The sequence below is a fragment of the Cololabis saira genome, chromosome 22 (genome assembly GCF_033807715.1).
Source record: "Cololabis saira isolate AMF1-May2022 chromosome 22, fColSai1.1, whole genome shotgun sequence".
NCBI lineage: Eukaryota > Metazoa > Chordata > Actinopteri > Beloniformes > Belonidae > Cololabis > Cololabis saira.
Genome location: NC_084608.1, coordinates 6,309,703 through 6,453,881, shown reverse-complemented (window position 1 = coordinate 6,453,881; position 144,179 = coordinate 6,309,703). Strand labels below are relative to the sequence as shown.

The 144,179-nt window shown below is 42.1% G+C and overlaps 2 protein-coding genes across 2 annotated transcripts; one reads left to right on the top strand and one right to left on the bottom strand.

Annotated features, from left to right (window-relative positions):
* Window positions 1-57,352: 57,352 nt before the first annotated feature.
* On the bottom strand, window positions 57,353-73,171 carry map3k8 (mitogen-activated protein kinase kinase kinase 8). Its single transcript, XM_061713164.1, has 8 exons — window positions 73,092-73,171; window positions 69,729-70,100; window positions 69,452-69,622; window positions 68,003-68,264; window positions 66,254-66,360; window positions 64,130-64,282; window positions 60,623-60,869; window positions 57,353-59,278 (listed from the first exon to the last, which is right to left on the bottom strand). The coding sequence occupies exons 2-8, from the start codon at window positions 70,074-70,076 to the stop codon at window positions 59,154-59,156; spliced, it is 1,413 nt and encodes a 470-aa protein (XP_061569148.1). The 5' UTR covers window positions 70,077-70,100; window positions 73,092-73,171; the 3' UTR covers window positions 57,353-59,153.
* A 1,085-nt stretch (window positions 73,172-74,256) lies between these two features.
* On the top strand, window positions 74,257-94,920 carry mtpap (mitochondrial poly(A) polymerase). The gene is made up of 9 exons (XM_061713141.1): window positions 74,257-74,412; window positions 76,642-76,808; window positions 76,923-77,156; window positions 77,258-77,482; window positions 78,687-78,898; window positions 80,847-81,073; window positions 90,323-90,415; window positions 90,506-90,579; window positions 94,027-94,920. The coding sequence occupies exons 1-9, from the start codon at window positions 74,262-74,264 to the stop codon at window positions 94,363-94,365; spliced, it is 1,722 nt and encodes a 573-aa protein (XP_061569125.1). The 5' UTR covers window positions 74,257-74,261; the 3' UTR covers window positions 94,366-94,920.
* Window positions 94,921-144,179: the final 49,259 nt, after the last annotated feature.

The window sequence follows — 144,179 nt, the reverse complement described above, 5'->3', positions numbered from 1 at the left end:
TTTATAAGTAAGCTTATCGAAACTCGTCTTGTTATATGTAAGAAATTATGTCAGATTCAGAGGTAGGACTGGATAAGTGTTTACTTCAATCCTACTCCGTTTGTATTCTGTTTTATTACTTTTTTGTACTCTTTTTTAACATGCATGTTCGAAATAAAATCTTCAAATCAAAAATCATACATCAGTGCACACACATGAACGTGTGCGCACTCCTGACCTGCGGCAGGAGCGTACAAGTCAGTGGGATCCCCCACCCCCCCACCCCGAGTCTGGGAGGGATGATGTTTGCAGATCCAAATCCAGCAGCCCCCAAAGCAGCCTTCACTCAGAAGCTCGTCCCTGTCCACGCCCCCCCCCCCCCCCCCCCCCCCCCCCCCCCCCGTCCGCTCGTTCTCTCGGGGGGTTATTATTGTTAATCATCTTATTACTGAAGCCCGAGTGAATCCCGGGTTCTGGGCCAGATGAAAGGTCAGCCGCCGAGCTCTGCAGACACTGAGCCGTCAACAGATCAAAGCCCACGCCGTCCCATCCTCCTACAGCACGTCGCTTTGATACTGTAGCGCACAAAGAAGCGGAGGCCTTGGCGGGTTGACAAAGTTTGATCGTATTTTTCAGCCGATACCTTTACCCCTTCCCTTTCAAAGTCGGGCAGCGGGCTGCCTTGATGATGCGCGCCTTCATGAGTGGATGTTTTGTGGTACGTGGGCAGGTTGATGCGCCTCACTCACCTTGTAGTCGAGACAAAGATCCTGAAACGCAGAGTTCTGAAAGAGCCGGATTGTGGAGCTCTCTGTGTTTGCATCTTTGAAGTCAGGACTGTAATCACACATGGATTACGGTCATTTTTATTGAAAAATTGACGTGGTTTTGTTTGATTCTGTATGTGTATATGGAGTATACCTGTATCCATTCATCCTGTCTTGTTCTCGGCTTGGATTGTGGTGAATTCTCAAAGAGCGAACCCATCAAAGCCATGTTGGTCTCCCAGTTATACACATGCACACATGCCCTCACACACGGTAAAAGTGAAATAGCATCTATTTCTATTTCATTCATTAAAATAAAAACCAAACAGTTCAATATAATTACAACAAATCTCTTTCCTTGAATGAAAGGGAACAGAAAGAAGACTAAGCTTATTTTATCTGTCCCTTTTTCCTAAGAAATCTAATTTCAATTAATATAACAATAAAAAAAACAAAAAAAAACTAAAAAAAACTAAACCAAAACTACAACAAAGTTATAAAATAACACAAAATAGCTGTCGTCAAACACAGATAGTCGTATTCTTCAGGCAGTTTTAGACACATTTAACTTTGGTTTAAGTTCTCAGCTCCTGAACATAATGATACTTCAGTTTTACAAGTGGATATAGTGCTAAATATGAACACATTTTCATTTAAATAACATCTTAAGTGATTGCTTTGCACACTTCCTGACAAACAATAAAACATCAACACTTTGATTTAACAAGTAAAACAGGTACACGTGATTGGAGAAGTACAGCAATGATTAATCACAGTAGAATTTACAGAACTGTCCTTTAATCTGACGAGCCCAGACTCAACCTTTCCCAGAATGATGGAGGGATCTTGATAACGAGACCAGCAGACAAAGGGATGTATGGACATGTTAATATACTGAAGGACAAGTGGATCTTTTTCTTCTTTCAGGTGGGCTCTAGCATATTCCTAGATATGAGAGATTCAGGGAGGGTGAGGTGTCACGGCCACAGAAACCAGACCTTCACACCAGGGACCACTCTTACTCTTTTACCTGCAGCGGAGTTTGAGGGCCACCTTTCAACAAGATGTTGAATGTATGAAGAGTTCAGTCATATCTGCGGACATCTGTTGGTGGAGCAGCATCAGAGCTTACAGAGGGACTTACAGAAACTGAGCTGATAAAGAACGCCGGCTCTGTTCTGGACCCCCTTGAGCTGATTGTGCGAAGGAGGACACTTAATGAAATGAAGAAGACCATGGACATCCCTGAATATCCTCTTCACAACCAGTGATCCAGCAACAGTGTCTTCAGTCAGAGGTTTCTTCAGGCCGCTGCAAGAGATCCTTCCTGCCCGCAGCTAAACCTCTTCAATGAATCTTTGCAGAGACTTAAAATCATGACTACTGCAAAAGTTAATTTCCCCTCGGGGATAAAGGTCATATTTTTGAATTTTCATGCAAAAGTTAAACTTAATTTAAGAATATAAAGCTGAAATTTTCGGAGGATACCCGTTTACAAGTTATACTGAAGTATAACTGCACAAGTTTCTCCACATCCTCGATTTTCATAAACTTTTACAATTTTATTGTTATATTATGACTTTTTCTAACAGGTTTATGGCTTTTTTTGCTTTTTTTATTTACATTATCCTATAATTATAATGGCATTTCCTGATAGAGCAATGACATTGTTCTGTAGAAACTCAAACCTTTGACTTTTCACTTGACTTTTCTTTTCTTTCCAAACTACAAATTCATTCTCAAAATGTCTTTTTTTTTAATTATCTAATCCAATTCAAAAACACTTTATTAATCCTTACAGGGAAATTCATTTTTACAGATTTATTCTTGTAATATTCTGACATAATTCTTTATATTTTAGTATGTAAAAGTCTTTATTTATATCTATTTAGATTCATCCTCCAAATTGATGAATGCTCAGCAGCATCAGCTTTTATTTTGTCAGGTTAGCAAAGCAATACTTATGCCGATGTCTTAGTCTTGGACGTGTCAACAAAGTTGAACATCGAATTAAACCTGTTTTTTTCAAACTACTGGAAGTTTTTGTGACCTTACAATTCATTTTTTTTCCTGTTCCTTTGTTTCGCAAGTATTACAAGATAACGCATCAAGTTAGATGGAGCACTCCCGTGCACATACTTGAGCGTCTAGACTGCAGACAAACTTGATATCTGCAGTGATATTGCTGCTGCCAGGACTGGGCTGTCTGCTCTGTCAAACAGCTGTCAAACAGCGGCTGTTTAGCTACCGGAGGCTGAGAGCGGGGCGCGGAGGTGTGAATGAGTTTTTGTTGCGACCCCCTGACCTCTTCCTGTCTCAGGACCTGCAGTCAGCGGAGGGTCAGAGGGCATCTCTTCCCTGATAAATCCCCAGAGCGCTGGCTGTTTCACACTGGCCCGGGCGGGACACGGAGCGGGGATTAGCCCGGCCTTTGATCGATCAGCCTCCCCAGCTCAGCCAGGAACGTACACTCTGATGCTGATTGGATTAAATGTGCTTTAACTTGTTTTTCATTTCTGTTTACATTCCCAGAACCTACAATGATAAAGCAGCCATTATAAGTTTCGGTTTGTGCATGATTTCGTGAACACAAGAAAATAAAGCAAAAGAGTAAGAATAGATATTGATAAAAGCTCGGGGTCTCAATTAAAACAAATAAATACATATTTCTGATGTGAGCAGCATCAGCCAAAGTAACCTCACACTGTAAGGCTGCAGGCGCTGGTTTGTATAACTTCTCCAGAACTGATAAGGAGCCTGAGAAAAGACTCCTTTTCATGGGTGACTGGGAATCTACTCGTGACTGCCCCCACCAGGAAACTGAGGTGAACTGCAGGTGTGATTGAGGAACAAGGTCATTTTCAGTGCTTTTAATTTTGTGGTTTATTTTAGGCAAGGCAAGTTTATTTGTATAGCACAATTCAACACAAGGTAATTCAAAGTGCTTTACATCAACATTAAAAGCAGCAATACACAATTAAAACATAAATAACAAATAAAGTTAAATAAAATCATAAGAAAAGAGGTAAAATAATAGAAAGCACAAGTTGTTAAAAAGTAAGGGCAGTAGAGTACAGCAGGTACATCTTATTCTTAAAATGGCAAGAATTACGTTTCTATACGGTCAAAACGTACAAAGACCGGGTCAAATACAGTATTACAAAAGTAATCTGTAACAATTTGTGCGTTGAATTAAACCAATTTGACAATTCTACATCACAATGCCTGTATTCAGGGCTTATCCATAACTTTGCACGGTTTTCAAAAAGTATTTAATTCAAGAGTACGCTTAAATAACAAATAAAATGAAATAAAATGATAAGAAAAGAGGTAAAATAATAAAAAGCACAAGTTGTTAAAAAATAAGGGCAGTAGAGTACAGTATTTAATTGTAGTTCCTTTACCCTTAAATGATGACATCTATGCCGAACGATCTTTTAGCAAAAGACACCAGGTCATAACTCAAAAAAAAAACTTTTACCACAACATTTAGATGTGAAATTTGTTAAACAACTGTCAACATACAAAACGATTAGGATTGTTTGATCCAGTCAGATGTAAATACTCTGTATTGTGGTGTTTGTGCGACGGTGGGGGGATGGGGGTGGGGGTGGGGGTGGGGGTGCCAGCGAGCCCTGAGGTAACAACATGAACAGGGCCTCACTATCAGCCCAGTTAAAGTGAGCTCTCTGACCTCTTGCTGCCGGAGCCCTGCCACCCTCAGCCCCCTCCGGCTCTGTGCTCCCGGACCCAGACAAGAGATGCTCTCAGGAGACAGACATCCAGAGTTTATCTGCATCCTCGTGGCTGACATGGAGCCCTCGGCCTCATCAAAGAGCGCTAACATGCTCCGCGGGGAACATGTGATATCATACCCTACTGTTGTGCTTGAGGACACAGAGACCTTCTGTCCCCCTCTATACATTAACACATTAGCCTTTTACTGTAATATCTTTTTAAAGTCCCTCTCCAGCTTTTTAAAAGTGTGGCTTTTTTAAGTTATAGCGTTAAAGAAACCTCACAAAATGGCTTAAAATGACTTTGGACTCCTCAAGTTATAGAGGGAATGTGCATGACGTCACAGATGCAACTTCACAGCGGGTTACGCCCACTGAGTGTTAGAAAGACTGAGTGTCAGAAAGACTGAGTGGCAGCGTAAACTTTCAGTTTGAGCAACTGGAAAACATCTAAAATGGGAAAGAGCTGTTGTGCGATCGACTGTACTCATACAGTAGATTTAGCAGTTATTGTTTTACAGACTGCCAAAAAATAAGCTTAAGAGAGACAAATGGATCGCTGCAATTCTGAGAAACAACTGGATTCCAGACACCGAAACGTGGATTTGCGGTTCCCATTTTGTATCATAAAGCTCGGTATCCTCATCACTTTAATTTCTACAACAAATCCTGCCTAGAAGTCGGACCAAGCATCAAGACTTTTGTAAACCTTGAAGCTTTGCTTCGTGTATTTCCCCGGCGTAGAAATTAAGTACATATAAATATCAGGAAACTGGATTCGTGGCCAAATATTAATGTCCATGGACCACTGGTTCTTGGTAACTGTACCAAATATTAATGTCCATGGACCACTGGTTCTTGGTAACTGTACCAAATATTAATGTCCATGGACCACTGGTTCTTGGTAACTGTACCAAATATTAATGTCCATGGACCACTGGTTCTTGGTAACTGTACGGGTCACTGTCAAGTCCAACTGACTTTAATTTAAGCTGATAATCAGCTGTTATCCCGTCTTCTCCACTAGTTGCAGACATTTCTGCTGATGTTTTGCCACTCAGTGTGAGTAAGGGGGCGGGTCCAGTGGGAAAGTGACGTAAATGCAGACCCTCTATTCCTGATTAGTGCTATTACTATTACTTCAGTTTTTTATCAACAGAAAATTACAGTCGGTAGCTTATCGTCCTTGTTGCTCTGATGTTTCCCAGCTTGCTTCTGCCAGCTTCGTGCAGCTTGGGATAGTTTGTAATGTCAGTGGTTTCTCACAGCACACTCAAATGAGCTGTAAAGCCAGCAAATAGTCATGGCCGCTTCTTGCAACCTTCAATGAAGCACATACAGGCTTTTCACCATTCCTTCCTGAGAGTGTAGGTCCCTGCAAATTCACGGCCATATCATTGATGGTTTTTTGTTTATATCAATATATAACATGTTTTCTTACACTAAATGTTGATTTATGGCAACTTTAAACATTTCTGTGGGCCCCAGACTGCAGGAGTGTTTTGAAGACGGTCTTAACTGCTGTTCTTTTGTCTCCGCTGCATCCTCAATCTTGTTCATTTCAACTCCCCTTTTTTTTTATCTGTGGCTCTTTTGTTTTCTTGCCCCTCTTTCTTTTCATCTTTCTTCATCCTTCTTACCACACAGCAGCTGCAGACATGACGGTATCCCGCGCCATATCACCATGACGCCTGACCTCCTGCCTCTGCTCTCTTTCCACCACCTCTAAAACATGACGTTACTATAGTAGCAGCAGCACTCAGACTCATGTCTTGTCTCCTAATGGTCAAGGACAAGACATTCCACACTTTCTCAGCCTATGCCACATTTATTTTCTCATTAGGGCAGCGTCAGACAACTTGTTATGAGAGAGCTTCCTTGCTTAGCATGAGGTGGTTTGATTTAGTTTTAAGATGTTATGTTGCGGGGGCACGGTGGCGCAGCTGGTAGTGCATCGATTCCCGCTGGGGGACGCTGTGGGTGCTGAAGTGCGTGTTAGTTCCCCCATGACTTCAGTGCCCACACCATGGGTGGGGTTGGCGAAAGGATCTTTCTGTGTGGAGTTTGCATGTTCTCCCCGTATTCCCCTGGGTAGCTAGTGTGAGCTACCCTCACAAAAACATGCAACAGTCCTGGGCTATACATGCCCCCTCTGGCCAACCGGGGCGCCAGATGGGGTGGGGAGGATCCGGCCGGAATAACGTGATCCTTCCACGCGCTACGTTCGGCCGGAGAAGCCCCACCCTGTCTGGTGAAAAGATGCGGCCTGCTCACTCCTCAGGTTAAGGAGGAGACCTGAGCTCAGTGCAGGGCCCTCCCGGGGTTGGTAGAGGATGGCAATGCCCAGGACTGTCAGTAGGTAGGAGCACGGGGTGGTAAAAAATGGGAAAAAAACCGGGATAAAAATATTTAAAAAAAAAAAAAGATGTTATGTTGCTCTGACAGCATCACTTACATCAGTATGTTGCACACATCTATCTTCCCCATGCACTGCAAAAACTCAAAATCTTACCAGGAATATTTTTAAGTTTTTTAAGTTCTAGTTAAAATGTCAAATGTCAAAATTACACTTAAAGGAGCTTGAGGCTGGATTGAGGCAGGATTTATGAAAAAAATTCGTATACGTTTTAAGTTTTCTAGTAATAATGTCAGATGAAGCGTTCCAAACCCAAAAGAATGAGCCCTCTAGTGTATCTCTCCTTTGCCTTGAACAGGCTGTGTGCTGCAAAATGTGCTGCAATTCGGGCCCAAATTTCCCGCGCTGGGCGGCGGATGTCACGTCACATGACGCTGCATGTGCGTTCTCCCCGTTCTCCCGTGCCGGCTTCACTGTTGGCTGCAGTACCCCCAACGGCCGTCGTGGTGAAGGGTGGCGCTAGAGAGTCTCATTTCTTAAAAGGAGCCTCAAGCTCCTTTAAAACAAGAGTCATTACCAGAAAAATAACTTGTTATTTGACTATTTTCACCTGTTTGAAGTACATTTTCACTTGAAATAAGTAGAAAAATCTGCCAGTGGAACAAGATTTATCTTCTTATTACAAGCAAAAAAAATCTTGTTCCACTGGCAGATTTTTCTACTTATTTTAAGTGAAAATCTACTTGAAACAGGTGAAAATTGTTGTTTTTTCTTTTTTTAAGTGTAATGAGATTTTTTTGACTAAAAATTAGACATTTTAACTAGAAATTAAAGCTGCAAGCAGCAATGAACGGGCCATCGCGCGTGCAATTTGCATCAATTAAGGTCAAGGACTCAAAACTAAGTCCGATGACACCACCCATGACTCTTTATGTCAAACCATTCAAAAGTTATAGCACAAAATAGGAACTATCAAATATTGACCAATCAGAAGAGGGGGCGGGGCTAATTCACACCATTTATGGTCAAGGGATTCAAAACCATGTCCGATGACACCACCCACGACTCTTTATGTCAAACCATTCAAACATTATGGCAGAGAAAAGTTTTCTAGGGGGCGCTGTTGAGCCGTTAAGCCACGCCCATTAATGCAAACCAAGAAATATCAAATTTATCACCAGGCCTGGCTTGCATGCAAAATTTGGTGACTTTTGGGGAACTATCAAATATGGACCAATCAGATGAAGGGGGGCGCGCTTTACGGTAACGCTTTTGAAAGAGAAAAGTAATGCGCGTCGTCGCAGGATGGAGACGCATATTTTGATGTATAACACACTTGGGTGCACATAACGGTTCGGGCCGTATTAACTGCCGAAGGAATTCAAAATGTTAAAAATGGCCGACTTCCTGTTGGGTTTCGGCCATGGCGCCAAGAGACTTTTTCTTTAAGTTGTGACATGATACAGGTGTGTACCGATTTTGGTGCATGTACGTCAAACCGTATTGTGGGGCTTGAGGTACAAAGTTTTTTTAGGAGGCGCTGTTGAGCCATTTTGTCACGCCCATTAATGCAAACCATTAAATATCTAATTTTTCGCCAGGCCTGGCTTGCGTGCAAAATTTGGTGACTTTTGGGGCACGTTTAGGAAAAGAAAGAAAGAAAGAAAGAAAGAAAGAAAGAAAGAAAGAAAGAAAGAAAGAAAGAAAGAAAGAAAGAAAAATTCCTACAGATACAATAGGGCCTTCGCACTGTAAGTGCTCGGGCCCTAATAAGACAAATATTCTTGTTAAGATTTTGAGTTTTTGCAGTGTGAACCTCAAAAGCAGGTGCAGATCTCCTCGTCCCACCTGACGCGTTCATACTGACATGTTAGTACTGAGTTGTGGTGTGATTTATCCCTTCTGTTCCAGTGTTAGAGGACAATGAGACGGAGCTACTGCACATCACTCAGCACAGAGTGTGCAGAGTTTCTTGTGAATGGGACGCAGTCGTAAAAGGCGTTTGTGTGTGATGCAGCTGTAAAGTAAGCCGGGATAGAGGAAAACTCGTGGGGCCATGTGGCACTTTATATTCACAGACAGGCAAATGCACATTCATACACATACAAGCATTACACGCACGAGGGAGTCGACGGTGTTGGTTGCATAGGTTGAGGTGCCCCAGCTGCCGAGGCCCCCGCTGGGGTGAGGAGGTCAGGAACATTACCCACCATTTGTAAAGGAGAGAGTAGGCATGTCCAACAAGTCCCACCTGTCACTATATTTACAAAGTTACTCACTGCAGCGTTTGGCTTCCATCAGGCTTGACAGTGGGAACCCAAAGTGCCTATTTCTTTGGGTCCATATCCACAATGCAGTGTTGTTGGCCGTTTAGACACTGCAGAAGTCCAGCCCCTCCACCCAGCAACGCTACACCCGACCAGGCACGCCATCGTATCAACAAAATACCTCTCCCACAGAGGGGGGGGGGGGTAACCAAAACTTTCTTTTTCCAGTTAGAGGCTACCATTTACTGTGACCCCTGAGAATACTTAGAGAAATTCTTTACAATTTTGCAGGAAATGATGAAAATGAACTTGTTTTATTGAAGTCCTGAGTATTTCAAAAAAACGATAGTTGATTTTTTCTAAAAGCCATTCCAAGGAAATAAATTATTACAACCTTTTTATTCTCACTGGAAATACTGATCAATAAGTAAAACAATCAGAAAGTGCAAATAATGAGTTTTTTTTTCAAAAGTCATCATTCAATTATTTCTCATTTGTTGTATAAATGGACTTTGACCACATTGAAGCTGGTTTGTTACGTCCAGAAAATTATGATTATGACTATTATAAAGTATGTTTTGGGCTTTTTTTCTCCTTCAGAACCAAATAAGAACAAAAATATTGGAAAAAGTCTAAAGGGCTATCTGATTTTTCCAGAAGTGCTTTCCAGGAGTCTGAGCTGAGCTATGCTTGCTGAGGATGCTGAAACCCGTGGAGTCATCACCCCCCATTAATACAAGCATGACTACTTAGATAAAACTCAGATGTAATTTTAAACTGAGAAAAACAGTTGCAGTACAACAGCGGACAAGTAAACTGCAGAAAAGCAACTTGAGTAGATACTGCTTATTAATGGACGAACATGCACATGGGAATTCCTACTTCCATGAATTCTAACCTCATGGCACACTGTTACTTTTGGCCAAATATCATAGACTTATTTTTCCACATGGAACTTCTCAACTTAATAACTCCATGATCAGGGCAAATGTTCAGTTTGGTATTGATGATGAGAATCTTGTAGCCCAGTTATACAAAGGAGAACATGTGTTCTCCAGATATTGGGAAAGGAAAAGAAATGCAAACAAGACAATCCTGAGCTACTTGAAGATGTGTTTTTTAGCTAAATATCCTAAACCTGTCTGGGAACACACAGATGAGGCTGATTATAATCTTCTCATCTCTCTCTCTGTAAGATAACAAAGCAAAAACAAAGTCTTGGGAGTTGAGTCTTCAACGATTTGTATAGTATTTTTAATTTTCTGAAGTTGGCACTGACGGGGCAGAGTCTGAATCACTGGTGAATTCCCACTAATGCAACAGGAGCCAGCGTGAGCCGAGTCCTCAAACATGCTGATCCTTTTCAGCTAAGGTTAATTTAACAGAATCACTAAATGCCTCTCACACTTGTTCAAGCACATACGCTGTGATAAACACTCGTGCAGCCGTGGCTCTGCTCACACCGTATATTTAGATATGTAATCCTGTGGGAAGCTCACAGTGAATGGTTCGGCTCAAAGACCCCTGGCTGTTTGTACAATAAGGGAGACTTATCGAAACAAGGCTGGCACTGGGAGCCCAGCAGTTGGGGGGATTTATTTTGAGAGCAGCAGGGCTCTGGCTAAACTTTGATCAGCACTCGTGCTCCACTTCCCACTCTCTGTCTCCGAACCACAGACGGGCCGGTGAACACTGTCGCCTCCAGGGGGTGACCCTGGTATCTTGGCAACAGGGGCGAGCCTGACTCCAACTCACAGTTGTGTATGCTGGCAAGAAGGGGCCCTCTCACTTGTGACTCTTTCATTATTTCATTTACCGTGAAATATCTGCACATGAACAGTTCTTATGTCTAGCTCCGCAAATGGATCGCAGTGTTTGGGAGAAAGAGGCCAGCAGTTGAACATTGGCTACTTGTCGTTTTATTTATTGACTTCATCTCAGACAATGCTGAGCTAAAACCAGATGCTAATGTTCTAGACCAGGGGTCGGCAACCCAAAATGTTGAAAGAGCCGTATTGGACCAAAATCACAAAAAACCAATATGTCTGGAGCCGCAAGAAATGAAAAGTCTTGTATAAGCCTTAGAATGAAGGCAAATGGCGAAAGGCGAAATGTTGAGAAAAAAGTCGAAATGTCGAGAAAAAAGTTGAAATGTCAAGATTGATGTTGAAGTACAATTTCAAGAAAAAAGTTGAAATGTTGAGAAAAAAGTCGAAATGTCGAGAAAAAAGTCAAAATTTCGAGAAAAAAGTTTAAATGTCGAGATTGATGTGGAAGTACAATTTCGAGAAAAAAGTCGAGATATCGAGGAAAAAAGTTGAAATGTCGAGATTAAAAAGGAAAGAAAAAAAGAAGAAAAAAAGGAAAAAAGAAAAAAAAGAAGAAAAAAAGGAAAAAAGAAAGAAAAAAGGAAAAAAAAAAACGGTAAAAAATTTTTGAAAAAGCTCCAGGGAGCGTTAGAGCGCTAAAGAGTCGCATGCGGCTCTAGAGCCGCGTGTTGCCGACCCCCGTTCTAGAGTCTCCCTTAGTTTGGCCCTTTGAGAGAAATGTAGTTCCTGATCTTACCACACCATGTCAATATGGAAATAAACATTAGACTGGTTGAAGTCATATTTATCTGAGTGATTGTAATTCGTACGTGTAAATGAAGAACCTTCTTCACATACTAGAATTAGTCATGGAGTTCCGCAGGATTCAGTACTTTGACTGATTCTTTTCACGCTATATTTGCTTTCATTGGGTAATATTATTAGACGGCATGTCATACATTTTCTTAGCTATGCAGATGATCCCAGTTATACGTGTCAATGAAACCAGGAGTGCAAGCATCATTTAAAAACATAAAAGACTCAAAACCTTCTACAGCTAAATTCAGATAAAACTGAAATTGTTTTATTTGGATCTGTCTGCTTCAGGTACATATTGCCTATTGATACAGTTATTCTAGATGGCAATACCTTGTTCTACAATGATGAGCAATATCAAACTATTTTGGTTTTAGCTTGGCAATTAACATTATTGTATCAACTGGACTAATTTGGAATAAGTAGAATTGCATTCTTGAAGTGCCTTTAGACATTTGTCGTGATTTGGTGCTATGTAACTAAAGAGGAATTAAGTTGAGTTGAGCCGAGTTGAGTTGAATATCTAATACACTCGCTGAAAAGCAGAAGTACAAGTAAATTCCTTTATAGGAACATAATTGGTTGACTGAGAACATGGAGTCGCATGCCAATCTGCAAAGTTAACTAAGATCATTAGGTGGCTTTGCCTCCTCGTGTATATTTTATTCAATACTGTATAACTATTCATCCCAGGATATGTCATAATGAACAAGAGGTTCCACTGTGTGAGTTAATTAGATGCTTGAAGTTCATTCTATGATTATAAATACGTCTAGTGGTCAAATGAGTCCCAACTTGATTACATCCATTAGCCAACGAGTTCATGCAATATTATGAGTCTTTTACGACTTTTACTTCTCTCTCAGCCCATGTGTAGAAATTATTTCAGAGCAGGACATTTTAGCTGTGCAAGTTTCCTGAACTCTGGAGTGTTTGGGAGAAAGAGGCCAGCAGTTGAACATTGGCTACTTGTCGTTTTATTTATTGACTTCATCTCAGACAATGCTGAGCTAAAACCAGATGCCAATGTTCTAGATCAGGGGTCGGCAACCCAAAATGTTGAAAGAGCCGTATTGGACCAAAATCACAAAAAAACAAATATGTCTGGAGCCGCAAAAAATGAAAAGTCTTGTATAAGCCTTAGAATGAAGGCAAATGGCGAAAGTCGAAATGTTGAGAAAAAAGTCGAAATGTCAAGAAAAAAGTCAAAACGTTGAGAAAAAAGTTGAAATGTTGAGAAAAAAGTCGAAATGTCGAGAAAAAAGTCAAAATTTCGAGAAAAAAGTTGAAATGTCGAGATTGATGTTGAAGTACAATTTCGAGAAAAAAGTTGAAATGTCGAGAAAAAAGTCGAAATGTTGAGAAAAAAGTCAAAATGTCGAGATTAAAAAGGAAAGAAAAAAGGAAGAAAAAAAGGAAAAAAGAAAAAAAGAAGAAAAAAAGGAAAAAGGAAAAAAAAGAAGAAAAAAAAACGAAAAATTAAAAAGCTCCAGGAGCCATTAGGGTGGCGCTAAAGAGCGCTAGAGCCGCGGGTTGCCGACCCCCGTTCTAGTCTCCCTTAGTTTGGTCAAAATTTCGACAAAAAAGTTGAAATGTCGAGAAAAAAGTCAAAATTTCGAGAAAAAAAGTTGAAATGTCGAGATTGATGTTGAAGTACAATTTCAAGAAAAAAGTCGAAATGTCGAGAAAAAAGTCGAAATGTCGAGATTAAAAAGGAAAGGAAAAGGGAAGAAAAAAGGAAAAAAAGAAAAAAAAGAAGGAAAAAAAAGAAAAAAAAACGGTAAACATTTTTTGAAAAAGCTCCAGGAGCCACTAGGGCTGCGCTAAAGAGGCGCATGCGGCTCTAGAGCCGCGGGTTGCGGGTTGAGTTAATTAGATGCTTGAAGTTCATTCTATGATTAGAAATACATCTAGTGGTCAAATGAGTCCCAACTTGATTACATCCATTAGCCAACGAGTTCATGCAATATTATGAGTCTTTTACGACTTTTACTTCTCTCTCAGCCCATGTGTAGAAATTATTTTAGAGCAGGACATTTTAGCCGTGCAAGTTTCCTGAACTCTGGAGTATTAATGAAGAACTGTTGACCTGGGAGTATTGTTATCCTGAGCCATAATGTTCCTTCGACACTTATTGGGGAGAAACTCCTCTTAACCTCACTGAATTAGGCCATTGTGCAAACTTGACCTTGTAGGTTCTTACTCCAGTAATAACACCTTGTCTTTCAGCCGCGGGGCAAACCTAGAGGTGAGCTTAGTCAAAATGATACTTATGAGATGGTGGTTAGGAAAAACACTCCATATGCTGGAAAATTCCTCCCAAAGAAAGAGAGCAACAGAGGCAGAGGTCGAGGGGTCAGAACACTCTGCAAGCTCCTATAGCCCCGGCAACGGAGATGAAAGTTAGCCCGAATAATCCTGTAAAGTGCTCAGACAGAGCAGAAATTCCCCTGAGGGGGGTCGTGAGCCTGACCTCCACCCCTCTACTCTCTTTATCCCTCCTAGACCAAATTGCAACATACACTTGAGTTCACATCCATTAGGCAAATTAGCAATTAGTGGACGAGTGTTTGTGGAGTTTGGAGTCAGCGTGCGGGGTAGGAGTGGGTGGGTGTGTCACAGCCAGAGGGCTTTTCTTTGACATTTTCAAACTGGATGTCACTGATGAGAGTGCTGAGTGACTAGTTTTGGCATGCAGCTTTTCATCGGCCCCCTTTTGCCTGCTCTTCCCACCATCGCAGCCAACATAGTTAGATAAACACTCTAGGACATTTAAGGGGCAACTTAAGAGACTAATGGAACTAAAAGCCCCAATGAAAAGAAACACCAGGCTAATAAATGTCATGTTTTCAACAAGTTGAACAAACAGAGACTCAAGAGGAGCGTGGTTATGTTTACTCACTGGTACTTAGAGGACATGGAGCTCCATAGCACTCCTTGGAATCCCTTAAAAAACTCATTAAAAATGTCCTTAGAGGTGGAGCTGAAGGCTTTTTTTTCTATTAAACGTCCAGAAAAGTCACAGACATAAGAGCTGTTTAGCTAATTGCATCCTATAAAATCCCTTACTGACATCACTGTTTTCTTTGGGCTTTTAAATGAGTCATCACCTCCTATGTTTGAAAAGAAGCATTCAACTTACAAAGAAATGTATAAGAAATTGATGGGACTTATACGAAAACTGGAAATATTCTGTAATGTTTTTATGGATGGTTGTAAATTTAGTTCAAACTTTCTAAACCATCGTCTTCCTTAAAACCTCTATCACACGGGGAGCCTTGTGCCCTCTTCATCAGGACAAGTTATTTCCCACAAGAGAAGGTTCAAAGCCGACGTGACCTTTCACCCTCGTAGCACATCTGTAGCCCAAACAACTCACCTCTGTTGCAGTCTGCCTGGATTTGATTACAACCTCAGAGACAGTTCAGGCTTGATCTGAGAGGGTGGTTGAGAGGTTCAGAGAGTGAGAGGGGGGCGGAGGCCGATGTAAAAAGTTTGAAACATTGCTGGTCTATTTGATGTCTGCCAGGCGGGCAGCTTCTGTCACTCATACTGAGCTGGGCCTTTACTGGGAGGCACTCGGCTTCAAAGGGAGGAACTCATCTCTCTCCTGCAGTGGTCCTCCCAACGTGGACCGCCGGGTAGGAAATACAGAATGAGGAATGAAGCAAAGATGGCATCCCAGATTGGACAATGAGTGCGTTTACATGGGAAATTTAATTTCTTTTTAAGGCAAGGCAAGGCAAGTTTATTTATATAGCACAATTCAACACAATGTGATTCAAAGTGCTTTACATCAACATTAAAAGCAGTAACTGTACAGTAAATAGCAAATAAAATGAAATATCATTTTTAAATCAGAATAAAAATTTAATCCGATTTTCTGTTACAAGCCCATACATCCCGTTTTGATTCATCATTGTTCCCTTTTTTTTTGTGTGTATGTTTGTCTTTGGTTAGTTCTGTTTGTTCGTTTTACCTTAAAAAATATAAATATACTCAGGTTTTGTTTCTTTCAACATTACACAACTATAGGGCAACAGCTATGTTTTGACATGCTGATGTTTTTCTTTCTCCCTGACAATAATTGTAAACCAATTGTACATCAGCTGTGTAATGTAAGATGTGAGAATAATAATAATAAAGAAAATTAAAAAAAAAAAAAATTAAATCCGATTTAAAATGAGTAAAAATGACCATGTAAACACCTAATTCCGAATGAAAATGGCCATTCCGAATTAAACTTAATTCCAAAGTAAGTGGCTGGTTTATTCCAATTTTAAAGAAGAGAATAATTCTGCGATCATGTATACACTCATTTCGCTTTAAATTAATTCCGGTCTTTCTTTCTGCTTGTTCCCTCGCCCGTCTGTCTCCATGACGCTTATATTCCACGCTGGGCTGGTTTTCCAAACAAAGTTTCAAGATGCAGCACGCAGTAAACGCTGGTCAAGAGCAGAGACCATTTATTCAATAAATAGCTTGGAGGATCTGGAAATAATTAAAAGAACAGAAGCAGGAAACATCAAAATTGTGAGCTTTTCAAAGTTGTAGCGGGTAAGTTTGTTTTTCTTCCCGTAGACGTAACTTCCGGTCCCCCCCCTATCCAATCAGAACATGTAAACCTCAATTCGGATTTACTATTTCCATGTAAACTCGAAGGAAAATAGTTTAATTCGGAATTATTTAATTCGGAATAATTAATTCCGAATTTAAAAAAATCATGTAACCGTGGTCAATGTGGAACAAGGATTGGACTATACTAGAGGTTAGAAAAATAAAATAGGAGCGCTACTTGAAATGGGTCTGGTATCATGAAAGCCTACTAAACTGACAGATCAACAGGTAAAAAGCAGAGCTGTCAGACTCCATTGGTAAGCAATGCATCGTGTTATGGGCCAGAATGATCCAGACAGTGTTGTTTTAAGCTAAACTCCTTCCCATCTGGTTTTACACACAATGTAAATATCATGCCAGCTCTTAATCCATCCATTATCTACACCCACTTATTCCATTTCAAGGCTCTTGTCGAGCAAAAGGCAGGGTGAGAACGCCACTTATTGATAAAGAACCATGCACCCCAATGGACAATTGAGACTCCAATTAGCCTGACATACATGCTTCTGGACTGAGGGGAGGAAACTGGAGTATTCAGAGAAAATCCACACAAGTTAGGTGAAAACATTTAAACTGCAAACAGAAAGACCCCTGCCGTGATTCAAACCAGGAACATCATCCTTGTGAGGCAACGGTGCTAAAGTCCAAGTCATCACACTGCTCACCAGTTCATCACTGACATGGATCCAGGGTGAAGGCAAGATTTTTGAAAAAGGGTTTGTACGGCACACTTCAGAGTGTAAGTATAAACGTAATTTTCTTTTTTTACATCACGAGTCCACAGTCTCTCACTTGTTTTGTGCCTAAAGTCCATGTTGGCGTATTAGCATAGGAAATATAATAATTATAACACACTATCAAAGAATTTACTTTGTGCAAGTTTCCCCCAACATTGACGGTGTTGGATAAGTGTCAGGATAAAAGTACGTATTTTTATATAATCACTTGTCTACTGACCAGTTTGTATTTTTGATGTCATGATTAAATCCATATTGATGCATCCAGAATCCTGGTATGAATCATGTTTTAAACTCACAAAGGTTGTTTAAATAGGGCGGTTGCATAGATTTGGTTGGTTGCAACCATCACTGCCCCCGCAGTGACTTATCAGTTCTTGCATCTGGCCCAAGCACCAACCATCTTACTTCCACGTTGAGGCTCATGATTAACTAAGATTGGTTGCAGTTCCTCGACTGGCTGCTAGGGGCTGGCTCAAGGATCGAGACAGTTTCCAGGGTCATTGACTTCCAAGTTCAATTGTCCAATATTAGAGAAGAAATAAAGTTTTTACAGCCTGGTTTAAAGAAAGATTTTTTGGTCTCAATCATTTCATATCCATGACAACTCCGAAGGGGGTGAATTTTTTTTGTTCCCCGCCAGGAGTTTACATAAAGCATTCAATTTATTTCTAATATGATTGATTGACAGGTGGCTCAGCCAATGGCTAGCCACTAACACTTCCTCATCTGCAATCCTCATGCTACCATGCTGAGTGAAGCAACCATCTGTTTATATTAACCCAGCCCGTCTGACGGCAACAGTTTTCTTGACACGGAGTCCATGCTTTCCTCACAGCCAGAGGCCAAAAAGCATAAAACTGGTGCTAAGTCTGGCACTACTAATGAACAGTGTTGGGCAAGTTACATCCAAAATATAATACATTATATATTACTAGTTACTGTCATTTGAAAGTAATTAGTTACATTACAATATTACTATATCTGAATTGTAATGCGTTACACTACTTGTGTATTACTTTTGAGTTACTTTCAACAAAATAGCAAAAAAAGATAAATCTTGTCCCACTGGCAGATTTTTCTACTTATTTCAAGTGAAAATTTACTTGAAACAGGTGAAAATTGTCAAATAAGTTATTTTTCTGGTGTTATTTTTCTGGTGATGACTCTAAATGTTGAAATAGCAGTAAAACCACATTCATTGATGAAATGACATAAGGGATGGAAAGGAGGGATGGCAGTTTTACAGGGGGGATGATTTGGACCGTTTTTATTTCAGGGGGGGGATGATTTGGACCGTTTTTATTTCAGGGGGGGATGATTTGGACCGTTTTTATTTCAGGGGGGATTATTTGGACCGTTTTTATTTCAGGGGGGATGATTTGGACTGTTTTTATTTCAGGGGGGGGGGGTGATTTGGACCGTTTTAATTTCAGGGGGGGTGCCATCACATCACCCCTCATCCCCCCTCAACTCGAATACTGCTCACACGGAACTCAGAACTTCTTCATAAATAACTCCCAGAGACAAAAAAAACACCAGCAAGCTAACAAACAAACAAACCAATAAAGCTCTCAGAGTTAACAAAACGAACCAGCAATCAACAACTCGCAGCTGTTTTAACCTCTCCTCCTGATGGGCTGCAGGTGTGGTTTAAGGCTGATTTATGGCTCCGCGTTACACCAACGCAGGCCATACGCCGTGGGTTACGCAAACTACTGCGTACCCTACGGCGAAAGCTCTGCGTCGATTTAACGCGGAACCATAAATCCGCTCTCACAGCGCGACTGACTGTGAGCCCGGCTCTTGCTGCTCGCCGCGCGCAGCTCCTCGCCGACTCCGCGCTCATATATATTTAATAAATGTATAAAGCCCATATATTAATAAAGCCTCACTTGGCCGAGCTCTAACGCTGAGACCATGGTAGATTTAAGTTACACGCGGACACGCCGCACTGTTGACTTTTCCCTGCCGGCTCTGCTCATTGAACAGTCCCCACACAAACAGTGTCCAGCGGCGCTACGTTCCGCCGCGCCGCGTTCCCAACGCTTTTTTCTGTTGTCGGGATGTCTCGCGGACGCGGTGTTGGTGAATTCTTTAAAAAACAACAGCTAAACGGGTTAAAATGCGTTGTAACGCGCGTTACTTAGATTGTAACGAGTAAAATATTACCGAAAATTTATTAGTAATGCGTTATATTACTGCGTTACAGCAAATAGTAATACATTACTGTAATTGCGTTACTTTTGTAACGCGTTACCCCCAACACTGCTAATGAACTAGCACTGGAACCGCTTTGGTCGAAAAGCCCTATTATGGGGCTTTTCCACTAGTACCTACTTGGCTCGACTCATCTCAACTCGGCCTGGTTTCTTTTCCATAACAATCCAGCACCTGGAGCAGAAGTAGGAGGTTGGAGTGAAACTGCTGTGATGTATTTGATTGTGTATCTAAAGGAAGAAGACAACAACACTAAAGATGTAGAACCTGGAGGAGATGATAGATGTGCTGCTGGGTCTGTGGGTTGTGTTTGATATCAAGTTAAAAAAAATGAGAGTGAGAGAAGCTTCAAGCAGCAACGCTTTTTTTTTTTTTAGTTAGTCTCGGTGCTGCTGAAAAGTCAGCTGGAGCCGTGAGCAGCTATGAAGAGACAGAGCTCCTGGTAGATCTGGTCGTTCCTTATCTCCGTCTAGATCCCTTTTTAATTCTCTCCTCAGCACCAGGTTTATGAACATCTGCACCTCAGAGTTGGATCATGAAACAGACTTTTGCTGCCGTTGCTGGTAAAAGCAACGGCAGCAATCCGTTGCTTTTACCCCCCCGACCAATCGGTGGCCTGTATTGTGATGTCAGATACAGCCGACTCAGCCGCTTAAAACCTCTGCAGAATAGTTACAGAAAAGTATCTACTCGGCACGTTAGACCCCTAGTGGAAAAGAACCAAACCGAGTCGATTCGGGCTGAGTAGGTACTAGTGGAAGAGCGCCATTGGTGAGGTTTTGCTCACAAGGCGGTCCCTGAGTTTATGATAGCAGTGTTAACAGCGCTGTATCTTGCAGGAAGTCCTCTTCCCCTCAGATCCTGCATGTACGGAACTGAGAAAAGATTTGTTCCTTCAGAAATAATTCGGAGGCCAGCCATCGAGTACTGAACCAAAGCAGCTGAAATCACAGGAGATTCCTCCAGATTCCTCCTCTTTCTGAGATGGAAACAGCTCCTAGTAACTGGGCACAGCTACACCCCTCCTCTACAACAAACTGCCCACACAATGAAGACTTTCTTTGGATGAAAGGCAAGGCGGGGTCTGGTGGAGGTGTTGGGGGGAGAGAGGGTTGTTGGGGTGAGAACAGGACGGGGGATGACAGCAGCGCTCTGAGTACATGTCACTGTTTCAAGAGGGGGGGGGGGACGCACCATAGAGGGAATAAATAGGGGCCTGTACGTCCCATACTTTGAATCCAGATAATGTTACAGTATACATGGCTCCCCCAGACTTCAGAGAGCTGCTCGTTTATGTTGGGGGGTACTAGGAACGTTGAGTTTTTGTTTACAATCATGCTGAAAACGGATGTTTTCACTTATTTCTCCACACAGGGGCCAGGGGGGGGGTGGGGTATTCTGCTCAGATGGAAACCCTGGGATCTATAATTTAGCAGTAGGAGTTTACACTAACAGAAAGCACTTATGAGAAATGTTGCTGAGTTTGGAAAAACAAACACCGCAAGTAATGACCTTTACTTAAACAAAGGATGCACTTGTGTGTGTGTACGCAACTAAAGCTTCATTTACACAATCTGGAAATTATAGGAACGTTAAAAGCTTTATGTCTGATGGCCAGTACTGGAGTTGAGGGGGGATGAGGGGGGATGAGGGGGGATGAGGGGGGATGGCATCGCCCCTGAAATAAAAACGGTCAAAATCACCCCCCCTGTAAAACTGCCATCCCCCCTTTCCATCCCTTATGTCATTTCATCAATGAATGTGGTTTTACTGCTATTTCAACATTTAGAGTCATCACCAGAAAAATAACACCAGAAACTTATTTGACAATTTTCACCTGTTTCAAGTCAATTTTCACTTGAAATAAGTAGGAAAATCTGCCAGTGGGACAAGATTTATCTTCTCATTACAAGCAAAAAAAACTTGTTCCACTGGCAGATTTTTCTACTTATTTCAAGTGAAAATCTACTTGAAACAGGTGAAAATTGTTGTTTTTTCCAGTGATGAGTCTTGTTTTAAGTGCAATGAGATTTTTTTTACTAAAATGAGACATTTTAACTAGAAATAAGACAAATATTCTTGTTAAGATTTTGAGTTTTTGCAGTGATCCATTTTACTTATCCTGTGAAGGACAGAGTCATATTGATAAGTTCAGAAAAGTGTTTTTTATTGTTGTGTTTTGATGTATTTGATGTAAGCCCAGTGGATATTTAAAGCTTACAGAAGGCTGCATTTAACTGCTGCTATGTCATTCCTGCAGTATTTCTGCAGGTGTTTTGGTCACTGCTATTATTTGTAATATTTTATATTATTTGTAATCAGCACAAATTATCCCTCCCTATATGATAAAATCCACCATCCCCCCTGATCTTTTTTGTACAACTCGAGTATTGCTGACGGCTAATGAACCTAAAGGCCAGCAGCAACAATCCAAAGCAGATTTCCCCCTGATGGGGCAAGAAGATAAAGCCTCACATGGTAAAAGTGAGGCCGGGGCCAACACAACGCCATCACTGGCCCTTGTCTTCCTCTCTCCCTCTTCCACTGAACAATGTCTGTATTCAGAGTATTGACATTTCTCGAAGCAATATCAGTGACATACGAGTGAGGTAAACACCGGGGGGAACATTCCACGGAGGAGGCATTTTTCCATGAGAGGCGTCACAGAAAAATCAAAAGCAGGACTTATCGCGTAGATATGGTTGCACATTCCACGGCGTCTGTGTGTGTTATTCCAGAGCGCGGCCAGCCAGCGAGACTGAGGAACGGCTTGTTGGTTTTTGTGCTGACGGTGCATATTGAATATTTTTAGAGCGAATACTTAGATCTAGAGGGCGAACGGAGTGGTTTGATCACTTTAGAGCGGAGGCTATTTTAATGAACTGAGTAAACACGGCCGGGACAAACCCGCCTTTGTGTGGAAACACGGTGGCTGTGAAAAATGTTTAATAATAACTTCCACGACAGACTAAGAAAAGTGTGTGAACGTTTTGAGTGTGGGCTTGACTTCGTGGGGTGAAAAAGAAAAAAGCACACTTTGTGTTTTGCCGTAATCCTTCACATTTGCCCACGCCGCCATTTTTTTCAGCCATCTTTAGCCATCTAATCCTGTTTTCCACCTCAGTGTGACATCCTCCTTCAACAGTATTCTTCATTAAATGGGTCCAGAGTTTAGGGAATTAGTACATGTCACTTTTAATGTGCTACCTCCCGAGTGCCAGCGAATCTGAGGGCTGCCATTAACCACATCGTGACAACACCTCCTCCACGTTGGAGGCTCGCACTCGCAGGTCGCCACCTAAATTCTTTTTACATGTCAACAACATGACTGTAACTCTGAGGCTGCAGGGCGTACGGCAGCCTTAACAGATGTTTCTGGTGTTTAATCACAGGTAGGAGCAGAGCCGGCACAAGCCTCCATGGGGCCCTAAGCAAAATGTGATTTTGGGGCCCTCTATAACTGCCAATAATACTGATTATTGATCATTCTATTACTGCCAATAATATTGATTATTGATCATTCACACACCCACTATAAACGTATTTCATGTTCTTCCCTGTCATTACAAATACACTTGTAAAACTAGATGTAAGAGCCTTTTGTTGTAGTTAGATTGTAATCTACAGGGATTAAGACCATGGAAGCTACAACAGATTAACAAACTTGCAGAAAAATCTTTCTATTAATATTGATCAAAGTCAGCAACTGCCCCTACTGGCCACACAGAGAAGCAACAGGTCAAAGGTCAGAGAGCTGCACAGTTGCAGCAGTGTTGTTTCCATCATCCTACTGTCAGCCTGGCAGGTTTTTACCCATCTATGGTTTTTAATCTGAAATGGAGCAAATTCATCTACAAGAGCGGCCTGGGGTTGATTTACACTTAATATTTAAAGTGATATAGTACTAAGTGATACTGAGTGTCATCTACAGTGCATGCTTCTAAAAGAAACAAAATAATCAAATAGATCATTTATAAACCATTTACTGTAAACACGTTATCTACTTTATTTTTGGTTTTAAATAAACTGCAACAGCAATGAGCAACAGCAATTTGAAGCGGAACAACAACAATTAAGTGCAACAAGTACTACAAAAACTAGAACTATAATTAAAATCACTCAACTTAGAAAAGCAGTATCTCATCAATATGTTCTCCAATTCAATTTCAATTCAATTCAAATGTATTTGTATAGCGTCTAATACAACAAAAGTTGTCTCTAGACGCTTTCCAGAGACCCAGAACATGAACATAAACCCCAGAGCAATTATTACATAAACAATGGCAGGTAAAAACTCCCCTAGTGCCTTAAGCCAAACAATGGCAAGGAAAAATAATCTCCATATAAGAACAACTTCAAATGTACAAAAACAGACATTTTTAAAGGAGCATGAGGCAGGATTTATGAAAAAAAATGTGTATATGTTTTAAGTTTTCTAGTAATAATGTCAGATGAAGCGTTCCAAACCAAAAAGAATGAGCCCTCTAGTGTATCTCTCCTTTGCCTTGAACAGGCTGTGTGCTGCAAAATGTGCTGCAATTCGGACTCGAATTTCCCGCGCTGTCCTGTGGATGTGACGTCACATGACGCTGCATGCACGTTCTCCCCGTTCTCCCGTGCCGGCTTCACTGTTGCCTGCAGTACCCCCGATGGCCGTCGTGGTGAAGGGTGGCGCTAGAGAGTTTAATTTCTTAAAAGGAGCCTCATGCTCCTTTAAAAAGAATAAACAAATAAAATACAAACAAATAGAGCCGAGAAGCTGTGGTCAATATGCCAGCAGTAGTCTACTCTAGTCTGTTAACATAATATTATTGTTTACGTATTAATATTAATTATTGTGTTTTTGTACAATAACATACCTTTGATAATGTATGAATCATCACTCACATGTAAAAAAAATAATTTTATTTTAATTTAATTTTTTTTTACCTCTTGGGTGCCCCCTAGTGGTCAAGGGGCCCTAAGCAGCCGCTTAGTTCGCTTATGCCTTGGGCCGGCTCTGGGTAGGAGTTTTGGAAAGGTCATTGCACCTCCACATGTTATGAGAGTCTCACACCTGATGAAACCATGCACGTTCAGCAGCCCCAGGGAGAGGACAGGACTAGAGTACCAGCATGTACGCTGACACTAAAGCCTGGGATATACTTGCAGTTCAGAACGCATACGCATCCTGGCCGCCATGCGTATCCTGCATTCATTTGACACGTCGATGTGCACGTTCTCAAAAAGATACTGAACGCGTACGTGACCTGCAGTTCTCGCTGTGGCCTGCGGGTGGCGCTGGTCCCGGTCAGATACCAGCGGAGGTCGCTGCCGCCGTTTCCTATACCGAGATCGCAACCAAAGCAATATTATAATCTCCTACATCATCCAATGGTGTCATGTTAACTTCTTCATTGTTCTAATCTGCTACTGCTACTACCGCTGCTACTACCTCTACTACTAAATATTTAATCACTTTTCCAACTGTTTCTCTGCTTACTGCCCCCAATCGGTCACCGCCGGTACGACGCGCTCTCTTCGCCTACTATGTGAGCGACGTTGCAGTTGGTGGTGCACGTGAACGGACGCGAACGCAAGCGCCAACAGCAAGTATATCCTTATATAGGCTTAACACTTATTGTATTTTTTGTCATTCTAACATGTAGCACTTCAAGTTTCAGGTCACTTTCGTTAATTACCCATGTGTCTCGTTCAGACTTGCGCCTTTGACTTTTATTTGTTTGTGACCCTGACCTCCCCTCGCTGCCACCTCTGCCGTCTCATTCTGACACCTAGGATGACCTTATTAAAGGAATAGGAGAGTTGGGAGGAAAATTAAGGAGCCCCCCCCCCCCAAGAAAAAAGCTTGGGAAGGTACATTTTCTCAGCTGACCCCATCACTCAGGAGCAGGACTTTCAGAGGGAGTTACCCTGTGTGTGTGCGTGTGTGTGTGTGTGAGCCTATAAGTCCACACTGGAGATGTGAAAGCCCCTCATGAGATAGTGAGCAGACACACTCAATAGGTTATCGAACCCCCACTGATCCAGAGCTGACCTGAGGTGGAGGATGGGGGGGGTTAGAGATCATCAGAAGCTCCAAGTTTAAGAGGTTTAAAGGGCACCAACGATACAACAACAAACACGCTTTAAACACAGGCACATTGTATTAGTGTTTCGTCATCGTGGACCGTTTTTTTTTTTTTAACTGTTCTCCCCCATCTGCTATCAACCATGTAACATTATTTTCTTAAGAATCAATGGATGTTTGTGGACCAGAGTACATAAACCTGCACAGAGATCTCTAATGTTGCTCCTAAAATCAGCTGAAACCACTTTCCCAGTTTTGAGGGCCTCCAATAACCATGGCACCTTTACTTTCTATATCTTTTTGCATTTGTTCTTGCAACCCTTGGTATGATTCAAGCTTCTCACCTTCTTTCTTTCTGATGTTACATGTCATTGCTACGCCGCTGCAGATGTTCCAGCCTTGCATCCTGCTGTTTCAGGGGTATCTTTGTGAAGACGAGGGGTCTTGCCTGGTGTGCTAGACCACAACCTCTATTATTTTTCTTCAGCTCAGAGCCTGTTCTTGTATTGCACTGCCATGATGGTGCCACAGTGCCACATTTCAGAGCAGCCTTTTCCATCCACAGGCAGGACTTCTTAATGTGAGCCGCTCTTTCAGCCTGTCAGAGACACAAGCAACTCTCTTTCTTCCTGCTCAGTCGGTTTCCACGTTTCAACTTCTGTGTACTGTATCCCTATATATAAGTTGCTTCATCCTTAGAAAAGTAAGAATTAAGATAATTTAAAATGATGTTAAGTGGTTCCAGACAACTGTATTAAACAGTTGTTAAAATAGTTTCTTTAGTATTTCACTTCACTGAGTCTATAGTAAGGGAAAGAAAACTAGTAATTACTGAATGGAACTGCCTGGTTACACTTTAAATGACATTTTTGATTACGTTTTACATTTATGACTACTGTTTTGGATGCTCCCTCGTCAACAGGCCCCTCCTATGGAGGGAGATTATATTCAATCAAAAAAAAGATTGCTTCAATCAAAAATATATTTTCAATTAAAAAAAATGTCATTTCAATCAAAAAAATGTTTTTCAATCAAAGAAAAAAAGTGTTTGAGTGCAAAAAAATATTTGAGACTCAAAAAAATGCACTTGAACACTGTTTTTCTTTGATTGGAAATGTTTTCTCTGATAGAAGTTAAGTGTTTTTGTTTGAAGCTACTTTTTTATTGAAGTAGTGTTTTGTGTTTGGGCCATATTATGGGTAGGACATTTGTGTCTGTATCATTTAATCAAAAAAGAAGTTGCTTCAAAAAAAATATATATTTTCAATAAAAAAAAAACTTCAATAAAAAAAACTTTTTCAATCAAAGAAAAAAAGTGTTTGAGTGCAAAAAATATTTGAGAACCAAAAAATTGCATTTGAACACTTTTGGTTCGAAGTGAAGTGAAAAAAATTTTGAAGTCTTTTTTTTTTTTATTGAATCATTTGGACACAAACATCCTGCAGTGGGAGGATGCTTCCCCATTGTTCAGATCATAGACAGACATGTTTGAGTGACAACGACATCTTTCTGACAAACAAGTTATGGTCGCCAGCAAGGTCTTGCCCCACGCAGGTCTTATATTTCTGTCTGAATCTTAAAGAAACACAACGTGTGCATTGTAGGTGTAAATGACTCGTCAGCCACAATCTGCACTCAGAGGTTTCTAAACACTGGGATGCAGGATGAGAAGTCTCGGCGTTTTAACCTGCATAAATCTTGTCCCTTCAACTGTTTTCTGTGTGAAAAGGTCAAACCATTACGGGGATATGAATTTTCTCAGCTGTCAGTGGACAACAACTGGACGTGTCAAACCGAGGAACCGCTGCTGTGTTTTATTCCTCGTCAACTACCTGAAAGAGAGCAGTAGATCTGGGGATCCTGGTCAGGAGACGAGCCGCTGGTTCACCGCTGACACTCTTATCTTTGTAACACAAATCTGACTGGCACATATAATATATATTATTTGGTGCGAACAAAAGAGCTTTCTTTTCAGCACAATCAGCACCATTTTCCTCGGTCCATTTGCACTTAGCAGGTGTGTTTAAAAAGAGTGGCTTTGTCCTCATAGTGCTCCTCCCAAGCCCGGATAAATGGAAGGGTCGTGTTAGGAAGGAGATCTGGCTTAAACCTGTGCCAAATCAATATGTCGGTAAACAGTGATACTCTACCCCTGCAGAAAGGAAAAAGCCAAATAAACCTGACGAACAGTCTTTCTTGTCAACTCCTGCTTCGTGGAATCCCACAGGGATGCTATGACTTTAAAGTCAGGGTCGTACATCTGCCAGGTTATATTGTGAAAACGTGTTCTTCATGTTGCGGAAGTTGGTATAACATAGCAATGTTTTTTGAAGAAGGTAAAGTTTGGAGCTTCTGTTCGAGGCGGCTCTCATAACTGCAGCTTTAGTTAAAGGGTTTAATGCTCCATACATTTAAGACAAATACTATGTGACTTCAGGTCCGACTAGCCAGCAGCAGTGCTCGCTGACGGGTCAGTGACTGATCAGCAGGAAATCAGCATTCAATTGTGAACTAGTCAAATTCTCGTCAAACACACTTTAGCCAGTGGCTGACGGAAAATAAATGAGGGGGAGCCCTGTTTGAGTTCCCCCCTGCAATAAGAGGTATCAGGTGAGGACCCCAAAGATGTACCTGGAGTAGGTTTTTAATAGATCCTACCAGGGGTCACCAATCCTGGTCCTCGAGGGCCGGTGTCCTGCATATTTTACATGTTTCCCTGCTTCATTGCACCGTGATAAAAGTGACTGTGTCGTTAACAGAATCGTGCAGACCTGGATGACAGGTTGATGACGATGATTAATTAGAATCAGGTGTGTTAAAGCAGAGAAAACTCTAAAACATGCAGGACACTGGCCCTCGAGGACCAGGATTGGTGACCCCTGAGTCGTACACCGTATGCACGCGCATTTTGGCAACAGAAGTATGATGGAGATAAACAGCTTGTCAGGCTATTAACTAAAGATGGCTAACGTTATCTTACTAGTATTACTACTAGTGTCATTTAGCAGACGCTTTTATCCAAAGCGACTTACATCTGAGACACTCACCATGGAGCAATTAGGGTTAAGGCCTTGCTCAAGGGCCCAAGGTGGTTCATCTTGGTTGCCATTCCGGGGCTTGAACCTGGGTCCTCCCATCCACAAGCCCACCTCTTCAGCCACTAGACTACCACCCTAACAAGCTGTCTTTGGACGTTTGACAAATGGTGTCCGACTTCTGTGTTCTGTTAATGTGTGGGTTGAAGACGTTAGCAAGTGGCACCATATCTATAGACCTATAGACCTATTTAACAGAGAAACCAAGCGTGTACACCAGAGAGAAATTACGAGCCTGGATGTCCTTGGATGCTTATGAACACGTTTTCTATGGTCAACGTCAAATAACAAGACATAGACTCACAGTTTTGTGTTTGGAGATCAGAAAGATTGTAACCAAAATTATGATTTACCTTTTACGTCATATAGAAGCAGTTTGATTCTAATATATTGTTGTTAAAGTTTAGTGGCACTTTAATGGCACCTGAATTAAATTAAACTGTTATTTGTTTAGCCGAGCAAGCACCAGCCAAATCTAATGCCAGCTTATCAAACCCTAGCTGCATTTGATTATTATTCAGCATCCTACAGACAATCACTAATGTAAACAAGGCTTTCCCGTAAAATCAGACAGTAGATAGATAACCTTACCTGATATAAAGCGAGCATTTTTTATTATGTCCTCATCCCAGTCCACACGTTGATTCGCATGCAGTCACAGACGCCGCCGGTTGCTCTGAAATGGTCGTGATCCTGTCGGAATCCTTTAAAACTTTGGTCCGCCGGTGGAATAGCGATTCGTACAACAGTATACGCAACAACCAGACATGTTGATGCTGGGAACAGTTTGTTAAATGGCTGCTAACAAGTTGCTACCTCGTCTTTCAGTCGCGACTGCTGGAGAACATCACTACTTCTGTTGCCAAAATGCAACATTACATGATGTAGGCTGAAAAAGCGTCTATAAGTCTGTGGCTTATGTTTACATCTATTCACAGAGAGAGAGATTATGGCCTCAATACGATTATGGTTTCGATTACTATGGTCTTCAAATAAAGCCGTTACATCCTCAAATGAGCAACATGTGACATATTACACTGTGTCAGTCTTTATTTTGCAAAACTAAACCAGAATGCAGGGTCGTCCTCTCGTCTGACCGAGGCAACCCTTTCCATGAGCAGTTATCTCTTTCCAGATCAGCCCCACACCAGAACAATAAAATCAAGCATTTGGAACGATTGTTTTCAAGTATAAGCCTAAGATTGGCCTGTGGATTCTGAGTATTCGTGCAGTCAGACCTTCTGTGGCTCGAACTCTGAAAGACCTTCTTTGTCGGTCCGAGGTCACGCGGTTCAGCCGGTCAGTCTTCATGCGTGTATTTTTGTCTTTTTTGCTTCTGTAACAAACCTACCACTATGCTAACAATGTTTAGCTCCATCATATATTTATCAGCAGGTCAGTCCACTTTGCAGCGAGCCCAACCTCAGTACTTTAAATACCCTTCGCTGGTGAATCAGCACTTCACGAGATCCTGCAAACAAAGAGACTTTATTTTCTAATGCATCAACCCACTCTTTGGGTTAAGGACATGTTTCCCAAGAGCCCTAAACTTGTTTCCTCCTTAGTGTTGATAAAGTCCACCGCTGTGCCAAACATCCTCCACAAATCACACACACGCCCAAATCGCACACAGTCCTGAGCTTGAGTGCCCCTCGGTCGAAAACAGGAAGCAAGGGGACACAGGAATGCTATGGGATGGCTCCCTTGTCTCTGCACTCTGTTTTAGTTGGACTCCTCATCAATCCTGGCCCCTCCTAAAATAAATTACATTCACTTTCCACAACAGACAAATCGAAGGACCGATTCAGCAGATGATCCCTGGACTAGAGAAATGCAAAAATACAGCCCTGAAGATGTAGGTTTAGTTCCAGAGTTGGGTAGTAACCAGTTACATTTACTCTGTTACATTTACTTGAGTAGGTTTTGGGAAATTTTGTACTTTTAGGAGTAGTTTTGAATCACTATACTTTTTACTTTTACTTGAGTAGATTTGTGAAGAAGAAACTGTTCCTCTTACTCCGCTACATTAGGCTACGTTGAGCTGTTACTTTTCTTTTATTTCTTTTATCCACGTACGCGTCAGTCTCATGACATCACTGGGTGATTCTTTGGGAAAAATGTTAGTTTTTGCATGTTTTGTCACATTTACACAGACTCAAACACACACAGAGTTTCTATGAGTTCATGGGCTTGTTCTAGTTCTGCCTGGTTAAAAAAGAAAAGTACAATGGCTTGAAGTTTTGTGCTACTTGTGTTTAATTTATTTTTTTATTCTGTTATTATTTTATTTATTTTATTATTTATTAAAGTACTTGAATTGACTTTAAGATTATTTTAATTTAAGCTATTTTTTATTAATTTTAATCAATTTTATTATTTTATTGATTTAATTTGCCTGAAGATGATTAGTTTGTACTTTTGTCTGTTTGAATGGTTGTGTTAAAAAAATAAATCAGACGTTACTCAACAGTTACTCAGTACTTGAGTAGTTTTTTCACCAAGTACTTTTTTACTTTTACTCAAGTCATTATTTGGATGACTACTTTATACTTCTACTTGAGTCATATTATTCAGAAGTAACAGTACTTTTACTTGAGTACAATTTTTGGCTCCTCTACCCACCTCTGTTTAGTTCTCGACTTCCATGTTTGTGGTATGGCTTCTTCCTGCCTGATTCACACGAGGGACGGCTTGACTTGTGTCCGTGTAACCCCGAGACTCATGAAGCTGCTTCCTCCAAGAGACGTGTACACCGGCCTCCGCTGTGCTACAAACGAGCTCACTGCAGTTGAATCATGGAGCTCACAGGACAGGGGTTCCTGCCTCCGGGCCCGCAGATCAAACGCAACATTAATTCTCTGTTTTTCAGATTTCTCTCCTTTTATCACCTCAGTGGGGATCGCAGACTCTCTGGCCTCCTGCTCACACCCTGCTCTGACTGTCAGGGTTGTTTATGCACATGTTGGTGTACGCCGTGTTGGACGCTTTGGTTGTGTTGAACAGATAATACAGATGACGGACAAAAACCTGTAATAATATAAGAAGAATTGTCAAAAACTGCATTTGTGAGGTGGACAAGAGAATTCACATGTAGATGTATATTTTCTGCGAGCACCAGCATTTTTTTTTTTTTTTTTATGTGAAAGGGAAGGGTGGGGTGAGGGGTGACATCCACTTAAACGCGAAAAACACAGGGAAACACACAACGAGCACACGAGCCTTGGAGATCTGTAAGAGATAAAAACAAACAAACAGACACGAGAACAGGCAGAGACACAAGCAGCAACCATTTCAGGTCCCTGAGACTGAATCAAAGCTAGGCTACTGTGATTATCTGTCCCCCAAAACTGTGGAGTGAGCATATAGGTGAGTGAGCAGGTGTGTATGTCTGTGTAACACCGTGTCCTAACTGCATGCGAGCGTCCGACTATCGCGTCGCACTGCGTGACATCGGACGCTCTCTGTCCACACTAAAAGCGTTATGGGCCCCCACGTTATTTTGATTGACAGCTGAAACTCGCCTTTTACTCACCGCACTACCCCCCCCCCCGTGTGCTCCTAAAGTAGCAGCACCTCGCAACGCGCTGATTGGCTGGAATCCGCGCAGCTCAGCGAGGTCAACGGACGAGCCGCGTCGTGCTGTGCAGCGCTGCGTCGCTCGCGGCCAGTTAGGACAGTCCAATAGATAATCCAATAAAGCAATGGAATATATTTTGTCGCTGACGCTCGCTCGCATCGCATGCAGTTAGGACACGGTGTAACTGTGTGTGTGTAAAGTCACACTATGCTCTACCTGAACTGTAACTATAGTGGAGTGGGGTGGGGGCAACCCCGCCACCCGAGAGACCAGAAGCCGACAAGGAAGAACCCGGAACCCAGACAACCAGCAACCCCACAGAGGGCCAAAAGAGGGCGGGAGGAAACCCACCACCAGCAAAGCCCGCCCCCTCCCAGCGACGATAGAGGGAAGCCCCGGGAAGCGCCCCCATGACCACGGAAGGAGGCAGCCAGGGAACCCACGGTGATGGACTGGGACCCAGGCGAACCCCGACCACCCGGCATGGGCCGATCATGCGAGCACCAGCATTCAGACGTCCGGATTGTATCCATCCAGGGAGTATAAACAACTCCAGTTAATTAACTAGAGGCAGCTTGTGCTGGTTGAGTGACGAGTAGCGGAGAAAGAGATGCTCTAATGGCGCTTATCCACTACTACCTACTCAGCGCGCCCCGACTCGGGATGCTTCGTCCTGCCTCGTACCGCCTCCACCCGCCTCTTCCCCGTTTGTTTTCAACACCCAGATGAGAAGTAGGAAGTTGGAGCGAAGCTGCTGTGACGTATTTGACTAAAGATGTAGAACCTGGAGGAGATGATAGATGTGCTGCTGGCTTGGCTTGTGTTTGATATCAAGTTAAAAAATGAGAGTGAAAGAAGCTTCAAGCGGCAACGCTTTTTAAAAAAATGTTGTTCGTGTCGTGCTGATGAGAAATCAGCTGGAGCCGTGAGCAGCTATGAAGTGACAGAGCTCCTGGTAGATCTGGTCGTTCCTTATCTCCGTCTAGATCCCTTTTTAATCCTCTCCTCAGCACCAGGTTTATGAACATCTGCACCTCAGAGTTGGATCACCAAACAGAAGTTTGCGCTGCCATTGCCTGTCGGATAAAATGAAGAGCCGCGAGCCGCTCTCGCGCTGACTCCCAGCTTCCTGATTCAGTCGTCTGACTCCAGCCCCCCGACCAATCAGTGGCGTGTAGAGTGATGATGTCAGATACAGGGCCGACTCAGCACGCTTAGAACCTCGGCAGAGTAGATACAGAAAAAGTACCTACTCGGCACGCCTCTACCCGTCTCGGCCCGTAGTGGAGAAGCGCAAGACGGGGCGTGGCGAGTAGAAACGCGCAGAGTAGGTACTAGTGGAACAGTACCATATGTGTCCATAAGAAAAGACTGCAATGGCCCATAGAGATGAGGTAGAAATAGTTCCAGGATTTAGAGTTTAGAGGTTTGTGTCCTGCTCCTACTATTAGTTATGTAGACTTTGCTTTTGTACTGTATTCCGTCCTTGCGGTCGTGTACCCGGACACTGTTTTAGGATACTGTTTTAGTCTGTCATTGTTTGTTTAGGTTTAGTCGACAAAGCTACTTGGCTATGTTTGGGAGAAGGTTATTGTTTGGATTCAAATGGACCTTTTACATCCAAACATTGATGCAAGGAGGCTGAACAGACTACCTAATCTCTGCTTTGCTTTGCTTTTTAAACTCAATTTTAAATTCCTGCTACCCATCTAAATCACCAATCCACCAATAAACACCACTTCCACCATGCATGCTCCGTCTGATGTTAACTATCAGCTCAAAGTACCAGCATGCACAGCTCTGCTTAAGTAGCTGCAGCTCCTTTTCATTTATTTATATTTTGATAAGAAAGAAATTACATACTTTGCTAGGGGAACAAGTTTTCATTTAAATCAAATTTGTGAAGTCCCTCAAAACAAGATTAAGCTCTCAAAACCAGACTAAACTAATAATATTGAAGTATTTTTGAATATGGTGGAGAAAATAAATGATGTTTCTGTCTTTTCCTGGGAGAGCACGCACTATAAATCTGTCTTGTCTGGGACGCCAGCGGCTCGACGGCCTCACATAAACCCCGGTTGTTTGCATGTATAAACGAAACAATCAACGCTGTGTGTTTTCACTCGTGTGTGCGGATGTGTGTCTCTGTAGAGCGAGAGAAGAAGACAGCCTTCCCTGTTAAAGAGTCGCGACCCTCCTCACGCCTAAAGAAAAGGCAGAGCGCAGCATTGTTGGGAGAGGTCAGCGCCCTGGCGCGGAAAAGACACGGCGGTGAGTGTTAGGTCTGACTACGCGCTTGTGAGAGCCGGAGCAGGACGGACATGCTGATGAGGAGAGAGGAAGGCAGAGATGGAAGACTGGGAAATATCTGTGGTCTCAGTAAGCAGCATGCCAAACCTTACTCCGGATACCGACCCGCCCGGGATGCCATGTTTCCCCTCTCGCGCCATTTTTTTTTTTTTTCTTCCTTCAGAGTAAACAGACCCATGGAAAACTAAATGTATTAATTAAAAACATCCACATGCAGGTGGCCGAGGGGTCAGCCAAAGTTCTTTCACATTTGCAGAGCGTGGATCAGAGGCCGGCTCCCCTGATGAACTCAGCCCTTCTTGTCCTGTGGCCGCGTACACAGCCGGAGAAAAAAAAGATTAAGATGAATTACAAAGACGCAGAAAGAAAACCAAGAAAACAAATCCAGAAGAATAACGCCAGTGTAGCCGAGACCGGCTCCGATCTGTTTCTGGTGCTCACTCTCAAACTCTGCCCCAAACTAGTCCAAAGTCATAAACTCTCATTTTCTTCAGTGCAATTACTTCATGTGTTTATCATTTCCTTTTGGGAAATTATTAATCAGCAGGACCACCAAAGGCTGGAGACGCAGTCGACTTTCTTTCCTCTGTGGCTGAGGCTCGGCGTGATGGACGAACGTCTGAGGACACGCGGGCCAGAGCGGCGCCGCAGCAGGACGTGGAGGCGCAGAAGCACATGAGACGCCATTAGTCTTATACGTTTCAGTCTCTGTATTTCTTTCTGTCGTTCATATTTGATCTTTCGCCTGGGATTTTAATTGGAATATTCTTTCAAGAGTTTGATTGTGAATGCAAAAGTGATCATTTGTATCTCTTAATTGATTACTTTTGCTGTGATAAACGATGCTCAATATCTCTGAATGCTTTGATAAGTATAAAATATATTAAATGATGGATGAAGAATGCTAAGGAAGCGTATTGCATTCACAACACAAGGCCAACGTTCCAGGGTCCGACCTCGGGACTGGGCCGACCGGCGAGAAAGCTCTGGGGGTCACCCACGAGGCCCAGGCCTGGGTCTTGGCATGGGACCTGGACGACTTGGCGTGGGGCTTGGCATTGGGACGTGACGGGGACTCCTGACGTGACGGGGACCAGATTTTTTTTTCCATTAAAACTTTTCTCAGAATTCTGAGATAGTTATCTCGTTAATTCAGAAAAACTGACCAGATTTTTTTTTCTCAAGTGAATACAATACGCTTCCATACCAAAGTGATAATTTTTATCTCTTAATTGATTAATTTTGCTGTGATAAACGATGCCCAATATCTCTGAATGCTTTGATAAGTATAAAGTATATCTTTTTTTTTTTTACCTTGTCTGCACACATATTAATGAGTAATTAATGATATATATGTGCATTATTACTATATTTAATATATATACATATATATACGCATACATATGCGTACACATCAGGGGCGGAGCAGGGGTCCCAGCCTAGGGGGGGCGAAGCATTCTAGATGGGCCCTTGAGGCCTAAACATCCCCGTTAAAACATAATCGCTAAAAAAATGCCACAGATCAGGCCCAACCAACCACAATTCCAACAGCAGCAGCGACACGGTCAGAACCATTCAAATGAGGTTCTAGCACCATGGATTTACCAGTCATTATGTCAAACCTAATTATAAGCCTAATGCAGACTTTAAGATATAAGTATCAAACTGGAGATAAAAATCAAATGACATCCAGTGATGTCTATGGAAGCTCATTTCCGCCAGTAAAACAAAAAAATAAGATGAAATCTTAGACTTAAAAATAAAAATATCCCCAGGGTAAGTCATAATTATGAGAAAAAGTCATCATTTCGACTTTCTATCTCATAATTTCGACTTTTTTATCTCATCAGCCGGTTCTTCACCTTATTTGCTCTTATCAACGGCGAAGTCCCTCTGGATTGAGAGCAAGGTGAGGTTGCCAGGTTGGGCAGGTTTCAGCCCAATTGGGCTAAAAAAATATATATTTGGGCTGCTTTTCCTGGGTTTTACTAAATATTTAGGAGAAATTATTAACAAAAAAAAGTTTCCATTATGGCAGAGAAAAGTAGAAATTTACACAATAAACTCACTGATAATATATATTCTGCTCCATTTTATTGTAGTTTTTGTTTGAAGCCTGAACTTTTTTTTAGGTTATTCAGTAATGTGAAGATGAAATGTATTACGCATTTAATAATTAATGGTTTTAACAAGAGAATGTAAGATTCGGGCTGGTTTTTCATTATTTCGGTGGGTTTTACATTGCATTTGGGCTGGAACCTGTCAGATCTGGCAACCGCAGCACTGGATTTCTTAATGACTCGTCTTTTTGGTCACAATAAACTTGCTCTCATCAACGGCGATGTCCCTCTGGATTGAGAGGAAGGTGAGGTTTGGTAGTCTGTCCCCATCCATGCAGCCCGGAGAGAGTTTTTAATCAACTTCAGCTGCTGAAACTCAGCATGAGTTAAAAGGAACCCTGCATATTAAGACATGTAGGTCTTAAAAGATAAATGTTGGTATCAATTATAACAATGTGATATAAAAAACCTTTTTGATGTCTTCGTTTTTATAAAATTTGAAAATATAATTTAACATGTAGGTCGCCATTGTTGTAGTGATTCTGGGTAGTGACGTCACACGGTGGCACCTGCTAGCCCCCGTCCACTGTTCTGACACCCAGAAACAGATGAAAACACAGCTAAACAGGTGACGGCGCACCAGAAACACAGATCAAAACACAGCCAAACATTAAGGTGACGGCGCACCTACAAAAAAGTTAAAAAAAAAAAAAAAAAAAGTGCCGCACCATAAAGCATGAACTATAAAAACACCATAAAACTCAGATAGACTAACCGACCACACGTTTAAACTAGCAGATAGCCGATGCTACAATAAAAACCCCAGCCAGATCTGGCGTCATTAAATTAAATAAAGATGTTCTTGCCTATTTGAAGCGAAGTCTGCGCCTCCCGTTTCGTCAAAGTCCCGGGCCAGTCCCCTCAGCGTCGGGTCTGTCATCACCCAGCACCGAGGCCAGTTTTAGGGGGGAGAGGGGGGGGCTATGCCCACTCAAACGTGCATATTGCCCACCGGCGTCTCCATCCCGGCGGCGGCAGCGAGAGCGCAGAGCGGAGAGCGGGCGGCGGAGCGCTGCGGGCTGTAGAGCCCCGGCTACGCCGTCTACGCCGTAGGCTACGCAGGCTACGGCGTAGGCTACGCAGGCTACGGCGTCTACGCAGGAGCCTAATGCACTGGTAAGATGCGCATGACTTTGATCATTTTTGCAGATCTCCCGTGCATCACAGAACCTTGATCCAGTTTGCCTGAACCGAGGCGTCTTATGGGCTCCCTCGTCAGCCTCCACGGCCGGGAGATGCTGCTCATCTATGTTTTAGATACCTGTCCCAGTTAAACTAACGGGGCTTATCTTCCCAGAGCCACCGTCGTACGTCATCGCCCCCAGAATGCATTACGCAGGTAAAACATGGCGCCTCCCACAGGTCAAAATATGTGATAAACATTGTAGATTTTTAAAGCAATTAGATTATTTTATGTGTTTCTAACAACATATTTTAGTATAAGAGAACAATTGTGGCTAATTAGGGACTACATGTCTTAATATGCAGGGTTCCTTTTAAGGCTCTGATGCGACAACTGGCTCGACGCATTGCTACGGCGTAGGTTACGCGGCGACGCGCACCTTACGCCATAGGTTCTGTGTTGGTGTAACGCGGAACCATAAATCAGCCTTAAACAGATGCGCGTGCGAACCTGTGCATGACAGGCAGACACACACGGGGAGAAGGGACTATTTGTTTCATTTTTATTTTTTAAACAACTTTATCCTTATGAACGCAAGTGTTATACTGTCCAACTTTCCTTATTTTATTCAGAACACTTTTTTTTTTTTTTTCCTCTTCGGAGTGGGCCCCCCCGGAGCAGTGGGCCCGGGGCGGCCGCCGCTACAGGTACACATACATAAATGTACACATACAAACCCAGTGATTTTCTTTTTTTGTTTTTTTTGGGGGGTGGGCGGGAGTATAAAGTATATCAAATGATGGATGAAGAATGCAGTTATACATTTTCAAATATATATATTTTATATGTTTTCTGTCCCTTTTTTAAAAAATATGCCAGTAAATCGTTTGTGTGTCCGTTTCCTTCTGTCTGTCTTGTATCCTGCACAGATGCCGGCCTGATATCAAACATGTTGAAGTATATATTAAAGCTCTTTTTTAAATGGCTTCGTAGACTCGCATTACTTCAAAAAGGTGAAAAGTCTTCGTGTAAAACAGTATATTCTTATAATGTGAACATTTTCTCTTGGACCACACAAGGGAGTGGGTCAGGTCTGCTAAGTGAAAGAACTTGAATGAATGAATGAATGAATGAATGAATGAATGAATGAATGAATGAATGAATGAATGAATGAATGAATGAATGAATGGTTGTTCAGCGGGGGGCGGGTCAGAGCTGGTCCCGCGTACCCGCACAGGAACTGGAGCATATTGTTTGTCCACAGACCTGATCTAATCTCACATGTTTGGTTTTCTTAAAAATAAGCCTGGCTGCCTCAGAACGTTGCATTAATTTACGACAGCAGCACAGCAGAAAAGTGTCAGCCATGTTTATACGTTTCAGCCCAAGGAATAATGTAAATCCTCAAGTAAACCTAATCTGTCAGCAATTGTAAACAGTATGTCACGGTAATGGCCCCGGGAACAAATGAGGACCTCATGGCGAGGCTTCAGCCAGAAATCCCCCCACGTCGTAAAAACCCCTCACCCTCCCATCCTTCCCACGTCTGTATCTCCCCCATTAACCTCTCAAACGTCTGAGTGTGGTCTCACACAGAAAGGAGCAGGTATTGAGGTTTCCTGCTTTTGCTCAAAATGATCAGGAAGATAAATATGAAAAGAAAAATAATTAAAGTGTGTGTGCACTGCAAAAACTCAAAATCTTACCAGGAATATTTGTCTTATTTCAAGTTAAAATGTCTCATTTTTAGTCAAAAAATCTCATTACACTTAAAACAAGAGTCATTACCAGAAAAATAACTTGTTATTTGACAATTTTCACCTGTTTCAAGTAAATTTACACTTGAAATAAGTAGAAAAATCTATCTCCTCAACAAGCAAAAAAATCTTGTTCCACTGGCACTGATTTTCCTACTTATTTTAAGTGAAAATCTACTTGAAACAGGTGAAAATTGTTGTTTTTTCCAGTGATGAGTCTTGTTTTAAGTGTAATGAGATTTTTTTTTTTACTAAAAATGAGACATTTTAACTAGAAATAAGACAAATATTCTTGTTAAGATTTAGAGTTTTTGCAATGTGTGTGTCGGGGGGGTTGTAGAGAGCAACCCCCTCTTTAACTGCCTCCACAATGGAGGGGCGCGAGCAGAGGCCCAGCACCAAAGCAGGTCAGGCCGGGATCTGTGCACGAGATAAGACAGGCAGCAGGAAGGAGACAACCCAGAACCCCTCACTCCCCGGCGTGACAGAGACACTATTCATTTTTCAGGAAGAAAGAGAAAGAAAAACAACATCAACAATATCAGATGTAGCATAGAAGAGATGAAGGGGGGATAGAAGGAGAGAAAAAGTCAACTAGTGGGCAACTTGACCTCATTAGGAAACCGCGCTTGTCTCTTCTCAACGACTAGACGGCCTGCGGTGTACTTATGAAGGAAATTATCTCACTTCCTCACATGGTTACCCTGTCCTTTTGAATCTGAGTATGTCAGTAAATAATCCCAGAATACGTTGCTGCTGCAAAAACAAAGAAAAAAGGCCTATTGATTCCCAGTGAGGCGTTCTGCTGAAGCTCCCTAATAAACCCGGCCGCAGCGTTAGCGCCTCTGGGCTTCAGACGATTCTGCGGGATAAAGAAGAGCGTTGGCGCCACTGCAGCCCAAACACTTGTTGTTGTCATTGCACACATAAATCACTCCTTTCTCTGCAACGGCACACAGAAGCTGCAGAACAATAGCAGGTAAACAGAGATGGCGCTGGAGGACGGGTCTGCCGGGCCGGCGCTGTCCTCCACCGCATTCCCAGCGGCCTGTGTGTCTAGTGCAGGTGCAGACAAACGGCCGCGGCCCCAAACGTCGGGGCAAAGCAAACACGCCGGACGGACGAGAGCAGGAGACGGCGATTAAGATCACACACATGCAAATGCAGCAGCACGCGGGTAAAAACAACCATACACAGCGCCATCCAATCAGACGCTCACACATCCCACACCACTTTCTGCTTGCTCTTTTTCTCTTTTTCATTTAATCCTCTTGTGTTTACTCTTCTCAACCAATAACGTCTTTCTCTTTTAAAAACATTGTTTGGGTTGATGCACAGTCACTGTCCTGTTTGTCTTGTGTCTTTAGGGCATCTGCTGCGGTGCTTCGTGGAGCTGCGGGTGTATGACCAGTACAGCCGTAAGGGTTGTCACGAGAGAGAAAAGAAGCTTGGTGGTGTTTTTTTTAATCTTTTATATTTTTATCCTGATTTTTCCCCCATTTTATCACCCAGTGCTCCTACCTAAGTAACAGTCCTGGGCATTGCCATCCTCTACCAACCCCGGGAGTGCCCTGCACTGAGCTCAGGTCTCCTCCTTATCCTGAGGAGTGAGCAGGCCGCATCTTTTCACCTGACAGGGTGGGGATTCTCCGGCCGGATGTAGCGCGTGGAAGGATCACGTTATTCCGGCCAGATCCTCCCCACCCCATCTGGTGCCCCGGCTGGCCAGAGGGGGCAGTATAGCCCAGGACTGCTGCATGTTTTTGTGAGGGTAGCTCCCATTAGCTACTCCACACAGAAAGGCCCTTTCCAACCCCACCCAGGCTGTGGGCGCTTGGTGGTGGTTTTTGCTGAGTATTTTATGTGACTTATAGGTGTCCTTTAGAGCCCAGATATACTTGCAGTTCAGAACGCGTACGCATCATGGCCGCCACGCGTATCCTGTGTTCATTTGACGCGTCGACATGCGCGTTCTCAAAAAGACACTGAACGCGTAGGCGACCCCGGTCTGATACCAGCTGGTCCCGGTCTGATACCAGCTAACAACAAGTGACGACGCAGAGGTCGCTGGCGCCGTTTCCTTTGCTGAGATCACAACCAAAGCAATGTTATAATCTCTTACATCATCCAATGGTGTCATGTAAACTTGTTGTTCTAATCTGCTACTGCTACTACCGCTGCTGCTACCTCTACTACTAAATATTTAATCACTTTTCCAACTGTTTCTCTGCTTACTGCCCCCTATCGGTCACCGCCGGTACGACGCGCTCTCCTCTCGTACTACGCGAGTGACGTTGCAGTTGGTGGTGCAGGTGAACGGACGCGAACGCAAGCTCAAACTGCAAGTATATCTGGGCTCTTAGACAGCAAACGTATGCAGCAGTCTTGTCTAGGCATGGGAATCGAGAACCTGTTGTGAAGAACTGGTTCCCAGTGGTTCAATTCCTTGGAATTGAAACACAAAACGATGTTACGTAGCAGTCAATAAGGCGCCTAAGCGATACACTCGAGACTCTGGTTACATTTCAGTAAAATAGACAAAAACAGGGTAATTTACAATACTTGCCAAGTGGATATATCGTCAGAGGGAGGAAATACTACCAACAGGTAAAAACATTTGCGCGCACCGCATGCAACCTTAACCCTTCTTCCAAATGAGAATCAATAAGGGAATCAATAAATAACCAAACCAGCAGAATCAAAAGAATTGGAATCGTACAAATCTTATAAATTCCCATCTCTAGTCTTGTCACTGAGACCACAGGGAGGATCATTCATCCAGAAACATGAGTGGCGGTAGGGTGAATGGGTGGTGTAGTCATTCTTGTTTTCCTATGATTATGTTCACTAATTCCCATGTAGCACTTCTATTCAATTCAATTCAATTCAATTTTATTTATATAGCCTCTAATACAGCAAAAGTTGTCTCCAGACGCTTTCCAGAGATCCAGAACATGATCCTGGAGCTATCTCACTCTTTCAAACCTGCAGTATGGTGAGTTCTGCTGGTCTGATGATGGCGTGATGGCACCATCATGGCACTGTCATGTATTTGACTATGCCACTTAAACACATGTGTATCAACCTCTCACACAACTACTTTTGTATTTTAAACATTTATTTATCTTGTATTATTATGCTGGTGCATTCATTCATGCTGGTTTGAAACTATGCAGCTAATACGTTAAGGAGTGCACACAACACACATTCTCCATTCCTTCATGTTACAGGAGTAAAGTCAGCATCTAGGCTTCAGATGCCCAGCAACTCACCACCCACAAGCCATGATCTTTGAAGCAGAGCCGGCCCAAGGCATAAGCGAACTAAGCGGCTGCTTAGGGCCTCGTGACCACTAGGGGGCACCCAAGAGTTAAAAAAAAAATATATATTTTTTTTTAATGTGTGAGTGATTCATACATTATCACAGGTATGTTATTGTACAAAACCACAATAATGATTATTATTACATAAACAATATTATGTTAACAGTAGACTACTGCTGGCATATTGACTCCTGCCTCTCGGCAGCTCCACTGGTAATGTTTCATTCAACCGTGCATTGTTGCGCACGGCACTTCACATCTGAGGCCCACCATGTCACAAAAACGGACTTATCCGTGGTTTATAAATGATCTATTTGATTATTTTGTTTCTTTTAGTAGGCCTACACTGTAGATGACACTCAGTATCACACTTAGTACTATATAATAAATAAATAATAAAATAAATAACTTTATTTATCCGTTAGGAACTTCGTTTGTGTAAAAGCATCAGCATCAGTGCGTGTACAGTTAACATATGTAACAGGACAATACAAAAACAAACCACACAATCATATCACTTTAAATATTAAGTGTAAATCAACCCCAGGCCGCCCTTGTAGCTGAATTTGCTCGATTTCAGATTAAAAACCATAGATGGTAAAAACCTGCCAGGCTGACAGTAGGATGATGGAAACAACTCTGCTGCAACTGTGCAGCTCTCTGACCTTTGACCTGTTGCTTCTCTGTGTGGCCAGTAGGGGCAGTTGCTGACTTTGATAAATATTAATTGAAAGATTTTTCTGCAAGTTTGTTAATCTGTTGTAGCTTCCATTGTCTTAATCCCTGTGGATTACAATCTAACTACAACAAAAAGTTCTTACATCTAGTTTTACAAGTGTATTTGTAATGACAGGGAAGAACATGAAATAAGTTTATAGTGGGTGTGTGAATGATCAATAATCAGTATTATTGGCTTGGGCCGGCCCTGCTTTGAAGTCACGCTTGGCCTGCGTGGACTGAGGGCTTGTCCTCACACAGGGAGCAGGAGACGGCAGAAGGGCGAGCAGAGACACACAGGGCCGCAGGACGGGGGCGGGGGGGGGAAAGGTTGCCCGGAGAACAATGTGGGCTCCATAAGTGTTCGGTTCCCTGGTTCATGTGAAACATTTGGTGCCTGAAAAGAATGAAAAGGACCAACCTTGCTGTGAGGTCAAAGGTCACTCTGGGTCTGAATGCTCACTTCTGTCAGACACAAAGGTTGTGAGGGTGAAAAATGTATTTGCTAGTGTTTGTGTTCAAAATGAGCTGCTGTACAGCTGAACGGGAGGTCCAACACGGACCAAGGTTCATATGCTCATGGAGATAAATGCAACGTTGTTGCCTTAAAACATCTCTACACGTCACTCCTAAAGAGGGTCTTGGATGAAGCAAACACTACTACATTTCTATATTTTAGGTGGGATTATATGTTCATTTATTCATGTTCTTAAAGAGGAATTATTGTTCCATTATTTACTTCAGATTTATCTAAATTGTCTTTTCTTTAAGCACATGTTTGATAACACTCAGCTTTAGTTCTTTTATTCCAATATGCAGCTTTATTGATGTATGTCATCAATTAAATGATTGTCAGTCTTATAAGTTTTAGTTCTAACATTGATAGACACTGTTGCTCAAAAAGTTGGAATAAAATGTTTTTTTTTTTTAAATCTGTTCTCATTTAATAATTGTGAATGAATAGAGGAATAAAAATGCTTCTGAAAATAAAATTATTCCAACTTTATGGGCATCAGTACGAAACTTCACCTTCATCTGCTTCTGTGGACTCTTTTTATTTTTTTTAATTTTTTTTTCGCCCCATTTTTTCATAACCACTCCGAACAAACGCTGTGAATTAATCTGACAATTTATTTATTACTATAATATTATTCTTCTGTAATTCAAATAACTTTTAAACTATTTTGCTCACAGTTTCACGTTATAACATCTTAACTTCATGCAAATTTGATTAAATAATAGGAATTGTAAGGAAACTATGTTTTAGGCCACATTTACACATAGCCGGGTATTTACAAAAACTGATATTTCCCCCTCTACGTTTTGAAAAATACCATAATTTACACAAACCCGCATAAATACACTGTTAAGGTGCTATGAGCAGCCAAACCTACAGGGGGCAGTGTAACGAGAAGATAAAGTCATGCTAGCCAATCAGAATCCTGGAAAAACATCAACAAATGACACGAGTAACTTCCAGTTACTTCCAAGATGAACGAGAGTCTTTCGTTTGGAGAGACAGAGAAGTGGAGTTACTTTTAAGTGTGACTTTAGAATATAAAACAAGTAAAATACAAGAAAATATTGACGGTGGCCAAACAAATTGTAAAGGTCGCACTCATGACGCTGGTGACGTTTCTGTTTCATAATGTGACGTTCTGAAGCCTAAATGTCCGTTTGTCTCTGTTTACAAGCAAACGTGAAGACGGAGTTTTTGCAAATCCCCGGAGTTTTCAGAAATGATGGTTTTTGGTGACTTTGAGCTTCGTTTTTGTGTAAACGAACGGCCAAAACGCATGAAAACACCACCGTTTTTGCTACGTGTAAACGGGGCCTTAGTGGCAAATTTAAACCTCAATTGTAGAATATTTGAAAAGACCCAGATAATTTACAGTCCTGTTTAAAAATAGACAAAACAAAAAAGTAGTTGGGATGGTACAATAGCGGGAAAATAATCCCACGTGGATCAAATTCTTTCCGGGCTGTGGCCCCGCCTGTCCTGTTCTCGGGCAGCCGTCTCCATCTCCGACCTCACAGAAAACTCTGAACCAAACAAAATTGCATTACGTGGCGGTGGCGGGTTGGGATATGTTGAAATCCTCCGCTGGCACAGTTCAGCTCAGCTGAGGTCGTCTGCTTTTCTTGAATAGGGTGGTAGCGAAGGGTCGTATCTGCACAGGTTTCATCTACGAGAAGAAAAGGACTCTAGAAAAAGGAGTTCAAATCAGGGCCCTAACGTTGCAACCTGTTGTAGAAATCCTTCACTCTCTTCAGTCCTCAAACATGTCTGTTCCTTCTTGTTCTCATCGAGATCTAGTGTTTATAACACCGGTCAGGCGGAGGTCCAGATGCAGATGCCTGCCAAATCCTCTTGAGTGAATTTCAGAATAAATGAGATGGTTAAATAACTACTGCATGACCCCTTAAATCCAACCTGTCCCCTGGGCACAGCTCTCATTTCATCTGTATTTACACAGAAAAGATTCACACTCCGGTTCGTACGGTGGAGAAGAAGGAGGGAGCGGGCTGGCTGGCTGCGTGGTTTCAGACGAGAAGGAAAGTTAGAGGAATCTGGGGAGTTTTGAGTTTCACAGAGGGACACAGAGGAAGTCATAAAGTTAGCTCGCTTTAATAAGAGACAGCAGCTGATTAAAGCAAAACAAACTGTTAACCAGCGCAAGGAGGTTCAGATGTGCCCGGATGTTTGGCCAAATAAAACAGCGGCATGTTCTGACACGCAGAAGCATATTTATGGGCCAGTTCGTGAATTTAATCAAGCCTCAGCCATCGTTTAGGTCGGTGATAAAAATCAAGCTTGTCCTCGAGACCGTGCGAATGCTTTATTACTAGTCCAGATATTGCTCCGGTGCTTAGAAGGCCCATATTTCAGCAAGAACCGCACCAAGACGTTGACAAAACATGAAAAGTCAAGCGAGGAACTGACTGAAACACCAGTGACAAACTCCAAAATGACTCAACCTCTCTTTATTTTTGTGACATTAGAAATGTAGATCGTATTACAACATGTATGTCAGGGTTCATCAAGTCAGTCAGACCAGGCATCACTGAGCTCAGTGAACCCCTAAACCCAGAGCCGGCCCAAGGCATAAGTAAACTAAGCGGCTGCTTAGGGCCCCGTAACCACTAGGGGGCACCCAAGAGTTAAATTTTTTTTAAATATTTTTTATGTGTGAGTGATGATTCATACATTATCAAAAGTATGTTTATAAATGATCTATTTGATTATTTTGTTTCTTTTAGTAGCCTACACTGTAGATGGCACTCAGTATCACACTTAGTACTATATCACTTTAAATATTAAGTGTAAATCAACCCCAGGCTGCTCTTGATTAAAAACCATAGATGGTAAAAACCTGCCAGGCTGACAGTAGGATGATGGAACTCTGCTGCAACTGTGCAGCTCTTTGACCTTTGACCTGTTGCTTCTCTGTGTGGCCAGTAGGGGCAGTTGCTGACTTTATAAATATTAATTGAAAGATTTTTCTGCAAGTTTGTTAATCTGTTGTTCTGCTTCCATGGTCTTAATCACTGTGGATTACAATCTAACTACAACAAAAAGTTCTTACATCTAGTTTTACAAGTGTATTTGTAATGACAGGGAAGAACATGAAATAAGTTTATAGTGGGTGTGTGAATGATCAATAATCAGTATTATTGGCCCCAAAATCAAATTTTGCTTATGGCCCCATGGAGGCTTGGGCCGGCCCTGGGCCCACATCTCAGAGCGGAGAGAGGGACGACCGTGATGCGGGCGGGGAGATCCATGATAACACGGTCCTGTTGGGGGGTGTGTGGCCCCAACAGCTCTGAGCAAACTCAAGTCTGGCCCACTCACATCACATCTACACTCACATCTAAATCTAAGCCATGCTGTACTTTGGAAAAGTTTCAAGGAAGTCTTGATAATATGTCGCAGTTGATTTAATAAGATTCCTTTGGGGAAGACTATAATTCTGAAATGTGAGAGGTAGGAAGGACCACCCTTGATCAAATCAAATCAAATCAAAGTTTATTTAGACGGGACAATGCATATTAATGAACACTACATTAAGCAGTGTAAATACACCAGGTTTTAGCAGAAATGCTAGTTTCCACCCGCAGTTGCCACAGAAAACATAAAAACAATTCAGTCAAACAACACAATCAAACAAGGAAACAAACATAAATAGTAGCAAAATAGATTTAGCAGCATTTAGGCAGTATGGATTGTATCTTAAAGTGACTTGAGTCTAAAGTGACTTGAGCAAAAAAATACATATTACAATAATGAAATACCAGCGATGGTAATATTATGGTACTGAGAGTATCCAAGTTGTGTGACATACAAAGTGCGTGTTGCATTGTTGCATACTGATGGATACTTTGAAGGGTTGTGTGTACTTTGGGCGACTAATGTTAGTGACGTCAAATAGGATACATTTTCTGTCGCTTATTGAACATAAACAAATCCAATGGCGCTTTTACACTAGCACCTACTCAGCCCGACTCGACTCGCCCCGGTTTTGTGCTTTTCTACTAGGGGTCGAGGCGGGTGGAAGCGTGACGAGTAGATACTTTTTCTGTATCTATTCTGCGGAGGTTCCAAGTGGCCCTGGATCTGACATCATCACACTACAGGCCACCGATTGGTCGGGGGGTTGGAGTCAGACGTCTGAGTCAGGAGGAGGAAATCAGAGAAAGAGCGACTCGCGGCTTGTTCATTTTATTCAACCAGCAACGGCAGCAAAAGTCTGTTTCATGATCCAACTCTGAGGTGCAGATGTTCATAAACCTGGTGCTGAGGTGAGAATTAAAAAGGGATCTAGACAGCGATAAGGAACGACCAGATCTACCAGGAGCTCTGTCTCTTCATAGCTGCTCGCAGATCCCAGCGGATTTCTCATCAGTGCGACACGAACAAAATTAAAAAAAAAGTGTCGCCGCTTGAAGCTTCTCTCACTCTCATTTTTTAACTTATCGAACACAAGCCACAGATCCAGCAGGACATCTATCATCTCCTCCAGGTTCTACATCTTTAGTGTTGTTGTCTTCTTCGTTTAGATCAAACAATCAAATACGTCACAGCAGCTTCTCCAACCTCCTACTTCTGATCTGGGTATTGAAAAGAAACGAGGGCAAGGTGAGTGGAGTCGGGCTGCGTAGGTACTGTACTAGTGGAAAAGCGCCACAAGTGAGCCGGTCGGTGTGAGAGTCCCCCTGGTGTTGGACTACGATCTGCATGATGATGCTGTGGCTTGAAAACTGAGCCTAAAAAAAAAACTGCTTTTCTTCATGTGTGTGCCTTTGAATGTGACACAATAAAATACTGAGGCAAGCCTGTTTTCTTTTATTTGAATGTTTTTGTCCTGTTTTACTGAGTTTCTCCGCGTGAGGGCCCGCGGCCCCCGTGCCAGGGGCCCCTGCTCCCCCGGGTCTGCTGTCACACCAGGGCCGCGCCAGCGCCGCTCCAGCAAGCAGCATTTTTGTGGTAAGAGCATGAAATCTGGGTCGTTTTAGTACGCTCTGTGTTTTTGTTTCACTTCTCCCTAATATTCTGACTCATCGTTCAGAGTGGGAACTCGGTGAAAGTGTGAGCTCATTCTCCGAGGCTTTAAGGCCAATGTGGAATTTGATTTAATTAAAAATGCTCTTGCATGAAAGAGGCAAGGAAATACGAAAAAGGTCTATTGGGAAGAGGCCGGGGTCCGCTGAGCTGACATTTACCAGTCCACGCATGGGTCCTCCAGGGGACAGATCTGCATCCAGCTCTCTGACCTCACCGTGGGCATCCATCCCCCCCCCCACACAGCAGCTAGAAGTGTAGGGAAACTCACCTCACAGAATATGTGTCATGTCTTAAGTCACTCCCGCTGCGCTGCGGCATTAAACCGGGCAGAGGGTAACACAAACAGACGAACGGCAGGAGGCAGCCAAGTCAAACAAGAAGGGAACACGTCAGCTCAGTCATGCTGCACATGTGCACAGATGCAGGGATGCAGCGGCGCTGGGGCTGCTTTCATTACTGCATTTCAAAAACACACAACTACCAGTGTACACAAGCAATTTAAGCAAATAGCTGTTCAGTTTGCATTAAAGCACTGATAACACCGCTGTCTTGATGCTCTTTGATTGAAAAGGGAAGAAAAACAGGCCACAAGCAGAAAATGACCCACTTAAGTCCACGTCATTGCCAGTTTAAACTGTTCATTTTGGTGAGGGAAAAGTGTCATCTAGTGACTGCTGAAGTTTCATTTGTTTAATGCTCGTTTGTCGTGCCGAGGCTGTATGGCAAGCCATAAGGGCCAAAAACCAGGCTTGAATGAACGCGCTGCCGGACAAAAGGGCGTACAAAAGCACAGTTTTGAGCACAAAAAACACCGTAAAACTGTCAGCACGCAGAGGTGATCCGGCTCTGCTCAGCATCCAGTCTGGCTGCAACAGAAGCTGCTTCCAGAACCGTTTCATGTCATGAAACATAACATCACAGATGCGACTTCACAGCGGGTTACGCCCACTGAGTGTCAGAAAGACTGAGTGACAGAAAGACTGAGTGTCAGCGTAAACGTTCAGTTTAGCAACTGGAAAATATCTAAAATGGGAAAGAGCTGTTGTGCGATCGACTGTACTCATAGATTTAGCAAGAAATCGGAGTTATCGTTTTACAGACCGCTGAAAAATAAGCTTAAGAGAGACAAATGGATCGCTGCAATTCACAGAAACAACTGGATTCCAGGCACGTTAAACGGTCAAATCATAAAGTTCGGTGTCCTCATCACTTTAATTTCTACAACAAATCCTGCCTTAAAGTAGGACCAAGCGTCAAGACTTTTGTAAGCCTTCAAGCTTTGCTTCGTGTATTTCCCCGGTGTAGAAATGAAGTACATATAAATATCAGGAAACTGGATTCGTGGCCAAACATTAATGTCCATGGACCACTGGTTCTTGGTAACTGTACCAAATATTAATGTCCATGGACCACTGGTTCTTGGTAACTGTACCAAATATTAATGTCCATGGACCACTGGTTCTTGGTAACTGTACCAAATATTAATGTCCATGGACCACTGGTTCTTGGTAACTGTACCAAATATTAATGTCCATGGACCACTGGTTCTTGGTAACTGTACCAAATAATGTTCATGGACCACTGGTTCTTGGTAACTGTACCAAATATTAATGTCCATGGACCACTGGTTCTTGGTAACTGTACCAAACATTAATGTCCATGGACCACTGGTTCTTGGGGTAACTGTACCAAATAATGTCCATGGACCACTGGTTCTTGGGGTAACTGTACCAAATAATGTCCATGGACCACTGGTTCTTGGTAACTGTACCAAATATTAATGTCCATGGATCACTGGTTCTTGGGGTAACTGTACGGGTCACTGTCAAGTCCAACTAACTTTAATTTAAGCCAATAATCAGCTGTTATCCCGTCTTCTCCACTAGTTGCAGCTGTTTTTACCACTCAGTGCGAGTAAGGGGGCTGGTCCAGTGGGGAAGTGTCTTCAATGCAGACCCTCTATAACGTATCTATCTACTTACCTATCTATGTCAAATCCTTTAATGTTTTTTGAGGACTTTTTGCTGTAATTTCTCACTTGAAAGAAGGGAAATCACCTGATGTGCACACATCAGGTCAAACAGACCCATAACGCTGTCAAACACACTGCCACTCAAGCACGTGTGCAGGAGGCCCACTTGTGCACGGACACAGGATTTCATGCGTTCAGGCTGGACTTTAACGTCTCAGTTGATATTTTAAGCCAATGCCTCCATCTGCTGGAGAGAGACAGCAAGAAGATGCTGCAGAGCCTCTCGGTATTACTTTTTACATCACGCAGGATTCACATTGTGATCTTGCCTGGATGAAAGTAGACACACACAGATTTACACACATACTAACATTATTCAGGAATATAACTGTGTCTAAACAACCAAACTGCCTGTACTCAAAAATAACTTTTTGCCAAGACAGACATGAGCACATTATAAGACAAGTTAGCAGGGCTCATGTTTCCATTCCTTTACCCAGATCAAATGCAATGAAAAGAACTTCTACTGTATGTCGAGACAGTTTTAAAGAGCAACTAAAAAGGTTCCTTCTGGGTACAGACATACACAATGTTTAATATATATGTTTAATATACATTTTGTGATGTACTGTATAGTGTATGGAATATACAGCTCGATGTAGTTAGTAATTGTGATAATTACCACTATAGTGATGTTGCTAATGTAATGATGTGGGTGGGGTTAATGGAGTGATGTAATTCTATTTATTTATGTATTCATGTATTTAAAGTGTTAAGTATTATAGAATAGAATAGAATAGAATAGAACTTTATTAATCCCACAAAGGAGAAATGTGCTCTTGCAGTAGCAAACATACACACTCAACAAATTTACCAATACACACGAAGTATGAAACTTATATAAAAAAAAACAGTATATCCTAAAAAGAAAAAAATTAAAATAACCAATTAATAGCTAAATAATTTAAAAAAAGAGCAATATAAAAAAAAGAGCAATGTACTAAATAAATACTAAACAGAAATACTAAACCCAAAAAAAAAAAAATTATATGACGTATATGTAAATGTACTTTAATATGAATGTACTTTTAATCTTCATGGACCCCAGGAAGACTAGCTGGCGTTTTGCGTCCACTAATGGGGATCCAAAATAAAAAAACAAAACAAAAACACAGCATGCTTGTGTCATTTGACGGAAGTTTATTTAAGTTTAAGAACTTTAATCAAACTGTCGATAAGTACATCACATTGCTTCCGCAAGCAAATAAACATGTGCCAGGTAACAAACGTTTAGAGCAGGCTTTTCAAGACTATATACCCTCCAGCAACGGATGCTGTCAATATGTGCAGGCAAACATCTCAACATATCATTCAGAAAAAAAAAATCATCAATTATTTTCGGAGGGAAGCAGAAAGGAGAGTTTTGTGATTTTCAGCTTATAGGATCCTTATATAAGTCCAAAATGACTTCAGGTGGTTTTTGTCCATATCGCTACAGGAAAAACACAAAAAGCTCGACCAGACTTCCTGAAACTAATCAAATATTCCTTCAAAATGAAAACAAACTTGATATTTTATCATGAAAATAAACTCCCTTGTACTGGTTTTATGCCATTCATCATTACTTATTCCACGATTGAGACGAATAAGGGGGGGAGGGGGGGTGCAGGCAGGTGGAAGCAGCAATTGGATGAGGGGGTTTATTTATTTTAATAAATAAAAATGGAAATGGAGAAGAGAGGAAGGGAAGAGGAGAGAAGAAGAAGGGTGAGAGGCACCACCCAGTGGATCATGTCGGTGCCCCCCTGCAGCATAAGCCTATAGCAGCATATCTACCACGAAGCTATATTTGAGACTAACTATTATAGTTTTGTTCCATAGCTGCAACTATGACTACTGACTCTAACACACTACAGTTTACACTACCTAGAGATTTACCAACACCAGCTAGAGGTTTACTAAACACTAACTATAGGCTTTACTAAACAGAAAGGTTTTAAGTTTAGTTTTAAAGGTTGAGGTGGTGTCAGCCTCCTTAACCCAGATTGGAAGTTGATTCCATAGTAATGGTGCCTGATAGCAGAACGCCCGCCCTCCAAATCTACATTTGGATACTCTAGGAACTATGAGTAAACCTGCACTCCGAGAACGGAGAGCTCTGCCAGGAACATAAGGAACATAAGGTAATATATGGAGAAGATAATAAAACAGCACATCATCAGAGCAACTGACACCATAATGGACCCACTCCAGTTTGCATATCGCGCAGGCAGAAGCGTTGACGATGCAAAAACCTTCATCACGGACTCCATTCACAAACACCTGGAGCTTCCTGACTCATCCGCCAGACTACTGTTCGCTGACTTCTCATCAGCATTCAACACCCTGCAGCCCCACATCCTGGCCACTAAACTTTCCTCCCACTTTCACCTGGATGACCAGTTAATCCTGTGGATCCTGGACTTTCTAACCAACAGGACTCAGAGGGTTCCGGTCAACAACTCTCTCTGACCTCTGCTCCACCTCCACTGGCTCCCCCCAGGGCTGTGTGCTCTCCCCCCTGCTCTTCATCCTCTACACCGATGACTGCAGAGCCACTCAGCCCAACCGCCATCTGATAAAGTACGCTGACGACACAGTTCTCCTGTCGCTGCTGTCAGGCCCCTCACAACATCATGGACCCGTTCTACAGGAGTTCGTAGAGTGGTGTGACAGCTCCCAACTGGAACTAAACACCAGCAAGACCAAAGAGATGGTGGTGACCTTTCCCCAGCAGACAGAGGGATCTGGCTGCTGCAGTCACCACCACCATCCACGGGAAGCCAGTGGAGTCAGTCGTGGAATACAAATACCTGGGCACCATCTTCGACAACCTCCTGAAATTCTCCGCCAACACAGAGGAGATTCTCAGGAAGTGTCACCAACGGCTGTACCTCCTCAGGAAACTCAACTCCTTTAGAGTCAGCACTCACATCATGATGACTTTCTACTACGCCTTCCTGGAAAGCATCATGACCTTCTCTATGACCTGCTGGTTCCACTCCCTCAGCATCCAGAACAGGAACAGACTGCAGAGCACTGCATCACTATGCTCCAAAATCATCGGCCTGCCGGTCACAACTCTGTCCCAGGTTTTTAACCAACAGGCCCTCAGCCAGGCAGCCAAAATCATCAAGGACCCCTCCCACATACTTCACCCCGCATTTCAGTTGCTCCCCTCCAGGTGGCGACTCCGCTGCGTCTCCTGCAGGACTGAGAGGAGGAGAGCTACTTTTGTCCCCAAAGCTACCCTGCTTTTTAACTCCAGCTGCTAACCACCATCCCCACATCCACTGACCCCCCCCCCCGGACTACTCCATACTCCTGTTACATTGTTTACATCCACTGTCGACACTTTACACTGACACTTTATATTTTTATTTATACCACTACTGTCATGTACATTTACATTGTACATTTACATGTACATTTTTTTTGATATTCTTATATTTATATATTTTGTACATACGAGACATGCCTCATTTATCTGCTTTTATTTTATTCTATTATTATTCTTTTTGGTACTTTCAACGTCTTGATGCTCAGTTGTTCTTGCAATTGCCCCTCGGGGATAAATAAATGTTTCTGAATCTGAATCTGAATCAGGTCTTGCAAATAATGCGGAGCTAAGCCGTTTTGGGCTTTATATGCAAGTAATAAAATTTTAAATTGGATTCTGAATTTTACGGGTAGCCAATGGAGCGACGCTAACACTGGAGAGACGTGGTCTCTCCTGCTGATTCCTGTCAGCACTCGTGCTGCTGCATTCTGGATCAGCTGGAGCCTATTCAGCAAATTACTTGGACATCCTGCTAATAACACATTTGCAGTAATCTAGTCTAGAAGATACAAACGCCTGAACTAGTTTTTCTGCATCACTCTGCGAGAGGATTTTCCTAATGTTTGCAATATTACGGAGATGGAAAAACGCTATTTTACAAACCTGATTAACATATGGTTTAAACGACAAATCCTGATCGAAAACAACACCAAGGTTTCTCACAGTTGCACTGGAAGCCATCGCAACACCATCTAATCCCTTCCTAAGATGCTCTGGACCAAGAATGATAACCTCTGTTTTATCTGAATTTAGAAGCAGGAAATTTCTGGACATCCAGTCCTTGATGTCCCTAAGACATGCCTGAAGTTTAACTAACGGTTCTGTCTCATCCGGCGTTCTAGACAAATAGAGCTGCGTATCATCAGCATAACAATGAAAGTTTCTTCTCTAATTCTCGTGATTTTACTGTTAAAGAAGCTCATAAAGTCTTCACTACTGAGAGCTGCAATGTGAACCAGACTCCTGCTCCGAAGTTAAAAGTTGGGACAATGACTCTAACTACAACTTCAAATTTTTTGCAAGGTGTTGTGAAAAGACAACGTGAACATATTGGAAGTATTATTAGACCTCAGTCTCATAAAAATGTCTGTGCGGCGCTGACAATGCATGTAGATGTGCACTGAGACAAGAGCAGTAGATTACTGTTCTGCACTTCTTGCAGTATTATTGGCAGGCAGTTACAAAAAAAGTGCATGCTGGATCTCTGCAGATCAATATACTACTCACACCTCTAGCAGCTTAATATTAATGGCTGCAAGGGATTACTGTAACTCATTTTTTATGAGAATGTTCTGCTTTGTCTGAAACCTGAGAAGTCTGCAGTCAGCGGATGATGATGATGGATGGATGGATGGATGGATGGATGGATGGATGGATGGATGGATGGATGATGGATGGATGGATGGATGGATGGATGGATGGATGGATGGATGGATGGATGGATGGATGGATGGATGGATGGATGGATGGATGGATGGATGGATGGATGGATGGATGATGGATGGATGGCTGCATGGATGGATGGATGGATGGATGGATGGATGGATGGATGGATGGATGGATGGGTGGATGGATGGATGGATGATTGGATGTACGGATGGATGTATGGATGGATGGATGGATGGATGGATGGATGGATGGATGATGGATGTATGGATGGATGGATGGATGGTTGATGGATGATGGATGATTGGATGTACGGATGGATGTATGGATGGATGGATGGATGGATGGATGGATGGATGGATGATGGATGTATGGATGGATGGATGGATGGTTGATGGATGATGGATGATGGATGGATGGATGGATGGATGGATGGATGGATGGATGGATGGATGGATGGATGGATGGATGGATGGATGGATGATGGATGTATGGATGGATGGATGGATGGTTGATGGATGATGGATGATGGATGGATGGATGGATGGATGGATGGATGGATGGATGGATGGATGGATGGATGGATGGATGGATGGATGGATGGATGGATGGATGGATGGATGGTGAGTTCACCAGCAGTTCTCCAGAGGGAGTTGTATCCACTCTCACCAGCAGACCCCAGTATTTCTCTTCTGCGCTGAGCTCAGCTCTCCGCCCGCTCAGCTCTCCGCCCTGCTCTCATGTGATGCTTTTGGAAAGAGGAAGTGTAGGCGCAGAATACAGATAGCACAGAAACCCTTGAGGTATCTCACCCCCTCGGGATTTCCTGAATCAAGATCAGCCGTCGATACGGCCCACGATGGATCGTGAACGTAGAAATGATGATCAATTATATTTGTAAAGCACTTTTCTAAACATTGTGCTGATCAAGGCAGATAATTCAATTCAACCCAACTTTAAAAGCACCCAAATATAGAATTAAACTCCAAATTAGTCTAATTAATATCAAGGCAATAAAAATAACCACAATGATGATGATGATGATGACTTGGATTTATATAGCGCCCTTCAAGGCACCCAGAGCGCTTTTACAGAGATCACAATGGTGATTGCAGAGCGAAGGAAACCAACAGATGCGTTCCCCCGTCCTGAGCAAGCACCAGGCGACCGTTGAGAGGAAACTCCCCTCAACAGGAGGAAAACACAACACGCTTTATGAAAATGACTAGATCAGGGGTTTGCTAAAACAAGTATTCAAAGAAATAACCATGCTTTCTTTACTTCAACATGGGTGGAGTGCCAGAGGATGAAACGTGAGGGCGGGTACTTTGATAAAGTCATTTTGATCAAATTGGTTATCAGTAGATGAAGCTGCATTTTTGTGCTTTACATATTTGACATGTTATTATCTGATGGTGTCTTTCGTCAAAGCAATCCCCAAAAATATCAACACACTCTTCTACCAGACACCCACATTTCTTAATCTCACTTGATCATGCAGATAATTTCCAGCAGCTGGAAAATGTCACATTAAATTTGTGTGACGAAGCTTGTAGAGCTCATGGAGACGGATGGCTGTGACCTTTGTTTGAAGAAGAGCCTTCAGCTGACAACATCAATGGGAAAACAACCAAATATATCTTTTCATTTTCATTTTTATTACTTAAGTTGTCAAATCCTACACAAATATTCTCATTAACTTCATCATTTAGAAAATTACAGACAAACAACATGGAGTATTTGTTCTGCCGTGGGTGTTTTCTGCACTTAATACCACAGAAAACAGAAGTAAACCCGTCATTAACTGCTTCACATTGTGGACACCAAACACATCACACGTGCGTTATTTACAAGTTTAATTTGCATAGCATTACATCAATATTGGTATTCCACAGGAATTAACAGAAGGAAGTCCACGAAGAACCAGAAATCATGCAGTACATGTCTGTGTAATGCACACATACTTAAACAGCTTCCACGTTAAGACATCAAATATTTCTGTCAAACAACTTCACGAGGAAAGAAAACAACATCCATGTGTAGTTCCACCCTTGAATAAAGCATAAACTGGTCATATATAAGGTGTGCTGCTCCACCACTGTCCTGCAGTGCTGTCCCAGCAAGGGAATGATCTATAATCAGTAATATATAAGAGATGTACCCTTTTAAATCCTAATAAAAAAAAAAAAAAAAAGATTTCCTCACAAATCACTACTGTGTTGCTGGTGAGTTTCACTTCCTCTCAAAGTTGATCCCGTGTTTAAGACCATGTTTGATCTCAGAAGTCCGGTTGCAGGTATCAAAAGGAAAAAAAGCGTTGACTTTGGACTGGGAACCATACACTTGGCAACTAGCAATAATAAAGGACTAATAAAGAATCCATCCATTTTCTATACCCGCTTCGTCCTTTGCAGGGTCACGGGGGTCTGCTGGAGTTTATCCCAGCTAGTTTCAGGTGAGGCAGGGGTTACACCCTGGACACCAGTCCATCACAGTAACACATATACAGACAAACAACCAGACACACTCACATTCACACCTACAGGCAATTTAGAATCACCAATTAACCCACTATTCATGTTTTGGACTGTGGGAGGAAGCCGTACCTGGAAGCAGTGTTGTGCATGAACGAGTTCAAATTAATGCGTTCATTGAACACGTTCATTTCTGTGAGAACGTTGAACTGAACGCAACATATTTGCAAATAGAGAACTTGAACGTGAACTTGTTCATTCTGCAGATCAGGAACTGGAATTTTAACTGTTCAGATTATGTGAGTTTCAGTTTCACTGTTTAGGTCCAATTATTACAGAATAATCCCTCTCATTTCACCAGCGGGCGGCGCCCACATTTAAAATACTCGACGAGACGACAACTTTACACTACATTACCCACAATGCAGAGAGACGATGCAGACGCAGATGATTATCCTTATCATTATCTGCGGGAATTTTACACATCGTCTCCCAAAGAGTCCGACGGTAAAAATCTAACCTTTCTGTGACAATTATGTCCACCTGCGCTGAGAAAACATTATTGTAGTGAACAGTTTTAGGATAGGGGGGGTTTCATTCGTACTTCTCACCTAAAAATATTGAAATGAACTGAATTTGAACTAGTTCAAAATGAAAATGGTGAACTATGAATGTGAACTATTCATTTTTAAACTATGTGAACTGAACTTTGAACTAGTTCATGAGAAGTAGGAACTTGCACAACACTGCCTGGAGGGAACCCACGCAAGCATGGGAGAACATGCAAACCCTGCCGGGCCCGAGAGTCGAACCAGGAACCTTCTTGCTGTGAGGTAACAGTGCTAACCACCAAACCACCGGGCTGCCCCCTAATAAACAATCCTTCTAGTTTACAACAACAGAGTCATGTCAAAATGTTAAAGGCAAGTTTTAAAATAGCAGTCTATCATTGCCAGTGACTTTCTGACTGGTGTTGGTTGTTAGCCGTATTCTGAAGCGGGGGGTCCCGTCACCAGCTTGGAGTAGCCCGACAGAGCCCCCAGGTCGATGTACAGGGAGCCATTCCTCCGGACGTGGCCGGAGCCTTCGGAGTACAGAGAAGACTCTGCAGAGAGGAGACAAGAGGAGCATGTTAGATCTCAATCTGAAACTCCAAGAACGTACATTTATTGGTTTTGCTGTATTGCAGACAAAAAGGATTATTTCTCTTAATTGGAAGGAAACTATTGCAGCTACAATCGGTGCTTGGATCAAGGTTATGGCTCAATGTAGGTCAATGGAGAAAATAACATATACATTAAAAAACAAACTCGGGATGTACGAGGAAATCTGGAAACGGTTTAATCAATTCATTAAAAAAGGAGATATAGGGGTGCTTCTACGGGAGGAAAATGCAGGGCAGGAACCTAAATATCAGAGTAGTGGTGAAGCTCGGAAGAGGAAGGCTCTTGGAGGGCGATAGCAAAAGTGTAATTTTTGTTTATGTGTAAGTTTTGCTTATGTATATCTTTAATTTGCTAGAGGTACCACTGGACTGTACTTACAATACTGTCATATGATATTTTGTACTAATTTTGGACCTTTTAAGAAGAGAGATGCAAAGAGAGAATGGATGTGGGTGTCAGGGTTTGACATTCCCCCCAGTCTTTGAGTTTCTGTTTTGCCCCGCCTGTTTCCCATCTGCCCTGATTGTCTGCACCTGTGTCTCGTCATGTCTCGTTATCCCCTGTGTATAGCTGGTCTTGTCATTCCCTTGTTCCCTGTCGGTCCGTACTGTGTTATCCTCCATGTCTCCTGCCTGTTTTGCTCCAGTCTTTTTTGATCCCTGTTTTGATCCTGCCAAGCAGCGCTTTGTTTTTGCCTTTTCTGGAATAAATCCTTGGTTTTTGCAACTCCTGCCTCCTGCTCTCCTGCATTTGGGTCCACACCAGACGTGACAGTGGGTTGGGATGAGGGGGGGGGGGGGTTAAGTCAAAAGTTGTTGTGAAATGTCCTTTATAATAATATCCTGTGTGTGTGAATAAAAAAACCAATAAAGATATTGACTACGTTTCCATGCAGTCAATAAAAGGAGAACTACAGGACCAAGAAACAGTACCAGCGGGTCCGATTATCCGCCGTGCTGCTGTTATTGTTGTTGTTTTGAATTTGGATACAGGAAGAAGAAGAGGAAATGAAGGGAATTGTGTCATTACGTTCTCCGTGCGTCGCTGGTTTGATCCAGATATCCCAAATGATTAATTACCATGTATACAGGGATAACCCTGTTTGCTCACGCATGGAAACAGATTATTCCAAATGTTTCAGTAACCGGAATATTGACCTTAACCCGAACTTTGACTGCATGTAAACGTAGTCAGTGTTAAAAAAAAAGAGGAGCATGTTAAAACATGGAAAACCTGCATCTGATAACTAAGGACGGGTTCTGGCGTCGGCGCCGGGTCCTCACCCTGCGTGGTGTCGTGGTGCTGGCTCTGCTGGCGCAGCAGCGTCTGCGTGGCCTCCTCCAGGGCCGAGTCCAGGCTCCAGCAGCGCGGCTGGTCCTCCCGGGGGGGGTTGATGGCCTCGTCCTTCAGCAGCTCCGACGCCGAGCTCCGCAGCGCCGGGTTCCTCTCCAGCGCCCGGCCCAGGAAGGAGCGCATGGCCGCGCTGCAGTCCTGCGCTATGTCCTCCACGGGGGGGGCCTGCTTGTGGATCTGAGGGGGAGGCGGAAGACACAAAGCTCAGCTCACAGAACTAAAGGATTAGGCCACGTTTACACATAGCCGGGTATTTACAAAAACGGATATTTCCCCCTCTAGGTTTTGAAAAATACCATCATTTACACAAACCCGCATAAATAGCTGTTAAGGTGCTATGAGCAGCCAAACCTACAGGGGGCAGTGTAACGAGAAGATAAAGTCATGCTAGCCAATCAGAATCCTGGAAAAAAACATCAACAAATGACACGAGTAACTTCCAGTTACTTCCAAGATGAACGAGAGTCTTTTGTTTGGAGTGACAGAGAAGTGGAGTTACTTTTAAGTGTGACGTTAGAATATAAAACAGGTAAAATACAAGAAAATATTGACGGTGGCCAAACGAATTGTAAACACAAGTCGCACACATGACGCTGGTGACGTTTCTGTCTCATAATGTGACGTTCTGAAGCCTAAATGTCCGTTTCTCTCTGTTTACAAGCAAACGTGAAGACGGAGGTTTTGCAAATCTCTTTTTTTCTCTTTTTCAGAAATTATCATTTTTGGTGACTTTGAGCTTCGTTTTCGTGTAAACCAACTGCCAAAACGCATGAAAACACCACCGTTTTTGCTACGTGTAAACGGGGCCTCAGAGAGGAAAACAAGTTACATGGACGTGTATTTATCTTCGTTAAAAGGAGAATGTCCATATAACAGAACACATGAACATGGGGTGTTTTCTATTGTAGTAATACAAGAAAATAGATACTAAAAAAATCTTGTTTAGAAGAGGTAAAAGAAAAGAAAATTAAACAAAAGCAGGCCGTTTCAGGGAAATATACATTTTCCATTGCTCCCAGATGTCTTTCAATTCAGATTGCTGCATCCTCATTGAGAAAGTAACTCTTTCCATCACAAATACATCATAAATTATATTATACCATTCATCTATAGATGGGATGTTTGGCTTAAGCCATTTCTTTGTTATTGCTTTTCTTGCAGCTAAGCTCAGTATTCCAAATAAGTGTTTAGTTTCAGAACTTGCAGTGGTTGAACGTACAAGCCCAAGGAAGAGTTTGTCCCAATTAAAGGAGCATGAGGCTCTTTTTAAGAAATGAGACTCTCTAGCGCCACCCTTCACCACGACGGCCGTCGGGGGTACTGCAGCCAACAGTGAAGCCGGCACGGGAGAACGGGGAGAACGCACATGCAGCGTCATGTGACGTCACATCCGCAGCCCAGCGCGGGAAATTCGGGCCCAGAATTGCAGCACATTTTGCAGCACACAGCCTGTTCAAGGCAACGGAGAGATACACTAGAGGGCTCATTCGTTTTGGTTTGGAACGCTTCATCTGACATTATTACTAGAATACTTAAAGCTTATACTAATTTTTCTCATAAATCTTGCCTCAAGCTCCTTTAAATGCAACGTCCTCCCCAAATATAATCACTAGTTCTGGGTGAATGTTACGCCACAAAGTATTTATTTTTGGACAGGCCTTCCTGGGAATGACACGTCCTCCAGCAACTGGAGGAACTAGAATAGTGACCAATGTTGAGCTGCTGTGATAAAATATCTAATGAGACACTTCCAGCCCAATGATCTCCATGTATTTGAGCTTGTGATCCTCCACTGAAACTCACTGGGTTTTCCCCAGGTATCTTCTACCAGGCAGCTGTTGGTTTCCCTGTCCCATTTTTGTTTTATGTATACAGTATTTGCTGTTTTGATGTTTTAAAAGGAGAATGTCATGGAAAACTCCTCCAACAGCTGTGAGCAACACAAACAGGCTTGAAGTGCACATTAAGTAAAAAAAAAAAGAAGAATCAGCCCCAGGAGGTGGCTTAACAATGAATTACTTCCCCTGGCAACAGTTTCGTGTGGAAGTGAGTAACTGTCTGAATGTAAAAAAAGAAGAAGTTGACAATCAACTCAAAACCAGAAACGGCCCATTTTAAAGAAAAGAGCCATGTAATGGAACATTTTAAAAAGAAACTAAAGCATCAACTGGGTTTTGTGCAATAAGTCACACACAGCTTAGTCATTTTATCTCCTGACAATCTAGACTGCGGAGGGCCTGAATGAAAGAAAAACATGTCACTTTCCAGGGTTAGCCGGGCGTGCATTCCTTTTAGGTGACACCGGTCATGTAAATCATTGCATCTGCTGCTGATTGCTAACATGCAAAGTTGCAGCGAACACAAGGAACGACCGATGTTGACGAGAATGCCAATAATTTGAAAGGCAGATCATAACCCCACGGCTTGGAAATATCAACGTTTCCAAAGAAATTAAGTGGATGCACCGTTCTTTACGGTAGACAACAAACAACAAACAACAAACTCAGTTCACTCGGACCACTAAAGAGTAAGTACGTCCTCCAAGGTCCATGAAGGATCATATCCAAGACGTTTCAGTCCACCGAAATGGAAGTCTGATAGCACTGCAACAGATTTGCCCTAATTTTGTATAAAACTCGATGGAAATCCACGATCCAAACTAGGGCTGGGGATCGATTCAAATGTCAAGAATCAATTCGATTCTTAAGATTCAGAATCGATTATCACGCTATGATTCGATCCACTTCGATTCGATCCGATATTGATTTGGGTTAGTGTTATTAAAACTGTTTTTTCAGCTGTTGCATGAATTATATGACTATGTAGTTATGCAACATTAATAATAGTAATATATTGAGATTCAACAGCAAGTATTGCAGATAATGATGCTGTAAGGACCAATCAGCTCCCAGAATGCTGATAGAACTGCTTTCAGAAACATCGTGTGGGTCAGAATTACCAAACAGATCGAGGGAGGAAACAGAGACGGATGAAATCAGTTTTATTTTTTCCCATTTATGAGAATTTGGTTTTTAGCATTTTATGAAAATGTAACGCCAAGACACTATATAAAGAAAAGAAATATAGATAATTTATGCAATTATAACTGAAAACTTTAATGTTTTCATACATTTAAAGGCAAAAACATGGCACCAGTTATTCTCGTGTCCAACAAAATATTCCTTTTTTGGGCATAAACAAAAAAATACCAAAAGTTGTAATGTAAAGATGGAAAAAACAAAAGCATTTTTTTTTTTAAATCGATCTTTAGACATATGAATCGATTTTTAGGAATTAATATGAGAATCGATTTAGAATCGGAGAATCGATCTTTTCAACACAGGCCTAATCCAAACCTGTGAACAAATGAACCAACTCTGCTGACTCAGCAGCCGTTCGTGCAAAAAATATGGCAAAAAAAAAAGGCTGTTACTTACAATGTAGAGGTAGGAGGGGTAGGAGGTGCGTGGGTACCGCCTGACCCAGGGGGGGCTGGCCGTCTGCATGTGGATGATGGTGGTGCCCAGGCTGTAGATGTCCGTCTTAGTGCTGTGTCCTCGGCACAGAACCAGCTCTGGACTCATGTACATCTGTGGAATAAAAAGAACAAGAGTTGGCTAAATGGACTGAGTACATGAAGCCTGTAAGATCTGACTTCAATTGAATCTGTGTTTTTCGTGATGACCTGGGACATCATTTATAAAGCTCGCTTGCGCACAAAACAGAGCTTGAAAGATGCGCAAGCCACCTTCTACGCAAAGGTTGCGATTTAAAAAGGGGCTGGGGCTACCGGGCCGTTCTCGCATCGCCTTCGTACAGTGTCTGCCTACCGTTAGTTTTTAAACTGTAAAAAGTGGGGGAGACAAAAACATGATTTTGAAAAGTGGGGGGACATGTCCCCCCTGTCCCCAGTGTAAATTGCGCCGGGGCACTCACTCGCTTTATTTTATACTATTTATATACTTTTTCTACTTTTACTGTGACCACCAAATAATGTGGTTTTCCTGTCCTCCACCTCATCAACAACATCTCGTTCTCAGTCTCCGTGAAATTCAGTGGCACGACACGTTCATTCATTCTGACGCCAAACAGGCTGCAGGAAGCCGCTGCGCATGCTCAGTAGGCTCATCCATATGCAAATACTACTTTGCATTTCCCATTTATGGTATGAAGTGGGCGTGTAGAGGGCGGGATATGAGGTGAATTCACCTGCGCAACCTTCAAGCTGGACTGTGATTTATAAAGAGAACATTGCGTGCAAGTGTGCGTGCACACGGTTTTATAAATCCGGATTTTTTTTTTTGCGCCTGCCATTTTCGGCTTTTGGGTTTACGTGCACTTTTAGTATGAATCCTACACACTCTTTTATAAATGAGGTCCCTGCTCTCTACACCTGATACCACTCTAATACTGTACTTTATTTCTTTTTCATCTTGCGAAGCTGTGACGATAACGAGAAAAGAGCTCCCCCAGTTCTGTTGTTCATGTTTAAATGTTAAATGTTTAAAATCGTGGAAAAGCATCATGTTCAAAGACACTTGGACTTTTGTTTTTTTCGTTTTATTTATTTTTTGGATCCACCTTTCCCAATTTCATTGGAAACAGGTGGTTGAACTTTGGAGAAAAGACATTGCAATGGTCCAAGGAGTGAATGTAATGCTGTAAGCTATATGGAAACAATTGCTTTTTCAAATAAACAGAAAATTTCAAAGAAAAAAAAAGAACAAGAAAAAACAAAGATGTAAAACTGATTCAACTGTGTATTTTTGAGCTGCAGATTCTGATGGCAGAATGAGGAGTAAAAGCATTTCCTCTTTTACCAGCAGCCTTTCCATCCTCGGTGCAGAGACAACAAACAGGAAGCATGGCCTTGCAGTAAAAGGGGCTTTCTGCAACAAGCAAGCTAACCTTTTAGACCCGTGTGTGTCAAGATAAGCGATTCCAGTGTGTGTGTGTTAGACCAAACAAACAAGCCGAGTTCATCTTTATTTGTCTCTGCTGGAAATTCCAGTTTGCTGCTCCCAGTTAATGTACATTTGACTAGCCCAACAAAATTGTAGGCTCTGCCTCTCTTTCTCATTACTGCCGGGGTGTCTGGCCTGGGACTTTCCACCAGCCCGGTGAGGAGAGGCACGGGCAGCACGCACAAAAAAGCCACATGTGACTCAGAGGGCAGGTCAAAACATGGGAAAGCAAGGGCAATGCATGGTGGGAGAACCAGAGGATGAGAAATCCTAGAAATTCCCAAGTGCTGATAAAAACAATGAATTCTGCAGAGAGACAAACTGTTGCTAGGAGCTGATTAATCTGCACAGACGGTTGCCAGTCACTGACAGCACCTGTCAACCTTTAAAAAACCAGACAGATATGCGGATAAGTTTGTAAACTGATTTGTTCAGAACTCTGGGGAAGTCTGGCCTGAGTCAGAATGAGGAAGACTTGCTGCCTTTTATAGTAAACACGCCGAAGAGGAAGCTTTCGGTTACAGAAAGCCTGCATTCATGGGCCGCTTACACATCCGTAAACAGAGCGGCAGGTATTTAGGCTTCTCTTCCTCTTACCTCTGTCCCTCTGAGGTCTCGGGGAGTGTACGTGTCCTCGGTCATCTGCACGGCCAGTCCGAAGTCCACCAGCACCGCCTTGTCCGACATCAGGACAATATTACTGGCTGTAAAGAAAGAGCACAGGCCATTACCGAGAGGTAAAACAGAAACTGCACAGTATTTGCATTGCTCACGCTTCCCTGCACATGTTGGCAGTTGAGTTAATTAGTATCTAGTTTTATGCACGTCAGCTGGAAATGTAGTAAAGGGTTCTGAGTGAAAACCTAAAGGGGAACTCCTTCTTAGAAAAAGCTAATCCTCAAAATTAAAAACTCACTAAGAGAGATTTATTTAGGTTTCGTTTTTTGTACCACAAACCACAGAAACGTTTCGAAGGCACATGCGAGTTGCCTCTCTGGATAACACAAGTTCATGAGAAACGAGCTGGAATTTCCAGACTGACAGCCTTGAGGCCATGAAGCTGAATGCTGTAACTGCAGCGACGCTGCGCTCCGGCCAACGCCGAGAGTCTGAGCTTCTTTAACTCATGCCATGTCAGTCATTAGCAGAGCCTGGTCCGTGTGGTGGGGACAGGGTTGTGCATGAACAAGTTCAAATTAATGCGTTCATTTAACACGTTAATTTCTGTGAGAACGTTGAACTGAATGCAACATATTTGCATAAAGAACTTGAACGTGAACTTGTTCATTCTGCAGATCACGAACTGGAATTTGAACTGTTCAGATTATGTGAGTTTCAGCTTTGCTGTTTAGGTCCAATTATTACGGAATATATTTCACCAGCGGGCGGCACATTTAAAATACTCAACGAGACGACGACTTCACACTACATTACCCACAATGCAGTGCACACTAATATAACAACGGGCACCAGCTCCATGGCAACAGTGGCCCGAGCCCGGTGCATCTTTACATGACCAGAGAAGAGACAGACGTTGCAGACGCAGATGATGATCCTTATCATTATCTGAGGGAATTTTACACATCGACTCCCAAAGAGTCCGACGGTAAAAATCTAACCTTTCTGTGCAAATTATGTCCACCTGAGAAAACAAGTCTGAGCGTCTGCCTCGTCAACTTCACATTTGAACCTTCATGTGGAGTTAAAGCATCCGTCCAGTGTGAGGAAATATCTGCAAGTCCTTGACAATCAAACAAAGTGATCAGGAAAGAGCAAGAAGACCCAACAGCCCCAAACAACCCCAGTCACTGCTGCTCCTTCAGGGGGAGGATTTACCTGCAACAGGTAGAAACACTGATAATGGACTACATTGTTGGAGATTTACAGCCTCTGAGTAAAGTTGAAAAGCCACTAGGACAAACATGATTGTACAGTGAACAGTTTTAGGATAGGGTGGCGTTTCATTCGTACTTCTCACCTAAAATACTGAAATTAACTGAATTTGAACTAGTTCAAAGTGAAAATGGTGAACTATGAACGTGAACTGTTTAAACTATGTGAACTGAAATTTGAACTAGTTCATGAGAAGTGGGAACTTGCACAACACTGGGTGGGGACGCCTTCAAAAGCATCAAAAAGCACCCGTAGAATACTGTTAGTGTCCAATTTCAGCAGTTTGCGGTTGCTTTGAGAGTTTTTTTGTCCTTGTACAAAAGTGGCTTACAAGAACTGTCTCCTCCTGTGGCTTTAACTTTGACGTCTATAAAAGGTACTGTTATGTCATTTCCTCAAATGAAAAAAGGAAGAAGAAGAAGAAGAAGAAGAAAAGTAAGATCTGTCCCTCACGTTTAATGTCGTGGTGGATGACGTTGTGGGAGTGCAGGTATTCCAGGCCTCGCAGGACTTGCTTGGCCACCCAGATGATCTCAAACTCCCTCATGGGTCCACAGCTGTCCAGTTTCTCCAGGACCGAGCCTCCCTCGCCCGGTTCCATGAAAAGGTAGACACTTTGTTCCCAGAGCACGGCCCCGTAGAGCTCGGCGATGTTATCGTGTCGGAAGCGGGCCTGGAACTCCACGTCGGCGGCTTTGAAGTTCTCTAATGGGATCTGTGAGGAGGACGGAGGTGTCAGTAAACGCATCACCACAGGTGCTGTTCACGCTGCTTAAAACAGCCGCTCTGAAAAAAAAGCCCTAAACGCTCTCATATTCGACAAAAATATCTTGGCCAGCAGCGTTTGTTTTTTTTGTATATTCTATTCTGTTAAAAGGTGGGCAAGATAAGCTTTATGCTTCAAGCCCAGACCTTTTCGGTCAAATAATCACAATGTTGACCAGGGAAAAACCTGTGTTATCTTGTTTGTTGATTTTTGTTTGTGATTGACCGAAATAAATATTTACTAACTATTTACTAACTACTAACTAGGAAACATTTTTTTGACCAGAATTCTTAAAACCAGCAACATTTTCTCTCAAAAATAGCACTTTTTCACTTCCTTAGAAATTAGTTTTTGCTGTGTAATTGAAAGATGACCATTTCGGTTGCTTGGAAAGAGTTGAGAAGATGGTTACGATATATTGCACCTTGTAGCAATAGTTATTTATTAATCTGCACTGTGTACATACATATTTATATATATGTATATGTGTATATATGTGTATATGCTGTACATTGTGTTTATTTCACTGCATAAGCACTTCTGGTTGGATGCTTACTGCATTTCCCTGTACTTTTGAAATGTGCAATGACAATAAAGTTAAATCTAATCTAAAGCTGCAACAGCTGATTAAATATTAAACGGGAAGGATTTTGGCCAAATGCATCAGTCTTTAATGACATTTCTATAATTAAATCTTAATTATGGAAAAAAGAACACAGAGGTTTTTTTCGTCTTTTACATAATGATAAAGGTGCTATAAATAGAAAAAGTGCGATGCGTGATCAATACTTCAGTTATCTGCTTGAACAGCGGTAGTTCAGGCGTTGCTTGCTCGCTCAGGCCCGCTGTGAGCTCACTCTGTAAACACTCCAGGAAGTGTTTTCCTGTGTATTGCTAGTGGAGTGTGCACTCGTGAAGAATGCCACAAAAGGATTTACTTTCAACGGCACAAACCACCTTCAAGTGAAAGCGAAGGCGGAGCAAATGTCTCGTGCACGTGAGCAGTATTTGCATAAACAGAAAAGTACCGGCACAAGGAACTGGAGCTGCAGTTGGCAGAGAGGAGAAGTTTTGGCACCCAGAGCAAGAGTTTCGAGAAGTCAAACACGAGTTGCATTCCAGTCTCCACGACTCACCAGTTTGCAGGCCATTCTCTTCCTGGTGGCGATGTCCTGAGCCAAGTGGACTTTCCCAAACGAGCCCTTGGGCACGAGGCCACAGCCACGATCCTTGTAGGTCAATTTCCAAGGGAACAAGAGTACATCCATGTTGATCTGGTATCTGCCCTTTTTCACAGCCATGCCCTTCTGCAAAGAGGATGTTAACATTTAAGTGAAAGAAAAACACACCGCAGTTACGTCAAGGCTGATGCAAGACAGCCTTGGTGACAGCCAAAGGAAAAGAGATGCCCACCTTGTTGAGGAGAACTCCCATCTCCTGGGGCTGCGGCTGCACGGGCGTCGCCTGCATGTTGGACAGGAGATTGACAAAGGAGAGGAGGTCTGGCACCGTCCCGTACTGGACGCCCCTGACCCCGTCACTGCAGTCCTTCTCATGCTCCTCCAAAGCCCCCATCTCCCCTGCCTCTTCGTTCTCATCCATCTCTTCCTGGGAGAGTCCTTCTTCATCAAAGGATGAGCCCCGCTCCTCCTCTTCCTCCTCTTCCTCCAGCCGATAGAGAGTCTCTGCTGCGTTGATAATATCCTCTACATTCATATGAGCCAGTAAAAGTTCCAGTCCGGTGTCATATTTGTAATCCATCTTGCTTGGCTTGTCTTGTGCAATCTTGAAAATCAAAATACCATGAGGTCACATTTTTTCTCCTGATCAGTGAGCAGGCAGTTATTGGCATTTAAAAAAAAGAAAAGTTTAGAGACATTACACTGAGGCAGCAATGCTTTAATAAAGCTGCCTGAACAGAAAACTGGGAGGAGCTGAAAAGAAATGTTTCCCAGGCAAAAAGGGGCAGCATTTCGGAATAAGGCTGGGAAACCCCCAGGGCTATGGAGGATTTTTTGTGCCAAAATTAAATAAATAAATACATCATTAATTAATTAAATTGGGAATGAAATATATCATTAATTAATTAAATGTGTCATTAATTAATTAAAATTAGAATGAAATATGTCATTAATTAATTAAAATACAATTCATTTTAAGTAAAAATATATATTTATTGTTTCAGCATTTAATTAATTAATGACAGATTTAATTAATGATTTCGTGTTGCGTGTGAATCATGAAATGTAAAACTGCATTTAATTAATTAATGACACATTTAATTAATGATTTCGTGTTGCTGAATCATGAAATGTAAATGTAAAACTGTCAGTTTCACTCGTCAAACTCAGTGGGCGGAGCTAACGCAAATCTAGTGGAATCCACTGCTTTGGTCTGTACGGAGCCCTGGAGCTGACATGGAAATTATTATTGTTATCTCGTGCGCACGACTTTTTATCTCATGCCATTCACTTCAACATATACAGCTATTGATGCCAAGCATTTATCTAGTCGTCGATGTCCGATCTCGGGAAACTGGCTTCACAAACGACGTTTTAAAAGTGGAACTATTTCCAGAGGCGGAGTTGACACAAAGTGCTTTGATATTGTCACGTGAGCGTGCTGGACCAATCAGAGTGGCCGCTGGTCCAAGATCGCTGCCTACAGTGCTGATTTTATTTGTAGAAATAAGCTTTAAATTGCACTAAAATGACTACAAACAATGTTATATGTAAACGAAAATTAATCTGAATTATAAACCTAAGAGACCTGCTGAAACAGTGATAATTCTGTCATTAGACAGAACATTAGACAGTGATGATTCTGTCATAGGGGTTCTCCCTAATAAACCTATGTTAAACCTGCAATAATAACATGTTTTCTATTTTCTATTTTAATAGAGTTGTATTATAGTTATTATATATATATATATATATATATATATATATATATATATATATATATATATATATATATATATATATATATATATATATATATATTATAGTCATTATATATTATTATAGTTGTAATATTTCTGGTTGGTTTTGTTAACTCTGAGCTTTGTTGGTTGGTTTGTTAGTTTGCTGGTGGTTTTGTTCTGAACACTTTTCGGTATGCGTTCATTTTTATGTCTAAACATGATGCGCAGTGCCGACCCAATCAGAAACGGTACAGATATTTTGGGATTTTTATATATATATAAAAGAAATACATGACTTCACACAATACACGCGCTGGGTGACGCCTCCGCTCCGACGTCGTTGCTACGGCAACCCGTCAGATCAGTCAATGATGTGGCCCAGTCTGAACAGAGACAGATCCGATATGGACACTTGCTAAAAACAGTGTGGACAGTCAGCCCTGAAAATCGGATATGAGAAGGAATCAGATATGAATCAGATTTGCCAGCAGTCTGAACGCGGCCCTAGTTTATCGGAATGTGTCCCGAAGCCCTGCAACAATCCATTATGTGGATTCCATTTGCCTTGACTTGATGTGCAGGGGAACCAATCAGGTGTTTGGAATCCGCCCACTGAGTTTGACGAGTGAAACTGACAGTTTTACATTTACATTTCATGATTCAGCAACACGAAATCATTAATTAAATGTGTCATTAATTAATTAAATGCAGTTTTACATTTCATGATTCACACGCAACACGAAATCATTAATTAAATGTGTCATTAATTAATTAAATGCTGAAACAATAAATATATATTTTTACTTAAAATGAATTGTATTTTAATTAATTAATGACATATTTCATTCTAATTTTAATTAATTAATGACGCATTTAATTAATTAATGATATATTTCATTCCCAATTTAATTAATTAATGATGTATTTATTTATTTAATTTTGGCACAAAAAATCCTCCATACAGGGCAGCCCTGAATTACAATCAACTATACAGTATAGTATATACATGGTATAACCTAAGACCTGGAATGAGGCATTATGGCATAGAATTGTCAAATTGGTTTAATTCACCTACGAATTGTTACAGATTACTTTTGTAATACTGTATTTGACCTGGTCTTTGTACGTTTTGACTGTATAGAAACGTAATTCTTGCCATTGTAAGAATGAGATGTACCTGCTGTACTCTACTGCCCTTACTTTTTAACAACTTGTGCTTTTTATTATTTTAGAATCAGAATCACGTTTATTTGGCAAGGTCAGGTCAGACAAGACATGGAATTTGATTCGGTTGTTATCGCTCACTCTACAGAAAATAGGTAAATAGGTAATAGACAAATGACAGCTCTTATGAACATATATACAATATATACAATTTTAATTTTAATATACAATTTTATTTCATTTTATTTGTTATTTACTGTTTAATTGTGTCTTGCCGCTTTTAATGTTGATGTAAAGCACTTTGAATTACCTTGTGTTGAATTGTGCTGTACAAATAAACTTGCCTTTCCTTGCCTTACATAGACCTACAACTACTTGCAAAAAATAAATATCTGATTATACGTTAAATGACTCATAACTGAAGTATGCATTCTATTCAATATGTAAAAGCTATTTAAAAAGACATAACGCATGTGTGTCTTTAAACAGTTATTGAATAACTGCCAGATATTGAAAGACAGTTGAAGTTATCTTGGGGAAAACATGGGCAGGAGCACTCATTCTTTGCAGATTTGACAATTCTACAGCCGTAAAATCAACATAAATCCATGCGGCCTGAATGTAATTACAGTTATAGAAGAGTTAATAAGAAAAACTAAAGCAAGGAGAAACGTGCAGCAGTTACTTACCGCAGGTTAAGCGGAGCGTCGGTCTCCGCGCGGCTCCATGTCTCCGAGCGTCTGCTGGTTATTACTGTAGGTTATGCTGCTGATGCTGGAGGAAGTAAACAGAGGAAACTAAACAGAGGAAACTACGTCGTAAGCGCGTGGGTGTTGCTGCGCTTTCATATCAGCTGCCAGCCCCCTTTGCTCTACGCAGCTTTTGTTTTCCCTTCTCTTTTGTTTTGTAAGAAGAAAAGTCAGCTGGATTTGTTTTCTCTTTTTTTCCTTTTTTGAAAATGTTTTTCTCGTTTGCTTTCTTTCTTCCACTAATACAGAGTGTGATATAATAACATCACAGTATTTTTTTTAATCATAGAATAAAACAAATGAGTAAACTATGTGAATGCTATAATAATTTATTTCATGAGAAAAACACATTTATTTATGCATTCATACATTTATATATATATATATATATATATATATATACCTTCTTCTGAACCAATAAGCTACCTCATAATGTGCAATATTCTTCATCCATTATGTGCAATATTCTTTACTCATTTATGTACAATATTCTTCCATCCATTCAAGTGCAATATTCTTTCACTCATTCATGTGCATTATTATTCTCTCATTCATCCATTTTCATAGTGTATATATATTTATGTTAACTGTTTCTTATTGTGTTATTTACACAATAATTGTTATTGTCTTTATTTACATAGTTTTTGCATGTGTGCACTTTTGCAGAGCTGCTGCCTAATCTCATTGTAGCATTATAATGATAATAAAGGCTTTCTATTTCTATTTCTATTTCTATTATATGTGTATTTATTTATTTTTATATTTATGTATGCATGTATTTGTGTATTTATGTATTATTTATGCATTAATACATTTTTCTGTGCATTTATTTATTTATATATATTATATATTTTTATATTTATTGGTTGTTTTGTCATTTTTCGTCCCTCATACTTTAGGACTAAACGGTTCCATCATCCCACATCCAGATATACTTCCAGGCTACATCTTGGCTCTGATTAAGAAACATTATTTTAGTCATAGGAAAACAAAACTTGGGTGAAATAGATCACTGATATCGATCCACGTCGTGTACATGTTTTTGATTGCTCTCGCTCGCCGTAGACTCAGCTCGTGCGCATGCGCCCTGGCGCTGTCACACTAACAACAATGGCGTCCTCCATTAGTGCGTGCAGGTTACATTTATGTTTAAGGTCTAAATTAATAAACTGTTTTCCGAAGTACGAAACGTTTCTTTACAGAGGTGTTGGAACTGACGCCGTTGTCGCCCAAGCTGAGACAACTCGTAGAGACGTGACTGGTTAGTATGATGATGTTTTAATAAGTTAACCGCGGGGCTGACACACCGCTATCATGCCCAGCGAACTCCAGACAGAAAACTCCGTATTTTAGACATATTAAACCACATCACGTCATGGTTTACATACTTCTCAAAGTATGAACAGTTTAAGACGCCATCTGTGTACACTACACATTCGGCGTTAGTTTTATCCACCAGGACTTCTCATGATTTAGGATAACTATGATTAAAGACGTGGAGTGCTGTGTACCATGTTTCTATCAATGAAGCCTTTAAAGCTTATTCATTCATGATTCAATACAGGTCCTGACTCCTGACTGAAAACTGACATTTTTGCATGATCAGGGAAACACTGAACATTCTGGATAACATAACATAACAGTTTGTTGACAATATAGAGAGGGAATATGAGATACAAGTTATAACAGGTTATAAAACAGGCATGTTCATCTCTGAGACCTAAAAGATGGTTTTCATCTTTCTCGGCTGGTTTATGGAGGGAATGGTGCATATTTGCAATGCGTATACAGGACTGTCTCAGAAAATTTGAATATTGTGATTTTCTATAATTCAATTACAAAAACAAAAATGTCATACATTCTGGATTCATTACAAATCAACTGAAATATTGCAACCCTTTTATTATTTTAATATTGCTGATCATGGCTTACAGCTTAAGAAAACTCAAATATCCTATCTCAAAAAATTTGAATATTCTGGGAATCTTAATCTTAAACTGTAAGCCATAATCAGCAATATTAAAATAATAAAAGGCTTGCAATATTTCAGTTAATTTGTAATGAATCCAGAATGTATGACATTTTTGTTTTTTTAATTGCATTACAGAAAATAAAGAACTTTATCACAATATTCAAATTTTCTGAGACAGTCCTGTATGCTTTGATACACGTTGATATTTATTACTAATTTGAACATTTGTGTCATTGCTTGTTGAATGCCTTATTCATTCACAAACACTGAACTGTTAAAGCAGATAATTAATCATGATGGTCCTCTTGCCTGGAATCAACTTCAGATGTAAACATTTTTTTTTCCATTATATATCAATTTTAAATGTCAATATCCCTTTATGATAACACAGATGTTCACAATGACTTTTGATGAACAATGAACATTGCAATGATGAGAAATGTGTTAAATGTTAAGTTAAGTGTTATGTGTTAAGATTTTCCCCTGAGATAAGTTTCCACTCCAACCACAATCAAAACTGTCACCTCATTCAATACTGGCCTTCCAGTGAAATCTCAAAGCATTTTTTTTCTTTCTCTAAGTCATATTGAAAGCACAACATAACATTTGAATGAAAACAAGTACAGGGCTCACTGGAAGTTTTATTTTGAGATTTCTCTGGAGAGAAAAAAAGATTTGAACCTGGCTTTCCCCCGTTGTCAGCTAGTTTAGGCTAATTGATTTATAAAGTACTTTAGTAATACTAGATTACAAGTAATCTTGACACATTTTACACAAAAATGAACGAGTTTCCGCAACAGGCCAATCAAATGCTTTTAAATTCATTAGAAATGCATTATATAGGGCTATTTTATCAACAAAAATGTAGTCCAATAAAGGAAACCAACGTATTTTGGGGATTAAATCAGATCAAAGAAGAATCGAACTCAGCGAGTATCTGTTTCTAGTGGCTGAAAGGTGAACGGATGAGGACAGAGACGCACACAAAAATCAAAGCTCGAGGCCTCAGATGCCTGCTATGTGAAAGAGAATAAAGGAAATGCATGAATAGGTTAAACGGGGTTATTGAGATGGCATCAATGAAATTAACACATGGTCAAAAAATGGAAAAAAGAGCAAAATATACACAGTCTTTGTAAATGATAACAGCGTTCACTTCTGAATTAACGTAAGAGTAGATTGTCAGCTAAAGAATATTCAACAAATGTTTGGTGTGCTGTATTTTGGTTTGTATGCCCGTATGTAGGATTTTTGGCTCAATATTAAGTGAATGTATTCATCTACCAAATTCTGTTGTTTTTTTTTCTCTCCTGAAGTTATATGTTTTAAAAATCACTGGAGGCTCAATGTTTTGACATTTATGTTCATGGGAAGAGAATGTTAACATCTAATAGGTACCTTTTCCTGCCTGTTTAGTTTCACTTTCCTGTTAAAGATTCCTTCATTCTCAATTAAGTGAAAATGTCTTTTTCAAGGGAAAACCTCTAATTAATAGATATTCTGCTGCACTGTCATCAGATGAAAAGGATGGACGCAAGACTTTGCACAGTCTCCTGAAGGAGAGACAAGAACAGGCAGAGAAATCGGTTCTCATCAGCTGCCAGCCCCGAACGAATCAGAAAAGGTTCCTCAAATACTTATCGACGCACGGAGACGTCAAGAAGTGCTTCTTTTATGAAAGCTACGTAAGTCAAAGAGCTTATTGCTCTGATAAATAAGCATTGTTCTAACATGTTAAGCTTCAGTGCTCTGCTGAAATGTAAATGACAGCGTATAAGGAGAGTGTTTTCGTCGTTCAGGGCGTGTATGCTGTTGTGGAGTTTGCCAGCCGGGACGGTGTTGCCTCTTTACTCCAGGCGGCTGCCATCCCCAGCGTCAGCCACGAGTCCATGGTGCCTTTTAAATCACGGCTGCTCTCACTCAGAAACGTGAGCTCGGCGGAGTCACCGGGCCAACAGTCGGATGTTCAGTACCAGCCTCAGATCCCCGTTCCCATCAACGAGCTCATCCAGAGGCTGTCGAGACAGGAGACTGTGCGTATATAATTACTTCATAACACGCCAAAGTTGGTGAGTTTCACAGCACGTGTGAGTGTGTTTAGATTGAACGGATTTGTTTACTCATCTGCTCCCAGGTAGACCAGCAGATAACCTCCTTGACGGAGGCCTATCAGCTTACAGAGGAAAACAGCAGGCTGCGTTTCCTCGTCTGCTCTCTGCTCAAGGACATTGCTGCTGCTTATTTTCCAGAGTGCACTATCAGACCGTTTGGCTCCTCAGTGAACGGCTTCGGAAAGCTCGGCTGCGACCTGGACATGTTCCTGGACCTGGACGGCATCGGCGGCCGGAACGTGAAGATGGTAATGTTGTTGAGTATAGAGGGAATGCATTGACGTCACTTCCCCACTGGTCCACGACCCCTTACTCACACTGAGTGGTAAAACATCAGCAAAAACGGCTGCAACTAGTGGAAAAGACGGGATAACAGCTGATTATGGGCTTAAATTAGCGTCAGTTGGACTTAACAGTGACCCGTACAGTTACCCGAAGAACCAGTGGTCCATGGACATTAATATTTGGTACAGTTACCAAGAACCAGTGGTCCATGGACATTAATATTTGGCCACGAATCCAGTTTCCTGATATTTATATGTACGGTACTTAATTTCTACGCTGGGGAAATACACGAAGCAAAGCTTAAGATAAGATAAGATATTCCTTTATTAGTCCCACAGCGGGGAAATTCGCAGTGTACAGCAGCAAAGGGGATAGTGCAAAACAAGAGGCATCAATACAAATAATAACAATACAATAATAATATCAGAGTATGACACACTATAAACAGTACTGGTATATACAATAATAATAAAAAATACTGGTATATAAAATAAGATAACAGACGGATATTTACATAATTGCACGTTGCAGTGAATGATATTGCACATTATTTTCCAGTATGTACATTTATTGTCAGGTTGTTATGTATGTGGTCTACTGTGAGCAGTGCTGGTTGTGTAGTCTCACAGCTGCAGGGAGGCTTGAAGAAAGCTTGAAGACTTACAAAAGTCTTGACGCTTGGTCCGACTTCAAGGCAGGATTTGTTGTAGAAATTAAAGTGATGAGGACACCGAACTTTATGATTTGACCGTTTAACGTTAGCTACCCAAAAATCTAACATTACCTGATACAAAATGGGAACCACAAATCCACGTTTCGGTGCCTGGAATCCAGTTGTTTCTGTGAATTGTAGCGATCCATTTGTCTCTCTTAAGCTTATTTTTCGGCAGTCTGTAAAACGATTACTTCGATTTCTTGTTAAATCTATGAGTACAGTCGATCGCACAACAGCTCTTTCCCATTTTCGATGTTTTCCAGTTGCTCAAACTGAAAGTTTACGCTGACACTCAGTCTTTCTGACACTTAGTGGGCGAAACCCACTGTGAAGCCGCATCTGTGACGTCATGCACATTCCCTCTATTGAAGTGTTGAGTATTTGTGTGGTGGCCTCATTGCAAATGGTGCAAATGTTTAGCTTTCAAACTTGGATTCTGTTTTTTTTTGCAGCCTCCATCCGGCCTGTTTCTGGAGTTCCAGGTGAAGCGGGCCAACTCGGAGCGGGCCGTTACCCAGAGCGTCCTGTCCGTCATCGGGGAGTGCGTGGACCAGTTTGGGCCAGGGTGCGTGGGGGTGCAGAAGATTCTCAACGCACGATGCCCGCTGGTCCGCTTCGCTCACCAGCCCTCGGGTTTCCAGTGCGACCTCACGGCTAACAACAGGTACACACTCGGTGCACACGTGTCACTTTTTTATTTTTTATTTTATTTAACCTTTATTTAACCAGCTCGGTCCCGTTGAGATACATTGACCTCTTTTTCAAGGGAAGCCTGGCCAAGACAACAGCCAAAGAAACATTAAAAGTGCAACAATTAAAAACAGACGCCACCAACTCACTCAATAAAATAAATAAAATACTCAATAAGAAATAATAAAAATGTGTGCTAGGTAAAACACAAGATTAAGAATATACATTAAAACAACAACAAGGGTGAAAAGTAGCTGCTGCAAGATACTTCATACTTCACCATGTTTTAAAAACAAAACCAAATGAAGTGTTAGGTATATTTGACCGGAGCTAACAAAGTTTTCATTTTCCAACAGTCAGCGTGGTCATATTCTGAAATGCCAGTTTTTTCCTGGTTATAACTCTTGGTTCATTGAAACTGCTTGTCCTGATCATCTCACAGCCACGTTTGCGTTGCAAAAGCCCAAACAGAAAGCCGACTCAGGAAGTGCAGCTTTACTTACTTTACTATCTCACTTCTTCTATTCCAGCCTTTAAAATATCATGACGCCAAACGCTCTCCCATCTGCTAACGTACTGAAAACCGCTCTGCACTTTCTAAGGAAATGCAGTGGAACCACCTGCTGTGGGCGGTGGAGAGGGGGGACGTTAATCGCGCTCTAAGATCTTTGCACCGCGGCACTTTCCTTCCAAAGAAGTGTGCACGTATCGGAGAAACAAACAGAGTCGAGTCAAGTTTCTGTCGCACGTTTGAAACGCCCTCGGTTGACCCAAGTGTTGTTATGGCTCAAGAAAATAAAAATCCCCAAATCAACTGTAAAATTTGCAAATATATCCAACAAAACGAATAAAAAAACGATCCAAATAACGATGCCCACTAAGATTGTAAGAACAGCAATACTAAAATGAAATGACGTGACTAATATAAATACATGATAAATAGAGCAACAGCAGCTCAAAAGGGGCCAAGACAGTAAACAAGCCGTGCGGGAGGAAGCCGTACTTCCCCTCACACCTGATGTGCAACATTGCAGCATTTTATATTTAACTCATTCAGCCACTTTTTGATTGCAGGGATTTATTATTACCTACATTTTTAATTATCTTTAATTATTATTATTATTCTGCTAAATGAATTGCCTTTTTGGAGGCCTTAACATGCTCGAAAACTCCCCAAATTTTGCACACGCTTCAGGCTGTTTTTTTTATACGTATTTTATGGGCGACGAGCATGGGTCGACAAGAATGGGCTCGATAGCACCACCTATTTTATGTTTTTCGACGAGCCCCACAATATACTTTGACCTACATGAATGACATTTATGTGTCTATTGTATCAGACAAGGCCCTACAAAAAAGTCTCTTGGACCCATGCTCTAACTCACACAGGAAGTCCAGCATTATGAACAGAAATGTCATTTTTCATGAATTTCTGGTCATTTCTGGTCATTTATTAACTTAAAATGCACATATGTAAACTGGGACATAAAGGAAAATAAGTGGAAAATGGACTATATATGTTGTTGTAAAATCTATCCAGCGTGACATTGGTGATAAATTTGCTTTTGTCATAACAGAAATATGAAACTACTGTATCATGTCTGACTTTACTGGTGAATTTTGTTTCACAAATGAGATTTTAATCAACTAAGTACACTTACAACTTACATGGTCTTTTGTGTTCTGCTGCATACTTTGTTGTTTTCTATCGTTTAAATTGTGTTTTTTTTTATTTTGATTGTTGTACGGCGACCTTGAGTGCCATGAAAGGCGCCTAACAAATGAAATGTATTATTATTATTTATTGGATGTCAGAGCATCAGTACATCATCCTGTGACAGTCACAGTCAGCATGTATTAAACAACACTTTGCAAAAACATCATCAATCATGCCGTCTGTGTCTGGTCTTGTTTCTCCACAGGGTGGCGATGAAGAGCACGGAGCTGCTGTACTTGTACGGAGAGCTGGACCCGCGGGTGCGTTCCCTGGTGTTCGCCGTACGTTGCTGGGCCAGAACTCACAGCATCACGAGCAGCATCCCCGGAGCCTGGATCAGCAACTTCTCCCTCACCGTCATGGTGCTGTTCTTCCTGCAGAAGAGGAGCCCCGCCATCATCCCCACGCTGGACCAGCTGCAGCACCTGGCAGGTACCGGCCAGACGAGCTCCAAACAATCATTCTGATTTGATTTGAAGAATTTATTTCGAACATGCATGTTAAAAAAAAAAGAATACAAAAAAGAAAAAAAAACGGAGTAGGATTGAAGTAAACACTTATCGAGTCCTAACCCCTTATTCTTACATATAACAAGAGTTCCAAATTGAGCTTACTTATAAAACACACATAACCAAACACCCTTACTTTAATAACTGCTCAATACAGTGACATAAAACTCAATTATATGTATATATAAATACAGTCAAAAACAAAACCAATCAAACCAAAACTAAACAAACGCCCAGCATTTAGTTGTGCTACTATGTATGTATGTACTAATAGAAGTAATTATAATGCATAGTATTACATTATCATTACTTTACTATAATACTACAACATAATAGAGAACAATAGACAGCAATGGTATAACAATATACTTGAATAACTATATAAGAGTAGATATGCTATATATACTGGTTCATATATTTACCTCAAATTTTATACACAAAAATTAGTATAAATCTATATATCGACATATCTACATAGAACTATTAATATATATTGATAGAGATATAGATACACAAATACTGTACGTATAATACCACTCAATATATCCATATACATACCTACATATAACATATCTATATCCATAATATACATCTATATATCTACATATATTAATAAATGTACATATCTACATGTTTATTCACATCTGTATTTTGAAAAAGAGATGCAGTTTCACTCCGCAGGTCGACATACAGAAGCTCTTCAGTGTTTGTGTGTCTGTTGAGAACTTTAGAATTAAACTGACCCCTGAAGTTGTAGAGGCAAATAAGACGAGTCAGATTAAAATGAACTCGCAGGATTTTCTGATCTCAAGATGATCAGAAAGATAGAAGAGTACGCCTGCGTGCGTTGAAACTTCTTCCATTTGATGGGCCGAACACATCTGAGAACAAGATGTTCACAGATTTAAAGGGCTGGTCTGAAACTCACACAGCAGGCTTTCATCACCACACGAGAAGAAGAGCCCCAACATGTGTGTTTGTCATGCAAGAAAATTCAATTCAATTTATATAGCGTCTAATACAACAAATGTTGTCTCTAGGATCTTTCCAGAGACCAGGGGCCTCATCTATAAAGCTTGCTTGCGCAGAAAAAGCGCCTGAAAGTTGCGGAAGCCACCTTCTACGCAAATCCTCGGATCTAAAAAGAAAAAACTAACCGAAAAATCTGCTTATCTTTACGGCAACCCTGACCCTCCCGTAAGAATTTACTTAAGACACGGGGAACTGGCGACGCTGGCTGTGAGGTGGTGAAATGAAGCCAGATTCATATAATACTCTTAATAATGTCATCACATATCACAACATATGTCAGGCTTAAAATAATAAAATAATAAAATATAATAAAATAGCGCTGATCGTGTCCCTCTGTGTGTGAAGCTGTCAGTCAGGACTCTGGTGCTGCTGGAGCTGCAGCCTCCTCTGCACCGCTTCAGGACAGAACAAATGAGGGGCTGCGTTTAGGGAGCCCCGCGGAGCCCCTAAAGGGACTCAGATTTTTTTTCATATATATGTGACGGGTGGGACACTAGGACCTGGGAGCCACCTACCTAGACTCATGCAGAGCAGTAATCTGAGCCTGTATAAACTCTCGTGAGAAGAGCGGAAGTATCGTTTGTTCTCGTTTGCTCCGTTGGGATCAGTGCGTGCGTGTGTGGGTGTGAGTGCAGCACCTGTGTGTCTAAAGTACCAAGACTGTGAATGTGGCTGTTGGGGACAGATTCCACACACACACATCTTAGCAACAAACAAGGTATGACTCATCCATTGGCATGCAACCACTTTCAGTCTGATTCTTCATTATATTGTTAATTTAAGAATTAATATTATTTTGTTTTCTTACTGTGTTAGACTGGACCTGAATTCCTGTGAGGATCCTGAGCCTTACCCTTACTTGCTGGGCAAGTAAATGCTGTAGGCCCAAGAGGTAGAGTGTTAAACTGGCCAGTATATGAGGATGGACAGTATAAGTATTCAGTGTCTAATTGGTCTGTGTATATTGCAGGCTGGACTGGTGACACAGCGGTCAGCAGGCAGCCATTGCTCCTTTCCTCCATTTTATTTTTATACAGTTTTATTTTTATACAGTTTTTATTTGAAGCGTTGCTACTCTCGTGCCTCAACTATTTTTGTAGGAAGTGTTATTTTATTTTGGTGTACTTCGTACATGGTGACCGGGCCCCCCCCCCCCCTCTTCCCCACTTCTACAGTGTGACGTTTTTATAGTATTTTTAATAGTATTGGTGTGCTCATTTGTGCCTTTGAGCAGTGCTTTTATTTATCTTTATTTACGTTTGCAGTGATGTAGTAGGAGGTGTTATTGTGTCCCTCGGTCCCGTATCTAAAGTACCCATTTTATCTGTTGGATGGCTTGTTTCTTTTAATTGTGATTATCAATAAATGTGATATAATTGTACACACAGAAGCCTCTGTCTCTCCCTAAAGTTACCATTACCTGCATGGGGATTTTGATTACCAGATGATTGTTTAAAAGGGTATGAGCAGCACTCATTTGGTCACATTTGGCGTTGTTGGCAGGATCGAGTTCGTGAGCAGTGCTGGGTACCCACAAAGTTTTAAAATGATAATTTATCCTGGTGCCTGTTTTTTGTTGGGCCTTAAAGAAGGCCCTCTGCCCCAAGCCCTGAGGATGTTTTGACCGTCGTAACAGTGATGCGACCTTTGCCCATATGCAGCAAGAGAGACCACCGGAGGCTACTGGTGGGGCTGATGGATGCTGCTGAGAGCTAGCTGCAGCACGAGACCACCGGAGGCTACTGGTGGGGCTTTTGGATGCTGCTGAGAGCTGGCTGCAGCACGAGACCACCGGAGGCTACTGGTGGGGCTGATGGATGCTACTGAGAGCTGGCTGTGGCACGAGACCACCAGAGGCTACTGGTGGGGCTGATGGATGCTACTGAGAGCTGGCTGTGGCACGAGACCACCAGAGGCTACTGGTGGGGCTGATGGATGCTACTGAGAGCTGGCTGCGGCACGAGACCACCGGAGGCTACTGGTGGGGCTGCTGGACACTGCGGAGAGCTGGCTGCAGCACGAGACCACCGGAGGCTACTGGTGGGGCTGCTGGACGCTGCGGAGAGCTGGCTGCAGCACGAGACCACCGGAGGCTACTGGTGGGGCTGCTGGACGCTGCGGAGAGCTGGCTGCAGCACGAGACCACCGGAGGCTACTGGTGGGGCTGCTGGACGCTGCGGAGAGCTGGCTGCAGCACGAGACCACCGGAGGCTACTGGTGGAGCTGCTGGACGCTGCGGAGAGCTGGCTGCAGCTGCTGGGATAAGGAACTGCTGGAGGCTGCTGTTGGTGGACATGGGGATTGTTGACAGGGACTGCCAACAACGCCAAATGTCACAGGGGTGGTTCAAGTCCCCAATTAAATACCTTCGAGGGTGAGCAGCGCTTAGTAACCCACAACAAAAAGCAGGGGGGTGCAGCAACAAACATTTATTGTGCAAACTGTTATAAAATCAGGGGTGGGGGAGTCACTAAAAATAGAACTGTTTCTAAAATGGCCAATCCATAAAAGGTTAAAAAAGGTTAAAGATGAACAGTCTTAGTCTTTCTGGGCTCACTGTCCTCCAGTGCCCTCTCAGTGCCCCCTCCCTGTTGGCCCACGCCAACAAGGATCCCCGGTCCGAGTCCGCCGGGGGCTCCCCAACCACCTGGGCCCCCATGGGCCTCTGTACGTCAGTCCATCCACTCTTGTTAGTCAACTCTTATACCCTTTTAAACAATCATCTGGTAATCAAAATCCCCATGCAGGTAATGGTAACTTTAGGGAGAGACAGAGGCTTCTGTGTGTACAATTATATCACATTTATTGATAATCACAATTAAAAGAAACAAGCCATCCAACAGATAAAATGGGTACTTTAGATACGGGACCGAGGGACACAATAACACCTCCTACTACATCACTGCAAACGTAAATAAAGATAAATAAAAGCACTGCTCAAAGGCACAAATGAGCACACCAATACTATTAAAAATACTATAAAAACGTCACACTGTAGAAGTGGGGAAGAGGGGGGGGGGGGCCCGGTCACCATGTACGAAGTACACCAAAATAAAATAACACTTCCTACAAAAATAGTTGAGGCACGAGAGTAGCAACGCTTCAAATAAAAACTGTATAAAAATAAAACTGTATAAAAATAAAATGGAGGAAAGGAGCAATGGCTGCCTGCTGACCGCTGTGTCACCAGTCCAGCCTGCAATATACACAGACCAATTAGACACTGAATACTTATACTGTCCATCCTCATATACTGGCCAGTTTAACACTCTACCTCTTGGGCCTACAGCATTTACTTGCCCAGCAAGTAAGGGTAAGGCTCAGGATCCTCACAGGAATTCAGGTCCAGTCTAACACAGTAAGAAAACAAAATAATATTAATTCTTAAATTAACAATATAATGAAGAATCAGACTGAAAGTGGTTGCATGCCAATGGATGAGTCATACCTTGTTTGTTGCTAAGATGTGTGTGTGTGGAATCTGTCCCCAACAGCCACATTCACAGTCTTGGTACTTTAGACACACAGGTGCTGCACTCACACCCACACACGCACGCACTGATCCCAACGGAGCAAACGAGAACAAACGATACTTCCGCTCTTCTCACGAGAGTTTATACAGGCTCAGATTACTGCTCTGCATGAGTCTAGGTAGGTGGCTCCCAGGTCCTAGTGTCCCACCCGTCACATATATGAGTTTTGCGCGCGCGTGAAACCTTTACGTGCTGCTTGTATATGGTTCCTAAATTACGGTCCCGCGTTAAAACGACGCAGAGCATACGGCGTAGGGTACGCGGCGACGCGCACCTACGCCATAGGCTCTGCGTCGGTGTAACGCAGAACCATAAACCCGCCCTGAGCAGCTCTGAGGGGAGACGGGGGGGAGGAGGGGGAGCGGGGCTGCGGGGCCGTTTTCGTATCGCTTTCATACAGTGTCTTGATAATTTGCAATTTAAGGCTGAACCTACCGTTAGTTTTTAAACTGTAAAAAGTAAGGGGAAAAAAAACATGATTTTGAAAAGACGGGGGGACGTGTGCATTTATGGGCGTGTACAGGGCGGGGATTCAGCTACGCAGCCTTCCAGCTGGACTGTGATTCATAAAGGAACGTTGCGTGCAAATCTGCGTGCACATGGTTTTATTGATCCGGATTTTTTTTTGCGCCCGGCATTTTCGGCTTTTGAGCGTACGTGCACTTTTAGTATGACTCCTACGCAGTCCATTTTAAATGAGGCCCCAGAACATGAACATAAACCCCCGAGCAATTATTACATAAACAATGGCAGGTAAAACTCCCCTAGTGGGAGAAAAACCTTAAGCCAAACAGTGGCAAGAAAAACTCCCCTTTAGGAGGAAGAAACCTGGACCAGGACCTGGATCATAAGGGGGTAGAAACCTGGACCAGGACCTGGATCATAAGGGGGTAGAAACCTGGACCAGGACCTGGATCATAAGGGGCACCCTGCTGCCAAAGGCCAAAAGAAAAGTAGATGTTGCCAAGTTACCCAGAAGTTTGGGCAGGTTTGATTGATTACCTTAATTGTTGGTAGGTTGTGGCTACAAATACGGTCTTTAACTGTTGATTTACATTTTCTACTTAAATACTTATTTAAATATATGAATGTCTAAGAATAATCTAAAACTTAATTGATTTATAACTGAGACTGCAGACATAAAGGAGGGTTATTTATTATTTGGTACAACTTATTTGTACTTTGTCAGATTTACGGCTGGGGATCAATTCAAATGTCAAGAATCGATTCAATTCCGATTCTTAAGATTCAGAATTGATTATCAAGAATTGATTCGATCCGATTTGATTTTATTCTGATATTGATTTGGGTTAGTGTTATTAAAACTGTTTTTTCAGCTGTTGCATGAATTATATGACTGTAGTTCTGCAACATATTAATACTGGTATTATATTGAGATTCAACAGCAAGTATTGCAGCTAATGATGCTGTAAGGACCAATCAGCTCCCAGAATGCTGATAGAACTGCTTTCAGAAACATTGTGTGGGTCAGAATTACCAAACAGATCCAGGGAGGAAACAGAGACGGATGAAATCGGTTTTATTTTTTGTCATTTTTGAGAATTTGGTTTTTAGCATTTTATGCAAATGTAACCCCAAGACAGTATATAAAGCAAAGAAATATAGACAATTTATGAAATTATAACTGAAAACTTTAATGTTTTCATACCTTTTTAAAAAAGGCAAAAACATGGCGCCAGTTATTCTCGTGTCCAACAAAACATTCCTTTTTTGGGCATAAATAAAAAAAATACCAAAAGTTGTAATGTAATGATGAAAAAAATCAATCTTTAGACATACGAATCGATTTTTAGGAGTTAATATGAGAATCGATTTAGAATCAGAAAATCGATTTTTTTTTCAACACAGACCTAGTCAGACTTCACCCATAAGAGTGAATTCCTTTTTTTTTAATTTTTTTATTGTTTGTTCGTTCTCTCCTCCAAAAGTAGAAAAGAGACAGCTTTGATGTAGCTGAATTATAATATTCTCCTCTCTGAGCCCCTGTGCGTCATCTGTGCTGCAGAAGAGTAAACATGCAGGATGGTTCAGCAGAACGTTGTTGACTCAGATAGAAATACTTCCGTCAGCACCACGGCATCATAAATGCATTCATAAATGCATTCATAAAGTCAGAAGGGTCACCCTCAGTTCACTGTGGCCGCACGGAGCGCTGCCCTCTGGGGCTCCGGTGGTTTCTGCACCGTGATGTCGGCCTGGTTCGGTCCTGCATGTCGTAGAGGGAGCCCTTGGTGTTTCACCAGCTCCATCAAGCCCTCGCTCGCATCATCATGCATCTTTAATTGTTCATTAGTGGGGTTTGCATGTACAGGGCCGGGGGAAAGGGGATGTAGCAGGATCCTTGGTGCATGTTTCGGCTGATCGGTGTACGAATCCCTCTCTGCCTTCTTTCTGGTTTTGGGAAACCTTTGGATCATCCCGTGTTCCTGTTATTCCACTTAACAACACACCGTCCTGCTCTTCAGAAACAACTGTAAACACACCAGCAGGGCTGGGGATCCATTCAAATGTCAAGATTCGATTCTGATTCTTAAGATTCAGAATCGATTATCAAGATTGGATTTGATTCTGATATTGATTTGGGTTAGTGTTATTAAAACAGTTTTTTCAGCTGTTGCATGAATGATATGACTGTAGTTCTGCAACATATGAATACTAGTATTATATTGAGATTCAACAGCAAGTATTGCAGCTAATGATGCTGTAAGGACCAATCAGCTCCCAGAATGCTGATAGAACTGCTTTCAGAAACATCGTGTGGGTCAGAATTATCAAACAGATCCAGGAAAGCAAACAGAGACGGATGAAATCACTTTTATTTTTTCCCACATTCCATTTTAATTTTTTCCATTTTCCATCTATTTCGGTTTTTAATATTTGAGAATTTTTTTCAGCATTTTATGCGAGTGTAACCCCAAGAGAGTATATAAAGTAATGAAATATAGATAATTTATGCAATTATAACTGAAAACTTTAATGTTTTCATAACATATTTAAAGGCAAAAACATGGCAATAGTTATTCTCGTGTCCAACAAAACATTCCTTTTTTTTTGGGCATAAACAAAAAATAACAAAAGTTGTAATGTAATGATGGAAAAAAAAAAACGTCTTTAGACATACAAATCGATTTTTTCCAACACATGCCTACACACCAGTGTGTCGGTATATCTGCCCTCTCTTTCCCCCTTCCTGCTTTCACCTTGGCTGCTTGATAATTGCCCTCTAAAAGCAATATACCCTGCTCCCCCCAGCCTGTTTAGCTTGGACTCTATCACACACTAGTCTTATTATAGGTCAATAAAAGGTTCATCACCCTGGAAAGGCCCTTGGCCTCACCCAGACACATGAAGTCAGCTCTTTACACGGCCATTTAACGCACGGATCCACACACACCGGCTCAGGGTGGGAGAAGGGAACTGGTCCCAACGCTGATGCATGAAATGATTTTATTTTATTTTTATTTTGTATATGTAAAAGACAACAATTCAAAGAGAAGATAAGAAAGCAAAACAAAGCAAACAAAAAAGAACAAAAAAAACTATTAATTTCATCCTTTAACACTTAATATCTTAATTTACATGTGCTAAAAGGAGTAGGAAGAAGTGTAAACTTATTTAATCCTTCCCCCATTCACTAATCATTTAGGATAGGATAGGATTCAACTTTAATAATCCCCAAAGGGGAAACTTCATTGCCACCATGGCCACAACAATACAACATAAGACAATCAACAATACACATTAATAGTCTCCACCTAGGGACAGCAGTGGATCAATACAACAGCAAAATAACCAGAAAATGACCCCCCAAAAAAGGGAGATAAAAGAAAAAAGAATACTAATCCATTTAACTTAAACATTTTTACTAACAAGTATTTATAATAACTAACTATACTACAATTATACTCACACTTACCCATACATACATACATACATACATACATACATACATACATGCATGCATGCATGCATACATACATACATACATACATACATACACACACACACACACACACACACACACACACACACACACACACACACACACACACACACACACACACACACACACACACACACATACCATATAAATATTCATATAAATATACTGATTTACACCATACTATCTCTATATTAACTCCATCTGCTGTATATATATATATATATACACACAGACATGTATACATAGCTGCCCATTTCTGTGCATAAATATAAACAAATCTACCCATTCACCCAATAGTTTTATATCAGGCCCCTAAATGCCGCTAAACCCCTTCCTCTTTGTACCTTGTGAAAATCATGTTTTATATTTGTTTTTAAACTGGTTAATGTTTGGATTAACCCGGGAGAACGTGATCTGTGATGCTGGTGTTGTTTCCACTGGCCATCGTTACACACACACACACACACACACACACACACACACACACACACACACACACACACACACACACACACACACACACCTCCCTCCGTCTCGTCTCCACGAATACCGCCACACGTCCGTCTGACACTTGTTTATGGCCGTCACTTCTTCTTCTAAAGCCAGTCACGTTGTGTCGTGTCCTCGCTCTTGTCCCCTCAAGGTCCTGCAGACAAGAGTGTGATCGAGGGAAACGACTGCACGTTCGTCCGAGACTTCGGAAGGATCCGGCTCCAGCAGAACACGGAGACGCTGGGTGAGCGTGAGCGTCGCGTAGAGGCCGCTGGGGTGGACGGCATCGCTCATGCTTCGGTGCTAATTCAGTCCTCTGTTGTTTTTGTTTCAGAGCGGCTGATGAACGAGTTCTTTGAGTTCTACGCCACATTTCCATTTAGCAGGATGTCCATAAACATACGAAAGGTACGTATGAGAATCTACAACAGTGATCCTCACTCTCCTGTACACGAAAACCCCTGTAGAACACACACATATATATATTTACAGAGGTGTATAAAGTACTTGAAAAAAGTAACTAAGTAAAAGTAGAAATACCAAAACTGAAAAAGACTTAAAAGTTAAAGTCAACCATAAGAAAATTACTTGAGTTAAGTCTTAAAGTAGCTCACATTAAATGTACTTAAGTATCAAAAGTATCTTGTGAAAAAATATACTCAAGTATCAAAAGTAAAAGTACAAGTATTTTATAGTACGCATGAAAAGAAGCAACGCAACCAAAGATTATCCTTCCCTGTTTTTTTTTTATTTCACTTTCAGGTGAATGAAATGTGGTATAGAATACGACACCAAAAATAAACTGTCTCTTGCAAAATATAATTCTTTGATTATTTTGATTTGCAATGAGTAACGAGGTGGCAAATGTCAAAGTAACAAAGTAAAAGTATATTTTTTAACTTTTAAATGTAGTGAAGTAAAAGTAAAAGTCCTGATTTAAAAAAAAAAAATGCAAGTAAAGTACAAATCCTCAAAAAAACTACTTAAGTAGTGTAACGAAGTACATCTACTTTGTTACTATACACCTCTGTAAAAATAAATATATATATATTAAACTTGTATAAAATAATAACTGCCTTCTGCAGGTTGATGTGAATATTTGACTAAAAATGCTGTAAACCTCTGTAGATCTTGATTATCTTGGCTGTATAAGGACTGATTCTCCCCACAAAACCAACGTTTCTGCAGTTTACATTCAGTTCTTGCGTTAAAGCCACTTTATCAAGTTGTATAAATTGAGGAGAAATACATTTCTGCGTCAGATGTAGCAGCATTTCTAAATCTCTTCCAACATATTATATAAGACTGGTATAAGGTAAGTCTTATACTCTCTCCTTCTCGCTTTTACATCAGTGAGTTGTAGGGTTGGGGATCGATTCAAATGTCAAGAATCGATTCCGATTCTTAAGATTCAGAATCAATTATCAAGATTTGATTCCGATATTGATTTGGGTTAGTGTTATCAAAACATTTTTTTGAGCTGTTTTATGCAAATGTGACCCCAAGACAGTATATAAAGTAATGAAATATAGACAATTTATGCAATTATAACTGAACACTTTAATAACCTTTAAACATATTTAAAGGCAAAAACATGGCACCAGTTATTCTCGTGTCCAACAAAACATTTCTTTTTTGGGCATAAACAAAAAAATACCAAAAGTTGTAATGTAATGATGAAAAAAAATCGATCTTTAGACATACGAATCGATTTTTAGGGATTAATATGAGAATCGATTTCATTATTGTTGCTATTAGATTATAGAATAAACTGAGTTTCATAATGTGGCAGCAGTGAGATGGTGACCGAGTTTTTATATCCCTGTTTATGATAACTTGCGCTCTGATGGCTGCTCCAGCTTTGAAACATCTCCTCACAAGATGCTGCATCCAAACTTGAAGCGTAACTCGTTTCTCATTTGGAGAAACCGCAGCGCAGACGAAGTAAGAGACAGAGAAAGAGCTGGAGGAACCTCAGAAAGGGCCGTTGAGCCGAGCTCCAGCAGGGAAATCTGTTGGTAATAAAAGCCGTGTTTGCTGGATGGCGTTACCCCACAAACAGATGACAGCGGGCGTTGGATTTGGGGATTAATGCCTCGCAGGGGTCTGGCGACTTTAGCGCTCTGATGCTGCTTTGGAAATGTTTCACACAAAGTGTGAACAAATGTACGTGTTGTTTTCCGCTTGGACAATTAGACATGTTTTGTCTTCTTTTCTTCTCTAAGGCAACACTAGAGTATCCAGAGTGGGGAGAAATAACTATACCAAGGTTTTACCACTGCGTTGTTGCTACGTGTCGTCATCAGCTGCACAGACGAGCTTTGTTTGTAGATTTCTGTGCTTTAGTAACGCGGGATGAGTCAGGGACCTTGCTGGGGCTTGAAGTTTAATGAACTGACAGCTCCTTGAAAGAGGGGGCCCCGCAGCCTAATTTATGAGACTAATATGAAGTTTGACACAGCTGAGGAGGCTTGCAGGTAAATGGTGGCCGTGACCCGTCTCTGTAGTCTTGCAGCGCCGCTGCCGAAGCCATAAATCTACTTTACTGTCCTGCAGCTCTCCGGCTTGTTGGCTCCTTTGACTGATGGCTCTATGTTGCAATCTCCTGCCCCTCCTTTAGTCCTCGCTCAGGTCTGAGGAGTTTGCAGTTTGTAAAACACCATCAAACAGAGGCATTATATAGAAGGGAGGTTTATGAAAGTTAACATTCAATAATTGCATTTTTTTGTATTAACAAAGGTTTTTTTTTTTTTTTTGACGCTAGGAAGATATATTTAAATGTATATGTCAAAGAAAACAGCAGGTAATTGTGGGAGGTTAAAATTCCTTCTTTACTTTATCTGGTATCGTCATTAGGGCTGGGGATCCATTCAAATGTCAGGATTTGATTTGATTCTGATTCTTAAGATTCAGAATCGATTATCAATATTTGATTCGATCCGATTAGATTCCGATATTGATTTGGGTTAGTGTTATTAAAACTGTTTTTTTGAGCTGTTGCATGAATTATATGACTGTAGTTATGCAACATATTAATACTAGTATTATATTGAGATTCAACAGCAAGTATTGGCAGCTAATGATGCTGTAAGGAACAATCAGCTCCCAGAATGCTGATAGAACTGCTTTCAGAAACATCTTGTGGGTCAGAATTATCAAACAGGTCCAGGGAGGAAACAGAGACGGATGAAATCGGTTTTATTTTTTTTCCATTTTTGAGAATTTGGTTTTTAGCATTTTATGCAAATTTAACCCTAAGACAGTATATAAGGCAAAGACATATAGACCATTTATGCAATTAAAACTGAAAACTTTAATGTTTTCATACCTTTTAAACATATTTAAAGGCAAAAATATGGCACTAGTTATTCATGTGTCCAACAAAACATCCTTTTTAGGGCATAAATAAAAAAAATACCAAAAGTAGTAATGTAATGATGAAAAAAAAAATCGATCTTTAGACATATGAATCGATTTTTAGGAATTAATATGAGAATCGATTTAGAATCGGAAAATCGATCTTTTCAACACAGGCCTAATCGTCATTATTGGAGCTGGTTATTGTCTCCATCGCTGCTGAATCTCGTCAGCACTTTGCTGCTTATTGAGCAGTTTGAGGTCATTTTTCTACAACCAAAATGACTTTCAGGCGTTTCATTGGTCTGGTGGAGCATTTTAAAACCACGTCAGCATTCGTTATCGGACATGTCGCATTTGTTTTCCCTCACAAACCTAACTAGCAGCCGTGGACCTGAGCTGGAGAACCGACCGGCTCCATGGCTGAGTCGATCATCGGCGATCCTGATCCTCGGGTTGCATGTTTTCAGTTTGACAATATTGTCCCTCTCTCTCCAGGGAAAAGAGCAGAACAAACCAGAAGTGGCGCCGCTGCACATCCAGAACCCGTTTGAAACCTCCCTGAACGTCAGCAAGAACGTCAACGCCACCCAGCTGGAGCGCTTCGTGGCTCTGTGTCAGGAAAGTGCGTGGCTGTTCCAGCAGAGCGACAACAACACACGCAGAGCCGCTGGCACGGACGGCACCCCGGCGGCCTGGGGGCTCGCCACCCTGCTCATGCCCTCACAAGTCGCACGCATCAAAAGTCGCAAGAAAAGAAAGCGGGAGCCAGCAAGCGAGAGGATCAAGAGCTTGCTCGAATCCCTGAAGACTAAAAATCAGGGGAAAAAGAGTTGAAGACTCTTGAAAATCTCCAAGACTGTCTTCATATTTGTTTTTATAAATGTAGAAAAACCCAGTTTGTGCCATGTTTGGTGCGTCGCGCCTGAAAAGTGAGGAAAAAACAGGGCAGCATCTCCAGGACTGTAGTACCAAACATGGACACCTGAGGGCGCCGCTGAGGCCAATTTACTGCAACGTTGACTCCACAAAACTGCACTTGTGTACTCTTGTTATTATAATAGTGTGGACTGAGAACAAGTCTGGCAAGTGCACACAGCTGTTTACACTTTTACCAAAATCATAATGGTTTAAAATGTCTTTATCAGATAAAACAGGAGAGGAGGGTTGAATAAACAAGCTGACCAACAAGTGGAAGCGCTCATTGCTTTTATTACGGAGCTCAAGTGTAACAAAAGGCAACTGTGCAATTTCAGAACCCAACTTTTACTCTAATAGTGGAAAAAATGTGTTGAGGAAATATTATCCTGTTCTTTTTTTCTCAAATATCCATTTGCCAAAATAAATTCAAAATTTTTAAACTTTTCTTGATACTCTTGAAAGAGGAGTGTCATGTTTAAACAGTGTGTGTGTGTGTGTGTGTGTGTGAAAGAGATAATATTATGACTTCACGGCCAATCAGAAGTAATAGTAATGTTCACGTCTTTTAAAACAAGAACCTTTCATGTTGAGTTGGGAGTTTTGCTAAAGCAACAAAGTTTCCTTCTTAGTGAAGATGGATGTTATACTCGATAATGAACTATGTGACAACATAAGTATTGGAGACGGTTGCCCTTAAAGAGTCATGGCCTCCATCCTTTTATAGTCTGTTAACTGGAGTGAATTAATTGTAGTTAACGCTGCATAACAGCAAAGAGTTGGGCTGCTGATACTCTCATGCTGTACATATTTATCCATCAGTGTGCTGAAAACATTTAAGTCCACATGTTTACTCTATTTGGAGGCACAGTCAAAGGAAATCACATTTTTCCATCTGAGCTTTTGCAGGTTGGTGGTTTCTGCCATCAAGATGTGTTTTAACATGTGTGTTCAGTACATGGACGACCTCTGTGGTGTGAGCGAACGCTTCAGAAGGGAAGCTGAAAAGTTTGTGGGGATAGAAATGAATTTCGCTTCAGAGTCGCTGGTCTGGATTAAAGCTCCATGCGTGCTATCAAATGTTATCTTGGAAATATTAGCCTGTCCGCCACGAATCTTCCTCTCAATCAGTATAGAGGGAATGCACATGACGTCACAGATGCGACGTCACAGCGGGTTACGCCCACTGAGTCTCAGAAAGACTGAGTCTCAGAAAGACTGAGTGACAGAAAGACTGAGTGTCAGCGTAAACTTTCAGTTTGAGCAACTGGAAAACATCTAAAATGGGAAAGAGCTGTTGTGGGATCGACTGTACTCATACATTTAGCAAGAAATCGGAGTTATCGTTTTACAGACTGCCGAAAAATAAGCTTAAGAGAGACAAATGGATCGCTGCAATTCACAGAAACAACTGGATTCCAGGCACCGAAACGTGGATTTGTGGTTCCCATTTAGTATCAGGTAATGTTGGGTAGCTAACATTAAACGGTCAAATCATAAAGTTCGGTGTCCTCATCACTTTAATTTCTACAACAAATCCTGACTTGAAGTCGGACCAAGCATCAATACTTTTGTAAGCCTTCAAGCTTTGCTTCGTGTATTTCCCCGGCGTAGAAATTAAGTACATATAAATATCAGGAAACTGGATTCGTGGCCAAATATTAATGTCCATGGACCACTGGTTCTTGGTAACTGTACCAAATATTAATGTCCATGGACCACTGGTTCTTGGTAACTGTACCAAATATTAATGTCCATGGACCACTGGTTCTTGGTAACTGTACCAAATATTAATGTCCATGGACCACTGGTTCTTGGTAACTGTACCAAATATTAATGTCATGGACCACTGGTTCTTGGGGTAACTGTACCAAATATTAATGTCCATGGACCACTGGTTCTTGGGGTAACTGTACGGGTCACTGTCAAGTCCAACTGCCTTTAATTTAAGCCCATAATCAGCTGTTATCCCGTCTTCTCCACTAGTTGCAGCTGTTTTTGCCACTCAGTGTGAGTAAGGGGGCTGGTCCAGTGGGAAAGTGACATCAATGCAGACCCTCTATTTGGGCTCGAAACAAACCACGTTCATGAGTTTGTGTTGCTCCTGCTGCAGGAAATGTGGGATTTCAGCAAAGAATATTCAAACGGTAAGCACAGACACAACTTAAGCCTCTTTAAAAAAAGAAAGAAATTTACTGCAACTCCATGGATACTGACGTCTCTCCAAAACCTGGCGTTGGCATCGGACATTCTGAATGAATGATTCTAAACTATCTCCTGTAAAAGAGTCTGAGACCTGTTAGAAGTGGTAGAACTGGTGATGAACCACAGCTAAGATACCAGCCTGTGAGGAACCAGAGCGGCCTCCCCACGTACAAGGGGACAAGGCAAAACTGGACCTGGGTGATGAGGTGTAAAAAAACCTTGCATAGCGTAGAATGCCAAAAAAATAAGGCTTTTTATTTTATTTAAAAAAAAAACAGACATACAGGCGGAGGGCAAAATCAGTTTTTCTATAAAAAAAAAAAAAAAAAAAAGAAGGCACAATGGGGCATAGCCTCTCAACAAGCTTCCTCCATTCAGCAGACCCTCTTCTGGTGTGCAGCTGCTGTTTATAAACCCAGGCAGGGTGGAGAGGTTGATTGGACACAGGTGTGCCACAATCAGCAGAACCAGGCACACCTGTGTGCTGCTCCCCCACAGACCACGCCCAATCCTCCACTCTGACACACACATTAAAAAAAAGTCCGGTGATGGTGAGAAGGGGAGGGGTTGCTCACTTTCTCACACAGCCCATAGCTGGAAAAGTCTGGCAGCTCTGTGGCAAAGGCCACCGAGTGGATGGAGCTAGGGTTGCTGACTCCCTGAGAAATAAATAAGGGACCTCATCGGCAGCCTTCACCTTTCCTGGCGTGGGGAATTTCTTTTAGCCCCTTTTTTGTGAGTGAAACGATTTTTAACTATTTGAATCGAACCTGAATTGAATTAGATGCATATTTTTGAATTTCATGAACATATGGAAAACAAATTATTATCCAGCAATTCACTTTAATACAAAATAACAAAATGAACTGAATAAAATAAGTATCTTTCTTAAACAGAAATTTGTCCTGCTTAATTTAAAATTGTATAAATTAATATAAAACAATAGAAAGAAAGCAGAACATCCATTCTGTAATAGTGCACATTTTTAGTGCAATGACAAAAGTGCAAACAGAAAGTCTGTAGAAAACTTGTAAACATATTTGTGCCTCAAATGTATGCTGATGCTGCAGTTGTCTAAGTATATGCCAAAACAAAACATCAAGCTGCACAATATTTATCAGGTGCCACGTCTAATGTGTCAAACTGGCTGCAACATTCTCATTTACACTTTAATGTATCAAAGACTGACAGGGAACAAGACTTGAGGTTGTACAGGAGTTCAAATATCTGGGAATCATGATAGACTCACAGTTACGCTTCAAACAACAAATAAAAAGATCTATGAATCAAATTTAATCTCTCTAACTTCAGATACACTAGAAATAATTCAACTGTTGATTCATCCAAACTGTTTCTTAATGCAATGATAGTACCACATATCACCTACTGTATAACAAGCTGGGCAATGGCATGTAAATCCACACTAAAGCCTATTGAGATTGCATACGAAGTTTTTGAAAATTCTAGATAAAAAGTCCAACACGTACCACCATCGTGCAATCTTGAAGAAATAGGAACTTTTGAGCAGGGACAATATAATTAAATACTCAGATTGCATCCTTGTATATAAAATCATCAATGGTCTGGCTCCACCTCCATTAAATATATTTATAAAGAAAAACATGAGCAGGTTAACCAGAGCAGGATCTAGAGGGGACTGTATTGTCCCGTTCAGGAAAAGTGCTTTTGGGCAGTCAGCGTTTTCATACGGAGCATCTCATACATGGAACACAGGACCAAATGTCATACGAGACAACACTTAAGAACATGGCTTCTAGAGGATCAAGTCTGCACTCATATTACATCTTAGTGTATTTTATTGTATGTTTTATCTTATATCTTCTATTGTGTATTTATTAGTGTATTTTACTGCTGTGTGTCATCATTTCTTGGACTGTATGTAATGTATGTGTGTCTGGGAACTTTTTTTACATCAACCTGCCCCAGGGACTAAAGATGCAAATTAGCCACTGGTTATAATTTTGCATATTTACATGAAAATGTTATTATTAATATGTACTGTCCCTGGTTCTTTTCCTTTAAAAATAAATTACAAATACAAAGGCCATGACTGTAGCTACAGTTGTAGTAAAACAGAAAAAAATGACTTATGAACTCAACAGCTCAATGTCATTTTCCATTGGCATTTTATTTACTGACTCTCACAGTAATACGGGACAAAGTGCGTCCTTTTCAGCTCAATACGGGACGCTACTTTAGTTTATAAATACGGGACGATTCCGTTCTTCAAGGGACGGTTGGCAACCCTAGATGAAACCCTCTGAAACCCCCCCTGACTGAAGCTTCCCCCTGAATATGTGACAGGAAACACGTTAAACCTGCAGAAAAGAGAGTCCTGCTGATTCCAGCTCGCAGTAACTGACATCCGACAGAAGAAGTTGTAGGATGTCATCTGTTTTGTTTTTGTTGCGTAACCTCGGCGTGGCCGTGTGTGTGTGTGTGTGTGTGTGTGTGTGTGTGTGTGTGTGTGTGTGTGTGTGTGTGTGTGTGTGTGTGTGTGTGTGTGTGTGTGTGTGTGTGTGTGTGTGTGTGTGTGTGTGTGTGTGTGTGAGGGGAAGACGGATGAAGGCCGGGGGGGGTGCGTGCGTTCAGAGTGCACCTCCAGGTTCACTTCCTATGGCCGGCCGAGTGTGTTTGGATATGCCTTTCTCAGGCCCTGGGGACGCTGTTCAAGGAGCTGGGAGTGTGGGCCCACAGCTGCTTTTCTACTCTTTTCAGTGGGAGGTCAAGAGGGGGTGAGAGGGCAGGCTTTTAACCACCTCCCCTTCCCTTCCACCCGCCCTTTGCCGCGGGGGGGGCACGGTACGGATGGGAGTGCTTTGAACTCCGCTCACTGTCCCCGTTTCCTCTCCTCTAGCTTACATGTGGATCTTTGAATTCAGCATGCTCTTCCCTTTATCTGAGTAATCTGCCCCCCCTCCTCGCAGAGTGGCAGCCTTCTTTGAGGTTTGCAGAGCCTGTTTACTTCCACCAGTGAGTTTCAGACGGCAGGGTCCGCTCTGGTGCAGCGGCAGAGCAGTTGTGAGATGGTGGTGGTTAGAGTAGCGATTTTGACTGTTACACTCACAGTTACACAGACATTCACACCTGCTCACTCACCTACACACTCACTCTGCAGTTTTGGGGGACAGATAATCACAGTAGCCTAACTTTGGTTCAGTCTCAGGGACCTGAAATGGTTGCTGTTTGTGTCTCTGCCTGTTCTCGTGTCGGTTTGTTTTATTCTCTTACAGATCTCCAAGGCTCGTGTGCTCAGTGTGCATTTCCCTGTGTTTTTCGCGTCTTAGACTAGCAGCGGATGTCACCCCTCACCAGTGTTGTGCTAGTTACTGAAAAATAGTAACTAGTTACCATTACTAGTTACTTCATTAAAAAGGAACTCAGACCCTTTGGTGAATCGTTCATTACAGTCTCAGATATAATCCATGGTAGCATGTCGGTTTATAAGAATCTTTTTACCTAGAAGAAAAAAGAGCGACAACAACGACCCATAACTATGTTCTTCTCTCGAAAAAACACACCTGCACCGCGGCTTTAGAAGAAAAAGACGCTACAGAGTCAGGATGCAGCGGCTCAGAAGAGCAGGGAAATATGTGCGAGGCGGTGCTGATCTCCGCAATTTGAAGCCTTGTATAAATAAAGGTTGCTACTTCGCGGATTTCACTTATCACGGGTTCTTTTTGGAACGTAACCCCCGTGAAAAAAGAGGGATGACTGTAATGACAATATCTCCACGTTGCAAAACTCACCTTCTCTTGCTCATGACCGTCATGTTTCTGAATGCTCACACTCTACGTGTAATGCACCGTTTGGTAACTGTAATTGACTTACTGAATTTAAAAAGTTATGCATTAGAGTATTAGTTACCGCCAAAACTAACTGCGTTACTGTAACGCATTACTGTAACTGTGTGTGTGTGTGTGTGTATGTATGTATGTATAAATATATATGATATATATTTTATACAAAAAATGCATATATATATATATATATATATATATATATATATATATATATTTGATGAGAGTTTTATTGACTATTATTATTATTTGCGTAAGTCTCGTCCTGTGTTTTTTAACGCACACTGATAGAATTCCCCTCAGATGGCACCTTCTCTGTTTTTGGGAGCAGTTTACAGGATATTTACGGAGACGGGTGGAGAAGGTTGCCGCAGGCCGGCCACAAGGTTAATAGCATTTTTTTGTTCTCTATCTCTTCAACCATTAAAAAGTCAAAAGTTTTTTGTGACCATGTCCCAGTGAAAAAGCACTTAGACTCGTAAGAGGACCGGGACCGTGTTGGGTCACCTTCACCGCCGTGACCCCCCCCACCCCCATCCCATCCCATAAGGTGCTTCAAGCATAGACCCTGATTGATGAGGAAAACTGCTGAAAGTCCAAGAAGCAGTGAAACTTTGAGACAGAGGTCAGATGTTCCCGGTTGATCCCGACTCCTCTCCTGAGATGAAAAACCTCCAAGAGGATCAGCTGTTGGGAAAAAGACATGTATAGAGAGTGCATACATGTAATAAAATGGCTTTAACGCAAGGCAAGGCAAGTTTATTTGTATAGCACAATTCAACACAAGGTAATTCAAAGTGATTTACATCAACATTAAAAGCGGCAAGACACAATTAAACAGTAAATAACAAATAAAATGAAATAAAATGATAAGAAAAGAAGTAAAATAATAAAAAGCACAAGTTGTTAAAAAGTAAGGGCAGTAGAGTACAGCAGGTACATCTCATTCTTACAATGGCAAGAATTACGTTTCTATACGGTCAAAATGTACAAAGCCCGGGTCAAATACAGTATTACATAAGTAATCTAACAATTCGTACGGTGAATTAAACCAATTAGACAATTCTATGCCACAATGCCTGTTTCCAGGTCTTATTTCACACAACTGGCGAGAATTACGTTTCTATATGGTCAAAACGTACAAAGACCGGGTCAAATACAGTATTACAAAGTAATCTGTGCTGATTAGTGTGGTGAATTAAACCAATTTGACAATTCTACATCACAATGCCTGCATTCAGGGCTTATCCATAACTTTGCACGGTTTTCAAAAATCATAAGTATTTAATTTAAGGGTACGCTTAAATAACAAATAAAATGATAAGAAAAGAGGTAAAATCACAAAAAGTTGTTAAATAAGATTGTGAAGCGCTTCGTTGCTGCCTTTTCTTTGCTCCCGATGTGCCTTCAGAGCTTAAAAGAATGTAAAAAAGGTGGTTTGAGGTTTTGCAAACATGGGAAGTATTTAAGGAAAAAAGTGACTGCATTTGAAGTTAAATGCCGCCTGGACTGGTGCTTCAGGAGAACACAGTCCTCGCTCATGCTGTTTGTTGTTGAGCCCTTATCAGTTGGAACGCGTTCAGAAGGGCTTTTATCAAGGCGTCCGATCACCGAGCCACTCCTTCCATCCAGCCTTATGGACTCGAGAGAGAGAGAGAGACCTGTGGGCCAAGTGGAGACATTAATGTTCAAGGCACTTCCTCTCGTAGTTCCACTAATTGTCCCTGTGACATTGTGTGTAATGTTTGCGCTCGTTGTCATGGTCGAAAGAGCAGTACCGTAGCGACCGCTCCCGCTCAGCACCATCAGCATGTTGGGTGAAAGAAATGATGTAAAGTGTTGGCAGCCGGCTCAGTAATGCACACCACAGTAGGCCTGCACAGCGTATGGGAACGCAGAGGACCTCCGCCGTGCCCGCCAGCAGGACCATTGTTCGCTTGTGGGGCCTAATTGGAGCCTGGCACGAGGTTGCTGGCGACAGAAGCCTCAGACCGTCAGCAGACATGGAGGCGAGTGAATTCCCTCCGTCATTGGGACGGTGAGGCAGAGACATCCTTTCAGTGGTGTTTGGGTCAGTTCCCGCCGGCTGTGATGGAGAGTGAAATGTCACGTGGCTCCACACGAGTGTGTTGTGCCCCTGCGTGGCTGGGTATCTATGGAAACCACAGCAGTGTCCTGAGCTCTCCCGGGGCGGCTGGATAATACCAGGGAGCGCTCGTGTCATGCACAAGTGTTACTACAGGTAGGGGGTTTTGACTTTGGATGGTTGCGGTTGTAACGGCTGAAAACGCAGGGAACTCCAAGAGCACAACAACAAGCAGATTAACAGAGTCCAAGAAGGTTTTAATCCAGTCCAAAAAACAGGCAGAGGTCAAAACCAGGCGCACAGGACCAAGGGGGCAGGCCAGATCCAAAAATGTGGAAACAGGCTCGATATGCACTTCCTCTGCACGTCCATCACTGTCTGGTTCGGATCGGCCACCAAACTAGACAGGCACAGACTGCAACGGACAATTAGGTCTGCGGAGAGGATAATTGGGACCAGGAAACGTAGCATCTCTGCAGACCCCTCACACCCAGGACACAGTCTGGTTGAACTCCTCCCCTCTGGACGGCGCTACAGAGCTCTGTACGCTAAAACCTCCAGACTCAGAGACAGTTTCTTCCCCCAAGTTGTTGCTCATAGAGTCTCAGAGTAATCAATCACTGTGCAATGATAACAATCATATGCTGTAACAATGCACCTTTCAATAACCATGTCTACCTCATACTGCTGCACCTTTCACTTTTTAAAATTGTATATATGTTAATAAGAGCTGTCATTTGTCTATTGCCTATTTACTGTACAGTGACTCTGACAGCTGAGGAAATTCAGGCTGCCAAGGACCATGATGGCCCAATTTTACACGGCCATCATTGAATCCATTCTCACCCACTTCATCAGCACCTGGTTCCCCGCTACAGCTGCAAGGGACCTCCACAAGCTGCAGCGAGTGATACGCTCTGCAGGGAGAGGGATTGGCTGCCCCTTGCCCTTCCTGAAGTCCCTGTACGACTCCAGGGCATTGGGGAGGGCTAGGAAGATCATGGCCGATCCCTCTCACCCTGGCCATGGCCTCTTCTCCGTCCTCCCCTCTGGTAGGAGGCTGAGGTACCTAAAGCTGGGCATACACTGTATGATTATCGGCTCGTTTTGAGGCGATTTTCCAGTCGTGCGAGTATTTTTTGGATCGGGCCGGATTTCGACCCAATCGTTGGTCGTGCCTCGTGCAGTAAACGTGGGGTAATGACGAGAGATTAACAGCTCACGACGAGCTCCCGATCACAAATCGTGTTCTCGCATGAAAAATGTTAGAAATCCTGGTCGTGCCACGACCCGATTTGCCTCATCCTTTCGCAGAGAGCATGCGCAATCTCTGATGTCACGTCAAAAACTATTATTTGTAGTTTAAAGTGTTGCAAATTCACATTACAAATCATGTTTTAATAGCAGAAAAAAAAAGACCCGCATTTCCCACGTCTGCCCAACCATACGCATACGGCGTAGGGTACGTGGCGACCCGCATCGTGCGGTGCGCGACGCCGCGTAACCTACGCTAGGCCTAGGCTCTGCGTTGGTGTAACGCGGAACCATAAATCAGCCGTTAGTGTGTGCTCTGTGTGCTGTTCTGAACACTTCTCTTATCTGTTGTGCTCATTTTGCTGGGATGTCGGGTTCCTCCGCCAAGACACAACTTTTGCGGTATGCGTTCATTGTTGTGTCTAAAAATGATGCGCAGTGCCCACCCAATCAGAAACGGTACAGATATTTTGGGAATTTTTTCATATAAATAAAAAAATTAAATTATAAAAAAATAAAGGATCCCCATAACCTTTGATCGGGTGGGCAGGACGCACGTTTGGGTGGGCACAGCCCACCCCTGCCCCAAAACCGGCCTCGAGTTCCAGTACTCAGAGGTCCGACGTGAGGATTATGAACGTATAGTGTGAGCAGACGTGAGGATTATGAACGTATAGTGTGAGCAGACGTGAGGATTATGAACGTATAGTGTGAGCAGACGTGAGGATTATGAACGTATAGTGTGAGCAGACGGGTCGCATCCGAGCATCGGGTCGTACAGTGTGAGACTATAAATCGTGGGCTGTGAACTTTTGAACTCAGCGATTTAGTCGTGCCCCCTTCCCGCTCCTTAGTGACACTGGCACAGGTCTTCGGTGTCACTTAAAAAAATCAAAAACTGGACTACAACTTATTGTATATGCCTGCACTTTATTTTTTGTTTATTCCTTCACTGTGGTGTTATGTGTCTGTGATTTATTTATTTATATGTGAAAACAATATTCCGAATGCGCACACTGTTACCACCGTGACAAATTCCTATGTGTTTAACACAAATGGCAAATAAAAGCAATCTGAATCGGAATCTGAGCGAAAATAACCGAGTCAAATTCCATGTCTTGTTTGACCTGACTTGGCCAAATAAACATGATTCTGATATCAGGCAGGCAGTATCAGTAGGCTGGGAAACGCTGGAGAGCCAGGCAACCGCACTAGATAATCTGGCAGAGGACAAGTGGAACTGGGCTGGTATATGAAGGAGGACAGATGACAATGAAAAGCAGGAGTGGAGGTGGGTGGGGAAGCAGGTGATAATTGCCTGGCTGATGAGGGTGGCAGGATCTGAAATGACAGCAACAACAGAGATCATCCCATGACAGCAGTCATAACTTGGACAAAACATCGGAAGGAGGAAATGGTGCATGCCGCGAGTGTTAATGCGATCTGAATTATAATATCAAAAGATTACATGGGACTTTCAAGATTTGCTCATAAATCAACTTCAAGGCTGTCGAGGCCACTTGGCCGTCTGCAGCCCGCGGCTCCCGACGGGGTTTTAGCCACGGCTGGTCCGAGGAGAGTGGGCGAGGAGAGGAGGGGGAAAACTCTGTGTTGGGGCTGTGGAGATGATAACGCCGGCCATGTCTCTGCCCCCCCGTCTGTGAGAACCTGATGTCTCTTCTTGTCATAAGGGCTTCATCTAGGCCCTGTTTATATGTAGCAATAAACGTTGGTGTTTTCATGTGTTTTGGCCGTTCGTTTACACGAAAACGAAGCTCAAAGTCACCAAAAACGATCATTTCTGAAAACTCCGGCCAAAGGGGAGATTTGCAAAAACTGTATTCACGTTTGCTTGTAAACAGAGAGAAACAGACATTTAGGCTTCAGAACATCACATTATGCAACAGAAACGTCACCAGCGTCATGTGTGCGACCTGTGTTTACAATTTGTTTGGCCACCGTCAATATTTTCTTGTATTTTACTTGTTTTATATTCTAAAGTCACACTTAAAAGTAACGTAAAAGTAACTTAACAAGTAAAAGTAACAGCTTAAAAGTGTCATTTGTTGATGTTTTTTTCCAGGATTCTGATTGGCTAGCATGACTTTATCTTCTCGTTACACTGCCCCCTGTAGGTTTGGCTGCTCATAGCACCTTAACAGATATTTATGCGGGTTCGTGTAAATGATGGTATTTTTCAAAACGTAGAGGGCGAAGTATCTGTTTCTGTAAATACCCGGCTACGTGTAAACGTGGCCCTGGAGTCCGCGCCGTGGCCAGGCAGAGCCTTATCAGTGCTCGTTTGCTCTGGCCTTGACCCTCTTCACTGGTCAGACCTGCTGAAGAAGAAAGGTGCTCAAATGGACTCAAAAGGTTCACACTCACCTTTAAAAAGACACATTTAAACAAAAAAAGCTTGTTTTAACATATTGTGACAGGATTAGGCTGCTGTACAGTTATTATTAGATATTTGTCTTGTTTTATTTTGCAGTGAAATGCCCCGCCACCGTAGTGCCCGCATGTCCCCACGAGGGATCAGTAAAGTCTTCTCTTAGTTCATCATTTCTTGAGGGAATATTTGATGAATTCTAGCTCCTGCAGTTTCCCCTCCCTGCTGTTGGCGGGTTAACGTTGGGCTCCCATCCCGCTCGCTTCATGTGACAACTTTACAGGGCTACGTCCCACATCAGCGACATGAAAACCAACGCCCAGAGCTGCAGTGGGCGTCACGGCGGTTAGGAGAGTCTAGAAAATAGTGATGGGAGGAAACAAAACAAGACACCAGTCAGTCATTGACGGTGTTGTAATAGGGACTTAACCTCCAGTACAAGAATCTGCTGAACAAACAACTGCAAACAACGTTTCTCTGTGCTGCTTTAAATTATGGAGTCACATCAGCATCATAGTTTACCAAGACATCTAATTTGAGCGACAATAAATGTGGCACCTAATTGTTTTAAGCACAGATTACTTTTGTAATACTGTATTTGACCCGGTCTTTGTAAGTTTTGACCGTATAGAAATGTAATTCTTGCCATTGTAAGAATGAGATGTACCTGCTGTACTCTACTGCCCTTACTTTTTAACAACTTTTGCTTTTTATTATTTTACCTCTTTTCTTGCTCATGCTCATCTTCTCCCGCTTTATCCGTTACCGGGTCGCGGGGGCAGCAGCCTCAGCAGGGATGCCCAGACTTCCCTCACCCCACCTCCTCCAGCTCTTCCGGGGGGAGTCCGAGGCGTTCCCAGGCCAGCCCAGCGTGTCCTGGGTCTTCCCCGGGGTCTCCTCCCGGTGGGACATGCCTGGAACACCTCCCTAGGGAGGCGTCCAGGAGGATCCGGTACAGATGTCCAAGCCACCTCAGCTGACTCCTCTCAATGTGAAGGAGCAGCGGCTCGACTCCGAGCTCCTCCCGGGTGACCGAACTCCTCACCCTATCTCTAAGGGAGCGTCCAGCCGCCCTGCGGAGGAAACTCATCTCTAAGGGAGCGTCCAGCCACCCTGCGGAGGAAACTCATCTCTAAGGGAGCGTCCAGCCACCCTGCGGAGGAAACTCATCTCGGCCGCTTGTATCCGCGATCTTGTCCTTTCGGTCACTACCCAAAGTTCATGACCATAGGTGAGGGTAATAATAATAATAATAATAATAATAATGACTTGGATTTATATAGCGCCCTTCAAGGCACCCAGAGCGCTTTACAGAGATCATTATTCATTCATACCCATTCTCTCTGGTGGTGGTAAGCTACATTTTGTAGCCACAACTGCCCTGGGGCAGACTGACAGAAGCGTGGCTGCCATATCGCGCCTAACGGCCCCTCCGACCACCACCAACATTCATACACATTCACACTCATTCACACGAGGCAAGGTGGGTAAGGTGTCTTGCCCAAGGACACTACGACAGCAAACTGGGACAGAGCGGGATTCGAACCGCCGACCTTCCGATCATTGGACGACCCGCTCTACCACCTGAGCTACTGCCGCCCCAAGGTGCGTAGATTGACCGGTAAATCGAGAGCTTCGCCTTTCGACTCAGCTCCCTCTTCACCACGACGGTCCAGTACATCGACCGCATTACTGCGGACGCTGCACCGATCCGTCTGTCAATCTCCCGCTCCATCGTTCCCTCACTCGTGAACAAGATCCCGAGATACTTGAACTCCTCCACCTGAGGCAGGACTTCTCCACCCACCCGGAGAAGGCACGCCACCCTTTTCCGGTCGAGAACCATGGCCTCGGATTTGGAGGTGCTGATTCTCATCCCTGCCGCGTCGCTTTTCTTATCATTTTATTTAATTGTATTTGTTATTTGCTGTTTAATTGTGTCTTGCCGCTTTTAATGTTGATGTAAAGCACTTTGAATTAACTTGTGTTGAATTAATAATGTATACAAATAAGCGCTCATACGTGTAATAACTGTGTAATAACTGTGTAATAACTGTGAGACGACAGTGTTGTATGATGCCTGTATTTGTTTAAGGCAGTACACACGTGTACAATACACGACTATTAAACTCTCTCCATGAGCATTAACACAGCTAGACAATGTGTTATTTATCACTAAAAACTAACATGACACACGGCAAAGTAGAAACAACATTAAAAAGTAAAGAAATGTACAAATTGTGAGTTCAAACAGGACCATGTAGCAAAATGTCCCTTATAATGCTCCACTAGTTCCTCCCTAAAAGTTTTTGTCAAGGTTTAAAATGGCAAATGTGAATTATGTAACAGTTAGATGCTAATTATAGGCACATAATGAACCTTTCATAAAAAGTAAACATTTTTATGAGACTGCAGTTGCGGTCATTCTACATTTATTGTCTTTAGTTTGAATCAACATTTGGTGCACTATTGACTGTTGACTCTCACGTGTGCTGGACTGGGGTAAGAACTACTTTCGTATATCCTAACAAATGGATGCTGCAACCTCCTATAAGCTTCTTTGCAGCTCAGACCCTTCCACTATAAGTTCAGGGTCATTTGGTTTCCATCCATTCAGACAAAGTGACATTAATTCCAGGAAATGAATAATAGAAATCCCTCCTTTCTTTCCCTCCCCCAGCTGTGTTACTCATGCAATACGCTTCCGCGACGTACGAGTGTTTTATTTCTATGGAAAACATTCTTACTCCACGCATAATTCACATCAGATGTCTCCTGTAGGTGGTGGCGAATTCCTGAAATAGCGTCCATTTCCACGCCCCTCATTGTACTTCAGCGACTGCAAATTGGGAGTTTTGTTAGAAAGAGGGCCAAGGAAATGAAATGAGACAAACTGGAAACAATCCTTGAACCGCCAGCAACCGACGGAGGGGGGGGGGGGGACTTAAAACCAACCGCCGGGCTGCTGTTCGCAGCTGGACTGGGGAGGCACGCCGGAGGAGGGACGACCGCGTTCCCCGCTCGGCACAGTCGTAAAGATTCACGCTCACACTTGGAGTCCAGATGTCTGAGATGCTTTATAAAAGCAATTACATACGAAGACCAGGCAAAATGTTTGTTGTTCAGTCACAGATCGTCAGGTTTGAGTCTTAACGAGGCTGAAGTACAAGATTTTAAAGTGAATCATTCAACATGGATTCAACATGGAGCAATGCTGAATGAATGAATGAATGAATGAATGTTTATTTAGGTACATTTGTAACTGAAAGGGTGTAGGTAGAAGCAAGGCTTATATATACCTACCTCTTTTACTGGTACCTTACATTGGTTACAGCAAATACAAAAGAGCAAAGCTCAAGACTTTGAAATGAATTATCAGTAAACTCAAATATCCCTTCATAGCTAAATAAATAAAGGCACAGAGCTCAAAACCCAAAAATAACTTAAATTTCCCATCATAGCAAAAATAAATAGCACATGGCTCAAAACCCAAAATAAACTTAAATTTCCCATCATTGCAAAAATAAAAAGTAGTGCATTGCGCAAAACCCAAAATATAACAGTACAGAAGTTGGCAAACTTAATTTTCCATACCATAACGAGAAATTACGTAATTTTTTACGTAATCTTTTAAGGCTGTGTCTTTTAATAGTGTACAACATGATTTGATATTTACAGGACAGTTGTTCCAGATGTTCACCCCTTTGACAGATACACAGTGATTTTTTACATTGGTTCGGGTCTTGGTTTTTTCAATAATAAAGTTCCTCTCATGTTCCAAGGGCACTTTACACAATCTGGATGTGAGGGTGGACGCCACAAAGACAGCTCTGTGTTGTAGGCCGAGCTCTGAGTGGCTCTGCTGGCAGCCAAATAAACCAGTATTGTGTCTGAGGATTGTCCATGGGACGCTGCATCGAGATCACCCCCCCCGCAGTGTCACGTGACCTCATCCAGATGTGTTGAGTAGGCGTCACGAGGAGAGGAGATGCTGCCTCTCTGACAGCACAGCATCACTGACGGTGTGTCCGAAATGCCATACTAAACAGTATATACTCAAAAAGTATACTTAGGTTCGGCACACTTTTGAGTAAATATCAGTAGTATGCATTCATTTGGACGTACTACTCAGAGCCACACGTCCAAACTTCCTGCCGTTGGGAGGGGGAGTTGTTACCATGGTAACAACTCCTGTCACAGCAGCAGTAGCAGCACCGCTCTGCTCTTTCCCGTTTATCCTGGTCCAAACAAGAACATTATATAATATTATTATATACGAATATTATAATATTCATATTATATAATAATAATATTATTATACTTAATATTATACTTATGACATATACATATCTGCGCAGCACTTAGCAACCAAACACTTCTGCATTGCATTGTGGGAAGTTTCTGCTTAGCTAGTGTCCATCAATCCACACTAATACATTTCTCCAGAATGAGTATGGATAGTACATACTATTGAGTACGTACTAATGTTTCGGACGTACTAAAAAATCTCACATACTGTTTTTGCAAACTCATTAGGGTGGAAGGATGGGATTTCGGACGCAGCTTGAGTTTCTTCTGTCACAAGGTACGAGGCCCAAGCGTTTATCTCTGCTGCGAAAAGGGGGGAGTGCAGATCTTGGGAACGTGGGAAGTCTGCACCAGAAGGATGGATAAATATAGACCCTGAACGAACTGTGGAGATATCCGTAACTTAAAATATACCCAGATTCCTGAAACATCTGAGAATACCTCAGGAGCTCTGTCACTCATCACGTCTCAGCTCAAGCAGCTCCCAGAGCCTGCTGTCAGGAGACAGGAGAGAGGTTAGCTGTGCAGAGAGGGGGAATAAAGGGAACAAACATACTCATCTGCAAGAGTTTCAACCTGTTTTTTGCAACACATTTCTAGTAATCGCTCCGTCTGTCTGCACCTTTGATTTTCTAGAGCAGGGGTCTTCAACCGGGGGTCCGCGACCCCTATGGGGGCCGCGGAGGTACTGCAGGGGGTCCTCCAACTTAAAAAGAAATTAAACTTGCAAGCAGCGATGAATGGGCCCTCGCACTCATGGCCACTGCCCCCCCCCCCCCCCCCCCCCCCGGGTTCCCCCCACATTCGTAGGTCAATAATACTATAAAAAAGTGCCTTAGCTGTTCACATAAAACTCAACTTATCATCATAAGCATATCAGAAATGACTCCACCCACGACTCTCTATGTCAAACCATTCAAAAGTTATGGCAGAATACAGGAACTATGAAATATCGACCAATCAGAAGAAGGGGTGCTTTTTGGCGTCCATCGTCGCCATGGTAACGCTTTTGACTGAGAAAAGTAATGCGCGTTATCCCAGGATGGAGACATTTTGATGTATAACACACCTGGGTGCACGTTACGGTTCGGGCGGAGAAACAGCTGAAGAAATGGCATAAATTGCGCCAAAATTACACGATTAATTCAAAATGGCCGACTTCCTGTTCGGTTTCAGCCATGGCGCCAAGAGACTTTTCTTTAAGTTGTGACATGATACAGGTGTGTACCGATTTTCGTGCATGTACGTCAAACTGTATTGTGGGGCTTGAGGCACAAAGTTTTCTAGGGGGCGCTGTTGAGCTATTAGGCCACGCCCATTAATGCATACCATTAAATATCACATTTTTCACCAATCCTGGCTTGCGTGCAAAATTTGGTGACTTTTGGGGCATGTTTAGGGGGAAAAAAGACCCTAATTTCGTCAGAAAAAGAAAGAAGAAAAAAAATTCCTACAGATACAATAGGGCCTTCGCACTGTAAGTGCTCTGGCCCTAATTACAAGCAGGGGTCCATGCTTTGTTTTTCTCTCATCCAAGGGTCCCTGGGCTGAAAAAGGTTGAAGACCCCTGGTCTGGAGTTTAGGGAGAACGGCAGAGATGAGACACAGACTGGTTCCTCTCCTCGTCCCTGCATCTCCTGCTCCTCCTGCACTGGCTCCCATTAAACTGCATTTGGGTCCTATTGCATAATAAATCCTAATAACCCCCACCCTGTTGGCTTCCTGTGCAGGTTCACGGCGTGGTTAATGAAGCTGCCATCAGCTCGCCGAGCGGGACGTGGTCCTATTAGAGCCGGTGCAGTGCAGTGAGGTCCAGTGGAGCCGAGGCCCCCGGCTCATTAGAGACATCTGCTGCGGCCTGCAGACACGGAGGCCCACGGCCTGATTGGATGATAGGACGTCTGCCCGATCGACCTGTCTGTCTTTTTTTTTTCCATTTATTATATTTACTTTGTCTCAATGTGCCCTGTTTACTCTGATGCACTTTGGTCATTTGCAGCCAGAGCTGGGTCATGCTAATCCTCTTGTGCGTCTGACAGCCTACTAAGAGCCAGGAAGGCTGCAAGCGCTGCTTCATCCTCTTTCAGTTAAATTGGGTTCAGAAACATCTTTTTATTTCTTGGAAACGCAGCACTATGCTAAACCCAGCCATGTCCACCACCTCCACCCTCCACCTGCCCCGGCTGCTGTCGTCTGACTTTGTCTTTTTTAGGTCACGTCGTGGCGCATTTACAGCTTTTTTTGTTGTTGTTGCTGAGAACGGCCTTCTGGGACTGTTGAGCCTGGACCGAAGCAAATTAGAAACAGTCTGTAGATTTTAAACAGTGGATGGGAAGTTACACAAACATTTCCATAAATCCAGTAAAAAAGCTACAGTCCGGCATTTGTAACTGCGCAATGAAAATAGCTAACTGGTAAATAGAGGGTATGCATTGACGTCACATTCCCCACTGGACCCTTACTCACACTGAGGGGCAAAAACAGCTGCAACTACTAGGGGAAACTGTGGAAAAGACGGGATAACAGCCGATTATCGGCTTAAATTAGAGGCAGTTGGACTTGACAGTGACCCGTACAGTTACCCCAAGAACCAGTGGTCCATGGACAATAATATTTGGTACAGTTACCAAGAACCAGTGGTTCATGGACATTAATATTTGGTACAGTTACCAAGAACCAGTGGTTCATGGACATTAATATTTGGTACAGTTACCAAGAACCAGTGGTCCATGGACATTAATATTTGGTACAATTACCAAGAACCAGTGGTCCATGGACATTAATATTTGGTACAGTTACCCCAAGAACCAGTGGTCCATGGACATGAATATTTGGTACAGTTACCAAGAACCAGTGGTCCATGGACATTAATATTTGGTACAGTTACCAAGAACCAGTGGTCCATGGACATTAATATTTGGTACAGATACCAAGAACCAGTGGTCCATGGACATTAATATTTGGTACAGTTACCAAGAACCAGTGGTCCATGGACATTAATATTTGGTACAGTTACCAAGAACCAGTGGTCCATGGACATGAATATTTGGTACAGTTACCAAGAACCAGTGGTCCATGGACATTAATATTTGGTACAGTTACCAAGAACCAGTGGTCCATGGACATTAATATTTGGTACAGTTACCAAGAACCAGTGGTCCATGGACATTAATATTTGGTACAGTTACCAAGAACCAGTGGTCCATGTACATTAATATTTGGCCATGAATATTTCCTGATATTTATGTACTTAATTTCTACGCCGGGGAAATACACGAAGCAAAGCTTGAAGGCATACAAAAGTCTTGCCACTTGGTCCGACTTCAAGGCAAGATTTGTTGGTGAAATTAAAGTGATGAGGACACCGAACTTTATGATTTGACCGTTTAACGTTAGCTACCCAAAAATCCAACATTACCTGATACAAAATGGGAACCACAAATCCACATTTCGGTGCCTGGAATCCAGTTGTTTCTGTAAATTGCAGCGATCCATTTGTCTCTTTTAAGCTTATTTTTCATCAGTCTGTAAAACGATAACTCGGATTTCTTGCAGTCCAGTACAGTACAGTCGATCGCACAACAGCTCTTTCCAATTTTAGATGTTTTCCGGTTTCTCAAACTGAAAGTTTACGCTGACACTCAGTCTTTCTAACACTCAGTCTTTCTGCCACTCAGTCTTTCTGCCGCTCAGTCTTTCTGACACTCAGTCTTTCTGACACTCAGTGGGCGAAACCCACTGTGAAGTCCCATCTATGACGTCATGCACATTCATGCACATTCCCTCTATACAGTGGCACTCAAAAAACCTTTGTGAATTTCTGCTATCCCAACATAAATATGACCTAAAAATGCTCCCGGAAGTCTGATGAGAAAATGCAGCTTTGAATCTTTTACTCGGTAGATTCACAAAGATTGAAAAAGATGAAGTCTTAGGAGACTGGCTCTGTTCTGGGGACTGTTGGGAGCCTCCAGAGGACGATACTTCACAACATGAAGAAGATGAAGGCCAACCCTGAGCATCCTCCTCCCAGCACAGCATCTTCAGATCCGCTGCTACAGGACGTCCTCGCCTACTGCAGTAACTCTGTACAATAAATCCTGAAAATCATGACTGATGCAACAATTTCTGTCTCTTCTGGAGTTAATAAAGTCATTTTGAACTGAATGGAAGAGGTTCAGCTGCAGAATCAATGACCACATATTGGATTGTGCACGTCTCAGTTAGCATGTTAAATGTGAAGGTTTGTGACAGTACAGCTGCAAAAAAGACTACACCAGCATGGCTCACTTGGAAGAAGCCACTCGGGTCTGGATCTGCACCAACCACGAGACGTATGGAACAATCTCCTCTGGACGTACAAGACCACAGAGAAGATGTTTAGCCGTGATGCACAGCTGCCTGTTCGGTGAGCAACCAGCGTGTCATCGCCAGCTCTCAGCCACAATGGCGGAGCGGCGATGACTGGGGCTGGTTCTGAAACCAGAAAACCTTGGGGCATCTTGAAGTCATTAAACCGACCGCTAACTCCTCCGCGTGCCAAAGTATTGTGGAGTCGAGCGCAGGGTGTCTGTCTGACGGCGACGGAGCTGGGTGGCGTAGCGGGACGGTTATCGTGGGCCACACCGGCAGATCACAGGAGGAGAATGAACCTGGTCCACATCAAGGACCGTGGGGGGGCGAGGGGGCTGAACTAGAGCAAACCTTCACTGGTGTCTCCAAAGTGTGCCCAGTCATGGCCTCTCGTATTCTAACTGGAAAAGATTTACACGTGCCAGCAGAGCTTGAAGGCTCCGGAGGGCTTGGATGAGTGTTTTCCAAAGAGCTGATGTAAAGTTGGGACTCTGAAGAGACAAGTTCAAACACGGCTCACAGAAGATGGTTGAGATGATTTGAATTTTGGTTTAATTGGTTTAATTCACCATACGAATTGTTACAGATTGCTTTTGTAATACTGTATTTGACACGGTCTTTGTACGTTTTGACCGTATAGAAACGTAATTCTCGTCAGTTGTGTGAAATAAGACCTGGAAACAGACATTGTGGCATAGAATTGTCAAATTGGTTTAATTCACCGTACAAATTGTTACAGATTACTTTTGTAATACTGCATTTGACCCGGTCGCTGTACGTTTTGACCGTATAGAAACGTAATTCTTGCCATTGTAAGAATGAGATGTACCTGCTGTACTCTACTGCCCTTACTTTTTAACAACTTGTGCTTTTTATTATTTTACCTCTTTTCTTATCATTTTATTTGTTATTTACTGTTTAATTTTGTCTTGCCGCTTTTAATGTTGATGTAAAGCACTTTGAATTACCTTGTGTTGAATTGTGCTGTACAGATAAACTTGCCTTGCCTTTTACGTCTGGTCAGAGTTTGGTAACTTATTAAAGTTCAATTTATACCCGTAGGTGAACAAAATGAAAACACCAGAATCGTCACGTTAATTACATCACATTTCACATTGATAACCATCCATCTGGTGGGAAATTAACTTTGAATTGTTTTTTAACTCCCCGAAGCCTCCAGCAGTAGTGCCCTTTAAAGGTTAATTGGTGATTCTAAATTGCCCGTAAGTGTGAGTGTGAGTGTGTCTGGTTGTTAGTATGTATGTGGCGATGGATGGACTGGTGACCTGTCCAGGGTGTAACCCCTGCCTCTCACCTGTAATGAGCTGGGATAGGCTCCAGCAGACCCCCGTCACCCTGAAAAGGATATAGCGGGTCTAGAAAATGGATGGATGGATGTTTTTTAAAACTCCCCGAAGCCTCCAGCAGCAGTGGCCTTTAAAGAAGGGCTTTTGTATTTCTACATATTAACAAATTAGTGAGGTGACACCTTTGACCTTAGTTTTGTTTGGGTTTTATGTCTATTACATCCCTGTTCATGACCCATTTGCATCTGATAGCAAGTCATCACCCTGCTGGTCTTCTTAAATCATCATCATCAGTTGTTGGGGAGATCAGAAGGGTCAAGTTTGGAGTCTCAGCTCATTACAGGTCTCTTTTAACTCGTTGCCACTCCTGTAAAAACCGCCTAAAACGCCTATCCAAGGCATACCCAAAGTAAATTGAAAGCTGTTCTTGAACCGTTTGAAGTACATAGATGGTTTTGGTCTCTTTTGAAAGGTAACACTCTGAAGTTTTTCCCCCAACTGATCAGAATCACTATAACTGCTACTAGCCTTGAGTAAATAAGGTGAACACACTGAAATAGAAGGTTTTTATTTCAGCCTGAAATGTGTTTTGTAATCAGATGTCTGCAGATGAGTGTAGCTGTGACTTACTGTATTAGCTGGAAAACACAATGGGACCACAGCATGAAGCCTTATCTAGTGCAATTTTAAATTTGATGACAATACCACAAAAAAACGAGTATTTTACACATGTTTCTGTAAGATTATGTCTAGACCTTTCCAAAAATGGCCATTTGGAGACGGCAAAAAGACACTTGGATAACCATGGGCATAGCTCTTGAACCTTTCAACATACAGTTACATATTAACAAATTAGTGAGGTGACACCTTTGACCTTAGTTTTGTTTGGGTTTTATGTCTATTACATCCCTGTTCACGACCCATTTTGCATCAGATAGCAAGTCATCACCCTGCTGGTCTTCTTAAATCATCATCATCAGCTGTTGGGGAGATCAGAAGGGTCAAGTTTGGAGTCTCAGCTCATTACAGCTCTCTTTTTAAGCAGTTTAGCATGAAAAGTGGCTGGAGAGCTTGAAGGAGAAGTGGAAAGGGGGTGGGTGTGGGGGTGTGCTGAACCCCGACTGGGGGCCTTGGAGAGACAGGCCTTTCCTCTAAAGGGATTCATTATGGTAACACGATAGCGGTGTCTGGAATATGCCGAGGAAAGGAAGAGGCCATGCAGGCGGAGGAGGCAGGGAGCAGCGTGATGTTGATGCTTTTTCCTGGATGGAGGCCTGTCTCCACAAGAATCCCGCCTCGCATACCCTGTAACAAGAGTCGCACTGTGGTACAATGAAAGCTCTGAGAGCTGTTTTGTCAGGGATGTGGAGTTTGCACAAATTTAGCTGATGAGGATGCCAATAGTGAGACTTTGGAGAGCGATTAGTCTCCACTTGCCTTGCTTGCTTATTTCGGTAGGAACCAAAATAGGTAACTTTGCCTTGTATTTCACCGTTTTTTCCATGTGTATGAATAACACGGGTAATCTACAGTCGTTTGTTCTCAGTGATCTATGAAAAGAATGTGAATCGGGAGCCACATTTCAGCTTGTGTGCACGGCGTGCCGCCCTCCGCTGTGTTTAGGTAGCGGGTCGGGGGAAAGAGACACGCTCCAACAGCAGGTTTTCATTTCTCCGCCGGGGAGCCAGGTTATCTTAAGCAGACACCAATATGTGAATTTGGCCGTGTTTATTTTCTTTTGATTAAATAGGCATTCGGGGCATGTGCAGCAGGGCCCGTGCCTCCATAATGCCTTTAAGAGCTCGTAGGGGAAGGGCCTCGCCGGTGCTCCCCTGCACCTCCTTCTCCCTTATCGTCCGCTTCCCTCGCTCGTCTCGGAGCAGGAGATTCCACACATGCCTTTAATTTGGAGCGAAGTTATCTTACAGTTTGGGGAATTTCCACTTTTGTCTCTGACATTAGACCAAAACCTGTCAGGCAAAAGGAAGAAGTCAGGTTTGTTATCAGACTGAAACAATAGAATGAAATTAAAAAAAGATTATCGTGAACGCAGGACTTGCTTCTGTTTGCTCGGATGCGGAGATGACGATTAAGTTTCCACATAGCCGGGTATTTACAAAAACTGATATTTCCCCCTCTACGTTTTGAAAAATACCATCATTTTCACGAACTTGCATAAATACTTTGTTAAGGTGCTATGAGCAGCCAAACCTACAGGGGGCAGTGTAACGAGAAGATAAAGTCATGCTAGCCAATCAGAATCCTGGAAAAAAACATCAACAAATGACACGAGTAACTTCCAGTTACTTCCAAGATGAACAAGAGTCTTTCGTTTGGAGTGACAGAGAAGTGGAGTTACTTTTAAGTGTGACTTTAGAATATAAAACAGGTAAAATAGAAGAAAATATTGACGGTGGCCAAAAAAATTGTAACCACAGGTGTTACTCATGACGCTGGTGACGTTTCTGTTGCATAATGTGACGTTCTGAAGCCTAAATGTCCGTTTCCCTCTGTTTACAAGCAAACATGAAGACGGGGTTTTTGCAAATCTCCACTTTGGCCGTAAAAACTGAATGTTTTTGGTGACTTTGAGCTTCGTTTTCGTGTAAACGAACGGCCCAAACGCATGAAAACACCACTGTTTTTGCTACGTGGAAACTGGGCCTATAAGGTGAGAGGTGATCAGGTATTTCATAACCCCAAGAAGGACATATGTACAAGGTGGCAGAATTTAATCTGTTAACTCTTGGAGACAATGTAATAATAAAATGGCCGACCACTGTCATATCTGTTTGTGTTGCCCAGTGATCCAACCTTACTGGCTAGATGTAGCTAGAAAGATCAAATCAATTGTTGGCTTTGAAATTGAGTATAGCTTTAAATCTGTACATTTGTGTAATCTACCAACTGAACTCAATCCCCAGGATGTATAGCTTTTAGAAATATTGCTTATAGCCAGCAAAAAGTCAATAACAAGGAAGTGGTTTAAGAGAGAGTGGAAGCCACTGTGAAGGATATATGTAAAATGGAATTGCTGACCTTCTCCCTACGACTGTGTGGTGATAAGGCCCAGAAATATTTGGGGGAAATTGCTAAAGTATATAAGTGAGAGATTGTTAGAGAGCAATTCCTCCTGTGTTTAATTTATGTACTATGATGGATGTTTATTGTCACTTAATATCTTGGACTGATTGAAAATCACAATGGCATTGGAAATTTCCTTGTTGATATCATTACCCACAAATGTTTTAACAACTTTGTTCCCCTGACTGGTTTGTACCTTATGGATTTATCTGACGAGACACCATCCCCACTCTACATATTGGATGGAACACATTGGAACACATTGGAGGGACTCACACCCAGGGCTGGCTGGCCAAAAAACAAAAAAGAAATATGTCTGGAGCCGCAAAAAATTAAAAGTCTTGTATAAGCCTTAGAATGAAGACAACACATGCTGCATGTATCTATATTAGTTATATTAGCCTACTATCAAAATGACTAAGTTGGCTACAAATACATAAGAGTTCACATACCTGCATAAAAGCGCATTCTGCTCAATATCCATCACATCACACGACTCTATAATTGAGTTTGCTGCCGCTGAATTTATGTCGTTGATTTGCTGATCAGTGATGTTGCCATTTTAATGGCCCTTTCCTTCACTGTCTTAGCAGAAAGAGTCTGTATTATCTCAGTTTTGTTTTTGTCTGCAAATTGGTCTGCAAACGGTTTCCCACGCTTTATTATCTCCCCGGTTGCAACAAAACTTGCAGCAGTAGTGGAGTTTTCGGAGATGCAATCCACTTCTTATATCTATTTTTGCACTCCTCTAATTTCTCCAGAAGTCCAGAAGTCTTTTTCTCTCACTCCCAACTGGGAACTCGGCTGCAAATGTAGCCTGCTTGGAAATGTCTTTCCACATCACTTTTTTGTTATTGGACAACTTCTCGCTACAGACCAAACATTCAGGCAATGAATGCAAATTATTCAGTCCAAGAAACGTTGAATCCTCTTTTATCTCTTTTCTCTTTTTCACTTTGGAAACAATCCCTTTGGCTGGTTTGTTTACAACAGCCACCTGCCTGGCGCCGCCCTGCTGGTGTGTGAAGCAGGCTCTGACGCAAATCTTCATTAACAGAAATGTTGAAATTTAATATTTATTCTACACATTTTTACAGCATTGGAAAACGTTAAGAATGTTTGTGTCATGTTTGTGTCATGTTTGTCCTCCTGTAGAAACCATATTAAAACAAAAAATATATTTCCCTCACCCATCTATTTTAATTTTCAAACATTTTTGAAAAAGCTCCAGGGAGCCACTAGGGCGGCGCTAAAGAGCCGCAGGTTGCCGACCCCCGACCTAGAGCAATATCTGTTTTTTTGTTTTGTTTTTTTGATACACTCCCTTTGGTGACCTGTATGTTCCGTGCTGTTTGATTTATGTCATGTTTTTTACAGCACACAAAATTCTGTATCATAAAACTAATTAAAGCTGCAAGCAGTGATGAACGGGCTCTCACACCCTTGTGCACGTTCAGGCTGCAGTGGAAGCTTGTATGACTTGCATGTAGATTCTTCAGGCCTGGACATTTAGCGGATGACACCACCCACGACTCTCTATATCAAACTATTCAAAAGTTATGGCAGAAAGTAGGAACTATCAGATATCGACCAATCAGATGAAGGGAGGGCGTGCTTTTTGGCGTCTATCGTCGCTATTGACTGAAAAAAGTAATGCGCATCGTCGCAGGATTGAGACGCACATTTTGATGTATAAAACACCTGGGTGCACGTTACGGTTGGGGCGAAGAAACGGCTGAAGAAATGGCATAAATTGCGCCAAAATTACACGATTAGTTCAAAATGGCCGACATCCTGTTCGGTTCGGCCATGGCGCCAAGAGACTTTTCTTTAAGTTGCTACATGATACAGGTGTGTACCGATTTTTGTGCATGTACGTCAAACCGTATTGTGGGGCTTGAGGCACAAAGTTTTCTAGGGGGCGCTGTTGAGTCATTAGGCCACGCCCATTAATGCAAACCATGAAATATCACATTTTTCGCCAGGCCTGGCTTGGTGCAAAATTTGGTGACTTTTGGGGCACGTTTAGGGGGAAAAAAGGCCTTCCTTTCGTCAAAAAAAAAAAAAAATTCCTACAGATACAATAGGGCCTTCGCACTGTCAGTGCTCGGGCCCTAAAAATAAAGTAAAAAAAAAAGGTGAGAGGTGACTAGAGGGATTAGTGCAGCGGCCGTCTGACAACCTCCACGCTCACGCCAGATAGCAGGGAGAATATTTATGTTAACCCAAATAACCTCTGCTCATTATCTCACTTTCCCTCCCCTCACTCGCCCATTCAGAAACCGTCCGGCCCTCACCCGTGACATTATGAGTCAGATCTCAGCTGAGTCGTGGCCTTTAACGGGCTTTAACTCCCTGACAGAGTCATGACATCTGTTACATAAAAACAGGAGAGGAGGAGGACATTTTCTATCAGCCGCTAAACCACCCCCGTTTGGTTTCAGTCGTCCTTCTGGGGGGAATCTCTGAGCTCCCATGGAATCCAATCACGGCCGGCGCCCGCCGATCCTTTTCGTAACGTTACATCTCTGCGTTTGACCGCCCGCCTGTTTTTGTGCTCAATCCTCGGTTTGGTGTCAGCTCCTTTTGTTTAACTTCTGAGGAAGAAGCTGGGTTATTAAAAAAACACTGAGGGAAGGCCTTTGAAGTTTCCCCCAAGAAACGGTGGAGGGGAGCGGGGGAAACGGTTGGGTCCCTTCTACTTGAAATAGTAATTATGCTAACGCTTTGATATTTTGGATACTGGGAGCACACATTCAAGCTTCCTATTCTCAGCGCGGTAATAGAGAGGCGAAAAAAAAAAAAAATCTCCTGGATTATAACCACGCTGATGTTCAGAAAACGACTTTGTGCCAAAGTGACTTCAGAGCAGCTTTTTCTCTCTCTGTTTCTATCTCTCTCTCTCTCTCTCTTTCAGAAAATCTAAGATGAAACTTTCTTTTCAAGCACTAATTGATATTGAATCTAATGACCGGCTTTTCCCGTCCCTCGTACAGTTAATGGCTCTAAGCCAGCTGCAGCTAAAAAGAAAAAAAAAAATCAGTGCTTTGCAAGTCTGCATCGGACGAAATATAGGCTGCATCTCGGCTCTGCACCAGTTTTTCTTGATAAAAGCCCTAAATATATATTAGTTCCACAAGAGGGTTCCTTCTTGACTGATATATTACAAATACAGGGGGGGAATCTGCTGGGTGCAACAACACTTTCTACTTTCATCCTTTTTTTTTTTCCTTCTGAAAACCACACGACCGTGCTGCAGTGAGCCATTAGCAGGAAGTGAGGAGAGTGTGACTCTTAGCCCTTTGCACCAGATTCTGTTACACGAAGCCCATCCCTGCTGTTTGACCGACTCCTGCTCTCCGCCCTGCGCTGTGAATGAAAACATGGGTGTGTGCCGGAGTACGGGAGAGGAAAAAAAGACATATTTCTTGCAAGCTGCCAAGGGTATCCAGAGATTAACAAAAAAAAGAAGAAAGAAAAACAGATAAAAGCGACGAGTGACGTGACGACAGGCCAGATTTGTCATGTTTGTCATGTGGACAACGTCCAAGATGGACGGAGATGGGAAGAAATGTGGGATGATGAGTGTATGGGTGGAGATGTTCTCGGGGTATGCAGGAGTGGTGCAGAGGGCTGTTGGGGCCGGCGCTCGGCTCATTGAGAGTCTGTGTCCTCTCCCTGAACTCAAACACGCGGAGGTGACACCGCTCTCTGCCTCACAACAGTCAATATCAATAACCGCATTAGGTGTCGCTGATGGAGGAGGGAGCGGAGGCTGCTCCTTCCTCCCGCTCTCGTCAGGCGATGATGAGCTTTTGTGTTGACGTCTGGTGGCCCTTGCTTAAAAAGGCTTTCTTTTCTTCCCCTTTTTTCTCTAAGACAGCTTAGATTTCTATATTTATGAAATCAAATAGAGCACATAAATCCAGACCGGTGACTGCGTACCTGATGGCTCCTAATAATAGAAGCTGAAGCTATTTAGATATACATGTTACACAGGGTTGGCACGTCATCACTCAGTAGATAAAAGTGAACATATTATCCAGCTCCCTCAACCTCCAAATTGGTGTTAGACATCTTAACATTACTTTGTACCTTTTGACCGTATAGAAACGTAATTCTTGCCATTTTAAGAATGTGATGTGTAAATTAGATACTTTTTGAAAACCACGCAAAGTTATGGATAAGCCCTGAATGCAGGTATTGTGACGTAGAATCGTCAAATTGGTTTAATTCACCGCACGAATCAGCACAGATTACTTTGTAATACTGTATTTGACCTGGTCTTTGTAGTGAGGGAAATTAAGTCAGGTTTTTAGGAGAATCGTTCACTTTGTGAGACAAGCACCAAATTTTGCATGAACATTGCCTAGTACCTATTTATGCAGAAAAGCCCGTTAGCCCGTTAGCCCGTTAGCCCGTTATTGTACGTTTTGACCGTATAGAAACGTAATTCTCGTCAGTTGTGTGAAATAAGACCTGGAAACAGGCATAGTGGCATAGAATTGTCAAATTGGTTTAATTCACCGTACCAATTGTTACAGATTACTTTTGTAATATTGTATTTGACCCGGTCTTTGTACGTTTTGACCGTATAGAAACATAATTCTTGCCATTGTAAGAATGAGATGTACCTGCTGGACTCTACTGCCCTTACTTTTTAACAACTTGTGCTTTTTATTATTTTACCTCTTTTCTCATCATTTTATTTCATTTTATTTGTTATTTATGTTTTAATTGTGTCTTGCCACTTTTAATGTTGATGTAAAGCACTTTGAATTACCTTGTGTTGAATTGTGCTATACAAATAAACTTGCCTTGCCTTATTACAAAACTGATTACTGGTGTTAAAATCAGGTGAATACGGCCTTCGCTGAACAACAACATATACGCCGTCATTGATGAAGATTAGGATAAAATGCAGAAGCAGCGAGTGAAAGTACAGCCGCCCTGCTTCCAGAGGAGTTCAGATTAAATCTAATGCTCTTGACTGAAAGTAGACATTCAGCTGTTTGCCGGTCTGGAGCACTCAGGTGTGTCTCACGACGCAGGGAAGGAAATACTGGTCTTAGGAGATTAGAAATGTATTTCCAAACATTTTATAGTCCATCATTCAACAAAGAAAAGATCATTCAAGAGTTTAAAATACTCTACAAACTGCAGCCAATGTCAGATTGTGCAACGCTCAGAGTAAATAGAAAGAAAAAACCAAAACGAGTTCAAATCTCCATCCAGAGAGAGATTCATTGAAAGATTGTGGTTTGAATAGAAAATTCAGAATCTAAAATATCTTGGCGCTTCTTAAACGAACACGTCTCACTGAGCCCGGTGGCCGGCCTCCAGGATCTGATCCGTGACCCTGATTTTAGGGCTCCAAACTCAAGTCAGGGGGATCGCAGCACTGTTGTTGTTTTTCTAGGCCCGAGTTACCGAGACTGAACTTCCCTAGTTCCCTAGTTCGGTCCAGATGGGGCTCACTGGTCCGTGCCGTCTGGCCGTCCCAGCAGACGCTGGCCGCGCCGCCTGCCTGTTGCCTGGTGGGCTTCCTGTGTTGGCGGGTGGCGGTCAGCCAGGAGCATGTGTGAGCAATCTGTAGAGTCAGGCCCGCGGAGGCGTGCGAGTGTGCGCTGCGGTCGGAGCTGTTTTAGGTTTCCAGGGCGGGGAGGGGTTTTGCCATACCTGCTCTCTCTAATCATGTCTTAATCATATCCATCCAGGCTCCTCCAACACTTGGGTTCCTACTCATAATCTTCCACACATTCACTGACGAGACGTTTCAGTTTGAAACATTTCTCTGCAGAGTCCTTACAAACACCAGGAAACTGGACCGTATTACACCGGTCATGAAACAGCTCCACTGGCTTCCACTGAGTCAAAGGATAGAGTTTAAAATCTTACTGCTGGTTTACAAAGACCTGAATGGTCTTAAAAAATACATGCTGGATCTGATAATTACCTGCTGTACTCTACTGCCCTTACTTTTTAACAACTTGTGCTTTTTATTATCTTATCTCTTTTCTTATCATTTTAATTCATTTTATTAGAATTGTCAAATTGGTTTAATTCACTGTACGAATTGTTACAGATTACTTTTGTAATACTGTATTTGTCTTGGTCTTTGTACTTTTTGACCGTATAGAAACGTAATTCTCATCAGTTGTGTGAAATAAGACCTGGAAACAGGCATTGTGGCATAGAATTGTCAAATTGGTTTAATTCACCGTACAAATTGTTACAGATTACCGTATTTTCTGGACTATAAGCTGCTACTTTTTTCATAGGTTTTCAACCATGCAGCTTATACAAAGGTGCAGCTATTCTGTGGATTTTTCTTCCACCGCTCGGGGCGCTCTAACTGGAATTAGAATCAAAACTAAGACAAAATAAATGCAAAGAAGAATACGCTACTTCTTCTTTAGCAGATAGAAGTAGGTAGAAGCAGATTTGAAACAGATAAATAAATACTGGCTATTTCTCTTGGTTCTGTCTCGTTTTAATCAGCAAAGTTGCTGCCGTGTTAAAAGACACTGTTAGGAAAGGATCTATTTAGGTACAAACATGTACATCATTTACAGTTCAAAATCCTTCTGTACATGTAGTAAATATCTAATCTAACAACATAAATATCTGCGGCTTGCATATCTTTTTTTTTTTTTTTTAAATAGAGCGGATGCGGCTTGTATACAGGTGCGGCTTATAGTCCAGAAAATACGGTACTTTTGTAATACTGTATTTGACCCGGTCTTTGTACATTTTGACCGTATAGAAACGTAATTCTTGTCATCGTAAGAATGAGATGTACCTGCTGTACTCTACTGCCATTACTTTTAACAACTTGTACTTTTTTATTATTTTACCTCTTTTCTTATCATTTTATTTCATTTTATTTGTTATTTACTGTTTAATTGTGTCTTGCCGCTTTTAATGTTGATGTAAAGCACTTTGAATTACCTTGTGTTGAATTGTGCTATACAAATAAACTTGCGTTGCGTTGCATGTCTGCACTGTGTAAGAATTATTGATGAAAGTGTTTATCTCCATCTTAGTAACTATTTCAGTATAAAGTGGACAACTGTGGAGAAACACAAGGCTCTGACCCTGATCGCTCCTCAAAAACCAACAACTGTTACAGCCTGGAGGCCTGAGAAGTCTGACGGGTTTAACCCCTGAAAGTGGCCACCCAGCCCTCTTAGAGTAACCCCTGACCTCTCTCTTCACAAAACAACCATCCTCCACCCAACCCCCGCAGGCACAGCATAGTTCAGATTAGAGATGTACCGCTGGACTCCCGGTCCATCCAGATCAGGGGTCTTCAACCTTTTTCAGCCCAGGGACCCTTGGATGAGAGAAAAACAGAGCAGGGACCGCTTGGAATTCTTATTTTTTCCCTTTTTTTCTTAATGTGTCAAGTTTTAAGCCTGGCTTATAATAACTTTTGAATGTGTTTTATTCTGCTTATATCACCTTATTAGCCAATTCCTGACTGGGTTATTAGCTACATGAGTTTACGGTTGATGAAACTTTGTCCTCGTCAGACGTGGAAGGAGTAACGTTAGGCCGAGCTGGAACGTTACAATCTCCAGCTTTAGGCTTCGTTATTGTCACAAATTTATCCTTCAGGTCTAACTAGCGTTAAATAGGAAATAGCCAAGTCAATTTTGCAACACATTTTCTTTTCTTAAACAGCTAGCTAGCTCGTTTTTCTGCTCTAAAGTTGACATTAGTCACATCATGACTCACGTCATGGGATAGAGTTGTAGACTAAATAGTTATTGTCAAAAGTAGATTATTATCACCGGTTAATGGAGTTTTCTCAATCATACAGTATACAGTGTATATATATATATATATATATATATATATATATATATATATATATAGCCTACACTGCAAAAACTCAAAATATTACCAGGAATATTTGTCTTATTTCTAGTTCAAATGTCTCATTTTTAGTCAAAACAAGAGTCATCACCAGATAAATAGCTTTCAAGTAAATTTTCACTTGAAATAAGTAGAAAAATCTGCCAGTGGGACAAGATTTATCTTCTCATTACAAGCATTGGTCCACTGGCAGATTATTTTAAGTGAAAATCTACTTGAAACAGGGGAAAATTGTCAAATAACAAGTTAATTTTCTGGTAATGACTCTTGTTTTAAGTGTAATGAGATATTATGACTAAAAATGAGACATTTTAACTAGAAATAAGACAAATATTCCTGTTAAGATTTTGAGTTTTTGCAGTTTTTTTTAACTCTCACAAATTATTTTGGTTAAAATTGCCTTTATTTCTTTCTAAGTTGTTGGACCCCCTGCAGTTTCTCTGCGGCCCCCCTAGGGGTCACGGACCCCCGGTTGAAGACCCCTGATTTAGACCAAATGTTGTGCTTCAGATCGGTAAGCAGCTCCGGAGATACGACTCCGCTTTGTTTGTCTTTTAGCAGATTGTTGGTATCATTTCCGCTCCACCTCTGGGACGGCCGACTCCCTCATTTCATAACTCAGCGAAGCCGCAGATGACAGTTTATCCAGTTTTCAGATAAGAAGCAGCGACCTCAGTGAGAGAGACAGCAGGCCGGTGAAGACTGATACTTTTATTCATGAACTTGGACTGAAATCCTTGAGTCTGTTTCTGTGAATACCGTGAGGGGGTTTACTCAGAGAAAAGGTGATTACTGCCGTTTTAAAGCAGCGACATGCTCCCTCCTCCCGCCTCCCGCCTACATGCTAGTTCCTTAAATTGACTTGACAAATGGAGTTTCTTTGCTCTCTAAACAATCAGCACATGAGCTCAAAGTTGAAAGCCTGCGCTGTAATTATGATAGATGTCTCTGGTTACTGTACTTTGGCTGTCAGTTTAAAAACTGCATACTGATGGAATCAAGCTCCCGCGCCGGGGAAGTATGTTGACGGGGTCGTTTTGGAGTTTCATCTAAAGAGACCTACCGCTGATTTTCCCATGCTGTTCTCCTCGGGAACGCAGGATGCCAGAATCCGGGTTTCCAGCGAGATGAGACAAGACTGCAATTTGTCCAGAAATAAAGGAGCAGCACTAACGTCTGCTTGTCAGATAGAGATGATGCACTGCAGAGAGGAATGAATCTTTCATCTTAATGGCCTCCTCATTTCATCCGCCTCAGTCCGTTTGGATTGTTGCTTGAAAAAAATAATTAAAATTCAAAAGAAGCTTGTAATAAGTTTTTTCTTTTTTTTATGGAAAAATTCTTCCCAGCCCCAAGTACAACGAATTGAATTGTCCGTTCCTGACCACTTTGAGGGATGTTTTTTCTTGTCCTCCATTACTTTATTTCACAGTACAATATTGTTTCATGGAAGATTGTGTTAATTTAAATGCTTAATTTTTGTCATTTCCCCCAATAATACATCTCTGTTAAGCAGTACGCTGTGTCTGGAAAAAAAACTTAATCAGCTCAAAATGATGTAGCGCTTCATTGATTATGAATTCTCACGTGGAGTTTAGTGGCTGAACCGAAATAAAGAAATATGTTGACAGAAGATAAATGTAAATGTATTTCAGTTCATTTCTACGAGGAAATGTTCAGACTAAACGTCCAGCTGATGAGTCGACGCCACACACCTTTTCCCCACCCTGCTGTGGGAAACACAGGGAGGCCCTGTTTCACCTTGGGGGGTCGTATCAGAGGCATAACGGGGTGAAATGAGTGTGGTGTGAAATGGCAGAGGGGAAAAAAAATACCTGCAAACTCAGCGCAGAGAATGAACAGCTTCCTTATGGGAATGTGCATGACATTACAGATGTGACTTCACAGTGGGTTCCACCCAATGAGTTTTAGAAAGACTGAGTGGCAGAAAGACTTTCAGTTTGAGCAACTGGAAAACATCTAAACTGGGAAAGAGCTGTTGTGCGATCGACTGTACTCATAGATTTAGCAAGAAATCGGAGTTATCGTTTTACAGACTGCCGAAAAATAAGCTTAAGAGAGACAAATGGATCGCTGCAATTCGCAGAAACAACTGGATTCCAGGAACCGAAACGTGGATTTGTGGTTCCCATTTTGTATCAGGTAATGTTGGATTTTTGGGTAGCTAACGTTAAACGGTCAAATCATAAAGTTCGGTGTCCTCATCACTTTAATTTCTACAACAAATCCTGTCTTGAAGTCGGACCAAGCGTCAAGACTTTTGTCTGCCTTCAAGCTTTGCTTCGTGTATTTCCCCGGCGTAGAAATTAAGTACATATAAATATCAGGAAACTGGATTTGTGGCCAAATATTAATGTCCATGGACCACTGGTTCTTGGTAACTGTACCAAATATTAATGTCCATGGACCACTGGTTCTTGGTAACTGTACCAAATATGAATGTCCATGGACCACTGGTTCTTGGGGTAACTGTACCAAATATTAATGTCCATGGACCACTGGTTCTTGGGGTAACTGTACCAAATATTAATGTCCATGGACCAATGGTTCTTGGTAACTGTACCAAATATTAATGTCCATGGACCACTGGTTCTTGAGGTAACTGTACCAAATATTAATGTCCATGGACCACTGGTTCTTGGTAACTGTACCAAATATTAATGTCCATGGACCACTGGTTCTTGGTAACTGTACCAAATATTAATGTCCATGGACCACTGGTTCTTGGTAACTGTACCAAATATTAATGTCCATGGACCACTGGTTCTTGGGGTAACTGTACGGGTCACTGTCAAGTCCAACTGCCCTTAATTTAAGCCAATAACCAGCTGTTATCCCGTCTTTTCCAGTAGTTGCAGCAGTTTTTGCCACTCAGTGTGAGTAAGGGGGCTGTGAAAGTGACGTCAATGTAGACCCTCTATTGGAATGAAGAGACAACTGTGACACCATCTCACCAAGATGTGTAACCAAGTGACAAGTCTTTTCAAGATGGTGCAGAAAACGATACGACCAGATATGCGACCTTGAGGTGGTTCAGGAAACCCCATGGATGCCTCCCTTGGGAGGTGTTTCAGGTGTGTTAAACCAAGAGGAGGCCTCGTGGAAGACCCAGGACACGCTGGAGAGATTATATCTCCCTACTGGCCTGGGAACGCCTCGGGATTCCCCCAGAGGAGCTGGAGGAGGAAGACGTGGAGAGGGAAGCATGACCTGCCTCCGTGACCCGACCATGGATAAGTGGATGGATGGATCTGAAGCAATGGCCAAGCATCAACCAGTTTAAATACAAATAGAAACAAATGTTTTTTACAAGATACGGGGAGGAGGGGGCTTGAGGGGGTTTTGGTTGCTTTTGGGGGGGGGGGGGGCTCTGCCGTTATGAGTTGTTTGTTTGTTTCTTTTCTTTTCTTTTTTGTATATTGTTGATACTGAATCTATAAATGGGTATATTTATATCAGTGTATATAGGTGTAAGGATGTGTTATTATTGATATTTATATAACATTTGTGTGTGTGTATGTATGTGTATATGTATATATATATATATATATATATATATATATATATATATATATAATCTTTTGTTTTTTGTATAGAAATTAAATTCATTTAGATTATAATGAGTTTAGGAGGTAGGATTTAATACGTTTTTACTTCTTCCTACTCCTTTTTGAGCATGTTAATTATGATGGATGCATGTTTTTATTTATATTTTTGTTTATTTTGTTTTCTTATTTACATTTATTTATTATTGATTATTATTGTTTTGTTTTGTATTCACTACTGTTTCATGTTCGGAATAAAATTTCAATTCAATGGATGGATGGATGGATGGATGGATCAATGGATGGATGGATGGACGGACGGACGGACGGACGGACGGCCGGACGGCCGGAGGGAGGGACAGACGGACAGATGGATGCATGCATGTATAAAGCACTGTTCCCACCGCCGAAGGTGTTGCGGCTGCAGAACCAGCCCCAGCGAGGTCAGATGAAGGTGCTCCAGGACAGGACAGACCGGCGGAGTGACGGCACGCTTCAGGATCTGCTGCTGGCTGTGGAGGAGAGAGACGAGGGAAGAGGGGAGAGGGGAGAGGGGACGGGGGTGTCTCTAGGTTGCAGAATGCCACAACACTCTGTGAAAACACACACCGATGAGGCAACATTGTGACTTTGTGGGATCACTGTGAATGCACAGCTGGAGATTAGGACTAGAACAGAGGGGGTATCTCCAGCACATCCTCATACCAGAACATCTGCGTGAAATAGCTCCCGGTTCTGTTTTCGGTAGGTTGTATCCTTCTGTAGTTTTGTTTTTTTTAATCGACAAGAGTGGCAGCATTATCACAAAATGGACCTCACCGCCGGCCCCCAGACCAAACCACTTGGATCAATATTTTCATAGTTGTCTTGTTGGTTTTTTCCCGTTCCTGCAAACATCAGCAGAATTGCTGCAGCTGGATGGTAAAAGCCTGTAATACACACTAACTGCATGGGGGAAGGGCGGGGTACACGGCAACCACTAAACCAACACTCCAAAGGGCCTTTCCACGTTGGTGGTCTTCCTTCCTCAGGTTTTATGGTACAGTCAACTTAGGACTTTCAGAGCTTTCTTGGACAGTCAATGCAGGTAAAAGTGGAGCTGTAATACATCGCTGGCTGAGCACTGACATGTTTGGAGCTCTACTTTTCCTAGAACCAGCAATAACACTGCTTTCCCACACAAAGCCAACGTATTGGACAGTTTGCAACGAAGAGAAAATGTAAATGTCTCTTAAATAACAGTGAGCCACCATTCAGTCTCATTTAAACGGTAAAACGTCCAACTTCTTCCTTCAAAACCATCATCTGGCTGCTCCTGTCACTTGTCACTGAAGTCCAAACTGATCACAAGAGGACTTGGATTAATGGACAGGGGACTTTCCAAACAGCTGTTGTCCCACATGATTCTGCATATGTCAAAATATGTCATGAATGTGTCAAATTACAGCGTAAAGGAAAGGAAACGCAAGGCAAGTTTATTTGTATAGCACAATTCAACACAAGGTAATTCAAAGTGCTTTACATCAACATTAAAAGCGGCAAGACACAATTAAACAGTAAATAACAAATAAAATGATAAGAAAAGAGGTAAAATAATAAACAAGTTGTTAAAAAGTAAGGGCAGTAAAGTACAGCAGGTACATCTCATTCTTACAATGGCAAGAATTACGTTTTTATACGGTCAAAACGTACAAAGACCGGGTCAAATACTGTATTACAAAAGTAATCTGTAACAATTCCTACGGTGAATAAAACTAATTTGACAATTCTATGCCACAATGCCTGTTTCCACACTGCAAGAGCTCAAAATCTTACCAGGAATATTTGTCTTATTTCTAGTTAAAATGTCTCATTATTAGTCAAAAAATCTCATTACACTTAAAACAAGAGTCATTACCAGAAGAAAAACTTGTTATTTGACAATTTTCCCCTGTTTCAAGTAAATCTTCACTTGAAATAAGTAGAAAAATCTGCCAGTGAGACAAGATTTATCTTCTCATTACAAGCAAAAAAATCTTGTTCCACTGGCAGATTTTTCTACTTATTTTAAGTGAAAATCTACTTGAAAAAGGTTAAAATTGTTGTTTTTTCCAGTGATGAGTCTTGTTTTAAGTGTAATGAGATTTTTTTTTAATTAAAAATTAGACATTTTAACTAGAAATAAGACAAATATTCTTGTTAACATTTTGAGTTTTTCATTGCAGGTCTTATTTCACACAACTGACGAGAATTACGTTTCTATACGGTCAAAACGTACAAAGACTGTACAAAGGAAAAGCACCTTTCAGAGTGTATTTCAGTGATTTTATCATATTTGATTGCAAACACGCTGCTTGTTCTCATTTTGTCCTCAGCTTGAGCAGCCAGCACATGTTTGGCGTCATTCCCATTCCTGACTCCACCACCTCTTTTTCTCAAAGGTACCACGTTCCTGGAAGAGCACGCTGATGGATTTTGATGGAGATACCTCGGCAGTTGCTTAGCTGTGCTACTCAGTCCCAACCCGCCGAAGCATCCGTCTGCTTCCAGACTCATGACTGTAACGTACTGCTCTCGTTCACACCGCTGGGGCTCCTTCGTTGTGAGCTGGGGCTACTTTAATATCGTACATGCATTCAGATGGACCACGTCAGTGCTTTATTAGCTGCTTCCACCATCCATCTAAACGTGGTATAAAACTGCCTCTCGCAGCAGGGAGGTCCGGCCGGCGGTTGGAAGAAACTACCACATTTTGTGTCACGTTCAGTGCCAGGTTTCAGAAATTACTTTCAAATCACTCACTTTTTTTTATCCCAAACCATTAAATTCATTGTTTGGAGCCTCCAAAACTACTTTGTGACCATCACTCCCACCTCCGTCCCTGAGCTGCAGCTTGGGCTGCGGATAAACTGCTGTTTACCAGAGGGAGGGGGTTTAGGTGGGCATGAGGGATTGGGGGGGTCTTTGTTTGATTATATGGAACAAAACAGTCCCACGAAAGACTAGATCTGCCCTGCAGTGTTAAAATCTTCAAGTCAAAAGCTGAAATGAATGCGCTTTGGGCTGGTAGTTCCATTTTTCTTACCAACGCAGAGAAAGAAATGTCAAAAACGGAGAGAAATTGTAATTGTGCACCTATGAAAATGCAGCTAAATCACTGTAGGACATGGGAAATGAAAATGTCAGCATCCTGCAGTTATGCTTGCCATAATAAGGTCAGGTGAAACTGTTTCAGATGATTTTTTTTATGTGACAGATTTCATACACAATATTTATATTAATTCATAGGTATTACTGTACCATGCGCTTGCATATTGCAGGACAAGATTTGTCATCTCTACCACTAAATTCAGATATGATTTAGCGTGAAAGATTTCCAAAGGTCATCAATGTCGGACGCAGACTGAAATGCCTGTGGAAACCGTCATACAGACCTTCAACCAATCAGAGCATTGACCTTTCAAAAGATCTTTCCACATCAGTGGCAGCCATCTTGGTTATTTACAAGTGACTCAGTGGTTCATCTCAGAATGGCTGCGTATCAAACGTGCCCCACATTAGATTAACAACTGGTCCTCCCCAAGCAAGGCTGCGAGTCAATCTGTTTGAAGGTGAATTGTGCACATGCATCTTTCCTTAATGAGCAACATGAGCTCTCATGAAGCTCCCAGAGTTCCCTTGGTTTCCAGGCACGGCAGTTATTTCATTGCTATTGTTGCTGCTCGTGACACAAGACAAGCACGACCAAACAATTAAACTGTGCAAAGCCTGCTGTCACGCACTGAGGTTTGTTTTTCTATGACAGACGCTAAACTCTCTGTCCTTTAGTCTCAGCTCTGGCCAAATCAATAAATACAGACATACAGTCAATGGCTGTTAGACTAAGGTAGAAAGTACCATTAACCCTGATGACAGTGGGTAAAAAGTAAATATCACATGCAGCCATCACAACATAGTCGTTCAGTGTGGTTGGTCATGTTCTGATCTGAAACATCACCACATGATAGTGATTTGCAGTGTAACATAAGGTTAGCTATTTTTGTCTTTTTGACATCCCCACCACGATGATGTGTGTAAATAAAGAGGCGGGATGTTATTTTGGACAGTCATCCCTGCTGAGGTACGTGTGGACGTCCTGGGACATGTCCAGACATGTCCATCATTGCTGAGGAGGGGGCGGCAAGATCTGACGTTGTAGAGAGTACGCTTAAATTAACAAAAAAAAAAGATTGTGCAGTTTCAATGGCATGTATTATTCAAAACTGTTTGAGCAGTGTAGGTATGGAAGAGTACCAGGGCAATGGAGGAGACAAAATATTTGAGAGGGGGAGATTTTTTTTTATTGTGAACTTCAAGAAAAAAGTCGAAATGTCAAGATTAATGTTGAAATACAATTTCAAGAATAAAGTCGAAATTTCGCCTTTTTTCTCAACATTTCAACTTTATTCACGAAATTTTGACTTTTTTCTCGAAATTGTACTTCAACATTATTCTCGACGTTTTGACTTTTTTCTCAACATTTTGACTTTTTTCTCGAAGTGCATAATGAAAAAAAAATCTTCCCATCTTCCGCCTCAAAGATATTATTTTTATTTTTCTCCTCCCTGACCCTAATACTCTTCCGTAGTGTAGGTGCCTTTTTTTTGTACATTGAAGTTTAAAGGAGACCTATTATGGCATCTAATACCTATTTTAAACAGGCCTTGAATGTCTTAAAAACAAGCTTTTGATTGTTTTTGCTAAATAAATTAGAAATTCAGCCTCTGAGCCATGTCTTTATCTTCCCATTCTCTAACCTCATTATCTATGCAGGATTCTGAGTGGGCGGGGCTATGATAATGAGGCTCTGTGCTGATTGGCTGCCTGAATGACGCGATACACCGCTACGAAAAAATGGCGGAACCTCGGCGGAGTTAGTTGTGGGCGTGGTTTCACACATCGGAGGCTAACCGTTGTTACGGGAGCAGAATCTGAACTGCTCGTAGATCCACATCACACTGGACGGCTCATCCGGGCGGCTGTAAAGACACTGCAGAATTTGGTTGCTTTCCTCCTTCTCTGAGTTGGCAGGCTGAGGGGAGACCACTTTATATATGTTAAAGCAAGAAAAAATATGTTTTTCATAATAGGTCCCCTTTAACTTGAGACTGATATTTGCTCATAATGAACAAGGCAAAGCTGCTTCCAATGCTTTTGGACTCATAACTGCAGGGAAAAGTTACATCTGTTTTTATGATTGAGATTCATATCTGCTTTATGGGGGCAATATTTAGCTCTAAAAGCGTTCCTATCATAAGGGGAGTCGTCTGTGACATAGCTGCATGGTGATTGGTGGAAATGCAGTAACTGTCTGGTGACTGGCTGTACAGTTACTGGCTGAACATACACAGCACAAACGCACACACAAAAACCAACACACGTTCGGTAAAGCATTAAAACATCAGTCATGTAAATGATGGTTTCAAATCCCGGCCTCTTAAAAGCTAAAGGAAACAGAGATCTGGGATAATGAAGCCCAGGATGTATTGATTGAAAAATGATGTTTTCTGCCGTATCTCAAAGACAAAGATTCGGTCATTGGCTCGTCTCCATTAGCAGGAAGTGGAACGGAGTGATAACAAGCGTTTTTTAGGAACTTTTACAGCGCCAAGACAAGTCCCTGCCTTGGGGTAGGTACCTCAGCGTGACCCGAGAAATGGGCTTAGTGGGCTGTGGTGTTTACTCGGTGCCGGTCTGGGTGTGCTGCAGGCACCGCATTATGTTCACTGCTCTCCGTGTCCTCTTCCAGGTTGGATGTTCTCTTTCAAACCCACCGTCACTCTGGACACAAACACAGCACACAGAAAAGCAGCGACCATCTTACCTCATCTTTTCAGTCTGCTGCTCTTCTTCTTTATGCTGCTTTTCTACATCTTCATCTCTTATTTGTTGGCAAACGGCGACAGCTGTCAGCACAACCGAGTGAGGCTTCTGTGGTTGAGCCTGTTGTGAAGGTCATTAGGTCACGTGACCCATCGGTTTCTGAAGACTGGTTTTAAAGCTGGACTGGTTTTTTCTTTGTGCGTGGTGCAGCCATGGTGCTTGGGAAGCCTACTGAACATTTTCACTGCATGTCAATCAAAGTTAGCTTTGCTCCATTGGCTGAGCTGACTGGCAATCATATATTTGATATTAGAAAGACATTGATTAAGGGCTGCTCAGTGGCGCAGTGGGTTAAGCAGCGGTTCATATACTGAGGCTACAGTCCTCCTGCAGCGGTCGTGGGTTCGAATCCAGCCCGCGCACCTTTGCTGCGTGTCTTCCCCGTTCTCTCTCTCTACCCCTTTCCAGTCTGCATCTCAATAAAGGGCCACTAGAGCCCAATAAAATCTTTAAAAAAAGAAAGACATTGATTACTTTTTATACCACGGTCTGTGTGAATACTCAATTCTGATTGGCTGGCAGGTGTCCATTAAAAATGATAACCTACACCTAGAAATCAAGTTTGGTCAAATTGCCTGATATCTTTAATATCATTGCGCTGGATCAACTGCCAGGTGGTAACCACGGCAACGGAGATTCAGAGAAGAAGAGCCGGCTACCGCAGGCAGAGGCGCCGCCACGGGGCAGGCAACCCAGGCAATTGCCTAGGGCCCTAGCTGAAGGGGGCCCCGAGGGACAGCTGACGACAAAATAACGGAACTACTTTAGACGCTGCAACCACAATGCATCAGAAATGCCCCGCACTGGGCCCTTTCCAAGTTGTCACTGGCTAGTGGGTAGTAGGGGGCCCTACTAAGACGTAAGACGTAAGACGGCTGATATCGCTCCATATCAGCGACACAACTTGAAACCCCCATAGACACTGCAAGGACAGTCAAGAATCTCCCTATTGGGGCCCCTTAATAGCCAGCATCGACGTGCGGCAATAGTGATTCACAATTTGAAAAAAATGAACCGAACGAACAGTACATGAAAAAAAAACAAGAAGAGGAGGAAAAGAGTAAAAGTGACAGTGGTAAGAGGGAATGTGTAAGCTATGTGTGTTACATTATAAAAAAGTAGTGCTGCAAACCAGCCTGCCACTATATCCCAAACTCCCAGTCATCCATCAAGCAAGTTTACTGCACATTAAAGTCTGTGTAAAGTAAATTCAGCCATTTTCTTCTAAACTCATTCATAGCCACATAATACTTGTATGTTAGTAGGTATGTAAAGTTTGCAAGAAGAAAGTTATGTTATTTATTGCATTGAAATCTAGGAGATATATTTATGCCTAAATATCCAATCTTAATTGTTTAATAAAAGATTGTGTTACTGATCTGTGTTCCTGGACTTCATTGATTGATTCTGGGGGCCCCATGGTCTCTCTTGCCTAGGGCCCCCGGGAAGTCTAGAAACACCCCTGACCGCAGGACGGCAGCATGAGTGATTTTGTAATTTCTTTTAATTTATTTGGTGAATTTAAGAATTTTGATGACTGAGATGCAGAAGAGGAGAGAAAAGAAATTGAAAAGAAACCAGAGAAACGGCACAAGGAGGTGACACCGGAGGATATATGATAATATTTGCAGCTTAATGAAACGTTTATTTTTTTGAATGGTTGATCATATATGTAGCTTAATAACACGATTTAGGAAACTATCTGTGGACTTTGATTCTTTGAAACAAATATATTTCCTGTTTGTTACTGTAGCATAGCCGAGTGGAGCTGAGCGGACTAGAATATCTCCCGTTGCTGAGTCGTATCTCAGGTCTGTCCTAGTTCCTGGAGAATCAACACTGTGTCCATTAAGGACCTTATGGGACGGTAGTGATTGTTCCAGGTATTAGTCAGACCCTCAGGTGTTACCAAGGAAACTGAGGTATGGCTTGTTGCAGACGAGAGATTAAATAGTCGCTCAGCCGCTCAGCTGTGGCTTGTTATAAAACTAATGATTTACACTGAAAACACATTAAAGCATGAATAACTGATTTAATATTTATGTTTTTTGGTAAGTGACCGTGGTATAAGTGGGATAATGCCCTTCGAGGTGTCCATTAACATAAATAAATGGACTTCGCAGAAGTCCATATATTCGGAAATTGGCAGTCCATTATCCCTTATATAAACTCTTGCGGCTTGCTACAAAAACATTCTCCCCCCTCAGAGTTGTCATTAATGTGAAAATCAGAGGATTAAGACCAAAACCTTATTTTGAACTAGACTGTAAATATGTTTATTTCTACTCTAAAGTTGGACGTTTTAACTGGGATCAGTGGGGATTTACTGGCTTTTGGAGCCGGCCTCTATCTGCCAGTGGAGGAACTGCAGCGACTCTTAGGCTACGTTCACACTGCAGTTCCCAAGTGACCCAAATCCGATTTTTTGCTCATATGTGACTCAGATCCGATTTGTTTATGACAGTGTGAACAGCACAAGTCACATGGAATCTGATCTTTTCAAATCAGATTCAGGTCGCTTCCATATGTGGTTCTAAATCGGATACAGGTCTGATGTTTTGCAATGCGACCTCAGTGTGAACGGCCAGGTCGGAATTAATGCGACTTTGACGTCACACGCAGAGCCCCGAGCCGCGGGGGAGAGACACGGGAGACGGTGCGGCCCCCGCCTCTCCTCCTCCCTCCCCCGCGCTCACCTCTTTATACGACCTCAGATCAGACGAGACAACCTACTGAATTTAAGCATATTACTAAATAAAGAAGCTAAGGATTCAAATCAGCGAAGCGGTCGTGGTCGCATAACGTGCCCGTTTTACAGCGAGCTGGACCGTGTGTTAGGTGATAAACCCAGCTGAACGCCGGAGCAGAGCTGACACTCCGGGGAGCGGAGCTAGAGCCCTGCTATAGCGGGACTGTTTTCTTCATCCCGCTCCCGCTGCATTTCTGACCATTACAGCCCGCACCCGCACCGTGTGTGTTCCGCTCCCGCAGCGCCCGCAGTGTTTACATCCGCTCCCGCCCGCTCCCGCAAAACTCTGAGAATTCATGCCCGCAATGATAGAGATGCAAGAGAAACGTCCTTGACAAATCTATCTGATTTAATGTTAACATGATAATTGTGGAGCTTGATGGATAATTGGCAGTTCACAGGCACCTGTTGGATGCAAATCCATCATTGTCATCATCACACGCCTCTGCGCATGCGGGTCAGTTCAGGCCGCGATGCGTTCACACTCGAGTCTGATATAGGACACATTTTAAAAGATAATGTGAACAGCCACACAAAAAAAATCGGATATGGGAAAAAATCGGAATTGAGCATTAAGGACTGCAGTGTGAACGTAGCCTTAGACTCCACATAGATGGTTGGCGCTTGATGAAGACACAACAGCTGGAAGGACTGAGGAAGAGGTCGAGCCGACTACACCTCCAGCCGTGTGGGTTTCATCACGATCCCCTGGACAGGTAATGAAAACCCACTGTGACACAGAAACCATGTGATCCAGAATGAGCCAATAGGGACGTATAAAATAAGCTGAAACATCTTCATCGACATAACATAGTTACAGTCCAGAGATTATTCCAGTTTCACTCGGAGTTATCCGCCTTTCCTCGTTTTTAGGCCCAGGCTCAAACATCTGAAATCTACAAACGCCTCCCAAATGAAACCCTCTTTCCACTAGCATACACAGATTTGTGGTTTTGACAGGAAACAGACAGTCCGGTTTAGATCCAGGGCAATTTGAGCTGAAAAGTATTAAAGGAAAGGAAACAAGGACATTTTGGCTGCAGTTGTGGATTCAGAAGCATGCAGAGCTCAACCCGTCTGAACCGTATGAACAGAGGAAAAGGAAGTACACCTCCTAATGCTAAATATGCCACATACGTTATTCTATTTTAGTATTGCTACTATATTTACCGTGAGTGGCCAGGACATTCCTTTACAACTATAAATATGCCTAAAACCTTTGATTAACCCTTGTGCTGTCTTCAGGTCAAGGAAGGAGGAAGAGAAGAAGGGAGGAAAGAAGGCTGGAAGGAAGAATGAAAAGAAGGAAAGAAAGAAGGATGGGAGAAAAGAAGGATGGAAGGATGGTAGAAAAGGAAGGGAGAAAAGAAGGAAGGAAGGAAGGAAGGAAGGAAGGAAGGAAGGAAGGAAGGAAGGAAGGAAGGAAGGAAGGAAGGAAGGAAGGAAGGAAGGAAGGAAGGAAGGAAGGAAGAAAAGAGGAAGGGAGGAAGGAAGGAGAGAGCAGGAGGAAAGAAGGAAGGAAGGAGGAAGGAAGGAAGGAAGGAAGGAAGGAAGGAAGGAAGGAAGGAAGGAAGGAAGGAAGGAAGGAAGGAAGGAAGGAAGGAAGGAAGGAAGGAAGGAAGGAAGGAAGGAAGAAAAGAGGAAGGAAGAAGGAAGGAAGGGAGAAAAGAAGGAAGGGAGGAAGGAAGGAGAGAGCAGGAGGAAAGAAGGAAGGAAGGAAGGAAGGAAGGAAGGAAGGAAGGAAGGAAGGAAGGAAGGAAGGAAGGAAGGAAGGAAGGAAGGAAGGAAGGAAGGAAGGAAGGAAGGAAGGAAGGAAGGAGGGAAGGAAGGAAGGAAGGGAGATAACATGGAAAGAAGGAAGGAAGAGAGAAAACAAGGAAGGAAGGAAGGAAGGAAGGAAGGAAGGAAGGAAGGAAGGAAGGAAGGAAGGAAGGAAGGAAGGAAGGAAGGAAGGAAGGAAGGAAGGAAGGAAGGAAGGAAGGGAGATAACATGGAAAGAAGGAAGGAAGAGAGAAAACAAGGAAGGAAAGAAGGATAGGAGAATGAGGTCATTTTGACCCGAAGACAGCACAAGGGTTAAATGACACTACTAATGCTCACATACTGTATGTAGCTTCACTAAAGAAGTTTTAACTTAATAGTTCTTCTTTATTTTCAAATAAAAAGGCAGATTCCTGCTTAGTCAGTTAGAAAAATGTCCAAATATAGACATTAAGTGTTGTGACTCTGCAGATGAAAGTTTCCCTTTTCTGTTATTTGCCGCCATCTGAGTGTATTGCATCATAAAAGGAGCACACAAGAGTGCAGTTACAATAAACGGCTGTAAAGCAGCGTTTCTGAGTGCACGTTGTCATGTAACGTGTCCCTGAGCTGCGCGCCTGGAGGCCCAGGTGGATTCAGGTCAGCCTGTGGCTCCTGATTTGTCAACCTGGGTCTGTCATCCGCGTGATGTGGCAAAGACTTCCGGATCAGCGGGATGAACGCTCCAAATCCACATGAAAGAGCACGGCGTCGACGACGGCGCAGCTGACGGGTCGCCATCTTCAGCGGAAGATGATGCAAACTGGTAGCTGGTTGTATTTATGTTTTAATGTACAGGATTCATAGAAACTGGTGAAGGAAACAACTAGTGGTGGGGAAAGAAATCAATATTGCAATATATTTTTGCGCTCTCTGTTGCAATAAATAATCGATAAACTGACGGTAAATATCGATATTTTATTACAACACACATAATGGATTTACGCGGTTGTCACCGCACTATTGTTCATGCACTTTAATTTGTCCAGCTGTACAGTGTTTACATTTACAAGCCTAGGAGGCAGTAAGGCAAATATATACAAATGCACTTTCTTTGTACATTGTATGAAGTTTTGGCATTGAATAAATGCACAACTACAGACGTTTTCCTTTTTATGGGTATTTTTTCTTTTTCAGTCACATATATCGTGATATATCGTTGATGAAATTTCTTACAATATATCGTAGATATCGTGTATGGTGATATTATTGTTATTGTGGGCCACATATCGCCACAGTATTGAATCGTGAGTTACCCATATCGTCCCACACCTAGGAACAACGTGTGTTTACTTAAGCTGTTAAAATTAAAACCTTCTGATGTGGGCAGCATACCTGAAACAAGACTTTGGGCCTCAGGAATCCACAGTCCGCTCACGGAGACGGCTGATTGGCCCGGACTGCTCCGATCGCCTGTCATGGGACAAATCAGATTTGGCTCAAAAGTTATTTTCCCCAGGTTCAAAATGCATGCCTTCTGTTATAATATACATGCCAGGGAGAAAATATCATCCATTTTTGCCTCATTTATTCTATTGATGTAGTGAAATATAGTTAGGTCCATGAACAATGAGAGTTTTTGGAGTCCATGGACGTCCCAGACGTTGCTCTGCCAGGCTCTCAGCCGTTGCTTGTGGGACTTTGGCCTTCAGTTCTGACTTCAGCAACAAACGAGCTGCTGTGTTGGGTTGAGATCAGGCGACTGATTTGACCATATAAGATTACTCAGTTTCTTTGCTTCCTAAAGGTGGTGAGTTGTAGGGCTGGGGATCCATTCAAATGTCAAGAATCAATTCGATTCCGATTCTTAAGATTCAGAATTGATTATTATGATTTGATTCGATCCGATTTTGATTTGGGTTAGTGTTATTAAAACTGGTGAATTATATGACTGTAGTTCTGCAACATATTAATACTAGTATTATATTAAGATTCAACAGCAAGTATTGCAGCTAATGATGCTGTAAGGACCAATCCCAGGACCCAGAATGCTGATAGAACTGCTTTCAGAAACATCGTGTGGGTCAGAATTACCAAACAGATCCAGGGAGGAAACAGAGACGGATGAAATAGCTTTTATTTTTTCCCGCATTCCATTTTATTTTTTTCTATTTTCGGTCTATTTCGGTTTTTAATTTTTTCAAGAATTTGGTTTTCATCATTTTATGCAAATGTAACCCCAAGACAGTATATAAAGTAATGAAATATAGACAATTTATGCAATTATAACTGAAAACTTGAATGTTTTCATACCTTTAAGCATATTTAAAGGCAAAAACATGGCACCAGTTATTCTCATGTCCAACAAAAAATTCCTTTTTTGAGCATAAACAAAAAAATAACAAAAGCTGTAATGTAATGATGAAAAAAAATCGATCTTTAGACATACAAATCAATTTTTAGAAATTAATATGAGAATTGATTTAGAATCGGAAAATCGATTCTTTCAACACAGGCCCAGTGAGTTGCTTTCATCGTTTGTCCGTGTGTGATCATCCATCTGCCTGTCAGTTTTGTCGCATTCGACTGAATGGGAGCAGGAAGTGAAGCCCGTTCTCACTACCTCTGTCAGCAATCGCATCATCAACACCCACCACTGATCCTGCCCCGCTGGCAGCCGCGCACGCCCGTACCATAACACTTCCCCCTCCGTGTTTGACTTTGTGATCGGTTCCTTTTTTCTTCTTTCTGTTTCTGTTAATCACGGAGCTCTTCATGTGCGTGCCTGAGGAAGAAAAGCACGGTCCGTGTCGTCTGATGACATAACGACGCGCGTACATGCATGCATTTGCATACTAATGAGAGCACCGTATCTTCTTCATTAAAATGAATTTGCATTAATAGCAGTCATGTGAAGTATGTTCACTTGGACTCTCACTAATTATCGCATTAATTGCTGAATTAATGTTCTCTGACATTGCAAGTTGTGTTGAATTATCATGATAATTAAGGAGAGGATGGTATCCAGCTTGAATGCGTCTACACGATGTTTCAGAGCTTCGTGGGCCATGTCCTGATAAAAATTGTAT

Excerpts from the sequence above, each read along its gene's own strand:
- map3k8 (XM_061713164.1), bottom strand. The coding sequence starts at position 70,076 with ATGGATTACAAATATGACACCGGACTGGAACTTTTACTGGCTCATATG. Across the intron at positions 66,361-68,002 it reads CATCCACCACGACATTAAAC|CCAGTAATATTGTCCTGATG; the intron begins GTGAGGGACAGA and ends CTTTCTTTACAG. Across the intron at positions 64,283-66,253 it reads GAGACCTCAGAGGGACAGAG|ATGTACATGAGTCCAGAGCT; the intron begins GTAAGAGGAAGA and ends TTTATTCCACAG.
- mtpap (XM_061713141.1), top strand. The coding sequence starts at position 74,262 with ATGGCGTCCTCCATTAGTGCGTGCAGGTTACATTTATGTTTAAGGTCT. Across the intron at positions 74,413-76,641 it reads AACTCGTAGAGACGTGACTG|ATGAAAAGGATGGACGCAAG; the intron begins GTTAGTATGATG and ends CACTGTCATCAG. Across the intron at positions 77,483-78,686 it reads GCGGCCGGAACGTGAAGATG|CCTCCATCCGGCCTGTTTCT; the intron begins GTAATGTTGTTG and ends TTTTTTTTGCAG.